Source organism: Papio anubis, chromosome 3, assembly GCF_008728515.1.
Source record: "Papio anubis isolate 15944 chromosome 3, Panubis1.0, whole genome shotgun sequence".
Taxonomy (NCBI): domain Eukaryota; kingdom Metazoa; phylum Chordata; class Mammalia; order Primates; family Cercopithecidae; genus Papio; species Papio anubis.
Window position 1 is genome coordinate 48,541,467 of NC_044978.1, and position 144,179 is coordinate 48,685,645.

A 144,179-nucleotide genomic window follows, 5' to 3' on the forward strand; every position below is an offset into this window, starting at 1 on the left:
TTTGCACACTGCCTAGGACACAGAAGATGCTCAATAAATGTTTGTTAATACTTCTAGTAAGAAGTGAATAAAAGTACATGAACCTTCCACTCTGAATTCTTATTAATATATTCATTAAAATAGGTAAATAAGTACCCCCTGAAACAACATTCCAAATTGAGAATAAGAATTAAACATATATCAGAAACTTGGAGTTTTACAAATTTTCACATCAATGGGTCAGGTTAATGATCTGTTTAGCTCACTTTCTGAGCTAAAACGCCAAGACTAGAAGCAAGAGTAGGACTTGGCTGATTTAATGATAGCCACAAACAAGGAAGGTCAGGAGCAGAAGCAAGCAGAAAGGAAAGCAGGGTCCCAATGTAAAAGGCAAAAATGTCCTCATGAAAGCTTCTTACGGAAAAGCTTTTCTTTGATGCTTTATTTTACCTTTGTGTGCCAATTACATTAGAATCTAGTGGTATAGGAAAAAGCCTGTACCAGATCTTCAATGAGAAGAACCATATGTGATGGCATTGGTGTACTTACCACTAGAGAGGAAGCCTAGTGAAAAGCTTCATCCTTCCTTCCTCCAGTTTCTTGTCAATGCCTTTCATTGGCTGACTCCATAGAAACCATTAATGTCATCCATAAAGGCCACCTGCATGGCTCACAGAGCAAAGTGAAAGAGGATAGAGACTACATATAGTGGAATATAGTGGGGCAAACGGAAAATATCTAGCATATTTCACTCCCTTTGTTAGCATATATTCTTGTTCATATATCTTGCCCTGGTGAAAAATGTATTCACACAAAATCCCCAGTAACATATCATTATGAGGTGATGCCAAGTCAGTTATACTCTTACCTGAAACCTAAAATCTTAGCTACCACCTGTGCTTCCACATAAGTAGCAATGGGAAAAAAAGGAAGCCAAAGGAAACAGATCACGAGACCCATTCTGAGGTTTGTGATGAGTCCTGGGTTGATTTTCAAACTTCCTTCTTTGATAACTCTTTTATGGTCCTCTTACCCTCTCCCGATTCTTGAATGGAAGGGATAGTATGAAAATTGGTGTGACTCAACTTTTCTTCCTGTAGAATTTGGGTCCTTGGTGGACGTATCTTCCATTGATCAATACAGTTGAGTAAGGACTTACTAAGAAGTGCTGGGTTTTAGATATAGTTCTCTATTGCCCCCATTTTGTAACGGAAACCTAATTTCTCCTTGGTAATCAAGATCAATCACACCGTACACTAACCTTCTTTCCTGCCTACTGGTTAAGCAGTACAGACTGTTAAGAAACAGCCTCAGATTCTAGTTTAACGGAACTATGACTGTTCCCTCCCCAAAGCGTTCCTCCCTGGAGCACTAGGACCTTCAAACCCACTGAGCTGAAAGTCATGAGGAAGAGAACAAAAATTGTGTTCAGGAGAGGATTTGTTGTAACGTAATTGGCACACTTTCCCCTCACCCTTGTTTCCTACATTGGTCACTAGATTAAGACATAGCAAATCCAGTAGACCAGCACCCCAATCTCCCAGATGTTATTTTCGTGAGGAGCCATACTGAGTCTTCCAAAAGCTATTCCATGATTCTAACAAGGCAACTTCTTTTAGGTGATGTGGTTCATAGTCAGACTAGTGAATCCATGGGGGTGAGACCATTATTGCAGTTCCTCCTTGTAATATGTATTTCTTGTTGGAAGCCATATTGTGTGGGCTACCATGGCAATGGATGAGACATTCTGTAAGTTCACAAATGGTAGCTCTGGCAGAAAGGGAATAGACAAATCCACAATCAGAATGTGTATTTCTCCTTGTGAGGAAAAATAGCTGCTTCTTCCATCATGAAAGAATTCCAGATACTCAAAATACTGCCAGACATCTGCCTGATCCCCATAAAAGATAATTCCAGCAAGAGTTCCGCATTGGTCTCTGCTGTTGACAGGTTAAGAATTCAGTTACACTGGTAGCTAGATCACCCTTGTGAATTAGAGCCCATTTTATTAAATCCATGCCTCCATGGTCACTTTTTATATGGGGCCTTTGAGCTTCCATTGATGACCAAAGAGGCTGATGTGGATATTCTTATCCATCTGGATTTTAAGAACTTCCTCAATGGATACCTGTAGGGGGGCTTTATGTGGAACATACATATCTTCACACTCTGTGCCCACTCCAAGAAACCCATCCACAAACCTCTTACAACCTGCCTCGCCATCAGTATATCATTCTTGTTCTTTCTACATCCCAGGTCAGCCAGTCTATCTGCTAGTCCCCATATTAGTGAAGATCTATATTAAGGCTGCCCACTGGAATGATTTCAGCTCACCCCTGTCTCTCCAGGACTTCCTTGAGTGGGGCTGTAATGTAGCAACTGTCCACTTCTCACTGCTACAAATATGGCCGGACAGATCCATCCACAAACCAGGTGGTACTTTTTCCTTCATTGTTGACTGGTCATAGAGGCCTCTTCATCAGGCCATAGCTGCAGAGTGAGAGAGAAACAATAAAGAGCCGTGTGAATCTGAGCCACCAGCATAAGCAGTTTTGTTATGCTTCTTAGACGTGATCACATCTCTCCAATTTTGTGACTTGGTGAATCAGATTACCTCAATTCAGGTCACTTTATGTCTTACGGGCAAGCATTCAGTATTTATCAAGATCCAGTAGTACACCAGGAGTTGCTTTTCAAATGGAGAATTGTTGTCAGCAGAAGAGAGCATCTCTTACTGCAAAATCCTAGTGGTATGTTCTGTGATCCTCCTATTAGAACTTACCAGAAATTCCTCACCATGTCTTTATCGGCCATTTACACTTCTAATGCCACTGAATCTCCTGAGTCATAAGGCCCAGGTAGTAGGGACACTCCTTCTGTAGTCTGAACCTGTGGCAACTTATAGGCCCCAGTCAAATCTGGCAGTTTTATAGATACCCAGGAAATGTGTCCTAGCAAGCTGTCCAAATGTGGTGTATGTCATATCCCAAATCTGAGGAGGCCTGCCAAGTGTTGTGTCTCTTTCTTTTGGGGGGGTGGCCCAGGGTACAGCAACTTGTTTCTCATGAGGTGATATCTTGTCATAGCCCTCACTCCATGGAGCAGGGAACAAACATGAGGGACTCTGTTAGTTACTGCATATATTTAGCCCTAATACATATTCTGGAACTAGATAAATACTACAGGTAGGGGGCTGTGACTTCACTGGACTCCTTTGGCATGGGGACTTAGGCCAAGACTCCATCTAGCATGTGACCGCCATAAATTTGCAAGCTGAACAGAAGTACATGACGGTGCCTGGAGTCTTTAGGAATTAGTGTCAGTTCAGAAACAGTATTTTTAAAACTCCAGAAGGTCTGGATATTTCCCTTCAGCTAGTGCATAGTCGCCTTGGTTGCTCTGGGGAAAATTTGGGGAAAGAATCATAATATACACGACTATTGATGTTGTAGGCTCCTTCCTCAAGAAAACAGGCTTCCCTTACTACAAACGTGCATCCAGCAACTTTGAATATCTCACTGAATGAATGGTTTTTTGGAAAAAAGTATTTAAAATTATATAGCAGAAAGTGGAAAATCTGAAGAAATAAGTAATAACTCAGGAAAATTCAATGAACCAATCCACCAAAAGCCCATAAATTTATACTAGTTAAACTTTGCAAAATTTCAAAAAACAATATAAAATTTCATACTATATAAATGATTCCAGAGCATGAGAGAATTCTTAAAACTTCCTAATTCATTATATAAAATAAACTTAATTCTGTTACCAGATTCAGGCAAGAAAAATTATAGACTATCTCAATTATGGATACATATGTTAAAAGGCTAAAGAAACTCTTCATAAATAGAACTGAGAAACAAAATAATGGAATAATCAGTTATGAAAAGGTTGGTGTCTTATTCCGTTTGGCTGCTATAACAAAATGCCGTAGACTAGGTGGCTTCTAAACCACAAAAATTTATTTCTCACAGTTCTAGAGGCTGGGATGTTCAAGATCAAAGTGCTGGTAGATTTGGTGTCTGGTGAGGGATTGGCTCCTCAAAAGACGGCACCTTCTCACGGTGTCTTCATATAATGGCAGGGGAAAGAGAGTCCACGGGGCCTTACTCTCATGACCTTACCAACTCCTAAAGTCCTGGCCTCCTGATACCAGACTGTGGGGGTTAGGATTTCAGCATACAAATTTTGAAGCGACATAAACATTCAGACCGTAGAAGTTGTCTTTATTCCCCAAATGCAAGATTGTTTCAAATTCAGGAAATTTATGTATTAATAATCTCAACATGGGTTGAAAAAGCATGTACTGGAATTCAACACTCATTTCTAACCATTAAAAACTACTGAAAAATAAAAATAGGAAATTCAAGTAAAGGACAATATTATACTATGATAATTTTAATATTATTTATTTAATTGTACAATTAATGCATAAATATATCCTTGTTATTACAAAAAAAAAAAAAAAAACCTATTACCAACCAGGCAAAAGTTCTACCTGACAACCAACCAAAATCCTAGTCCTTTTCCCAGAAATTATTTCTGATTTCAATTTGGCATGAATACTACCGTATCTTTTCCTATGCATTTACATACATATGTACTTATTAAAATATGTGGTATTGCTTTGGATTTTTAAAAGCCTTTGGTTAAAATGTCAGTTGATTTTTCACTCAATATTTGTTACTTAATTTTTTTCTGTGTCACCAACATGGATTTAATTCTTTCTTTTCAGCATCAACACAATATTCCAAAATATGAATAGGCATAATTTATTTAGCATTTCCTTCTCTAATGCAGAAATTGATCCATTACTATTTAAATTTTTTTTTAGTGTTACAGCAGTGTTTCAATGAACAATCTTCTGTGTGCCTACTTGAGCATAGAGTCTTTTTCCTACTTTAAATATAATCAGAACTGGTATTGCTGACTCAAAGGGTATGAACATTTTTAATGTTAACAGATACTGCCAAATTGCCACCAGAATTGCCATATCAACTTGTATCCTCAAGAGTAGTGTTTGAAAGCAGCAGTTTTCCCAAGCCTTGACCTTTGCTATTAGTGAGCTTTGAAATTGTTGCCAGTCTAGTGAAAGCAGTATTTTGTTATAGTCTTAGTTTGCCTTTCTCGAATTACAAGTAGGGTTTAAATTTTCTCACATATTTATATCTTTCATGATTTTTTAATGAACTATTTGTCTTCTTCTTCTTCATTTAAATGTGAGGTTCTTAAAACACACGCAGGAACCTAATTAAACTCCCAAACCAAATATTAATAGTTTGTCATATATGGCAAAATTACTTTTTTCAGAAAATCTTTTGTCTTAAACTTATTTTGTATTGTCTCTTGACATAAAAAAGTTTTCAACTTTGAGATAGTCAAATATATTAATAATTTCCTTTATGACTTTTGCACTTTTTATATTGTTTGAAACAACCTACCTACCCACATCAAGCATATAGTCCCATAAATTATATTATAAAACTTCTATAATTTTTAAAGTTTAGGTCTCTATTTCCATTAAAATAGTGTGTGTTTGTGTGTGTGTGTGTGTAAAATGGTAGAAAACCCAGCTCTAAATCTTTCCACCCCAAATGTAGACCCAGATGGCCCCACTGGTTTATATATTTATTAGTCCATTTTCATGCTGCTAATAAAGACATAACCAAGACTGGGCAATTTACAATAGAAAGAGGTTTAATGGACTTATAGTTCCACGTAGCTGGAGAGACCTCACAATCATGGCAGAAGGTTAAAGTCACACCTCACATGGTGGCAGACAAGAGAAGAGAGTTCGTGCAGGAAAATCCTGTTTTTTTTTTAAACGATCAGATCTCATGAGACTTATTCACTATCACAAGAACAGATGGCAAAAACCCACCCCTATGATTCAATTACCTCCTGCCAGATTCTTCCCATGAGGCTCGGGAATTGTGGGAGTTACAATTCAAGATGAGATTTAGGTGGGGACACAGCCAAACCATATCATTCTGCTCCAGCCCCTCCAAAATCTCATGTCCTCACATTTCAAAACCAATCATGCCTTCCCAATAGTCCCTCAAAGTCTTAACTCATTTCAACATTAACTCAGAATTCCACAGTCCAAAGTCCCATCTGAGACAAGGCAAGTCCCTTCCACCTATGAGCCTGTAAAATCAAAAACAAGTTAGTTGCTTCCTAGATACAATGGGAGTACAGGCATTGGGTAAATACAGCCATTCCAAATGGGAGAAATTGGCCAAAACAAAGGGGCTACAAGCCCCATGCAAGTCTGAAATCCAGCAGGGCAGTCAAATCTTAAAGCTCCAAAATGATCTCCTCTGACTCCACATCTCATATCCAGGTCACGCTGATGCAAGAGGTGGGTTCCCGTGGTCTTGGGCAGCTGCATCCCTGTGGCTTTGCAGAGTATAGCCTCCCTCCAGGTGCTTTCACAGGCTGGTGTTGAGGGTCTGCAGCTTTTCCTGGTGCACAGTGCAAGTTGTCAGTGGATCTACCATTCTGGGGTCTGGAGGATGGTGGCCCTCCTTCTCACAGTTCCACTAGGTGGTGCCCCACAAGGACTCTGTGTGGGGGGTTCTGGCCCCACATTTCCCTTCGTCACTGCCCTAGCAGAGGTTTTCCATGAGGCCCCTGACCCTGCAGCAAACTTCTGCCTGGGCATCCAGGCATTTCCATACATCCTGTGAAATCTAGGTAGAGGTTCCTAAACCTTAATTCTCAAATTCTGTGTACCCACAGTCTCAACACCACCTGGAAGCTGCCAAGGCTTGGGGCTTCCACCCTCTGAAGCAACAACCTGAGCTGCACCTTGACTCCTTTTAGCCATGGCTGGAGCAGCTGGAACACAGACCACCAAGTCCCTAGGCTGCACAGAGCAGGGGGGCCCTGGGCCCAGCCCACAAAACTGTCTTTTCCTCCTAAGTCTCTGGGCCCGTGATGGGAGGGACTTACATGAAGACCTCTGACATGCCATGGAGATATTTTCCCCATTGTCTTGTGGATTAACATTTGGCTTCTTGTTACTTATGCAAATTTCTGCAGTGGGGATTTTCATTTCTCTCACATTGTCAGGCTGCAAATTTTCAAAACTTTTATCTTCTGTTTCCCTTTTAAAACTGAATGCCTCTAATAACACCCATGTCACCTTTTGAGTGCTTTGCTGCTTAGAAATTTTTTACACCAGATACCCTAAATCATCTCCCTCAAGTTCAAAGTTCCACAAATATCTAAGGCAAGGGGAAATTGCTGCCAGTCTCTTTTGTTATATGTGCTGTGCAGTATGGATTGAAAAATTTACTTATTACATGTGAAAATTCAATTGTACCACCACAATTTGTTGAAAAGACTATTCTTTCTCTACCAACTGCATGTGTACCTATGTTGAAAACCAGTTGTCCACACTGTCTTAGTCTGTTTTGTGTTGCTATAACAGAATACCTGGGACTGGGTAATTTATAAAGAAAAGAGGTTTGTTTAGCTCACAGTTTGACTGGCTGGGAAGTTCAAGGACACGACTCTGGCTTGTGGTGAGGCTTTTGTTCTTGGCCAAAAGATGGCGGAGAAGGTCAAAGGGGAAGCAGAGCATGCAAAGAGGGAAAATCCTGAGGGGCACCTAGCTTTATAACAAGCCATTCTCATGGGAATGAATCCAGTCTCGTCAGAGCAAGAACTCACTCACTACTGCAATGGCATCAAGCCACCTACGAGGACAGGACCTTCATGACCCAAACACCTCCCATTAGGCCCCACTTTCCAGCACTGCCGCACTGGGGACCAAACTTCAACATGAGTTTTAGTTGGGACAAAGCAACCATATCCAGGCCATAATACATACACATGTAAGTCCATATAGAATCTATTCTGTCCCATTGATTTGTCTTGATACTAATACTCTTTGATAACTCTTTGATAACTATGACTGTATATCATTCTATAAATCCTGAAGTCGGGTGGCATTTCTGGGGGGCTTTATCTTGAGACACAAGATAAAAATTCAGCATGGGCTCATTCTGCCAACTATATAGTTTAACCAGACGAATTCTGGGAAAAACCAGGAACAAAACAACGATGACTATTGTCATTACTATTATTTACTATTGTTTGATATTTTTGTTAAAGCAATAAGGGAAAAAACCTCAGAAAATAAGTATAAATATAAGAAAGAAAAGATTATTTTCTGCCATAGACATAATTATACACCTTAAAAATAAAAATCAACCCACTGGAAATACTTGTGGAATACTTGTTTCCTTTTCTCTATTCTCTGCACCATTAAAAAGCACATTTCTAAATATATGAAACTATACAAACATTTTAAAGTATTATTTGAATTATCTAGGCTCTGAGTCCCCTCATTGTATTTGAGTTAAAACTTCATTCTACATAGTTCTTTAATCCTGAGAATCAGAGGCATTTCCTATATTCTGCATTTTTCAAGTGGCAAGGTGTTGTGGAAAGAGCACAAGCTTTGAATCCTCACTCTACATTTTAAGGCCTGTGTGAATAAGTTATGTAACTGATTGGGGTCTATTTCCTTATAAGTAAAATAAGGATGATACCTGTGGATCAACTGCATATAGCAACTTGCACATAGTAGACCATTAATAAAACACAGCTCTGATTTTGATTACAAAACAGGCTTCCAACAGGACATCACTCTGTTCCATCAAGTAGCATGAAACTTTCTGCCTTTTTCTGTTTGTTTGTTTTGTTTGAGACAAGGTCTCACTGTGTCATCTGGGCTGGAGTGCAGTGGCACTATCTGGGCTAACTGCAATCTCTGCCTCCTGGGCTCAAGCCATTCTCACCTCAGCTTCCCATGTAGCTAGGACTACAGGCATGCACCACCATGCCCAGCTAATTTTTGTTGTATTTTTCGTAGAGATGGGGTTTCATCATGTTGCTCAGGCTGGTCTCAGGCAGCTCAGCTCAAGCGATCTACCTGCCTCAGCCTCTCAAAGAGCTGGGATTACATGCATGGGTCACCATGCCACGTCACCTTTCCTGCTTTTTATGTTTTTCTAGATTTCTGATTACTCTGGTCCCTCCAATCTTGATTACATTGCCTTGGTCTCTTCCCAAATCTCTCTTCAACTTTGATGCATCAGAACACTTCACAACTCTACCATTCAGCATTATCTTCTGAGACTCCTCCCTTTGTATTATTAAACACTACCTCATGCTCAAAAAGTCATACCCCGGTCTCATTTTCAGATTATTCTTTGACATTATTATCACACTGTATTATTCTGATGAAAAGTTGCCTATTAAACAAAATTACAAATATTATATTCAATCATCCTTTCAATAAGTGGCAGATAATTTTGGAAATATGTTAAGACCTTAAATTTCAAGGTAACAGATTAGATTTCATTCTGTGGGTAATGAAGGGTCATTGGAAACTATTGAATGAGCTGAGGATTCAACTATGAAATGTAGGTGGGAGGCTCTGAAGGGGGGCAAGTAGTTAGACAACTCTGAGCAACAGTTTCTAAAGGAGTGAGAATCTAGAGAAATGGCACAGCAGCCGAAGGGGGTGAGGACCTCTTTTAGATGATTTTATGGAGATAGAGTTTAATTTATGGAGGCAGTGAATGTAGCAGCCAAAGAGTAAAAAAAAAAAAAAAAGTTCTCAAGGTTTTGCGTACTATGTGACCAAGAAGATACTACTAAATCTTACAAAAATTCACTATTCTTACATCTTTAGCTTTCAGCTTCTTCATTGCAAACTTTGAATGGATCCTTTAAAAAATCCTTCTCTAGCAGTTCAAGTGTATTTGTTATGGGCTACAGAAGTATGTTGAATAATAGAAGTCAGGATGGAAGAAAGAAATAAAGGGTATAATATTGTCACAAAGTATCTCAAATGTCTTTTTAACCAGTAAATTTTAACACTATCCAAACACTCTCCCAGAGGTGACAAAGTCAAAAGTTTAGAAATGCTGGTCTTAATTAGTGAAGCAATGTGAAAAAAAACTCAGTGATCTTGACCCCAGCCAATAATGATACGGTGTGCATGGAATGCCACCAGTCCCTCAAGATTGAAACTCTTCAACAAGGGTGTTAGTCTCACAAGTCAATCAAACGTTGTTAATTAATCTTCTGATAAAATTAAATTGGTATTATACCAAATTCAAAGTCAAGATTTACTGTAAAATATAAGTAGTAAAAGCTGAATGATCCAATATATAAAAGGCAAAGCAGCTTGTGATTGAACACTGCGTTTATGCTGTAGTTTTATTTCAATGTGATTGAAACTGCAGGCTCTGGGAGAGACAGACCTGATTTACATCCTGTTTCCACTGTTTACGGGTTGTGTAACTTCGAGCAAGTTATCATCAGTTTCATCACCTGGGTTGCTATGAAGGTTAAACAATGAATGTAAGCCCCTTAGAGCACAATGAACACAATAAATGTTAGCAGCTCTTATTAATAGTGTTGTTGGAGAGAAAAAGAACATATTGTTTTATATACAATGTATTTATTAACACTTAACATATCTGTATTTGTCATATACACACACCAGACAGGAAAGCTCCTTATTAATCACCACGACTGCAGATCTGTTAACATCTAGAACTCTAGAGAAAGCCTAGAGCCCTAATCTTGCTGCACTTATTACTGGACGTTGTTCATAAATATGATTTACATAAAATTCAGGACCCAAGCATTGAGCAACAGGAGGTAGAACCGCACGGTCTGCAGAGAGGGCGGGCGCTCAGAGAAGGAAAAATCTTCGGACTTGCAGGAGGAATTCCTCCTCGGCTAACCCGGGAGCGGGGCTCACTCCACAACCGGCCGGCGGCGGCACAGGCTCGCTGTGCGGCTCCCCCTGGAGGCGGTTGAGCCCCTCGGAGCAGGAGCGCGCAGCACGCGCCTGGGACAGCCACCGCCTCTCGCCCGCCGCCGCACGCGCATGCGCGGTTAGTAGTCGCTGCTGTGCGGCCGCTAGCGGGATTGGTCTGAAGAGACGCGGGGACCAAGTGGCAGCGACTCGGACATCTGGGCTGTCACTGCCGAAAACAGGCCACAAGAGAGGTGCGTGAGCAGCAGGCCGCTTTCCCGCTGTCCTTTGCGCGCGAATTGGGGTGAGGAAGCGGATGATTGCTGCTTCCCCAGGCACCCAGTTATTTTGCCGCCAGAGGGCTGAACCGGTCCGGGCCAGGTGGGGGTGGATGTTGAGTCTGGCGATGGGGCTGCAGCGAGCTAGGGTCTTGACTGGGCTCTGGCGGCCCCGTGGGTGGACGCAGGGGGTCGGTCGCACCTGGGTCCTTTTGTGTCTCCGGCACCGCGGCGTCCACCTGCTGCGCCCGGGCTGGGGCGGACGGGTGCCGGGACAGCTAGGTTCCCTGCCCAGACGGCCTCCCCTGCTGGCTTGAGGAGCCACCGGGAGCCGAGGCCGTTATCTCAGCGGTTGCCATTGCGGCCCCGTTCCACGCTCGAGCCCCGGGGCGCTCTCCCAAGGGTTGTGGAGGGGGCCCGGGGCGCGTCCGGGCGCTGCTCACTCCGCTGACTGCTCCTCACAGAAACCCAAACGAGACCAAAATAGGCTCGACTGTCGCAGTCTCCACCTCTGTGGAAGCGAAGGGACCCCACCTCAACGCGGTGGGGCCAAGGACTGTCGGCCCCTCCCTGGATACCCGCGCGGAGCCCAGTGTGCGCCGCCGGGGGGCGGGCGAAAGGGCTGGGTTGAATCCAGAGAGGCCCTAATTACTAGACTCATTATCGCCCCAGGCCTGTTTACCATCAATCAGACACTTTCGCTGATTTTATTTATAGCAGCTGCCCAAGCAACAAGGCGGAGGTGTTTGCTTGGGAGTTGAAAGCAAATGGCAACCAAAGCTCAGGACTGGGAGAGAAAAGGTAAATAATGTGGCCTCGGGAAGAAGTCTCAAATTAGAAGAGGGTTCATTAACATAGAAACTTTTTGTTGCTTAAAAGCAGGCAAAATCCGGATCTCATCTGATGATTTTGCTTGCTTTACAAGTGTCGACATCACTCGAGGTAGCCCTCCTTTGGGTCATTGAGAGTTTGACCTTTTTTCAGTTTGGAGTTTGGCCTTCACGTCGTATTGGTTTGATCTTCCAGTCACATTTACATCTCATCCCCAAATCCTCAGAACAAGATTTTCTGTACTCTCTGTCTTAGCTAGTTGATAAGGTTAATTACTGTGTGTAAATGATGTAAATATGTTGATACATCTGTCTAGAAATTGAACAGTGTTGTAAGTTAGCTGTAGTACTAAGTACCTAATAAATATTGGTGTTTTTAAATAGAAAACTAGAATTATGAACTTTAAAGAATCTTTGGATTGTCTAGTTCATGTCACAAATGAGAAAACAGGTGCAGAGCAGTTTTAATCACTTGCCTTTTTAATAATAAAACTAGAAACTTGGTGCGGTGGTGCCATGTTCAGTGTACTTTTTATTCTATCATTCTACGTTGCATTCCTGACGCCACATGAAAACTAAAACTTTAAATAATAGGTGATTGTCAAATACCACTTCTGGGATATGCCAGTGTTGGTCCCATCCTCAGTCAGCCTTTAAAACTGAGTAACAGCAGAAAGGCATCGCAGTTATAAGAAATAGCGTGTACAGAAGTGTGTTAAATAGGTGTGTTGAGAATGAAAGAAGGCTGGGCGCGGTGGCTTACGCCTGTAATCCCAGCACTTTGGGAGGCCAAGGCGGCCGGATCACCTGAGGTTAGGAGTTCGAGACCAGCCTGACCAATATGGTGAAACCCTGTCTCTACTAAAAATACAAAAATTAGCCAGGCATGGTGGTGCATGCCTGTAATCCCAGCTACTCAGGAGGCTGAGACAGGAGAATCACTTGAACCCAAGAGGCAGAGGTTGTAGTGAGCCGAGATTGTGTCACTGCACTCCAGCATGGGTGATAGAGCAAGACTTCATCTCAGAAAAAAAAAAAAAAAAAAGAATCACAAAAATGTGTCAGAAACATAAAGTGACCATAGTGTTGGAAAAATGGCAACTGTAGACTTGTTCAATGCAGCATTGCCAGAAACCTTCAATTTGTGAAAAATGCAATAAATCAAAGTGCAGTAAAATGAGATATGCCTGTATGTACACACACACACACACACACACACACCCAATTGATTCTGCTTCTCTGATAAACTCTAATAAAATGGCTCTCCTCCAAGTAATGATTCAGGGATTCTGCAACTTTCTACCTTGTAATTCTGCCATTTTCAACCATGATTTTCAAAATTACTTGCATCAAACCAGATGGGGAAACATCATAAAGAATTATAAATCATAATTATGGGAAGTTTTTACAGGCAAGGGCTGACAGTGACATACAGGTCTTCTATTTTACATTCTATTGGCTGGAATTCACTTACCTGGTCACATCTAGTGCCAAGGAAATTACCCTGTTGATCAGCCAGCAATTTCTCCCACATTTTACAACAGATATTACATATCCTGTGATTGTCTTTTCTTTGTGTGCCCTACTTACCTTTGATGTGACAGTGAGCTTTACTTCAATACCAGTACATGAGCTGCACTTTATAATTTGTAATTTGGGGGTGGTAGTGGAGATCCAGTAGGGTTTTTAGGTGACATTGGTGTAATTATTTAAAGTAGACCAGACTACTTGATCTAGATTTCAAAGATTGGGAAGAATGGTATCTCATTCATGGATAAAGTTACTTGTGCTTCAATTTGTTATTGAACTAGCACAGAAGCAGTGCAGAGAACACACATGAGATCAAAGATACGTGTTGGTGCAGAAGGATGCAGTTCTTTAGTGCCTCCCTTCTTATGAAGGCACAACTGATATTTAGTGATCTCAGCAAGCCTCATGGAGTGAGGAATACATAAGAAGCTTGGAACCCTGGGCATGCTACCTTTTAATTTATAAGGAGGGAAGAGGGTGACATTAGCACTAAATGTTCTACCCTATACCATATAAACAAATTCTTGCTGTACTAAAATTGCATAACTTAGAACAACCATACAGATCAATAAAGAAATAGGTAACACCACAAGCCAACTCAATGTAATAAACATATGGACAGCACTGTACCCAACAATAGCAGAACACACATTTTTCTTAACTGCACATGGAACATTCTCCAGGATAGACCATATTAGACCACAAAACAAGTCTTAATGAATTTTAAAAGATTGAAATCATACAAAGTAAGTTTTCTGAACACAAAGGAAAGAAACTAGAAACCAATAGTAGAAGGAAAACAAGAAAAATTCACAAATATGTGGAAATTAAACAGCACACTCTTGAACAATGAGCCAAAGAAGTCTTAAGGAAAGTTAGAAAAGTATCTTGAGACAAATGAAAATTGAGAACAAAAGATACCAAAACTTACGGGATACAGTGAAAGCAGTGTTAAAAGGGAAATTTATAGCTGTAAACACTTACATGAAAGACAAAAGATCCCAAGTTAACAACCTAACTTACACCTTGAGGAACTAGAAAAAGATCAAATGAAACCCAAAAGTTAGAAGAAAGAGAGAAATAATAAAGATTAGAGCAGAGAGAAACAAAATGGAAAATAGAAAAACAAGAGAGAAAACAAGTGAAATCAAGAGTTAATTCTTCGAAAAGGTCAACAACAACAAAAAATAACAAACCTTTAGTTGGATTAAGAAAAATGAGAGAAGACTCAAATAACTAAAATTGGTAATGAAAGGACACTACATCTGATTCTACAGAAATAAGAGGGATTATAAGAGAATACCCTGAAGGATTGTATGGCAACAAATTGGATAATCTAGATTAAATGGATACATTATTAGAAACACACACCCTATCAAGATTAATCATGAAGAAGTAGAAAATCTGAACAGACCTATAACTGGTAAGGAGATTGAATCAGTAAACAAAAACTTCCAGCAGATAAAAGCCCAGGACCAGGTGGCTTCACTGGTGAGTTCTACCAAACATTGAAAGAAGAATTAACACCAGTTCTCAAATTTTTCCAAAATATTGAAGAGGAGTAAACACTTCCAGATTCATTCTATGAAGCCAGCATAACCCTGTTATCAAAGCCAAAGACACTACAAGAAAACTACAGAGCAATATTCCAGATGGTTATTGATGCAGAAATTCTTAACAAAATACTTAACAAAAGTCAGCAGCATATTAAAAGAGTTGTATACTATGACCATGTTGGACTTATTTCTAAAATTCAAGGATGATTTAACATAAGTAAATCAGTGTAATATGCCACATTAACAATGTAGAGAGGGGAGAACACATGACCATCTTTATTCATGCAGAAAAAGTATTTCACATGATTCAACACTCTTTCATAGTAAAAAAAACGCTCAGTACACTAGGAATAGAAGGAAACCACCTCAACATAGTAAAGGCCATATATGAAAAGCCCACAGTTAACATCAGACTAAATGGTGAAAGACTGAAAGCTTTTCCTTTAAGATCTAGAATAAGACAAGGATGCCCGCTTTTTCCACTCTCCCATGCCAGAGAAATTAGGGAAGAAAAAGAAAGAAAAAAGACATTCGAATTGAAAAAGAAGAAGTAAAATTATCTCAGCAGATAACATGATCTTGTACGTAAGATATCACAAACACAATACAAAAATCTGTTAGAAATAATAAATGAAGGCCACGCATGGTGGATCATGCCTGTAGTCCCAGCACTTTTGGAGGCCAAGGTAGGCAGATCGTTTGAGTCTAGGAGTTTAAGACCAGCCTGCGCAACATGGCAAAAACCGTCTCTACATAAAAATACAGAACATTAGCTGGGCATGGTGATGCTTGCCTGTAGTCCCAGCTACTCTAGAGGCTGAAGTGAAGGATCACCTGAATCCAGGAGTGCAAGGCTGCAGTGAGCCATGATGGTGCCACTGCACTCCAGCCTGGGTAACAGAGTGAGACCCCATCTCAAAAAACAAACAAATGAATTCACTAAAGTTGCAGGATAAAAAAATTAGCACACAAAAATTAGCTGCACTTCTGTATCCTAACAATGAAAAGGAAATTAAGAAAACAATTCCACTTATAACAACATCAAAAAGAATAAAATACTTAGGAACAAATTTAATCAAGGAAGTAAAATACTTGTACATGAGAAACTATGAAATGCTGAAAGAAATTAAGAAACAAATATTAATCAGTGGAAAGACATTATGTTCATTGGGATTAGAAGACTTAATAAGATAGAAACACAACCCAAAGTAATCCACAGATTCAGTGCAATCCCTATCATAATCCTAATAGCCCTTTTTGCAGGAATCTCAAGGGACCCCAACTAGCCAGAACAATCTCGGGAAAGAAAAAGTTTGGAAATCTCATATCTCGATGTTTCAAAACTCATTACAAAGCTATAGCAATCAAATCAGTGTGAGATTGGCATAAAGACAGACATATATATCAATGGGATACAATAAAGAGCCTAGAAATAAATTCTCACATATATGTTCAAATATTTTCTTAAAGTGCCAAGACCATTTTGTGAGAAAGAACAGTTTTCTCATGAGATAATATTGGGGAAACTAGCTATCCGCATGCAAAAGAATGAGGTTGTAACCTTACCTTAAATCACAGACAAAAATTAACTCGAATAAATTGTAAAATAAATTAAAAAGTTCTGTGCATCAAAGAACACAACAGAATGAAAAACCTATGCAATGGGATAAAATATTTGCTAATCATGTATTTGATAAAGGGTCAGTATCCAGAATTTCTAAGAACTCCTACAACTCAAAACAAGAACAAAACTTGATTTTTTAAATAGGCAAAGGACTTGAATAGACATGTTTCCCTTGAAGATGTATAAATAGCCAACAAGCACATGAAAAGATGCTCAGTATCACTAATCATCAGGGAAATGCATATCAAACCACAATGTGATGCCCCATATTAGGACCTATTAGAATGGCTACTATCAAAAAAAAATAATAATAATAAAACCATAATTTTGAACAAATGTCGGCAAGGATGTGTAGAAATTGGAACCCTTGTGCCTTGTTGGTGGGAATGTAAAATGGTAAAGCCACTATGGAAAACAGTATGAGGATTCAAAAAAAAAAAAAATAGAATTATCATATGACCCAGCAATTCAACTTATGGGTATACACTCAAAATAATTGAAAACAAGGTCTCAGAGTTATTTGTATACCCATATTCATTGTAGGATTATTCACAACAGCTAACAGGTGGAAGCAACCCAAGTGTCCACTGACGGATGGATGTGTAAACAAAATGTGGTATATACACGCAATAGAATACTGTCCAGCTTTAAAAAGGAAGGAAATTTGATACATGCTGCAACATGGATGAAGCTTGAGGGCGTTATGCTAAGTAAAATAAGCCAGTCACAGAAAGACCAATACTGTATGATTCCACTTATATGCAGTACCTAGAGTAGTCAAAATCATAGAGATAGATATTAGAAAGGTGGTTTCCAGGGGCTGGAGGGACGGGGTAGTGGGGAGTTGTTAAATGTGTATAGAGTTTTAGTTTTAGAGCACGAAGAAAGTTTAAGAAATTAGTTGTACAACAATGAGAATATATTTTACCATGCGATTTAAAACAATTTTAAATGCATAAATTAACTACTTCATTTTCTTATAGTATTACCCCAGCATCTGGCCTCTCAGAGTTTCAGAACAGACTTGTCAGTAGCATACCTCTCTCTAGGAAATGACATGTGACAAACTTCATAGTTTTGTTTGGAACTGATAACATGTTGGCACCATTTTGAGATAGACTTCAATACTGTGAATTTCATGATCTAATTATCAATCGTCAGCTGGTGCAGCATTGAAAAATGATAGGATACTGCAGCATTACACAGAAAGTATGAAGTCTGTATTTCTGATTTTTTTTTTTTAAAAAGAACAAATAAAAACAATAGAACTGCACTGTCTACAGAATGCCTTGTAACTAATTGCAGTTCTTTAGAAGTCTCTGTTTTTGTTTTGTCGATTGGGAATAGTACCTACTCTATTCATGTCCTGGGCCGCAAAGATTAAATTAGCTAGTTCTTTTATGTAAATATAAGACCATAGAATTTTAAAGAAGAAACAAACTTTTAAGATAAAGTGTTTTCTGAACTTTTTTCTGAAGCATTGGCAACTATTTCTAAGGAAAAGTCAGGAAAAACCATAATATAGAATACAAATGAAATTGGGGTGCTCTGGTTGAATCAAGAGTAGAGTTCCAGATAGAGCACTGCCTGCTTGACTTCCTCTTAACTCTTCCTTGGCAGCCCAATACACCAGAGCTCAAACAAAGCACTTAGAATGTATTTTTTCAACAAATTAATTATTTGGAACCTAAAGTATATATTCATTTGAAAGAGAGGATATGGGTCTAAAGTTATATTAATGTTTGTTATTGCTGCTGTTTATGCATTTTTATTTTGCTCAAAACTGATTAATAGCAAGTCAAGTAAAGTACCTTTTACTACATAACATGGAAGGATCTTAGACTTTTAGAATAATGAAGCTTTCAGAGTTCACAATTAATAAGCAATTTGCAGATATATAAATTTCTGTGCCAATAACTAGGAAATTAAGGAAATAAGCCTATTTCATTGTGTCAAATTGATCCCTTTACATTTACTTCCTATCCCAGTTATACCTCTTTTGTGATTTAGAGAGATCAAAGTCTCCTAATTAATGACAGCATCCATCATTTTTGTGTTATCTTTGTCCATAAATATATAAGTAATTATGTAATCATGAAATTATAGGAATTATAAATGCAAAAGAACTTTCTCTATAGCAGTCTACCTGATTATAATAAACCTTATATTTGTTTGATCTTTTGACTGTGATTTGATTTTAGTAAAACACTACCACATTAAATTTGTGATAAAACATTTTTTGTATCTTTTTTCAGCATTTATATATAAATGTATTTTGGTTTTATAATTATAAAATTTCCATTTTATGTTTATATAAGCAACATTATAATAAAAACAATTTCAGCGAACATTTAGGAATCATGATACTTTTTCTTTTAAAGAGGTCTACATATTATTTGTGTTTGATAATTACTATCATCTTTGTCTTTAGATTTTGTGCTGTTGGCTCTTTGTTTTTGGACAAAGGCCTGCAGCTGTAGAATCTGTTTCCTAAAAGATTTCAAGTTTGTATTTTCACTTGCCCAAAGCGTAGTTTAAATAATTTTGTCAGTGATTTGTTTTAAAAGCCATCCTAGAATAAAGGAGCTATTATGGAGAAATTATTTATTTCTACATATACTTAATACTTATTTTCACAACTTTGTTTAATTTTACTAATTACTTTTAATTTTGCAGATAATCAATATGCGTTTCCAAGCCTTTTGGCTATGCTTGGGTCTTCTGTTCATCTCAATTAATGCAGAATTTATGGATGATGATGTTGAGATGGAACACTTAGAAGAAAATTCAGAAGAAACTGATGTTAATGAAGGTGAACTTTCCTCAGAGGTATGGTTATTGAGAAATGAGTCATAAATTGTTCCTTTACATAGTACAATGAAGTGATAGACCTCTGATGATTCATTTCAGTTCTAGTAGTCTTCATTTTAAAGACAGATAGAAAAACATTGATTTTTTTCTAAACGTCTTATTACTTTATTTTTTAGAGAGCCCACGTACTTCAGAAATTTGTTCATGGCATCTAGCACAATTTCTTAAACAAATAAACATGGGCAAGGTTTTTACTATCAAAACAGGAGTTTGTCACTGATTACAGAGAACTAAGCTAGTAGTAAGGTTTTTATTCATATTTCTGACACTGCTAGATCTTTTCAAATAAAAGGCCATATAATTTGCAATTCTTCAAGAAGTAAAGTATTTGTCTTTATTTCTCTGAGGAAAGAAAATGCCAAGAAGGAGGATGAATTAGAAAAGGAAGTGATGGTGAGGGGTGAGCATTTGGTAAACCTGACTCATGTTTCTGTCTCAGCATTGTTAAAACATGTATTTTGAAGTAGTGATTAACAGGAATCTGAGAAATTGCAGGAATTTTTGTATACCTTGATGATACATAAAAGCTTTTACATTGGGAAATATTCATATCTAACCTTGTGATAATCAGAAATATTTTTGATGGTGAGAAAGCATTAATTGTATTGTGCCAGCTAGTGTTTGAAGGGCCAAAGGGAATAATATGTAGTTGTTACAGACTTCTTTACTTCATTTCCTCTTATTAAGAATTTTTCATTTGCAAATGTGTTATTTCACTGTCTAAGGTGAATAGTATGTTTCCCCTGTTAAATTTAAGCTCTGTAAGGACAATTTTTTTAAGCCTAGTTCTATAATCTGTAGAAAGTAAGTACTCCAAGTACTAATAATTACTGACTTAGATACAGTTACCACAGGATCTTTGAAGGTTAATATTAATACTTCAAAGAAATTGACAGGTAACTACCACTCTTGACTTATTTGGTGATACTTTGAGAATATGATAAGAAGTGGGAAAGAATTATTTTTGATGCTGCTAATTTTATAGCATGAGTAATCTACATAGGGTGAAGTATAAATAAAGGGCAAAATAAACTGATTTTAGGGGTGGCCTATCAGAAGGAAGTCTCTTGTGACACCGTTGCCCATTTTGTCAATCTATAAAAATACAGAGAACAGTAAAGTTGTAATTCAGTAAACTTCATAGAAGATTGGCAGTTTAGGTAGCTGAATCTTGACCCTGTCAGTAATTATGTGGAATTTTGTGTAATTACCGATTTTACTACCTTAGACAGGAAGTGTTTTACTATCAGGGTGGGATAGGGACAGTGAAAATAGAAAAAGTATTTCTGCACCCTTTTCCCTAAAGCCTAATGGAAGAAATCTCACTAGTCATACAGATACAATCACAACAGGCTGATTCTGAGAGGATCCAGACTAACCTATTACTGTGGGCAAATTTTTATTTATTGGTCCTCAGTTTAAATTATCTTTTGATAGTTTATCAGTCTTTACTTTTTTAAATTATTTTGTTGGTAAATTCTGTATCATGTAGTAAAAATATATGAGCTTTGGAGTCAGACAGTTTTGGCTTTATATATAAGTCCTACAATTATCTAACTGGACAGCAGTAAGCAAGTTACTTTGTCTGTCCCAATTTCATCATATATAAAGAGGGCACAAATGGTACTTCCCCCATAGGAATATTATAAGAATTAAAGGAGCCACTATATCACCAGCAATACCACTGCCACCGTCATCATTATTGCCACCCTAACAGCTAACACTTCAAAGGCACTTGAAACAATGCTTTGTTGATCATTGTTTTGCAATGCTATCTCCATAGAATCTTTTCATTCTCTGGGTTCCTAATCTTGTAAAATTATATTATTATATTTTAGGGTACCTAACAGTAAAACTTAAGAGTTAATTTTAAAAGCCTATGTGCTTACTAAGCTCTACATCTTATATGCTTTTCTTTATGCTATTTCCTTTGCTCCCAAAGAGTTTTATCCACAAATATTGTCACTTGTCAGAGTCCCTTTGTTCCTTCTGTGTTAGAAGGGGTCAGTGTATCCACTGTTTGTATGTATAGTATTTTTGTCATCATGGTATTTCTTATATTTTCTTGTACCTTATCATTACTAGGATACAAAGTTTTGTACAGGTATGGGTTTGTCACCTCATATCTGTATTACCTGTATGTGCATTGCATACTATGTTCTTCACTAGGAAGATTATTTAATTGAAATATTTGTGAAAATGAATAACTTTAGACTTGGAAAATCTCTTTTCTAGATTAAATATAAGACACCTCAACCTATAGGAGAAGTATATTTTGCAGAAACTTTTGATAGTGGAAGGTTGGCTGGGTGAGTATTCATTCAAGAGAATGTTTTGATTTATTAGCTTTTTTGAAGTTATTAGGTTTTGACCTGTGAAAATTACCTCTATTACAGATCTAAAAAAAAAATTAAAGTAGTTTAATTGACAATGTAAATCAGTACTTAGTATATTTTTGTAATTGATAGAATGTTTAATTTGAATAGTTATTTATTCAAAGACAATATACTAATTCTGAATGTAAAGATGAAATTTATCATATTTATTCATTCTGTAGGACAGATATTAACACTCTTTAAGTTCAGATGACAAATATGAGTACTGTTCTACTACAATAATGGAAAAAACAAAAATTAATATTAAAATGATTATTATGTGTCAGATGTCCTAAAAAGAAATAGATAATTACCATATTTAATCCCCATTTTACGAGTGAAGAAACCGAGGCTCCTTGTACCTTACCTGTGATCATACAGTTAGTAAATTATAGATTCCAAATTCGGTTTAACTCTAGTCCTCCAGGATTATGTGGTGAAGGCATCCTTATTTAGCATCTAAGTATGAATTTATTGTTGAATGAAAAGTGACTGTATTGGGTGATCTTTTGTTGTGTTTCTGTATGCATTATATCTATAAGTTGCTGATTTTATTGTTAATGACATATATGTATGTTCAACTTTGTTTACAGATGGGTCTTATCAAAAGCAAAGAAAGATGACATGGATGAGGAGATTTCGATATACGATGGTAAAATATTTAAGTATTAGATATAACCGGTATGGCCTGGAGTTCACTAACCTTTGAGATTATATTTTTGTTAAATGGTGTTGGCTGGAGTCCCCCATGCTGCCTCGCAATAAAATGTTCAGTCTTTTATCTTGTCCCTCTTCAATATTTCTGAAAACCCCTTTGCTATTTCTGAAAATCTCACTCCTAAGCCAGTTAATCTAGTTTTCCAACTGAACAGTTGAATTTTCATTCTACTGCTGGTTAGTCTTTTGCATTTCCTGAAGCAGTATTTCCCAGGCTACTGTTGTCTCTATGGTTTCATCTCAAGCCTAGACACACCTAGATCAAATTATAATTTATGGTAAGATTCTCCTAGCAAGTAAAAAGCAGAGGATAACTAATGAGAGCTACAAGATATGTGGCTACTTCTGGAATCCTCATCTCCAGGCCTATATCCATTATCATAGGGTGTCTAATAGGATTATCTTCAGTCTTAGCTCTAGAAAGAAATGTCCTATAGGCAGAGGTCATATTGTCTTCCGTAACAGGACTACCCTAGAGTATGACCAAATATTTTCTTCTTTGTGATCTAAAAACCAGCCTCCTTGATTGTTATATGCTGAATCACAATCGGCCTCTTCTCACAGTGACTGATAGTGGTAATGTCTTCTTTCTCAGAGGATCTCATACTCATAAACATGTGACCTTGCGCCCAGACCCCAATAAGCAGTTACATCACAACAGCAAAACAGATAGTATGTTGGATGTCAGCTGTCTGATTCCTTTTCATAGTTTCTGTTTAGTGTAAGATAAAGGTCATACCTGCATGTCTTCCTTTGCATCGTGTTCGCCATCCCAGCAAATCCCCTGTGCATGCATACACACACACACACACACACACACACACATATGTGTGTGTGTATGTGTATATATGTCTATATGCTTATCTAGTCCAAAAAGGACACCACCTCATATGCACAGAAAAAGCAGTAGAAGCAGTAGTGGGATTGTTGGACAAATAGTAGATCTGCTTTCAGTTTTTTAATAAATCTCCATGCTGTTTTCCATAGAGGCTATATTAATTTACATTGCACCAGCAGTGTATAAATGTTCCCTTTTCACCACATCCATGCCAATTGTTTTTTGACTTTTTAATAATGGCCATTCTTACAGGGGTAATGTAGTATCTCATTGTGGTTTTAATATGCATTTCCTTGATGATTAGTTATGTTGAGCATTTTCTAAACATGTTCATTGGCCATTTCTATATCTTCTTTTGAGAAATGTCTAATTATGTCATTTGCCTACTTTTTGATGGGATTAATTTTTTTCTTACTGATTTGTTTGAGTCTCTTGATTCTGGATACTAGTCCTTTGTCAGATTCACAGGTTATTAATATTTTCTCCCACTCTGTGGGTTGTCTGCTTACTCTGATGATTATTTCTTTTGCTGTGCAGAAGTTTTTTAGTTTAATTAGGTCCCATTTATTTATTTTCATTTTTGTTGCATTTGCTTTTAGGTTATTTGTCCTGAATTTTTTGCCTAAGTCAATGTCTAGAAGAGTTTTTCTGGTGTTCTAGAATTTTTATGGTTTCAGATCTTAGGTTTAAGTCTTTAATCCATCTTGAGTTGATTTTTGTATAAGGTGACAGGTAAGGGTCCAGTTTCATTCTTCCACATGTGGCTTGCCAGTTTTCTCAGTACCATTTATTAAATAGGGTATCCTTTCCCTAATTTATGTTTTTGTATGCTTGGTCAAAGATCAGTTAGTTGTAAGTATTTTGCTTTATTTCTGGTTCTCTATTCTGTTCCAGTGGTCTGTGTGTCTACTCGAGACCATTACCATGCTGTTTTGATAATATGTCCTTGTATAATTTGAAGTCAGGTAATGTGATACCTCCAGATTTGTTCTTTTTGCTTAGGATTACTTTGGCTCTTCAGGCTCTTTTTTGGTTCCATATGAACTTTTGGATTTTTTCCCTAATTCTGTGAAAAATGTTGTTGGTATTTTGACAGGAATTGCATTGAATCTATAGATGGCTTTCTGCAGAATGATCATTTTCATGATATTGATTCTTCCAGTCCATGAGCATGGGATGTGTTTCCATTTGTTTGTGCCATCTATGATTTTTTTTCAGCAGTATTTTGTAGTTCTCCTTATATAGATCTTTCACCTCTGTTAGGAATATTCCTAGGGATTTTTTTTTTTTTTTTTTTTTTTTTTTGCAGCTATTGTAAAAGTTACTGAGTTCTTGATTTGATTTTCAGTTTGGTCGTTGTTGCTATGTAGCAGTACTACTGATTTGTGTACATTGATTTTGTAACCTGAGACTTTTATTGAATTCATTTATCAAGTCTAGTAGTCTATTGGATGAGTCTTTAGGGTTTTCTAGGTATGCGATCATATCATTAGCAAACAGTGATAGCTTGACTTCCTCATTTCCAATTTATATGTCCTTTATTTCTTTCTCTTGCCAGATTGCTCTGGCTAGGACTTCCAGATAAAGTTGTTACTTCTTAAAATAAGACCTTTATAGCAGGCAAGGGGCAAACTACAAGTTAGTGATAATACAATTCACCATCAATGTGAGAGAAAAAAAACCAGGTACCTTTATCTTTTTAAAAAAAAATAATATGACCAAATTCGGGGGGGTGGTGAAGAAAAGAAACTTGGAAACTTAATAAAAACACACACATTTTTAAAAGTCTAAAAATGTATGTACAATTATAGACCAAAAATTAGCCCTCTTTGATTTATAAGACTGTGTCTGGTTCTTGCATTATTTTTCTTAGAAAGAAAACAAAAGGATATAAGAGCATATGTAATTCAAAAATGCTTATTAATGAATATTTTGAGTTGACACAATACTGGAAAATAGCCAGTTTTTGCTGAATTGAATTTTCTTGGAATAGGCAATACCTATAATTTTCAAAACACAAGATTTTACACAATATGAGTTGATTTTCTATTCTAAAACCGGTAAAGGAGTAAAGTCTAACACATAACTTTTGGGCTACAGGTAGCCCACCTAGCTTTGCATTGTATGTGGCCCATAATCTAATTTCAGGAATGTCCTGATCTTAACATGGAAAATTGTAACCCAGAGAAGGCCTAACTCAATTTTGCCTTGTTATAGCTTAGTGCTTATGCGGTGCTTTGCTGCCTTCCTGGCCAAAAGTTCTGAGAACTGATTAGTGTAGCCTGAGAAGGGTTTGTGTGAATTAAGCATGCAGTTTTCAAAATGAACTTTAAATCTTTACAATAACTGTTGCAAGAAAGAAAAGTAGCTGATGAGTATTGTGCATTTCAAAATAAATAGACTACTCATTTTGTGTTAAGGATGCTCTTTGTGTCATATGCAGTTATAAATATGTCATTTTAAAAATACAATATTGACCCTATTGAGACAAACCACATTTCATTGATTAAAAACTCTTTCATAGAAAAACCAAACTAATTCAGCTTTAAGAGTGACTTAATTAGACACTATAGTGTTTGCTATTAGTTTTCACAATTTTAGTTAAGAAAATGAAATAATTCCTTGATAGAAAAAAAAAGATAAATGAGCAGGCATACATATATAGTTGAAGATATTTCCTGATTTAAAATTTTTATTTTTCCCAAGTCAGCCTTCCTGGAAAAAATTATTGCTCACAACTGCTGATAAATAATTCTTAGGTCAGTGTTTTCTGTTTTAGTTTAATTTGCTTTGCTTTATTTTTTTAGGAAGATGGGAAATTGAAGAATTGAAAGAAAACCAGGTACCTGGTGACAGAGGATTGGTATTAAAATCTAGAGCAAAGCATCATGCAATATCTGCTGTATTAGCAAAACCCTTCATTTTTGCTGATAAACCCTTGATAGTTCAGTAAGTGTTGCTATATTTTGGAATACTTTTTCTGAATTTTGTATTAGCTTTGGCTTCTGAATATAGCTTGTATTTTGAAAATGGATGTAAAAATCTAGATCTTCCTTTTCCGTTTCACTTAGTTAAATACACAAATGTGCATAGACACACAAACATACCCGTGTCTTTAATGCAAAGCAGGTAAATGATAAAATAATATAAAGATCAACCATTCTTATGGCCTAGAACTAATATTTATATTTATTTCAAGGAATTGTATGTGGGCTATTAAGCAGTGTATTTCCTTTGGTCTGAGTTTTGTATTGACTAAATGAGGAGTAAATAGTTTGGCTCTCTAAAAAAAATTTAAAAATTATGTGATATATACTGTAATATATACAATTCTGCTGCCATAAACTATATAATGCATAGTAAAAATCATTTTTGTTTTACTCTTAAAATTACTTCTTATCAAACTATTAAACTTAATATATTCAGAATAGAATCATAAATATTGCTATTAAACCAGTGATAAGATTCAAAGGCAGAAAGTTTATTTCGAAAATAAATGTTTATGAATACCAGTGTCTTTCAAGCATGGACCCCTTTTAAAGGTCACATTCTTATAGATAATCCTTTCCTTCAACCTCTCCACCGCCCCATTATGCCTGGCATGGTGCCTCATGTGTATAATCCCAGCACTTTGGGAGGCCTAGGTGGGCAGATAGCTTGAGCCCAGGAGTTTAAGACCAACCTGGGCAACATGGCGAAACCCCAGCTCTACAAAAAGTTTAAAAAATTAGCCAGGCATGGTGGTGCCCAACTGTAGTCCCACTAATCTGGAGGCTGAGGTGGGAGGATAACCTAAGCCCAGGAAGTGGAGGCTGCAGTGAGCCAAGGTCACACCAATACATTGCAGCCTGGGTGACAGATGAGATCTTGCGTCAAAAAAAAGAAAAAAAGAAAAAAAAAAAGGAAGACCAAGAATTGAATAGCAGTCTTTCATGTTTAAAAACAATTCAAAGGAGAGTGAATGTTTGTCTCCTCTTAATATTGATAAAATGAAATGGGGTAAATAAAATGAAGAGATTTATATTAAATGCTATAAATGCTGATTTACAACATAACTTTACTATAAAGCTGCTTTTCCCAAATTGTGTACATGTTAGTATATATGAATAAGATGAAGAATATCCTAACTTAAAAAAATACGAAGTAAAGGCCTGGCATGGTGGTTCACACCTGTAATCCCAGCACTTTGGGAGGCCAAGGTAGGTGGATCACGAGGTCAGGAGATCAAGACCATCCTGTCTAACATGGTGAAACCCCGTCTCTACTAAAAATATAAAAAATTAGCCGGGCATGGTGGTGGGTGCCTGTAGCCCCAGTTACTCGGGAGGCTAAAGCAGGAGAATGGCATGAACCCAGGAGGCAGAGCTTGCAGTGAGCCGAGATCACACCACTACACTGCAGCCTGAGTAAATGGGCAACAGAGCAAGACTGTCTCTAAATAAATAAATAAATAAATAAATAAATTTTAAATTTAAATGTATAAAAGGAAGTATGTTAGCTTATTAAAGACTGAGAAGTTCTGCACATGAAAACCTGTTTTCAGCATTACTACTGTGTTTCCCAAACATGTTTGATCACATAAGTTTATTCTCCCACCTAACAATAACTGCTATTTCATGGAACAATTTGAGAAATGATACTCTAAAGAAATTAAGGTTACCATATACTATGCATATGCCCTTGGTTTTCCTGTGACTGGAAGTTTAGCAGCAGTCAAGCTGTATGATAAACATTTTGTTGATCCTCTAATCCATTGTGAATCATTTATACTAGGTAAAAGTTAATTATTTGAAAACTCTGAAAGTTTACAGTATAAGAAATGGACAAAGTGATTGAATCTAGGCATAATGGAGCAATGAAACTATGTTCACACTTATGAAGCCACTGTACAAAACATTTTTTCCAGTTCTTACCTTTTTACAGAACGCTCTGTCCTCAGATAACCTATTATAAAGCAAAATCTTTTTAATTTTTTTCCTGAAAACATTGACCTTTAAGTCATATCATGCACCATGTCTTCTACTTATAGTCTTCAAATACTTAAATTCCATGAAAAACAAAATTTTGTCAGCTATTGCTTAAAATAAAGATAAGACTTTGAGGAAAACAAACTGTCTTCCATTTAAAAAATGAAAAAGAACAAAAGAATACCTTCCTTCTGATTATCATAGAAGCATTTTGAGCATGTATTTGCCCCTCATGGGGCATAATATCCTTTAATCATCATAACAGTCCTTTAAGGTATAAGTATGGGCCATGTCTGCATATTATAGATGAGCAAATAGAGACTTAGAGCTTAAATGACTTGCCCTTACCCAAGGAGTCACTAGAGTAAATGGCAGAATCAAGAATAACTCTCAGGTCATTTTGTCTTTAAAGTACATGCATGTAGCCACTGTTGTAGATAGCTTAAGAAATAAAGCATGGTACAAAGTATAGGGGGAAATCATACCTTTCAAATCAGAGGTACTTAAAATTTTGTTTCCTCTGTTTTTTAATACAAATTAGGTATACCAATTGAGTTCAAACTGTTAAAATTTTGTATGCTATCATGTTTTACCTTCATGTCACTAAATTTCTTCAGAAACATTTACAACTATAATCCTTTATTAAAATGATCATCATTTCTGGTTGTTTCTCTAGTTTTCATGTCTTTTTGTTTTCATTCATTTAATGAAATCATAACCTTTTTTGTTTTTACTGTTTGACAACCATTTCCTCATTGATTTCTGTCACATATAATTCATTAATTTAACCAAAAAAAAAAAAAATCTTCAGTAAGTCTATGCCTCATTGCCGTAGCAAGGCTATTTCCGTTTAAAAATTACCAATAAATTTAAAAAAACGAATTTACACTGTGTTGTAAATTCGTAAGAGACTCTCATGTTCATTCTTTTAGCTGTTATACTAAACAGTGAAAATTTCCCATATCTCCTGGCTATTTAGGTCTGAAAGCCAGCTTATTGATTGAGATTATTAATCTCTTTGCTGGACCTATTTAATTAAATGTACAACTTATTTAACATGGAAAGGTGTAGTGAACTCTAGGTATCTAAGATCATTAGCAATTTCTTATCTTGCTGTAGCTGTGGTTCTTATGGCCTTTGTTTTTTCAGTTTATAAAGTATAAGTATAGTGCCTACCTTGTCAGAATTTGAAATCTCCTGTTGTAGTTTTAGTCACAGTATCTTATTCTTAATTTATCAGTTTTGATGGAAAAAAATTTAAACAAATTGATTGGTTTGTCTGCAGTTGATTGTAATCATTCTATTTTTAATATTTTAATGGTGTGTCTTGTATTACAGTAGTAGAAAACTGTTTTTGCTTATTTCCTATAGGTTGTAGATATGCTTTATATGAGCTTTCTGATAATGTAAAAAAATTTATACTTACATGAATTGAAAATAATAACATTAGATTTTAAAGAGCAATTAGTAATTTTTATTTATCAGTAGCACGGTTCTTTTTCCCTTTATTCAGATATGAAGTAAATTTTCAAGATGGTATTGATTGTGGAGGTGCATACATTAAACTCCTAGCAGACACTGATGATTTGATTCTGGTATGATATTTTAATATTTAAGAAAACCTTATTAAAGTTAATAAGTATTTTTAAGGAACAATTGATAAAAGTGAACATTTTTATCTTCAACTGAAATTGAAAAGAACTGTAGATATCTTTTTTCAATGTGAATTTATATAGCTCTTACAATTTGCCTTCAAGTTTTATATAAAGCTGTGTTACTTGAAGGCATCAATTTTATAATCTTTAAAGACATGAAAAAGTTTACCATGTCTGTAGGACAAAAACTTCGTGGTACTTATAAATTCTTTTGAAATATAGCTTAGAGGTATTTTCTTTACAGAATAAGACTCTTGTTTGTTTAGAGAAGTATAACAAAGTAAAGCAGTGAAACAAAATGGCCAAAGAACCAAATTAAAAGGGGTTAGTAACCCATAGAAAGTAACTAATTTTTAAAACTTTTCATGATGAAGTAGCTTTATACTTCTAAGAGGTTGTATTAGGAACATTGGAAGGTTGGGGATATTTCTTACAGCATTCTCCTGTAAATGGCTGTTTCAGACTTTCTGCATATAACAGAAATACGATAGATGAGACATCAGGGGTATGTTTTTCAGAACACATGTCTGTACATAAGCTATGAAATGTGGATGGAAGACTTTTTCATATACTACTCATTATTATTAGGATTAAGTGAAGGAGAGACCATTGTAGTATATGTTGGAGCTCTTGTTTTAGATGAACACTTGAAGGTAGGATGACAAAAAAATCTAATGCCGAGTATTTCTATAAGCACTTTATCTGATTAATTCACTTAATTCTCAGAGAACTCTTGTAAGGTAGGTATTACTATCATCTCCATACTTCAGAGGTGATGAAATGGAGGTACAGAGAGCTTTAAAAAATTGACTCATGGTGACACACAGCTAGTTTAAGTGGCAGTGATAGGATTTGAACCCCAGTATCTGACTCCATACCCCATGCTGTTAACCACTGTGCCATGCCAAATAAAGAGAAATGCATGTCCCCCTGTCTGTTTTTATGTCTGAATAAATCTCTCTTCATCTTGTCCTCAGAGGGTCATTTTCTGATATCTTCCTAAATAATAGTAATGGGTAACAATTTTAGTCTTAAGGCCATAAATATGCTTTCCTCTAATGCCCAATTCTCTCAATAAAATATTAGTAATATAGATTTACATAGAGAATTGAAGCATATTATGATGTTGCTAGAGTATTTTCAGCTTCTTTCCTACATCTTCAGGAAGTAGTGTGTACTTTAAAAAATCTATATTGAAGTAAAATTTGTTGTTTTTCCATGTCCTTTATTGTCACTTGTATTAAATAGCTAGATCTTTGGTGAATTATCATTTAATATATTTTTATAAACTCTACCCATTGGATAGAATACAGAAATTCATTAAATACTCTTTGATTCTGGACTAATGCCAACACTCATCTCTCTTTGAAGGAAAACTTTTATGATAGAACATCCTATATCATTATGTTTGGACCAGATAAATGCGGAGAAGATTATAAACTTCATTTTATCTTCAGACATAAACATCCCAAAACTGGAGTTTTTGAAGAGAAACATGCCAAACCTCCAGATGTAGACCTTAAAAAGTTCTTTACAGACAGGAAGACTCATCTTTATACCCTTGGTATACCCTTTCAATTCATTCATGTATTCAAAAATATTTGCTGACTATTGATATATTCATGGCAAGTGCTTTACGAGAAAACAAACATGCACCCCATCCTGAAGGAGCTTATCTTTTTCAGAAAATAGGACACATATAATGACAGCACAGGTAGAAAATAAAGTGCCATATAAGAGAGATAAGGCACAGCTAAGAGTTCACAAGCAATATTACTTCCAGCTTAGAGACTTGGAACAAAGCTAGGAAAGATTATATTTGAGCTCATCTTGAAGTACAGATAGAATGTGGAAGACAGTAGGGTGAAAGGACATTTTAGACGTTGTGACAGTGGTGCTGTAAGAACAGAAAACTAGAAAATAAAAAGGAAGACGCCCTTAATGCCAGACTAAAAAGTTTAGACTTTATCCTGTAGGTAGTTGTGATTATTGTTATGTTCTACCTCATGTTGGTTGTGGCATGTACTTCGAAAGGAAAAGCATTGAGCAGCCATATATTAATATACTTAGGTAAATAGGAATTTGCATAGCTATGGGGGTGAGGGACATTATAAGGAGTTGTTTCTCCCATTCTCAAGTATAATGTCTGTAGAGCTCTGGTGGGCCACTATCAAAATCAGAGCATATTGGAACCTAATAGGACATTTTGAAATGGCCCTATCGGCTTCCTTTCTCACGTCTCAACTCCACCCAAGATTAAAGTATTTCAATCTGTTTCCCTAAATGCTGCAGTTGTAGAAACATTCATTTTGTCTGCTAGGGCAATGCCCATTTCATCTTCAATATCAGATGTGATATAATAAACATCTTTATGAAATAATTGAAAAATAAAACTGCATTTTGGGGAACACCAAGTAAACTGTAGAAATAATGAGAAAATATAACTAGAACAGAATAAATGAATTGTTTGTGTTATACTTATAACACTTTAAGATTGTATCAAAAAAATTAAATGCTGAAAAAGATTAGCTTGTATCTTGTAACTATAAAAGAGTGAAGCTGACTCGTTATGAGTCCCAGAACAGAGCTATTTGGTATTATTTTTTATTTGAGAAGTAATGGAGCATTCTATTGTAAAAAATGCAGTTTAAAAAAAATTTTATCTTTATTTAGGAAATATATCTGGTGATTTTAGAATATTTTGGTTTACTACATTGGTTATTCCTCTGTTTCTGGTTGGGAAAAAAGCTTTACCCATGGAGTTAAGGGTAGTTACATTATTTAGAAGATTATCTTTAAAGTATACATCAAAATGATAACTATAATATATTTAAATTTGTCCTTAGTGATGAATCCAGATGACACATTTGAGGTGTTAGTTGATCAAACAGTTGTAAACAAAGGAAGCCTCCTCGAGGATGTGGTTCCTCCTATCAACCCTCCCAAAGAAATTGAAGATCCCAGTGACAAAAAACCTGAAGAATGGGATGAAAGAGCAAAAATTCCTGATCCTTCTGCCGTCAAACCAGAAGACTGGTAAGCAAATAATTCGGTAGCAAAGCATTATTTGGCATAACTAGGTAATGAAACAACATGTAAGTGAAGTTTACAACCAATGAAGTTTATTGTTTTAAACATCAGAACTACTTATGTTTAGTATTTTGGGTGAAATATATTCTAAAATAGATTTTACACTTCCCTCCCTGTTAATATTTTTTTATTTCTATTGATAATGATGTTGCATTTTTCAATATATGTTTATTTTTTATGTTTTCATTGCTGTGGATAAAAAATTGCATAAATCCAAAATACCAGTGCTTTAATTTTCAGTCCTAGTTGGATCTTTATTGTGCGTATGTGAGAGACCGAGGTGGGCAGATCACCCGAGGTCAGGAGTTCGAAACCAGCTTGGCCAACATGGCAAAACCCCGTCTCTACTAAAAACACAAAAATTAGCTGGGCATGGTGGTGGGTGCCTGTAATCCCAGCTACTTGGGAGGCTGAGGCAGGAGAATTGCTTGAACCTGGAAGGCAGAGGCTGCAATGAGCCAAGGTCGTGCCACTGCACTCCAGCCTGGCGACAGAGCGAGACTGTGTCTCAAAAAAAAAAAAAAAAAAAGTACGTTTGCCCTTAAATGAGAGAAACCACATATAACTGCCTCATTCTGATTGTTGAAATGTGTTAGAATTTGTTTTACAAAGTACTAAAAGAAATGCTCCATTAAGTTTTAACTTTTGGTTGCTCTGAGCACTCAGAGACTCAAGATGACATTGATATCAGGCAAACACAAATCTGTACATTTGTAGAGTTCATCTTTTCTGTTTATTTTGTAATTCATTTGGAAAATCATGAAGTGGCCTCTTGTTTAAAATGTCTATCTTTCTGTAATGATGAAAATTATATTAGTAGTTCAGTACTTTATGTTTACATACTTTAGAATTTACTAAGTGTTTTGTTTTTGTTTTTGTTTTTGTTTTTGTTTGAGACGGAGTCTCGCTCCGTCACCCAGGCTGGAGTGCAATGATGCGATCTCGGTTCACTACAGCCTATGCCTCTGGGTTCAAGCAATTCTCCTGCCTCAGCCTCTTGAGTAGCTGGGATTACAGGCGTGCACCACCACGCCCGGCTAATTTTTGTATTTTTAGTAGAGATGGGGTTTCACCATGTTAGTCAGGCTGGTCTCAAACTCCTGATCTCATGATCTGCCCACCTCAGCCTCCCAAAGTGCTGGGACTACAGGTGTGAGCCACCACACCAGCCTAAGTGTTGTTTTTAAAATGAAAATACTAGAATTAAATAAGCGGGGTTTAAAAAATTATATTGGAATAGGGAAGAACTTTCCAAATATAAAATCCAAGAATCCTTTAAAAATAAGTTCAACTACATGAAAATAAGTGATTTGTATATTGCAAAAAAAAAAAAAAAAAAAAAAAAACCCTCTGTAAACTATTTCAAAAAACACACAAGAACCAGGAAAAATTATTTTCAATCATATAGCTGACAGAGAGCTAATTTCTTAATATAAAGGTGATGAGCTAAGAAAAAATAGTTTTTATCTATCACTTATGCTACTAAATGTACATTCAAAGTTCAGTGAGATACCAATTTTCACCTATCACATGGGCAAAAATCAAGAAGTTTGGCAACACTCTTCACAAAGACAGGAGAAAATAAGTACTTTTGCATGCTGCTGGTAGAACTGGAAATGGAGTGTAACCATTATAGAAAGTAATTTGGATGCTACTATCAAAATTTAAAATGTCCATAATCTTAACAATTATATTTTCACAGGTAAGAAATGGCATATATTCTAGGACATTCACTATAGCATTGTTTGTATTAATAATAGTAAAATTTTGGAAACACTAAATGTCCTCCAAGAGGAGATAAGCTAAATAAATTATGGTATATCCTCAAGTAGAAAACTATGCAGCTGTTAAGAATGAAGCCATATATATATATATATGCTCCAGCCAGGCATGAGCATGGTGGCTGTCTCTACTAAAAATACAAAAACTTAGCTGGGCGTGGTGGCAAGTGCCTGTAATCCCAGCTACTCTGGAGGCTAAGGCAGGAAAATTGCTTGAACCCAGAAGGCAGAGGTTGCAGTGAGCCAAGGTCGCACTATTGCAATCCAGCCTGGGCAACAAGAGTGAGACTCCATCTCAAGCGAAAAAACAATAATAATAATGGAGCTCCTAGAACAGTCTTGACACATAGTAAGCATGCAATATGTATTTGATGAATGAGTTTTTAAGTAACAAAAGCAAGGTCTAATATATTATGTATAGAATGCTATCATTTGTATTAAAAAAGAATGTATACATGTGTGCATGTATGCATAGAGCACAACGGGGAATATGTACCAAAAATTGGCAAGTTAGCAGAAGATTTAGGTGGGTGGTAGATGAGGACAAATCACAGGCACAAACAAAAGAGAGGGAAATAATTTTATGTGGTACCTTCTGAGTGTTGTAACATATGCATTTTTAAACTTTTTGAATAATTAGTAATTAATATAAAACATTGTATTTACAGGGATGAAAGTGAACCTGCCCAAATAGAAGATTCAAGTGCTGTTAAACCTGCTGGCTGGCTTGATGATGAACCAAAATTTATCCCTGATCCTAATGCTGAAAAACCTGATGACTGGTAAGCACTTTTCATCTTTAAATGTCTATTTTAAATGTTTCTTACGTGCATTTTTGTTACTAGTTTATATGACTGATCTGAGACTTGAGGTTACTGTATTTGCTTTAATATCCTAAGGAATGAAGACATGGATGGAGAATGGGAGGCACCTCACATTCTTAATCCAGCATGTCGGATTGGGTGTGGTGAGTGGAAACCTCCCATGATAGATAACCCAAAATACAAAGGAGTATGGAGACCTCCACTGGTCGATAATCCTAACTACCAGGTAACAACTGCTTGTTACAATTCTTTAGTGAAGTTAAAAAGGTTGTGATCTCTTCTGTTTAAATATCTAATTATCTATGTTAACTTTTGGAAGTTTCATTTTTAAGATGTCAGAGAAAATAGACCCCAACTAATTTATATTTTAAAAGTAGAGCATCAATTATTTAATTTTCTGGGGAAATAAATCACTTCATACTATATTCTTCCTGAATTATCAGTTGATGTTCACTTTGAAATAAACTTCTATTTTAGAAGTAAATATAAGAAGTAAATTCTGATCAAATAGACACACATTGTACATTTTAGTAATTAATGCCTGTGCTTAATTAATGTACTTATTCTTTAGTATTATTAAAATTCTGATTTTTGGCCGGGCACGGTGGCTCACGCCTGTAATCCCAGCACTTTGGGAGTCTGAGGCGGGTGGATCATGAGGTCAGGAGATGGAGACCACCCTGGCCAACATGAGGAAACCCCGTCTCCACTAAAAATACAAAAAATTAGTCGGGCGTGGTGGTGCACACCTGTAGTCCCAGCTACTCGGGAGGCTGAGGCAGGGGAATCTCTTGAACCCTGGAGGTGGAGATTGCAGTGAGCTGAGATCGCGCCACTGCACTCCAGCCTGGCAACAGAGCAAGACTCAGAAAAAAAAAAAAAAGAAAAAGAAAAAGAAGAAAAAAAAAAACCCTGGTGCGATCTTGGCTCACTGCAACCTCTGCCTCCCGGGCTCAAGCGATTCTCCTGCTTCAGCCTCCCAAGTAGCTGAGATTACAGGTGCGCCCCAGCACACCTGGCTAATTTTTGTATTTTTAGTGGAGACGGGATTTCACCATGTTGGCCAGGCTGGTCTCGAACTCCTGACCTCGTGATCTGCCCACCTCGGCCTCCCAAAGTGCTCAGGTTAGAGAAGTAAGCCACCGAGCCCGGCCCTGATTTTTTTCTGATATCAATCAGACATCTTTTGAGTGTACCTAGCTTTTTATATTAAAAGTTTCTATGTTATCCACTTAACCCTCTAGTTTTATCTTTGTAATTATTTATGGACACGTTCTAACATTATATATATACAGTTTCATATTCTAATTACTCACTGTAGTTTTTATTAAAAGCATTTAACATAAAATATTTCTTTTGGTAAATATTGTTTAATGTCTGTCTCTTTTATTCTACTTTAAACTCCCTAATACAAGAACCATGTATGTCTCCATCATCTGGCATAGTGCCTGGTCCAGAATACATACATGTGATGGCGGAGTGACTCAATGAGCAATAATATTGTTGAATGTATTTGATTTAATTGACAGTTTAATCATTTAAGATCTAATGGAAGTTTTATGTTGAGTAGTTGTGCTGAGATTCAACCATACCTGATTAATGATATCTGTCATGGGTATATGTTAAATGGAGTAACTCCATTTTTGCTATACAATAATCTTTCTGATTTGGACAACTTGAGTAACATTTTGCAATGAATTTTACTAAATCTAAAAATTTGTCTAAAATAGACAAATTGTGAAATTTATTCACGTTTCTGTTTATGTTGGATTTTCCCTTTTCCTTTTTTTGCAGAATTTAAAATCATTATCTCTCATAGGAAACATCGGGTACACAGCAAAAAGAAACAAGATTTTATTTCCAGTATGTTACTAATGAATTAATATCAGTTAAAGTTTTCTTTTTTCCAGTTAGCATTGTGAATTTCATTCAACAGCAGCTATTTATTAAGCAGCATTTATAATGAAGTTATTTTATTTGAAAATGTCTTCAATTACTTTTTCTTCCAGGGAATCTGGAGTCCTCGAAAAATTCCTAATCCAGATTATTTCGAAGATGATCACCCATTTCTTCTGACTTCTTTTAGTGCTCTTGGTTTAGAGCTTTGGTCTATGACCTCTGATATCTACTTTGATAATTTTATTATCTGTTCGGAAAAGGAAGTAGCAGATCACTGGGCTGCAGATGGTTGGAGATGGAAAATAATGATAGCAAATGCTAATGAGGTATGGTGTTGACTAATAGCAGTAGTGATATAACTATGAATAATGATAATAAGATTTGGTCTTGGTTGTAGGTTATTCAAATGGTTCTTTTAAAGGCAAATAAATGTGCAATAATTACTAAATGCCAAGGAAATGTGTTTGAATAAGTTTATGCAGACAAAATATTTTGCTTTTTATGTTACTTCATTATGAACTACATATGCATATGTAAGTCCTCATTTTATTCATTGAATTATAATATCTCTAATGGGATTTAATGCCTATTTACTGTTTATAGAAGAAGATTACTTAATATCTTTGTCATCTTGCCAATTCAAGACCTAAGTGATAATGATAATCTAAATATTACTGTTTATTTATTTTAACTATTTTTTACTTAGAGGAATGTACAAATAATTTATATTTTAACATTATTAAATTCTGTTCCAGTTTTTTCCCGAAATCTTTAACACTGTTTAGAAAAGATTAAGCTAAATATTTCAACACAATGCATCTTAGAAAATATATCTTTAAATTCAGTTGCTATAAAGAAAACTTCTTACCTTACATTTGGTTCCTTGGGTCACTAGCGAAAAACCATCAAAAGAGTAGGTAAAGAGGGATTCTCGTTTTGAACCTCTTGTACCTAAAACATTTGATTTTTTAAATTTTATTTTAATAAGAGAAATAATATCCTTATTGAGGGTCTTGTATGTGACATGTGTTTATATAAAAAAGAAAACAATTCTGAGGTATGATTTTAATAAGTTCTTTAAAAGTACAGAATGAATGATCACTTCAAATAAACCAGGTAATACATCCATAAAAGGTAGTTCTATTCTGAAATTTACCAAAAAGGAAAATTACCATTTTTCTTGCTAGTATGTTAGAAGTTTCCACTTTTGTCATAACATATCTTCTGCTATCAAGTCTCACTCAGTGATGCATGCTAATAATTAAATTAGACTTTACAAAGTATAAGGTGGGAAAATGAAACTTCTTTTACTTACAAGTTCATCACTCCTTAATGTAAAATGCCTGAGTAAATAAGTTTTTTGTATCTTGTGTTACCCAGTAAAGGTTTGTAAAATTTGAATTGCATTTTTGTGCTTATCTCATCTATAGCCTGGTGTATTAAAACAGTTAATGGCAGCTGCTGAAGGGCACCCATGGCTTTGGTTGATTTATCTCATAACAGCAGGAGTGCCAATAGCATTAATTACTTCATTTTGTTGGCCAAGAAAAGTAAAGGTAAAGAAAATTGATTTCCTTCAACTTTTCCCCCCAAATTTCTTATTGTTTAGGAGTTCTATAAATTGAGCAAGTGATTCTTAAAAGTAATAAACTAAATGTCTCATAAGTTTTACTTTCATTATGTATGTTATCAATTATTGCAAAAAAAAAAAAAAACTTCTTCAAAATAGCACTCTGCCTTTAGTAAAAATATGTTAACTACCACAGAAGAAATATAAAGATACAGAGTATAAAAAAACCGACATATGTATACCACAAACAAAAGGAATACTAGAGCAAGAAGGAAAGGAAGAGAAAGCAGCCCTGGAAAAACCGATGGACCTGGAAGAGGAAAAAAAGCAAAGTGATGGTGAAATGCTTGAAAAAGGTAAGACAATGAGAGTGATTTATAATGGAGACCCTGGGTAAAGCTCATAAAACAGTATATTGCCTTGAAATAACTAGGTGTTACACTTGTTTATTATCAAGTTTATACATCTGAATCTCCCAAGAATATGTGACTGTGGCAAGAAGGAGTAATAGTCATCTGAGCAGTCACCCTGTTTATAGTTTTTGTGTTCTAGGAAGAAGGAGATTTAAATAGTTCAGTTGCTTCAGAGCCTAGCAGTTATGAATCCCATAGGCCATAGCTTTTTGCAAGGATGTTTCTTGGCTCTGGGAGTGTAGAAGATGAGATGGAGGGTGATAGAGGTTATATATAATGACTTCTATAGAAAAGAAATAGATATAAAGCAGGTGATTGCAGCAACAAAATCAACACCAAGTCTTCCAATGGCTATTGTTAATCAGATGCTTACCATATAGAATAAATAATTTAATTAATTTTCTGAAAGGATTGCTGAACCTATATCCCCTTCCCATCCTATATTAAACTCTTGAAGATGTTAGAACTGAAGTCACCATTTGGTGGCTCTCCACTGAGACCTCCTTACATGAGGTAAAAATAAAACTATTGATTTGCCCAGTGTCCCAAGTCAAATGTCTTGAAGCACAATGTTTAACTCACTTGATGAAACAGTTGACTTAAAAACACATGTGTGTCTATTTTTTTAAGAGAGAGTGTATATATACACACATATACATGTATAAATGCATGTACATGTATTTATTAGGATGGGTATCTAAAATAACAAATACTTCAGGTTGTAAGTTTTCAGCCTTATTTTTGTAACTTCTTAGTGCTTAGTATATTGATGTCTGGATCAACCTTATTTAGAGGACATTTAAGTATCAGAAGGGCCTGCTTGTATAAAGGTACTTTCACCTATACATGTAGTCCCACACTGGAACTACATGGAAGAAGTCAGAGTTGATTTTTCAACTTCCCTTTCCCCAAAGCCCATTCTTGGTGGGGTAGGAGTTTTTACTTTATATAGCTCCTAGGACATGCTTAATATCTTTTGGTTAACAACGATGACAAAAGTTGGAGGTTCTGCTAAATGGAATCCTAAGGAGGGTCAGTAACTGAAAAAATGCTTGATAATGTCCACAGAGAACAAACATAAGTAAATAACATATTGAAGATTAAAAGATCACCAAAAATTAAAGGAAGTATTTCCCGAGACAAGAACACAGGAAAGATGATTATTTTTTGGTTTTCATATTACATACAGATTGAATGCTTAAGAAGTTTTTAAAACTTGTCCCCCAACTCAAATATGATGATTCATTTATAAAATATGACAATATAATGAGTATTTATAATTTTTAAAATTTTGAATGGAAGAAGTTTCTTCTAAATCTTGGAATAAATCTTGGAATTTAAATAAATCCCCTTTATTGTACTTAATACTTTTCAGGAGCAAAATTCTAATTTATTGAGTCTTTGCTTTTAATAAAATCTGTATTCTAGAAGAGGAAAGTGAACCTGAGGAAAAGAGTGAAGAAGAAATCGAAATCATAGAAGGGCAAGAAGAACGTAATAAATCAAATAAGTCTGGATCAGAGGATGAGGTAACAGAAAATAAACTGGTTTATATGTATAGTTGTTATCCATAGAAAGTTCTTTCAATAAAAGCACCAATCTGGTTTATGAAAGAATTTTTGCCATATTTCTCTCAGCTTTTATAAGAGCTTCCATATTGTTTTTAAAACATATCCATAAGGAAGGAAAGACAAATACTATAATTTATATTGTCTCAATGCCTAGTAAAACAGTATAGAGCAAGCCTGTGACATACAAAATATGAAGATAGAATACGTGTATCCAAAATTATGACTTTCTCATTGAAATTCTATTGAAAAGCATAATAAACACATTGTTTGAATATTTAAAAGATAATTGTCATTATTATAATTTTTATAGCTGTTGTAAAACATCCTTAATGTCTCAACATTTTACTCTCATGTTTTGAAATATTCATTCACTGGGTAGTTGAGTACTATCTGCCTGATATTTCCCCCACCCCCATCAGTCTACCCTGTTTTGTGTCCTGATGTAAAATGGAACTTTGCACAATGCTTTTTTTTTTTTTTTGTAAGTTATTATGGAATGAGAAATCCAGAGTATAATTAGAGCCAGAGCTTTCTTTTTTCTTTTTCTTTTTCTTTTTTTTAACCCAGCATAAACCAAAAACCAGTTTTCTCTGGCCCTTAAAGAGCTGCATAGCCTTACCACACAGAGTCACCATGCTAACATATTACATTCCAACTACGTAGGTAGGATAAAAGTACAGTTCTGCCTGCTGTTGCATGTGATTAAATTTTGCTCCATTTTATCTATTTGAAGAAATCCTCCAAATAAATTTGCAGTTATTGTTAAGTCTTTCCTAATGTTCAATCAGTACACATACTGGCTGCTGGTCTTCCTGCCCTCTGAGTTTTTATAGGGACTTTGGGGACCATTATCTAGTATGAATATCCATATTTAGGGAGACCTAGGTGAAGACAATTTCTTCCAGAGCCAAGGTTTAAATAATCATTGTTTCTGCTGTGACTTTCTTAAAATAATACCTGCAGTCATTTACTTGAATATGTATTCTATTTACATTTATGTTACAAAATACTTTGTGTACCTTCAAAAATATCTTAATTACATCTTTCAGTCTTTCTGTCTTTTTATGTGTATGTCTCAGTGAGCTAGAATACATTGATTTTTGTATAGCCTTGAGAAATAACTATAACTTTATTTCATATAATACCTTCATCATAGCACTTGATTGATAGCACATATATTTTAGAGAATAATAAATATATTGTTTACTACTATCTACTAGTTACTTGTTATACTAAAAGAAACCTTTTTGTAATTATTTTTTCTAGATGAAAGAAGCAGATGAGAGCACAGGATCTGGAGATGGGCCAATGAAGTCAGTACGCAAAAGAAGAGTACGAAAGGACTAAACTAGATTCAAGTATTTTTAATTCCTGAGAGGGATGTTTGGCATTCTAAAATCAGCATGCCAGACTTGCACTTTAATCAATCTATGCACATCCTGTTTCTAATATCTAGCAACATTTTTCTTTCAGACATTTATTTTAGTCCTTCATTTCAGAGGGGAAAAAAAGCATCTTTGAAGTTACCTGGTCTTTGAATTTAGAATAAAAGTGGCACATTACATATCGGATCTAAGAGATTAATACCATTAGAAGTTACACAGTTTTAGTTGTTTGGAGATAGTTTTGGTTTATACAGAACAAAATAATATGTAGCAGCTTCATTGCTATTGGAAAAAATCAGTTATTGGAATTTCCACTTAAATGGCTATACAATATAACTGGTAGTTCTATAATAAAAATGAGCATGTGTTCTGTTGTACAGAGCTAAATGCAATAAAGTTTCTATATGGTTGTTTGATTCTATCAACAATTGAAAGTGTTGTATATGACCCACATTTACCTAGTTTGTGTCAAATTATAGTTACGGTCAGTTGTTCGCTTAAATTATAGATTCCTTTAAAGAGGTGCTTTGTTCATAAAATCACTGGATTATATTGTAGCATATTTTACATTTGAATACAAAGATAATGGGTTTTATCAAAACAAAATGATGTACAGATTTTTTTTCAAGTTTTTATAGTTGCTTTATGCCAGAGTAGTTTAGCCCATTCACAAAATTTCTTATGCATACATTGCTATTGAAAATAAAATTTAAATATTTTTTCATCCTTAATACCCTATTTAACAGGTTATTGTTGGGGAGGCTTTATATTATTTTCCTTATTACTAAGAGATTCTAATGGCTGATTTCAATTCATCATGTTTTTATTTTTATTTTTTCTTGTTTCCAGTGGGGTTGAAATGCTTTTGTATTTTTATCTTTTTTCTTTTTTCCTGACAAGTTTCAGTCTATTTTAAGTCTGTCATCTCATCTATGAATAGCTTCAAAGCTGCCACTGAGGTGGACAGGAGCAACTATTATTACTGCTCTTCTTTTTAAATCAGTTACCATGTCACTGGACTATATTAAAATGGAGCTGTGTTGTTCCATTTAAAATATTTTATTTATGAAATTCTTATGTCTGGGTAACAGGGTTAGACTCTTTGGAAGAGGATCTAAATCTTTGAGACCACAGAACTACTTGAATACTAACTACCTAGAGAACTTTCCACGTTAGGTACGATTTTGGATTCCTTCATAGACGTACACATACCCCATCTTTGGGCAAGCCCTAAACTATTATAGGTTCCCATACAACTCCTTCCCCAGTAGGTAAATTTAGAACTTATGAATAAGGAAAATAAGTCTCTAGCTTCTGCTTTTACTGAAGGAAGCCAAACATAGCCACTAACACTATTCACTCCTTACTTCAAAGAGTGAATTGAGAAAGAAAATAAGTTATTTACTCCATTGTTATACTCTGAACTTCTATAAATTGGTGGTAGAAAATCTTAATACATAGTATTTAGCCATACTTTGTATTTATTTAATATGAACTGAACACATCTTGCAAGCATTCTCCCTCTCTAGCTCACCTTGCATTTGGAGTGTAATAACCCTAGATGAGAGTATTTCTGAAGGTAAACCACTACTTCAGGAGATAACTTCTTTTTTAATTTAATGAAAACCTTCTTGCCTGGGAAGATTCTTGCATGTGAACATTTTTCTCTAAAGACTCTTTAAAGCTTGGTTTTGTTTTGTTTTGTTTACTTTCTTGGTTGCAGATTCATTTGTTTGGTTAAACTCCATAAGCTTGCAGTGGTAAAATTTGAGCAACTGAATTTGCCAAATCACTGCTAATTCCTGTGCACATACTCCTTTGTGGATGTACCGTAACTGACAGGTTTAACAAAACTAAAACTCTAATGTGTAACCTGTACTATATCCATGCAATAGACAGTCTTTCTTAATAATCAAATGGCTTTTTCCTTTTACTCCCTAATCTGACTTCATTGTTCAAAATTACTTACATCTTATCCATAAAGGAGAGAAATAGTGTATTTTGCTTTTCTTTATTTTAGTTTGCCTTTTCAGAGGCTTTTTAAGTTGATCAGTGTAAAGTAACGTCCCTTTTCTTGAATATTTTTTACTGATGGTCTTGCTTCCATTAATCATTTCTCCACGAAAACATCATGTTTCTAGAATTAGTCTTTTTGAGCTATCAGACCACATTTAGAGGAGAAACATGATGGAACTGCTTACATGTTAAAATGAACCACTAGAAATGAATTTAATGTATTTTAAAATTTCAGAATTCTAGTCCCTAAATGGTTTTGTATTTGTATTCAGTAGAAACTATTCAGAATAGTTAAAACATAAATACATTACACTCTAGGCATCTGTGAACAATGTTTTGTTCTCTTTTCAATTGTGGCTATATGTTCTAACTTTAGCAGGATTTAAAGATTATAAGATGGCTAAAGTAAGATAATTAAATCTTTTATAGGTGATTTATTAAAACAAAGAATTTCTGCATACATTTCAACAATTTCTTCCCCCTCAAAAGTATATAACTCCCATGTATTTCCATAGTATGAGAGCTGAGTTTTGGAAATAAAATTATCCCTTATTCTGAAAGGTCAGATATGAGGCAAATTGATGGGAAAGAGAATGCATGGAAAAGTAGGGTAGTTTTAGAGAAGATGGGCAACATGACAACTGGAAAAATGGGCTTTTACCACCCAACATAGTTATCACATATTTTGTGTTTGTTAAATGAATACTTTTTGGTAAAATTTGGGGGTATTTCCAAGTTTTAATAGCACTTGATAAGCCATCTATAATGTATACATTTTAAAACAAGATACATTATAAAATTGATTACAATGAATGTACAACTTCAGCTTCTGTTGTCTCTCAACCCACCCTTTCATAGGTCCAAAGGTCAACGGCCAACATAAAGTCCTTGTTACAGTAAATGTGCCTTTTTTGTTTTGTTTTTGTTTTTTGAGGAGACAGAGTCTCACTCTGTCACTCAGGCTAGAGTGCAGTGGTACCGTAACGCACTGCAGCTTTGAACTCCTGGGCTCAAACAATCTTCCCACTTCAGTCTCCTGAGTAGCTGGGACTACAGGCAAGTACCACCATGCCTGGCTAATTAAAAAAAAATTTTTTTTTTGGAGAGACACGGTCTCACTATATTGTTCAGGCTGGTCTCAAGATCCTAGGCTCAAGGAATCCCCTTGCTTTGGTGTCCCAAAGAGCTGGGAATACAGGTGTGAGCCACCACACTTAGCCTTGTAAATTTGTCTTTTAAATACCATTAATCTCTGATTTCAGTGAAATAAACTGCGGCTAGTTTTCTGATAAGAGTAAGAAGGAATTAAGTCTCTTCCAATTCTTAACCTTTCATATCTTCACATTATCTGTTCTTTCATGATTTACAAATGCTCTTAACAACTAATCCCTGGTATCCACTGGTAATAATTTTGGTTACATGCACATTGAAGAATCTGATGACAGCCACCACAGAGTGTTCAGGGAAAAACAAAATTTTTATTGGGCAAAGTAAAGAATGGCTTTACATTCTAAAGTTAAGATCAATTTCGCTTTTCTTTGGACCATAAAATTAATTTTAGATTTTATAATTCAACTATCATTTTTCATTTACAAAAGGGACTAGATCACAGGGAATAGGGACAGGAATAGAGATACGATATTAACTGGTTGGAACTAAATGCATACATGATTTTGGTTACTTTTCTACAAAAGGTTTTGTTGCTACAATTCCATAACCAGAAATCTCTGAAAAGTGAAAGGTTTTTCCCAGCATTTTGGTAACAAAACTCACCTGGTAGCTGAGCCTGACTTTCTCAGCAAGATTTTATATATATATAGTCTTTCTTTATCCTACTTTAATATTCATTTTGCTGCAGAAATGTTAATATACTTAATTATACGTGTTGTGCCAAACCATATTGGTGTCTGAGTCACAATATTTTATAAAATCTGAAAAACTCCAAATTCTAAAACATCTGGCCCTGCAAGTTTCAGACGAGGAACTGTGATTTGTAGTAACCTACTGTGAGTCCAAAGGGAATATAAAGAGGACACATTTTGCATAGAATGGCAGTGTCAATATTGGGGAAATTCCTCCTGGGAAACAGTGGGGAAAATGGATGTCTTGAACTATTTGGGATGCTATAATAAAATATAGACTGGGTGGCTTGTAAACAACAAATGTATTTCTCAGTTTTGGAGGCTGGAAGTCTGAGATCAGCGTTGAGGGCCCTCTCCCAGGATGCAGACTGCTGTCTTCTATGTGGCAGAAAGAGAAATCTCTGAGGTCTCTTTGCATAAGGACACAATCCCATTCACGAGGGCTTCACCCTCATTACCTAATTATCTCCCAAAGGCCCCACTTCCTAATCACTTTGGGGTTAGGATTTCAACCTAAGAATTTTGGGAGGACACATTCAGTCCGTAACAAGGAGTATGCTGATTTTTCCCTACCAAATATTATTCTACCAGCATGTAAGCTAGGAAGTACTAAAGAAAAAACCATTCTGACACTTGTTAAAGCAGTAAAGAAGACTACTCAGGACTGTATGTGTTAAGACCATCATCCAATAAGGGAAAGAAACCTGGCTCAACTAACACAGCAAATACAGCTGAGGATTTATAGTCAATGAGCAGTGATGAGGTCAGTGTATGGAAAATTACTAAGTGGAGACATCAAGAGTAGGATGATTCTTGCCAGAGACAGTCCAGGTTGATGATCATGTTACTGAGGATGGGATTCTCTCTAAACTGATTTAGCAGGATTTCTGCTAAAACTGGACTAGTGAAAAAGAAGGCTCAAAGGAGCCTGTCTAAAATTTGGTCTAGTCTTTTCCAGAAGCTGGACACAGTCCCTGTGCACACTGTGTACCACTTATATTTCTAATGAAGAAATTATCCTGAAGTTATTGCATAGCAAAAACTAAGTATATAGCATTAGCTTACCATTAACATGACAAGCAGTGGGGATATATTTTGACACCTACTAAGCTGATAGCTCTAGTTGGAAAAAGACAGAATGTTAAATGAATTGGCTATTCCTTGCATTCAGCAAGGTATCAAAAAATTTTGACATTTTCATGCAGAGATGGAAGGGAATAGACCAAGTTCAGATACAAGGAACCTCACAAAAGTAAGCCAATTGTTTCTGAAGTCTGAATAGTAGCAAAGGTTCAAAATTATTTTTGAGGTGTGGGAGATTGGGGGAAAGCCCATGAAGACTTCTCTACCAATTGTTAAGCCAGAGGAACCCAGCCTTGCAGTGATGATCTGCATGTAACATTCCCAGTGCAATCTTATTTTCAGTTGATCTCAAGATAGCCTCCATTAAAGAAAGGCAAAAATAATACATACTTTGAGAATTTGGTCAAAAGCTTGGTTGTGGTTCCGTGGCATATGAGTTTTTTAAGAGACTCATATTCCCAAGAAACATGAGCTTGGCCTTAAAATGGGCACCAAGTTCACACCAGCAGGAAGTGGACTGTCTTCACAATTCCCAGGGAGTGAACACCCAACCTCTACTTCCCAGGTAGCCATAGAAAATGGATAGGGAGTAAATTTCCAGAGGGGAAACCATGGAGTTCAACGAACAAGGGAGTCCCCTGCCAGAGATCAGAATCATAGTCGAATCAAAGTACTTCACTACTAGGGACAAAATCTTCATACATCTCCCAGGAGCATTCCACAATTTTTGCATGTTTCCCTTTATTCCATTTTCCAAATTGAGACTTTTTATTTGGCCATCCTGTCCCCACTACATTATAAATGGGCAGCAGTAAGGGTGAGAGCAAATAATTTGTCTATCAGTTTAGAGATTGTCAGACTGTTAGAAGCTACATCTAAAGGGATGGACTTTTAATAGAGATTGTGAGCTGAATCACTAGCTGGATGAAGAGGGATTACTCTCTATGTAAGGGAAGATACTTAGCAGCACAAGAAGAGCTGTGGCTGAGGCTGCTAGTGGCCACCAAAATCTTGTATTTATAGCTGGAATATGGCTTCCCAGCCATGGACTACATTTCTCAGCTCCTCTTGTATCTAGATGTAACTAAGTCTCCACACCACTGGAATATAAGAAGATATATGAACCATTTCCAGGCACAGCCCATAAAACCTTGCATATGTACAGTTCCATGTTCTTTTCCTGCAAATTAGATGAGTAATCACTAGAGTGACTTGAAAGCCATGATTTAAAATGGCAGCACCATCCTCAGCCAAAGTCCCTGAGTAACTGTGTGAACAAGGGCTGCTAGCCTGCAATGCTGACCTTGGAACCACTGGTTGGGAGAGAAACTTCTGTATTTATATTCTTTATCACTGGGTCTCTTGCTAAAGTAGCTTAGCCTACCCTAAAAAATACAACTTCCTTTTTCCCTGGAGATCTTGGATCCTTTGAGTGCTTTGCTTTTGTTCTCTAAATTAATGTTTAATATCTATGATATTTATATTGATAACCAGTTACAGTTTTATTAATAAAAATGTTATTCCCCTAAATAATCAGTAACTGTGTACTTAAATAAGATACACTATTCTGTGGCATTGAACAACCCTGGATACACCACTAAACCTAAATACCCCATTTACTTAGGTAACTATATCAAAACACACACAATCTCTGAAATAGCTTTTTATTAAACAGCAAAGCAGAACTGCAACACAATTTAAATGTCTGTAAATTAGGTCACAAAAGGGATGCAAAATGTTTGCAGTTTCACTATTATATATTCATACAGCTAAAGTCATTCATCAACTCTTACACCAATACATAAGATTATTCCATGATTAAAAGTAGCCCAAATCTAATAACCATAAGCTATATTAGTGGATCTCTTTTCATATTATAAGATTTTAGCATTACTTCCATTATTGATTTCCTTACCAAATGGAATCTACAAGCTAAATTTTTAAAAATTGTTAAAGGATGACTAAAACTCTTCAAACCCAGTAGCAGGATCTACAGAAAATTCTAGAACAAGTGAGATAAAATACTGAGCAAGATAATAAGTATACATGTAAAACTCCCATTTTATTCACTATTCTAATACTAACACACTGTTACGGAATTTTGCAAAAGTTGACCTGCTGGGTACGAATCAACTTAGAGACCAAACTCTTTGTAACTGTTCTCATCCAGATGTGGCTTACACAAGGGTAGTCAAACTTAATTATATATATTTCCCAAAAGATCTACTCTGTGCCAGAGAAAACACAAATCTGGAGTGAAAATATTTGAAGTTGGTTACTACTGTTTACCAAGTACTTTTCCACCCTATTTCCATTTTTCCTCAAAATTTTCTATTTTAAACATACACATGACCAGAAATTATATATTTTCAGATAATACAAAATGAGTTATTTTGTGCAAAAAGAAGTTTTTAACAACAAATATTCTCAAGTGAATTCAGTTTCAAAGAAAAACTTTCATTTTTAGCCTCCATCTATTTCCAATTAATTAAAGAGACACTAGCATTCCTATCTTAATACTAAATACACAAATGACAAACCCTAGCTGAGACAGTATCTTATTTTGGTTAAGTTTCAACAATGAAAATACAGGTTACTCTCAGAGATGATTAACTATTAAAATTACTTTTACAAATGTGACACCAATTTTTTTCCTTAAGGGAAGGGAAATAGGAAGGAAGAGGCAAATGGAAAAGAGGCACAAGATGGTGGACAGGGTACATAAAGCTGTGCATTCAGTACATGATTTTGGTCACTTTTTCACAACATGGTGGTTATTTTCTTCTATATCTTACTAATCCTATAATAAAAGACAGTGCTAAACCTACAAATTCGATAAAACATTCATCTTTTAAGTTTCATAAATATATGCAATTCTAATTATAAAGTCTCTACAATACATTTGCACGTTTTCATAGACTAACATAATACACAAACTTATGGAAGCCTCCTGTTATTGTGTTATTTTTGTCTACATCTGACATTTTCTTCATAAATACTCAATGAAGCCACAAAGGTACTGTAACTTTTGGAATCTATCCAAGTTTTAAAGAAAAAATGATCAGCAGCAATTCCATAAAACAGAAGGGTGTCAATCCCTTACTTTCTTTTGCTTTTTGTGTCAGTTGTTTGAAAAACACTAGAAGCTGACATGAGGTTTTCTATATATTGTCCAAGAACTTGGTTTTCTGATTTTAGCTTCAGATTTTCTTCCTTAACTGCATCTACTCTTGCGGAGAGATCTTTATAAAAAATAAAAATGCCCATTATCAATATAACAAAGACAATGATTCCATATTACAAAATTCTTAGGATTCATTCTTAAAAGAGGTAACACAATCCTTAAATTTTAAGAATTCGGATTTTAGAGACAGCAAGGTAAACAAACTGAGTGCAAATTAGTAGACAAATTCCTAAAAATACTTCACATTAGGCTAAATGTTATTCTTTGTAAATAGCATTAATGTTGGGTAGTTAATTTTCAAAAAAGACTTTGTTTTTAAAATGTGAATTCTGGTTCACATTTTATGTCTTATCAACATAAAACCATAACATCTTTACTAGAAATGTTTAAGATATATATCAGGTTAACACAATTGAATTCATATACTGAATACAGGCAGTCAGTTTCCAAGCAACTGATCATCTTGTAACATTATCAAGACATTCAACACATGCAGTTCCTGATGATCATATAAGAAGTTAATTCTGGCTGGGCATGGTGGCTCACGCCTGTTATGCCAGCACTTTGGGAAGCCAAGGCGGGTGGATCATGAGGTCAGGAGTTTGAGACCAGCCTGGCCAACACAGTGAAACCCTGTCTCTACTAAAAATACAAAAAATTAGCCAGGCGTGGTGGCAGACACCTGTAATCTCAGCTACTCAGGAGGCTGAGACAGGAGAATCGCTTGAACCCAGGAGGCAGAGGTTGCAGGGAGCCGAGATTGGCCATTGCACTCCAACCTGAGCGACAGGAGTGAAACTCCATCTCAAAAAAAAAGAAAAAGAAAGAAAGAAAGAAAGAAAGAAAGCTAATAGGGAAGTCACAGATGACTTTTATTAACTCTGTAAAATGTAAGTCAGTGGGAGGTTCTGAGTGACATGATCTGCTCACTGTGGCACCAAAAACACAACCTCTTAATTTCATTAAAACTCAAAAGATGTTTCAGTGTTAGTATTAATTTTATGCAAGACTTAGAAAATGAAAAAATTCAGGTAAATTCCTTTTTAATCTCCAAGGCTAATACATCGTTTCTACTTTAAAACAAGCTTTATTAAAGCGGACTTAGTAACACATTGTGGGGACTTAAAAGGGAGTCTCACACTAGCCAGCATTATGTTAGGCTTTAAAGAGGGAAGCATAATAACACCATTTGACTTGACTGAAGTGTATCTGTTCTTTAAACTACCAAAGCAGGAAGATCATATATATATAAACTTTGAAGTTCATTCTTTTAAAAAATTACACATTCTAACAAAATTTAGCAATATAAATGCTTACAAGTTCAATTAATTGGCTGTCATTCAAATAAACTACAAAATGCAAGCTAACCTTCAAGTGTGTGTTGGAGTTCCAACACTTGATTAATAAGTCTTGTTTTTTCCTCCAGTTCCACCTGATTTTCAGCATCAACTGCTGTAATATAAAGGTTCAAATTTACTATTAATTAACATTAGGTACTATTTGTGTAGAGTAGCACTTAAAAATCTGCAAAATGTTTTATATTCATTCTTACTTGACTTATACAAGAGCCCTGTGGAATAAAATGTTGTATCCCCAAACTGCAGATAAGGACACCAAGGTAAAGAAGATAAAAATAACTTGCCAACCTCTCATAGCTAAGGAATGAAAGCTGCTTTGGTTGGTCCTTTCTGACACTAGATGAGATATAAATAAGGAATTAGCCAAGATCCAACTCTTCTAAACATTGTTTCTCTGCCCTTTCCATTGCTTAATAAAGCAAAACATCCACAAAACCAGGAGTATACAAAAAAGAAAATGAAGAACATACCATCCATGTCAGCATTCATCATCTTGGGCAACAAACTTTTGTGCCTTGGATACAAAATCCTTGATGAATGGTCTACAATAAGAAAAATTTAGAAATATAGATACACACAGCAATAAAATATAAGCCTATTTTTCAAAGGAGGATGATTTTGTTAAATATGACATAGCAGGACTTTTCATATGCTTTACTATTTTTAAGAATAAAATAAATGCCTAATAGGTAAATAAGCAAAGGATATAAATAGTTTGAGTGAGAGAAAATGTTAAGCTTCTTGATAATCAAAAAATACATAAATACCACCGTATAATTATTATTTTTTAAAGGAGGTAATGATCAGTACTGGCAAAGAGTTACAGAAAAACAAATACGCAAACATTGGACACAACTTTTAAATATGTACTCTTTTTGGAAAGCAATATGATAATAAGATTCATAAAAACATTTAAATATTTTTTAACTAAGTATTTTATTCTTGGAAATTTAGGCTAAGGACAATAATGCAAAGAAAGTTATATACATAAAAATCACTTCAATCTTATTTACAACCAAGTCTCAGAAACAACATAACTGCCCACTCAAAGTCTGGTAAATTACAGTTGTGATTTTCTTTTTAAGAAGATATATTTTTATTTATTTATTTATTTAGAAATGGGGGTCTCACTATGTTGCCCAGTCTGTATTAAACTCCCGGACTCAAGCAATCCTCCCTCCTCAGCCTCCTGAGTACAGTTATAATTTCTAATAGAGTGGCTACTGAAAATAATTATGACTATAGTACATGAAACAATGTGTATAAAATTGTATATTCACTGATGTAAATTATATGAAATATACATAAATATGCATAAAAAACATGAAAATGAAAAAATGCTCTGATATTAAGGATGATAGTATGGATGAGGACAAAATTTTCAAATATTCTTCATTAAAGTATTGCTTTACATACACTTTAATATTTTACAAATAAAATTCAAAAGAAAAATTACTATTTAGACCATCTAAAATACTAATATGGAATAAATGAAAAAATGTCCATTCATCAGCTCCTAGTCAGGGTAAAATCAAAACAGACTAATCAGGATGTAAATAAGTAAATAAATACTAACATTTTATTATTCCAATAAAGACTTCTAAATATTAGAACAAAAATTTCTATAAAACATGTTCTGCTCCATTGCTAACAATCATTTCATTCGATGTGTTCAAAATATAGTAAATAATGTTACCAGATTATCACTGAAAACAGATTTGTTACCCAATCTAATCTACTACATTGAAGCGACCTAGACTTGTCAGTGTTATTCTTTCAACAAGTATTCACTGAATATCTTCTATGCCCAAGGCATTGTTATGCCTCCATATCTTAAACAGTAGAAAGTAGACCTATTAAATAAGGATATCTACATACTAGAACTAGAATCACAATAAAGAGGTATCAGTGTAGTACACATTCTCTCACAGCTTCTGTTAATATAAATCTTGTTATACTACAGATACTAACATGAAATTTGAAAATGCCCAGTGAACATCTACATAAATCTTGTTACATTTCAGATACTAACATGAACTTCAAATTAAAGTGCCCAGTGTACATATACACAAACTTCAAGTTTATAGTTCAAGTAAGATAGCACTCACTAGTCTAGAAAAAAATATGTAGGGCTGGGCGCAGTGGCTCACGCCTGTAATCCCAGCATTTTGGGAGGCCAAGGCGGGCAGATCATGAGGTCAGAAGATCGAGACCATCCTGGCTAACATGGTGAAACCCCATCTCTACTAAAAATACAAAATAAAATTAGCTGGACGTGGTGGTAGGCGCCTGTAGTCCCAGCTACTCAGGAGGCTGAGGCAGGAGAATGGCGTGAACCTGGGAGGCAGAGCTTGCAGATCACACCACTGCACTCCAGCCTGGGCGACAGAGCGAGACTCGTCTCAAAAAAAAAAAAAAAGAAAAAAATATGTAATATCCCTTGCATAACATTTATTAAATAATTAACTACAAATGGTATACAATTAATGATGCTGAATAAAGCGACTCCAAGTCTTCCAGCATCTTTCCCCTTATCTAAAACCGCACTTAAAGTTGCTCTGCCCGACCTCTTTCTCACATGGTTTCTCAGGTTCTCTGCATTTCAGATTATTAAATGTTTCCAATAATTCTTTTTTTAAAAGTTATTCAACCTACTGTAGTATTTAAAGACCACACTCCAAAAACTATTCCCCTCCATTGAATCAACATGTCTCTTATAATTGAAGAGGAAGAGTGTTAGTGAAAACTTGATTTGACATTTCCCTGACAGAGAAGCACACTTGTAACCAGGTGCTCCAGTCACTCTCTTTTCATACCATTTCAACCACTGATCTGGCTGAAAGAGGTCTGAGTGAGATGAGAGAGGCAACAACCAAAAGCAAAAGTGATCGTGGGAGTGCTCAGCAGGAGTAAGCTGCAATTTGGCAACTGTATTTGCTAAATAATAAATTAAAGGTGCTTCAAATTTCTCATATCCAATGCTTTTAAGACTACAGCTGGAACATATTTTCATGATAGCTAAGAAGAGTTATAAGATATACAAGCCAAAGCTACAGATAATCAGAGAATGACACAGCTGATTTTGAAGTCAGATATAACAGAGTGATTGGGAAGTCTTCCTTTGCTTATGTTTCAGACTAATATTTAAATTAAACCAAAAAGTTTGCAAAAGCACAAGTGTTCCAAACTCACCAATATAAGACGTAAAGAAAAAGAAGCCAGTTTCTGAAATTCTGACCACATATAATCCAAACAATAGAAAACCTATGCGTGGTTTAGCAACAGTGACTTCATCTTAAAAAGTGAAAGAAAATAAAAAGCAGAAAAACAGGGTGGAGAGGGCTTATTAAAGGAAAAATTACTCTCACACTCAAGATTGGGGCAAAGGCAGGAGCACAAAAGTAGTGCCACAAGAACAGTGCTATAGGATATACAACGCGAGAGAGTACAATTCACACCACAGTCTATGTAAGATTGCACCCCAAGTGTTGTACAGTGCAAAACCTGCCCACTGTATCTGGCAGCCCTGGGCATAAGGGCATTACTCTTTAGTACGGTGAACCACAGTATTACCTGCTGCCTCTCCACAACAAAAGAACAAGAAGCAATTGTATTTTATTGTGATGAGATCAAACAGACCCACCTCAAAATGCTACTATTGTATTAATATATATTCAAAGTCTTTCAGTAGATTTAGGGCAATAAACTGATTTGTTTTACATATGAGATCAAAAGACTTGCTGAGTTCTTTATGTCAAAGTATTTTAGCCACGGATTTTTTCTTTTAAAATAGTATTGATCCTCAAACTGCCCAAAGTCTACATTTAACACAGTACTACATCATAATAGGTACTTAATACTGAGTTTTTCAACTTTTTCAACTATAAAATCCTTTTTTACCTATAGTTGCTATAACATCAATCTAATTCCATGTCAAATATGCTCTTAAAAGTTCACTTTCAACTCCTTCTACTCCTACATATAAACACAAATCTGATGAAAAACGAGAAAATTCAGACCAAGTCTGCTGAAGCATGGGAACACTGAAATGAATTTGGGGTGCTGAGGCTGCTGTGCCTATCCTAAATCACCTTAACCCAGAAATGGATATGGTTCGCTGATATTCTTCAGCTCTGATGTATGCCTAGGTCAGACCTTTTAAAGGTTTCTCAAAAATCACAGTAAATTTGGGTATCTAGCCTTGGTTAGTGGAACGGAATCTAGAATTATTTTTTGATTATTTAAGTCCAGGAGGCAGAACGCAGAGAGAATACAAACCAGGAAATGTGGCAAACATTAGGACAAGATGCATTTAATTAAATAATTTTTGCCATGCACACACACCTGTGACCAAAGACGAGCATCTTACCAAATATTCCCCTATCTTCTTTTATAGTATCTCTAATAGTATACAATATCCACAATATCACTCTCCTCGAGAGGCAGTTTGGCACGATGATTAACAACATGAACTCAGATTACCTGGATTCAAATCCCAGCTCTGCAACTTATAAGCTCTGGAACCTTGGGCAAGGTTAACACCTCAGCCTTAAGTTTCCTCATTTGTAAAATGCAGATAATAACCATATGTATCTCATGGGTTTGTTGTGAGAATGAGTGGATACGAGGTGTTTGCAACAGTACCTAGTACATAGTAGGTATTCAATAAATGTCTGCTATTATCTTCTCTACCTTTTAGCTCTCATTTGGGCAACAAAAAGAATTTAAAGAAAACCATCTGGTCCAGCTGCTTCATTTTACAGATAAATCAAGGCCAAAGACAACAATGGCTTACTGAAGACCAGAGAAGTAGTCAGCAACAGGGCCAAGACTACAACAAACGCCCAAGTGTTTTTTCCACCATTCCACCACAGCTGTTGTCACATCTGAGACTGTAGATTTTGAGACCTTTTTCTAATATCCGTCCATCTTCAGTCACTCAACTTTTCTGCATCTAAAATTGATTTCACCATCTGTCATACTAGAGAACTAGCAAGACTGCTAAAATAGTATCTTCGTGCATTAATGTGCTAAATGCTTTGCATATGTTATTTCATCAAATCAACAGAAGGAAATTGCAATTTACAGATATGGACACTAAATTTCAGAGAGGCTATATATCTTTTACAAAGGCTGTTTCAGAGGTTTCACAGCCAATGTCTCTACCAAGAATTTGAACCCAGGTCTAACTTCACTGTCCACGCTTTTTCCATTATGCAATGGAAGAAACTTTAATATGGCCCTAATCTTAAGTTTGCCAAACATTTTGCTACCCCTGATGTCAAACTCCTCTGAAATCTTTACTAACCAAATCAAGATAAACCCCATTCCCTTTAGGCTACGTCAACTTCAATATAATTTGTCTGTTCAGCTCTGTTCAAGTTCTGCTTTGACTTGTCCTGGTTAAATAATCCAGTTTTTCCACAAGATCAAGGAATTGTTTGGCCAAATGAGGATGTAAACGGAAGCTATACTCTTCAGAGGATGGCTAGCTACACTGATTTTAATCAGGGATACAGGTACCAGAATACATGGGCATAGCTTTGGGTCCTGGGGCATAGACAGCGTGTTGGGAACACCTGGAATGGCATCTGTCCTTATTGTTGCGTAATAGTCTGAGGTTGACACATTGTATAACAGAAGCCTTGCCTTTCAGGAATGTATCCTCTTTCTCCTTTCCAAACCTTACTTCCCAAAACTTGTTCAGCAGGACTCTGGGGAGAAGACGATTCACCAACAAACCCAGGTGCCGCTTTCGCCGCCTGGAAAGACGTTCCAATCCTTATTTTACGGCTCACTAGGCTCCTTCCCCACCTTGGCCTCCCCTCCCAACTCTCAGGCTCTTGCAGAGCAGCCACGAGCAGGTCCAGGCGAGCCAGGTCCCATTCCACCCAAACGCCCCTCCCGCAGTCCAATTCCAGAGCTGGGGGCTGCAAAGCGGCTCCCGACCCAGGAGCTGCGGGGAGAAACCTGCACGATGTCTGCGTCAGGGACCGCGAGAGGCCCTTCTCCCAAAGAACGCCTGGGCCTGACAACGAAAACAGGAGAAAAAGAGGTTGCGCAGGGGTTCTGCAGGGAGCCAGGCCTCCGCCGCCCACCAGACGCCCAGGCCCAAGACCGCTCCTCCCGGGCCCCCGGTGCGCATGGCCGCGTCCAGCCCGCCCCGCCCTCCAGGCCCTCGGAGGTACCGAGGGTGTAGGTCTAGTCGCCTGGGGCCAAGCCCTCTGCTGCCCAGGACGGCCCTCACCTTCTGCTCGAGGCGCCGGGAGAGGGAGGGATCAAGCAGACACCTCAGGCCGGGACACTTGAACCAACTGACGCCGGCAGCTCCGCCCACTCCGCCCACAGAATGTGCGTGAGAAGAATCCCGCCCCGTCCTGGCACCCCGCCCGCCAATCACGACTCGAGGAAACACGCCTGCGCATTAGCTGCCCGCCGCCCCCAAGTCGTCCAATCTCAAAGCACCGGGATCCAGCTTTGCCATCACAAAAGGACACTGACATCCAATCAGGATTGAGGTCTCTGTGGGCGGGACCTGGAAGAGCGACAGCCAATGACAGTAAAGAAGGAAGCTACACCGCCCTAGTGAAGTGGCTCACCGTGTCTCTTAGGAAACCTTGAGAATTGGAGTGAGAATCCCAGTGTGGAAAATCAGGAGAGAGGTTGGTATGAGCGACAGAGAAGTCATTCAAGTTCAAGAAAAGAGCGTTTGCGAACCGAGCAAAGAAAGTCAATGCGACACCATGGTTCCTCAATTCTAAAAGCAGACTTTTTCATATTTTTCTTATTTCCGAAATCGGAAAGCTTATAGTTGCGCTAGTGGAATGTTCCTCTCCTCACGCCCCTCCTCCCAAACTATTATTAAATCTGTAGTGCGTGGCAACTTAATATTTTAGAATTGAGAAAATACCCTAGTGGTACTGAGGCATAGCATTTTTGCTCACCTTACCCCGTTGGAACCTCACAGCAACCCACAGAAAGGAACTGAAGCCTGAGCGTGAATAGGTTTCTTGCTCAAGGTCACACATACGGTATCAAGTGTAGAGTGTTCTTCGTGACACTGCTCATCGTAATCTAGCACTTGACACAAAGAGGCATCCTGCTTTAATATTCGTTGAGTACAAAGCAGACATCCACAGCAATGCATTATTTTGGCTTTGGCACAGTCTCCTGAACTGTAGAGACAAGCCTTATGTCTCCCTGTTTCTTGACTTTTTACTTCTGGCACAGTTTGCTGACACATCGCCTTAATCATTTTAAGAGCTATATAAAGAGATCTTCCATTCACTGTTTTGAGAACTGTACATTTGGCTGAGATTACAATACTCAATTTGAGGACATTTACTAGAATGCAGTGTAGGAGCTAAATAAATGAAAAAACTCCAACATAAATCTAATAGGAGTGCCAAAAAAGAGACACTAGAGAGAATGGATGCAGGCAGTATTCAAAGAGTAATAACTAAGAACTTTCCAAGATTGTGGATTATTTGAATTTTCAGTTTCAAGAAATACTTATTCTTGAGCAGGATTGATATAAAGAATTCTGTGCAATGGTGAAATTGCAGGACACCAAAGATCAAGAGAAACTATTAAAGCAACTTTTTGCTAGAATAATATTTTTAAATGTTTTTAATTGTAGTGAAATATACATAGAATAAAATTTACCATCTTAACCATTTGTAACTTAGTAGTATCAGATACATTCCACATCGATGTTCAACCAATCTCCAGAACCAATCTCTCTTTTCATCTTGCCAAACTAAAACTCTATACCTATTAAACAGCAACTCTCCATTTCCTACTCCCCTCATCCTCTGGCAGTAATCATCTTACTTTCTGTTTATCAGTTTGACTACTCTAGGTACCTCACGTGAGTGGAATGATACGAATTTGCCCTTTTGTGACTGGCTTATTTCATTTAGCATAATGCCTCAGGGTTCATCCATGTTATAGTATATTGCAGAACTTCCTTGTTAAGGCTGAATAGTTCTATATATCATTTATTATGTGTATTATACCACATTTTGTTTATTCATCTATCAGTGGACACTTAGGTTGCTTCCTCCTTTTGGCTATTGTGAATAATACTGCTGTGGACATGGGTGTGCAAATGTCTCTTTGAGACCCTCTTTTCAGTTCTTTTGGATATACACCTAGAAGTGTGCATTAATTTGTGCTGAATCATATGGTAATTCTATTTTAAAGCAACTTTTTAAAAACTGGTATTGACATAAGAATAGACAAAAAGAAAATTAGAAAAAACAAAAAGGATACCTGGAATTTGGTATATAATAAAGATGTCTGGTGAGGAATAACTGTTTCTAAGGTTGTGGGAAAAAACTATTATTCATTACTTGGGAATGTAAATTAGTACAGTAACTGTTCATAGGATATAGAAGACACAAATTTTATTGGTTCTAGTTAAATTGGCTATTTATATAAAAATAAGAAATTCGATCCTGATACAACAGAAATAAAACTAAATTCCAAATGAAATAATGACCCAAAATGTGAGAAACAAAACTCTAAACTTTTAGAAGAAAAGCATATGTCTTTATGACATCACCATAGGGAAGAAACAGCATGATTCATTAAGGAAAGATGTAAAATATTATTTTAAAATTTAGAAGTTTTACAAACAGAAGAGAAGCCATCTCTAATCAAGTTAAAAACAAGCCACAGGTTGGCAGAATATAGTAAAACTCTGAAAATATAAAGAATTCAGACACATCAATAAGGAAAAGACAACTCAAGATAAATATATTCAAATAACATAAGTAGGCCACTTACAGAAGAGGAAAACTCAATGGCCAGAAAGATTTTTTTAAAAATGTTTACCTTCACTAATAATTAGGTAAAATAACATTAAAACAATTAGATAAAGGGGCATATTCATCAAGAAGACGCAAAATCCTAACCACAGTGCTAAAAAATAGCAATGAATCAAAAATTAATTGAATTCAAACAGTCCATTACTTCCTGCTCTGCAATTTGTAAAACAAGTATACAGAAAATCTAAGTATACAGAACTCAGGTCCCAAACTTTTCAGTATATTAGAATCACCTGGGAATCTTTTAATTATTCTAGTGAACAGACCACACCTCAAAATAAATTACAATCTTAAGGAGTGAGATACAGGCATTAGTGTTTTTGAAAGCTAAGAAGCTGATTTTGAAAAAAGGCTGGCAAATTTCTGAACTATTGATATAGAAGACCTGAACAATCCTATCAGCCAACTTGACCTAATGGACGTTTGTAGAACATTCCACCCAATAACTGAAGAACACACTTTCTTTAATAGACTCCACTGTGTATCATCAAACAAATCTCAGCAAATTTAAAATAATTGAAATAATAAAAATTATTCTCTCTACCCAGAAAGGAATTAAGCTAGAAATCAGTAACAGAAAGATATTTGTAAATCCCCAAATAGTTAGAAATCTAACTATGTACTTCTAAACAAACCATGGGTCACAGGGGAAGTCACACACAAAAAAATTAGAAAGTAATTTTAAACTAAAATGTAAACATATCAAAAGTTGTGGGATGAAGCTAAAGTAGTGCTTAGAGGGAATTTTTTTTTTTTTTTTTTACCATTAAATGCTTATATGAGAAAAAAAGGTTCCAAATCCAGAATCTAAGCATTCATTTTAAGATATTAGGAAAAGAAAAATGAATTAAACTCAAAGCAAGCACATGAGAGAAAATAATATAGAGCAAAAAATCAATCCTATTGAAAATCATAAAACAATAGAGAAAATAGTAAAACAAAAAGGCGGTTCTTTTAAAGGAATAATAAATGTTAAAACTGTAGGCAGACTTATCCAGGAAAAAAAAAGGAGAGGGGCACCACAAATAACCAATATCAAGAATAAAAGCAGGGACATATTATAGATACTGAAGCCATTAAAAGGAATATTATGAAAAATCTTATGGCAATAAATTTGATAATTTAGCTTTTCACAGTGGTACCAAGGTAATTCCATGGGAATAGATAGATTATTATTTTCAACAAGTGTTGCTGGAACAAGTTGATATCAATATGCAGGAAAAATGAATATCAAGCTCTACCTCACAGCATACACAGAAATGTTAATTCAAAATGGACCAGAGTCGAAAACATAAAAGCCAAAATTATAAATCTTCTGGAAGAAGACAGAGAAGAAAACCTTCATCCCCTTGGTGTTGGCCAAATTTTTTGAGATGGGTCACAAAAAACAATATAAAAAAAATTTAAATAATTGAACTTCATAAAAGTTGAGGTTTTCTGCTCTCTATAAGACATCATAATGAAAATGAAAAGATAATTCACAGGCTTGAGAAAAACAATAGTCACAATACGTTAACAAATGACTTGAATTCAGAATATCTAAGAGCTATTTCAATCAATAATAGGAAAACATTCCAAAAATACAGAAATACTAGCCAGCAATTAGAAAGGAATAAATTTCTGAGATATACATAAGAACAAACTTGTTGGTAATAAGTGAATCTAAAATATTTATGTTGAATGAAAATAACCAGATACAAAAAGTACAGACTTTATTGTTTTCTTAATGTAAAGTTCTGGAGCAGATAAACCTTATCAGTTGTGACAGAAATCAGATCAGTGATTGCCTGGGGTGGAAGCTGAGAGGAGGGCTGCCTCAAAAAAGCATGATGGAACTGTTTGGGGCAATGGAAATGTCCTATAATATCTTGACTGATTGGTGTGGTGATTACACAGTGTATGTGAATGTCAAAAGTCATCTTCCATAACTTAAAATGTATGCATTTGATAGTAATTTTTCCTCAATAAAATTGATCATTTTTTAAAAATGAGAAGACTAGTGTATTAGGGTTCTCTAGAGAGACAGAACTAATAGGATATATATTTGTAGAATATATATATCCTATTAGTCATATATATATATTTTATATATATATGTGTGTAAAGGGGAATTTATTAAGTAGTATTAACTCACACAGTCACAAGTCCCACAATAGGCTGTCTGCAAGCTGAGATGAAAGGAAGCCAGTCCAAGTCCCAAAAACTGAAGAACTTGGAGTCCAATGTTCGAGGACAGGAAGCATCCAACATGGGAGAAAGATGTAGGCTGGGAGGCTAAGCTTATCTAGCCTTTTCACGTTTTTCTGCCTGCTTTATATCCTGGCCACACTGGCAGCTGATTAGATGGTGCCCACCAAGATTAAGAGTGGATCTGCCTTTCCCAGCCCACTGACTCAAATGTTAATCTCCTTTGGCAACACCCTCACAGACACACCCAGGATCAGTGCTTTGCATTCTTCAATCCAATCAAGTTAACACTCAGTATAACCGTCAAGAACTAGCCATGATTTTTTCAGAGTCTACAATGCCCTAGGTATGCTACATGTGTTGTTTTATACTTAGTCCTCAAACCATCCAGTCAGCTATGTATTATCAATTCCATTTTACAGGTAGGAAATAAAGGATCAAAGACAGTCTTGTCCAATATCATAAAGCTAGTGAATATAGTCTGAATTCAAACCTATCCTTTTATTTGTAAAATGAGTATCATAATACCTGCTTTACTGAACTGTTACTAGGATTGCTAGAATTAAATAAAAATAAATAACTGCAAAGACTCCAAATTGAAATTACTTTAGAACCACCACCCAAAGAAGGTGGGTTGGAACTTGGAGCCTCAACCTAACCAACTCATGTTTCTACTAAATTAAAAATATCAACATTCTCCATAGGATTTAAACAGGACCCAGGGACTTATAACATAATAGTCAGAATATTCAGGATCTAATTCACAATTATTCTGCTTATGAAAAACCATGCAAATCTCAATTCCCGTGAGAGTAACAACAAATACCAACAGTGAGATAACACAAATGTTAAAATTATCTGCAAATGATTTTAAGCAGCTATTACAAAAATACCTGTGTAAGCAATCATGAAAAATCCCAAGATAGAAATGATAATTGAAAGTATGACTAACATAAATAGAAGATATAAATAAAAACCAAATGGAAATTTTTAAACTGAAAAATAATATAATTATTTAATTACATTTTTAAATTTTAATGAAATTTAAAACTGTCTGCAAAGAATCAGTGGCAGGATGGAGATGAAAGAGGATTTAGTGAATTTGATAATTTCAGTAGAAATTATCCAATCTGAACAACAGAGAGAAAAATTATTGAAATAAAACATGAACAAAACCTCAGGAATCTGAGGGCCAAAAAAGATCTAACACTTGAGTCATCAGAGTCCCAGAAAGAAAGGAAAAATAGTATTGTACTGGAAAACGTTTGAAGAAATAAACATTTTCCAAGTATGGCAAAAGACAATCTCATAGGGAAAAAGTTTCATTAAGAAAATGTATTAAAAGGCCCTAGGGGGAGGGGTATAGTTAAAAAGATTACTAGAAACAGTTATCTAGACTCTGAGCATCAATGTTACTAACATCACAAAGAGAGACAGATATCATTTACTTTCTAATGGAAAATGAATATACCATCACCTGTGAAAGTCTGATTTAAAAAAATTGAAGCCTGACTTGATCAAGCCCATAAATTATCAATTTAACAGGAAATACAGAGAACTGATAAATATGTCAAATCTACCACCTGCATAAAATTATCAAAATCCAGCTATGAGGCTGGGTGCAGTGGCTCACGCCTCTAATCTCACCACTTTGAGAGGCCGAGGTGGGGGGATCACCTCAGGTCAGGTGACCAGCCTGGCCAACATGGCAAAAACCCATCTCTACTAAAAATACAAAAATTAGCTGGGTGTGATGGTGGGCATCTGTAATCCCAGCTACTTGGGAGGTTGAGGCAAGAGAATCACTTGAATCCAGGAGATGGAGGGTGCAGTGAGCCAAGATCATGCCACTGTACTCCAGCCTGGTGACAGAGTGAGACTCCATCTCAAAAAAAAAAAAAAAAAAATTCCAGCTATGCAAAACACTACAGGACACAGATTTTAAAACCAAAACAAACAAAACCCTTTTCTTTACCAAATAAATTGCGCTTCCCTATAAATATATACACCTAGTATGTACCACAAAAGTTTTTTTTTAAATGAAAAAATAAATTGCACTGGAGGAAAAGAAGTGGAAAGGAAACTTGTAGATTAAAGACATTTAAAATATGTAAACCAAAAATAAAATTATAAGCACCCCCCCAAATATCTGAATGGATCCCTCAACCAAGGGCATTCCAAAGTTAACCTGAAAAGCTAGTTCAGGCCATGATATGAAGGGGTTCAGACATGCCTCATTATACCCTTCTCCCTTTTAGAATTCAGGAAAAGTCGACCAGCATTAACATCAACAGAGACCTGAAGTCTGATAAGAAACATTTACAATTGGCCGGGCATGGTGGCTCAAGCCTGTAATCCCAGCACTTTGGGAGGCTGAGGCGAGCGGATCACAAGGTCAGGAGATCGAGACCATCCTGGCTAACACGGTGAAACTCCGTCTCTACTAAAAATACAAAAAAATAGCTGAGCGTGGTGGCTGGCGCCTTTAATCCCAGCTACTCAGGAGGCTGAGGCAGGAGAATGGCGTGAACCTGGGAGGCGGAGCTTGCAGTGAACCAAGACCAGCCTGGGCAACAGAGCAAGACTCCGTCTCAAAAAAAAAAAAAAAAAAAAGGAAACATTTACAATCTATTCTCTCTGCACCTGCTACCTAGAGGCTTATCTGCATGATAAAACTTTGGTCTTCATAATCGTTTATCATTTTAGCCCATACATTCCTTTCTATTGATTCCAGGTCTTTAGTTAATAACTTAACTCTTTCAACCAATAGCCAATCAGAAAATTTTTAAATCTACCTATAAGCTGGCAGTCCCCACTTTGCATTGTCCTGCCTTTCCAGATGGAACCAATGTACATCTAATGTGTATTGACTGATGTATTATGTCTCCCTCAAAAGTAAAAAAGCAAGCTGTACCCCGATCACCTTGGGAACATATTATCAGGACCTCCTAAGGCTGTGTTATGGGCACATCCTTAACCTTGGTGGAATAAACTTTCTAAATTGATTGAGACCTGTCTCAGATACTTTTGGTTCACAACTATATATTTTAAAAATAGACAGAAAAACCTATGGTTTATTTTGGATGCACCTTTGGATGATAAAACTATTTTTAAAATGCAAAAAAATGATTGCCATAAGATAGGATATAGTTACTTTAGAGTGTTTACCTTTTTCAAATTCCAGAACCAAATTATGTTTGCTAATTTAAACTTTAAAATAAGTCTTTAGAAACTCTATCTAAAAAAGATAACATACAAAAAGATAACTATTAGAGAGTAATATATCTTTCACAAGATGTTCAAATTTGATAAAACAGTGTTGCTGATCATTAAGATGTACCTTAAATGATTAGGGGGAAAAAAACCCACCTTGAAATGACCAAAAGATGCCTAAAAGAATAGTACATGTAAGTGGGTATAAAAAAAAAGTTGAAATTTTGACAAACTGATCATGAAATAAACATTCATTAAACTACATATTTATTTTATTAAACTACATGTTTATTTTATACAGGTTCTACATTTGTATTATATTTTTCAATAAAAATGGTTTTAAAAATTACTTGGCCATAAAAAAATTCCCTCTTCTGGGTGGGGCGTGGTTGCTCACGCCTTTAATCCCAGCACTTTGGTGGGCGGATCACCTGAGGTCAGGAGTTCAAGACCAGCCTGACCAACATGGTGGAGCCCCATCTCTACTAAAAAATACAAAATTAGCCGGAAGTGGTGGTGCATGCCTGTAATACCTTGGAAGGGATTACAGAAAAGGCTCAGGTAGGGGAACCGTGAATTATGTATTCATCTTGCGCTCAGCAAATCGGCACTTTACATAAGATAGGGTGAACATGGAGTAGTTACCTATGGAGATATTTAACCTTTTGTCTGTAGCTATCTGCTTAGGAACAGAAGGAAAGGCAGCTCTTGCATGACTCAGCTTTCAGCTTATTTTCAGCTTTCAGACTTGGGACGCTGAGGCAGGAGAATTGCTTGAATCCAGGAGGCGGAGGTTGCAGCGAGCCGAGATGGCGACATTGCACTCCAGCCCGGGCAACAAAAGCGAAACTCCGTTTCAAAAAAAAAAAAAATCCCTCTTCTGAATACGGAAAGGCTATAAGTAGAAATAGAAACCACTGAAATTGCATAGAAATATTTAATTATAAGGTGAACATTCATGTGACCTGAACTATGTGAATATTGATAATATAGTTCATCTAAACAAAGGCACAAAATTAAAATTTTTTCATAGAGAATGGGGGAAGTCCTAATTGAAAACTGTACAAGGCAATGTATTATGTGGGGGAAGAAATGATAAATAATGAAACAGAGAACTTCCAAGATCTTTTTGATGTTCCAGTCTGGCACACTCTCATTGTGCACATACAAGCTGCTATTTTGTCTTAAGTAATTAGAGGGTTCTAAACATACTGTGGATATTTTCAGGTGAAATATGCTAAATGGAAGCATTTTTTATAACTTTCAAGTATAACCAGGTGTGTTCTCTGATGCTTTAAGCTCATTAATTTGCAAAACATGTTTCATTTCATTCCTAAATAAGAACTCACATTTTCTTTTTTACTCATTTTTTTCACTTGAAAGGTTATTGAATTCATTGGAGAATGCTGTTCTGAATTTGGTGAGTAAAGAATATAACCTATTTGTTAAAACTTGATTTCAAAACTAGATGTAACTGTATACTACAGACTAGTATACTATACTCAACAGTATACCATATAGCTATTTGGTAAATTAAGGTGTTCATGTATACTTTTCTCAAGATTACAATTTCTGATAATAACCAAGAGTAAACAAATTTGATCAGTCATTTTCATTTATTTGTTCAATAGGTAGAGGAAATGTAAGAAATTACCCATGTACTTTTAGAGTTTCTCAAGCAAGAATTGCAAAGGATTTCAAGGTCCTTATGGAATCAACCTTTGGACTTTAACATAAAAACAGAAATAGTTAGGAATGATTCTGTGCAGTTTCGGTGCTGTGAAAGGAGAATAAAAACTCAAGACTCCAATTCACTCTGCCAGAAGGAAAAAAAATAAGCTGAAAGCTGAGTCATGCAAGAAGCTGCCTTTCCTTCTGTTCTTAAGCAGATAGCTACGTATAAAAGGTTAAATATCTCTATAGGTAGCTACTCTATGTTCACCCTATCTCATGTAAAGTGCCCATTTGCTGCGCACAAGATGAATACGTCATTCACCATTCCCCTACCTGCGCCTTTTCTCCAGTGACATGTAGATTACTATACCCTCGCTCTTCCCTCTCCAGCCCACTTTTCCCCTTTAAATACTGAAGCTCTCAAAGTCATCCTTGGATAAAGGAACAGACCACAGCCTGTTTCTCTGATTCTGTGTTCTTTTCTTCCACGTGTGTCCTTAACCTTGGCAAAATCAACTTCTAAATTAATTGAGACCTATCTCAGATACTTTTTGGTTTACAGTCCTTATTTGTCTCTAGATAATATTTTCAATTAGCATTTCCCCCAGAATTGGTATTTATACCTCTGGTTGTACAAGATGAATTTTTAAAAATAGTTACATATTTATTTTATTATAATATGAATAATACAACTAATTCTCAATTCACAGTTGTTAACATGTTGCTTAGAATAAAGCTAGGTTCAAAACTGATTTTAATTAAATGGTTAATTTAATGTGGCAAAAATCATGATGTTGGTATGCAAATGACTGGTTCAGAAATGTTTGCCAACAATGTGACAAACATTGGTTTGAAGAAGAAGAAACCTGGGTTCTTGCTCTGGCTCAGCCTAGATTCAATTCATTCCATTCTTTACTCATTTAAAAGTTTAGTTTTGTGTCTGTCGTGAGCTAGATATTATGCAGCATTCAAATATTTGAAATTAACCATCAGACTGCAGGGAGTTAGTCACTTTCCTGTCCACCCCTGTTTCCTCAAGTGAGGGCTTGGAAGAGAGTTCATTTAGCTTCTTAACATGGTATAAAATAACATTAAGAACTTTATCAAACAACACTACCAGTGAGTTAGAGTGAATGGTTCCCCAGATTTAAGAGTCAATCTTTGCTGGTAAGATTGTGTCTGACCATCCAGCTTTTGGCACTCTGCCTGTCACAGGTTCTCAAAGCATATTTCCTGAGTGAGTTGTCATTGAGCCACCTCATTCCAGCATTTGTGATTTTGTGATTCTCTAAACATGAATCTATATTTTCAGTCATGTCAGCTGGGTACATGTTCACTAAAATTTTATAAAAATAATCTGGCTTTAGGCTGGGCATGGTGGCTTATGCCTGTAATCTTTGGGAGGCCGAGGTGGGTGGATCATGAGGTCAGGAGATCAAGACCATACTGGCCAACATGGTGAAACCCCGTCTCTACTAAAAATACAAAAATTTGCAAGGCATGGCAGTGCGCACCTGTAGTCCCAGTTACTTGGGAGGCTGAGGCAGGAAAACTGCTTGAACCCAGTAGGTGGAGGCTGCAATTAGCCGAGATCATGCCACTGCACTCCAGCCTGGGTGACACAGCAAGACTCCATCATATGTGTCTAGAATGATAAAGGAGATTCTGTTTTTAACAAGCATAAAGTAATTCTCTGAAGAGCATAGAAATCAGGGTTACAGGGATAACTAATACTTTTATTTATTTATTTATTTATGAGAAAGGGTCTTACTCTGTCACCCAGGCTCATGTACAGGGTCTTGCTCTGTCACCCAGGCTGGAGTGCAGTGGTGCGATCTTGGCTCACTACAACCTGCACCTCCCGGGTTCAAGTGATTCTCCTCCTCAGCCTCCCGAGCAGCTGGGATTACAGGTGCCTGCCACAACAACCAGGTAATTTTTGTATTTTTAGTAGAGATGAGGTTTCACTATGTTGGTCAGACTGGTCTCGAACTCCTGACCTCAAGTGATCCACCCACCTGGGCCTCCCAAAGTGCTGAGATTACATGCGTGAGCCACCATGCCTGGTCGATAACTAATATTTTATAAAAGAATGCACCTGGCCTTCTTCCTTCTTGCCAAACGCCACCAACATGGTGTTCAGGCACTTCGTGGAGGTTGGTCATGTGCACTACATCTCCTCTGGACCTCGTGCGGGAAAATTGGTCGCAACTGTAGATGTTATTGATCAGAACAGGGCTTTGATTGATGCACCTTGCACTCAAGTGAGGAGACAGACCATGCCTTTCTTTTTTTTTTTTTGAGACAGAGTCTGGCTCTGTCTCCCAGGCTGGAGGGCAGTGGCGCAATCTCGGCTCACTGCAAGCTCTGCCTCCTGGGTTCACGCCATTCTCCAGCCTCAGCCTCCCAAGTAGCTGGGACTACAGGCACCCACCACCATGCCCAGCTAATTATTATTATTTTTTCTTTTTTTGGTATTTTTCGTAGAGTCAGGGTTTCACGGTGTTAGCCAGGATGGTCTCAATCTCCTGACCTCATGATCTGCCCTCCTCAGCCTCCCAAAGTGCTGGGATTACAGGCGTGAGCCACCGCGCCCAGCCAGACCATGCCTCTCAAATGCATGCAGCTCACTGATTTCAACCTCAGGTTTCCACACAGTGCCCACCAGAAGTATGTCCGACAAGCCTGGCAGAAAGGAAACATCAATACAAAATGGACAGTCACACGATGGGGCCAAGAAGATTGAAGCCAGAGAAAGGAAAGCCAAGATGACAGATTTTGATCATTTTAAAGTTGTAAAGGCAATGAGGAACAGAATAATCAAGAATGAAGTTAAGAAGCTTCAAAAGGCAACTCTCCGAAATCTTCTCCCAAAAAAGCACCTGCTGTGAAGGGTGCTACTGCTGCTGCAGCTGCTGCTAAAGTTCTAGCAAAAAGATAACTGCCACGGGCAAGAAGGCTCCAGCTCAGAAGTTTCCTGCCAAGAAAGCCACAGGCCAGAAGGCAGCGCTGCCTCCAAAAGCTCAGAAGGGTCAGAAAGCTCCAGCCCAGAAAGCACCTGCTCCAAAAGCGTTTGGCAAGAAAGAGGCGATTAGAAAAGTAATAAAAGTTCTATTTGGAAAAAAAAAAAAGAAAGAAAGAAAGAAAAGGAGGCACCCGAGTTATAAGCAAGGCTCTAAAATGCTAGACTGCTTATGGATTTTAAAAATTGCATTATACAAACATGATCCTTATAGTTTTGTTTCCCTGGTAACCATTTATGATAAAAATAATCAACTTGATAGAGTTCCTCTGTCAGCTTTTGTCAAGGTCTGGGATGTTATCCTACAGCTGACCCTTGAATGATGTGGGGCTTAGGAGGTGCCAATACCCTGTGCAATGGAAAATTCATGTATAACTTTTGACTTCCCCAAAGTGTAATTGCTAATAACCTATGTTGACTGGAAGCATTACCAATAACATAAACAGTCAGTTAACACATATTTTGTATGTGTATTGTATTCTTACAATAAAGTAAGCTAGAGAAAAGAAAATGTTGTTAAGAAAGTAATAAGGAAGAGAAAATATATTTACTTTTCATTACGTGGAACTGGGTCATCATAAAAATCTTCATCTTCTTCATCTTCACATTGAACAGGTTGAGGAAAAGCAGGAAGAGAAGGGGTTGGTCTTCCTGACACAAGGGCAACAGAGACAGAAGAGATGGAGGAGGGAAAGGGAGGAAGGAGAGTCAGGACACTCGTGAAACTTTATGGAAATACATTGTAATTTCTGTCTGACTTTTTGCTTCTTTTCATTTCTCTTAGAATGTTTCTATATGGTAACACCTTTCTTTCACTGGTTTAGTTTCAGTGCCTGTGTCAAAGAAGTTTCAGTGCCTGCATCATAGAAGGGTCCATGTCATTCTTTTTGTCCAAGAAGTCAAAAGCAGTCTTGAATAATTGGAACCCCTCTGCCAGATTGTCTAACGTCAATTTGTTTTCTGGCACTGCCTTTTCTATGTCTTCTTTCTCATCAAGTGGCACTGGTTTGGAAGCACCAATCTCCACCACATCTTCTTCTGTTAATTCCTCTGGTGTGGTGTATATTAACTGTTACATTTCTGCAAGATCCAGATCTTGAAACCCTTCACTTTTCACTTTTTTTTTTTTTTTTGCCATAGCCATAATATCGTTCATGATTTCTTTGATTGGCTCTGTGGTAAATCCTGTGAAGTCATGCACAATATCTGGATAGTTTTCTCCAGCATGAATTTAGTATTTCAATCTTGATGACCTCCACACCTTTCTTTTTATAACAACGATGACATCTTCAATGGTGTTATCATTCCAGACTGTCATGATACTCTATCAGAGTTCTCTTCCATGGCATTGACAATCATTTCCATTGAGTACCTTGTGTAATAAGGCTTAAAGATTCTTAGGAGCCAAGGATCTAGAAACTGAATTAAAGACATTGTTTTGGGGGGCAAGTAGACCACATTGACAGCTTCAGTGTTGAATTCATGGGGTTCTGGGTGGCCAGAGGCACTGTCCAATATCAGAAAAAAATTTAAAGGTAGTCCCTATGGGCAAGGTAATTCCTGACTTCAGGGACAAAGCACTGATGTATCCAATCCAGAAAAAGGGTTCTCATTGTCTGGGCCTTCTTGTTGTACAACTATAAGACTGGCAGCTGATGTTCTTCTTTTCCCTTCAAGGCTCAGGGATGAGCAGCTTTATAGATAAGGGCAGTCCTGATCATAACCCCCCCTGCATTTGCACAAAACAGTAGAGGTAGCCTGTCCCCTCCTGCCTTAAATCCTGGTGCTATCTTGTCTTCCTTACTAAGAAACGTCCTTCGTGGATTCTTTTTTCCAGAACAGGGCACTTTGATCTGCATTAGAAACCTGTTCAGGCAGATATTCTGTCTCCTCAATGATTTTCTTAATGGCATCTTGGAACTTGTCTGCTCTCTCTTGGTTGGCAGAAGGTTCTTCTTTCATTATCCTGACATTTTTAAAGCCAAACCTCTTCCTAAAATTATTAAACCATCCTTTGCCGGCATTAAATTCTTCAGGTTTATATCCTTTGCCTTCCTTTTGCTCTAAGTTGTCATATAATGACTTTGCTTTTCCTCAAACCACATCAAGTTTATAGGTATGCATTTCTTATAGGAATCCTGCATTCCCACAGAAAAACTGCATTTGCAATACTAGACAAAAAGGTATTTTGCAAAAAGTGTAAGTTTTTCATGCTTGCCGGTGTAGCTGCAGCGATAGCTTCATGAATTTCCTTTTCTTTTTTTACAATCATTCTTAAGCTGAATTCATTTATCTTGAAATGATGGGCAACCACAGCTGCAGACTTCAATCTACAATACATATCAAGCAATTCAACTTTTCCTTGTAATATCATGAATTTTCTCTGCTTCTTGGGAGCACTTCCAGCATTCATAGTGGCACTTTGTATGGGTGCCATGGTGTTATTCAAGGTTTACAGTATTGCACTAAACACAATGAAAAACACTAGAGAACCAAAGAAGATTACTTTTTACTGCAATAGGCAATTTACCAGAGAGATGAACTGCTCACACAGAGATGATTAGCGTCCCATGGCATTTTAAGTGGATACTCACAGCACTTAAGCTCACAGCGATAGCAACAGGAAGTGACTGTGAAATTATTACAATAGTACAGTAGGTACTATAGTTAATTTTATGCACTTATGATTTAATACAGCATCTGTACATTTGTTTACATTTCTCTCAATGGTAAATGGTGCCATGTGTGGTCTGTAAGCATGTGCATAAGTTTTGATAAATTTTAACTTTTTATAATTTGTGCTATTTTATGGTAATAGATAATAACACAGACTAGTATCTACATATGTTTATGCATTTGTGACATGCCTAATCTTTTAATATATTTCTAAGCTACGAAGTTTGTGAATTTTTCCAAATTGTCACAATCTCCAAAAATTTTTCCTTTATATTTACTGAAAAAAATGCATGCAAGTGGACTCATGCAGTTCAAACCCATGTTGTTCAAAGGTCAACTGCACTTGCAAGCTAACGATTGCCTGTTTCATGAATGCTGGTGGAAGACATGAGGTGTCTGGGTCAGAGTTCAAGGACTCTTTTCCTCCCAGCTCATCATGAGCTTCGTGCTGATTTTTGCTGCTACCTATGTCTCCCAAGTCCCACAGGGATGAGGCAGAAGGCCCCTGTAGATGCCTGCACATGCAGTGGGTTATGATATAGGAAAGGAACATTGAGTTTGGGGAATCTTTGGCTTTTATGGCAAGTGTAAGCAAGCTTGTTCTTTAACCAGAGAGGCATTACCTCATCACTTAAAGTTGCTCTCTGCAAACATACCTGAGTAAAGCCTGGTTGGGGCCTATATTCTTGGTATACCAGCAAGAATATGCAATGACACTTCCATCCCAGTGTGCTTCTCCCAGAAACCTCTAAGTTGAATGATCTTTAGTTCTGTGTCAAACTCCTGTTTTTCTTCCTCCTTCCTTATACAGTATCTTAAGGGAAATACTACAAAATGTCTCAGAAAGTGTTGGTTGGATATCTAAAGTTTAAAAAGGAAGCATCCACACAAGCTGGAGATTAAAGAAGCATCAGTAGAAGTCGGTGACCATTAACAGAAATATTTTTAAAATAAGTCGGGTAGTATTTTTGTAGCTCTCTCCCTAACCTTTCTTTTCCACTATTTGACCAAACTCTACAACGATAAGAAGTAACAGCCAGGCACAATGGCTCACGCCTGTAATCCCAGCACTTTGGGTGGCTGAGGTGAGCAGATCACTTGAGGTCAGGAGTTCCAGACCAACTTGGCCAATATAGTGAAACCCTGTCTCTACTAAAAATACAAAAATTAGGCCAGGCGTGGTGGCTCGGCCTGTAGTCCCAGCTACTTGGGAGGCTGAGGCAAGAGAATCGCTTGAACCCAGGAGGTGGAGGTTGCAGTGAGCCAAGATCACACTACTGCACTCCAGCCTGGACAACAGAGCGAGCCTCTGTCACAAAAAGAAGAAGAAGAAGGAGAAGGAGAAGGAGAAGAAGAAACAAGCCTGTCTTCAGCCTGCCTTTAGTTTGTTTTAAAACAATTGCTTAAAATTAATAATTGCCAGTATAGTTAGTAACACTCATCGCAGTGAAGCAAATCATGCCCAGTGTAAAGCAAAGATACGGCCAGGCTCTCTTTTTCCTTCTCCAGTGAAGGCAGAAAGCTAAAGAAAGCCTTGCTACTAAGGGATACGGGCTGTGGCTGTGTCCTGCTCAGAATCAATCTCAGTGTCTGCTCTAAAGGCTGATGACAACTAGTTTAAATCAAGTTCAAGTCCCCTTCAGCCTTAGAAGAAATAGCTCCTCAAGTTATGGAAAGATCCCAAAATTCCTTGCAACTCATTCTTTATTATAGAATTGTGAGCTCTGGAGTTTGCAGATTTTCTTTTTGTACTACATGAAGCACATTATAAGAAAGTATCCTGTAGCTTTCATTTTGGGGGAAAATAGATATAGTCCTCAGAGATATTCTGAATCCATTCTTGTCACTCACAGAAGTTTCTTCACAGGAGATCTCCATGACTCTTTATGTTTCAAGGTATTAATTTCACTTGGAGCATTGTTTCTCCCACCCAAAGAATTTTATGTTAAAATACACTATTTTATTTATTTATTTAGAGACAGGATCTCGCTTTGTCACCCAGGCTGGAGTGCAGCGGCACAATCATGGCTCACTGCAGCCTCAACCTCCTGGGCTCAAGTGATTCTCTTGCCTCAGCCTCTCAAGTAGTTGGGACTACAGGCACAGAACCATGCCCGGCTAATCTTATTTCTTGTAGAGATGAGGTCTCACTATATTGCCCAGGCTGGTCTCAAACTCCTGGGCTCAAGCGATCCTCCCACTTTGGCCTTACAAAATGTTGAGATCACAAGTGTGAGCCACTATGCTGGCCTAAAATACATTTTAATAGAGTTTTTCCTAACAAGCACCATTGGCCGCAACTGAACTCAGCATTTTAACATTTTCATGTGACGGTCAGTTCTAGATTTGATGTAAAAGGCCCAACGTGTAACTCTTAGCATCACTTTGCAAAACAACAACAACAACAACAACAACAACAACAAAACCCACTGCCATGCTGCAAGAGATCATTGGCAGAAATGGTGATTACAGTGCTTATCCTACAGGTCTGTCAACAAGATAAAACAAGAAAATCTGAGAGAAGTTGCCTGGCAGGGTGTCAGTACTCTTGGCATACCAGCAAAACTATGTAGTGAAACTCAGGGGCCATCCCAACCTGCTTCTCCCAAAAACCTCTAAATGGAATAATCTTTAGTTCTGTGTCAAATTCTGATTTATCTTCCTCCTTCTTTATACAGTATCTTAAGGGAAATATTACAGAATGTCACAGAAGATGTTGGTTGGATATCTAAAGTTCAAAAAGGAAGAGAACCACTTGAGCTGGAGATTCAAGAAGCATCAGTAGAAGTCAATGGCCATTAATAAAAACATTTTTTATTAAAATATTGAATCTGAATAGAAACCTCCTGTATTTCATTTCTTAAATTCCTTGAGGGTAGCAACTGCATCTTCTGCATCAATGTAGCCCCTGCCAAGCATAGCGCCTGAAGGCAGGTCCACAGACATTGGCTGAATAAACGAGTGCTCTGCTCCCAGTCCGTACTTTCTCTGTGTCATAAAAAAGCTGACGTGTCTGTGCCGCATTTGAGGATGACACTGGATTTCCACAGTGCCTTTTCACCTCAGAGCTCATATTACTTCCTATCAAGTTATTTCCCTGCCCCTCATCACATCCCAGTGAGAAAGCAGAAAATCCTAGTTCCTTACTGTTCCGGTAGTGGCTCTTCACGCTTACAGAACATTACGCACACCTGGAACATCACCTAGAGGGACACTGACGTCACCTCATCATAACATACGTCTCTGGCAACTGTCAGGAGATATTCCAAGTAAACAAAAAGACACCGTGAATGCCACTTAGGGGTTCTACACAGGGAACTGTTAGTGATAAAAGCCTATTTATTCTCTTTGAGATGGTATACTGGTGACCTCTAGTGGCAAAATTGGTTCAAAATCTGCTTCTATTTCCCACAAAATTTACTTCTTTATTAATTCATACTTTAATTTTATCCTTTATTTAGTAACATTCTCTACTTGTGGAATGTTCTTAATTATGCACAATGATTTGTGTCTGTTCATATCCAAGTAGTACAATTTTAGCATTTCACAGAATCACAGAACTTTTGAGCTGAAAGAGTTCTCAAGGGATCTATCGGTCTTATTTCATTACACGTGGAAAATGAGATCCAGAGGAGTCAAGTGGCTTGCCTGAAGCCTCACCACAGTGGGGCGACAAAAAGTCTTCTGACTCTAGCACACTGCCTGCCAGGTAGTAGGAGCCAAGCAACTAAAGAGAAAATGGGATCTTGTTTAGAGTTCCATGCGGAGGAAAAGTATGGACGCTGTCCTATCCCTCACTATTGTATCCTGGGTGTGTGAGGAGCCTTTAATTCACAGGTCTTCAGAGAGAGTACAAAGCTTCTGAAGAACCATCCCTGAGGAGCCTCACCCATATCTGCATGGGCATCTAGATCCCATGTATCCAGCCTGAGTCTGACGTCATATTGGATGAGACTTCTGGGGCGTCTTGAGAGAGTAAATGTATTTTGCGTTTGGAAGAATGTAAATAATCTGTGTCCAGAGGACCAGCTGTGGTGATTTTTTAAGTGGTCACAAATCCTTGACATGCCCTCATAGACATCCTCTCCTACGTTCCTTCCCCTTGAAGCTGAACAGGCTTGGGACTGCTTCTACCCAGAGAGTGTAATGGAAGTGACGCTGTGTGACTTCTAAGGATCAGTCATAAAAAGGACACACAACCTTCCTTGTCGGTCTTAGAACACTTGCTCTAGGGAAAACTAGCCACCAAGAAGAACTACAATTCCCCCCAAACCACTGTACTGGAGAGACCATATGTAGGTGCTTGAAATGACAGCTCCAGCTCAGCTCCCAGCCAGCAGCCAGCTTCCACCGTGGCTGTGTGAGTGAGCCACCTTGGTTACACAGCCTGTCTAACTTCAGATGACCGCAGCCCCCACCTACATCTGACTGCAGCTGCAGGAGAGACCCCTAAGGGAGAACTGCTCAGTTAAGTCCTTCCCGAATCACTGAGTCACAAAATAGTGAGGAAAATAAAATGGTGTCACTCTACAACACTAACTTGTGGGGTAAATTGTTACACAGCAATAACGTACAGAACAAATAGTTTCTTAAAGACATTTCTCTCATTCGGTAACAAACACTGGATGAAAATGCAAAATAACATACACCTATTAAATACTGGCGGAATTGCAGTTAATCTGTTCAACTTTCATAAATCAGAGTTCTTGGTCCAAATGAATAGGTATTCTAGGTGACAGAAATGTAAGTTCTTCCTCTTTCTTGAAATGGTGATTCCATTTAATAGAATGGTGATTAAAATGGAATGGTGATTCTATTTTAAGAAGGCTAAGTAAATTTTATGAAGTTTTCCAAAGGGAATTTTCTATTTCCGAATCCTAGCGTTTTTCGACCAGGTTTCCCCAAATGAACCACAGAACACAGAAAAGGATGTGAGTGACCACTTTCTGAATTCTCCCAAGGGTGTTTTATAACTAGTACCTTTCTAGATGCAAGGAAATAATTTAATTCATTGCATACAATGAACACCTTTGGAAGGCTTAGTTCCCTCTCAGAACCCAGGCTGAGAAGGCTGGGAGGCACTATAGGCTAACTCAGCCGTGCAGTAGCGTTGTCAACTGGAAACTGAAGTTTAGAGAATGTTTGCACAATGTTACCACACCAAACCTGAACCAGGGTTTGATTGCAGGGACTTCAACTCTAGAGCTTGGAAACTTAGTCATTACTCAGTGCTCCTAAGAAAAATACTCCATAAATGGGTAATAAACAAGGGAAATATTTGCCTTAGCAGCAATGTTTATATGTGAACAGGTAATGGATTTAGCAGCAATGATTGTAACTATCTGGTAATGCAAATTACAAGTGCGTAAACTCAAAGTTATCTGAGCCAAAGACTTCTTTTTCCTTTTGCTTAAAATAATAAAGCTAAAACTTTTGTAAAAAGCATTCAACTCAGATTAGTGAGGTGTTGCTTTATCTCCAAACCTGTAGGCCATCAATACAATAGGGAGTGTGAATCAGGGGAAGGACAGAGGAGCAGAGTTCAAAGGTCAGGCCCCTCTGAGACCAGAGAGAGAAACCAAAGGGAGTAGGAGTGCATAGGTGAGAGAGAGAGAAAGGAGGGGAGGGAAGACAGAACACAGCAATGGAAAGAAGACACACGCCATAGAGAGCACTCAAGAGAGGATCAGAGGCAAGATTACAACAAAGGACACAGTGGATAAAACGTTTGTTGAGGGAATGAGGAAAAGGGGAGAAAAAGAGAAGTTGTGGGGTATAACAAATTAAAGATGCTACTATTCGTCATTCTTTATTAGGATGATGAAAATAATACCAACTACGATGGATTAGGAAAAGTAGTAGAGTGAGATGGCAAAGGCAGCTCTGATCTGTGTCACCATTTTGTCAAAGTGGCATATCTGATATGTAGAATTTAAGGTCATAATCCTAATTTGAGTCCCGGCTTTGAGATCCACGTGAAAATATCAATGTTTGGTTTATAAACACCTTGTCTCCTTAGGGAAATTAACGTTAACAACTTCAGGAGCCCAGCCACATGGCAATAGGAACATGCATTGTCTACACCCACTTTCATCCAGTGACATTCACTGCAGGAGGTGCCAGCCTGAGAGTCAAATCAGATGCACTGAACTGACAGCTGGGTATGTAATGGGTGAATGGATAAAGGAATATTCCACTTTTCCTCATTGATTGCCCTTCCCTATCTCTACTGGCGAAAAATTTGAAGACAAATTTACTGGAGAAGAAATGAAGTGAATATAAGTGTAAATTTGAATAATTCAAGGCAGTAGGAATAGAATTTCTGTACACCTGATTTCCATATATAAAAGATTTTAAGGCTGGGTGCGCTGGCTCACACCCATAATCCCAGAACTTTTGGAGGCTGAAGCAGGCGGACCACTTGAGGTCAGGAGTTTGACACCAGCCTGGCCAACATGGTGAAATCCTGTCTCTACTAAAACAAACAAACAAACAAACAAACAAAAATTAGCCAGGTGTGGAGGCGGGCTTTTGTAGTCCCAGCTACTCCAGAGGCTGAGGCAGGAAAATTGCTTGTACCTGGGAGGGGAAAGTTGCAGTGAGCTGAGATTGCACCACTGTACTCCAGCTTGGGCAACAGAGCGAGACCCTGTCTCTAAATAAATAAATAAATAAAAGATATTAAGGTACTATGTATCTCTTCCTTTTTTCCTTTTCTAAGGATATACTGAGGATTATAACTCACTTAATAAATTGAGAAAACGTAAATCTATTCTGATATAAATAAATAGTTTGATGTGAAATGAAATATTTATATAGTCTCAAAATATCTCCCTCTAAAATACTTGCTAATTACTGAAGGAAAAATGAATCAGACACCACCGGTAATCAAGAGCTCAAAGTAAACCTCACTGGTAAAGGGAAAATAGAAATTATATACCACCTGACAGTATGCAATGAGAAGAACACAGTATCATTCTGTTATATTCTTGCCAAACTTATTGATCATGAGGAAATATCAGAAAACACAAACTGAGAACCATTTTACACAATGACTGCTCTATAATCTTTCAAAGTTATGAAAGTCAAGTAAAGATGGAGGAAGTGTTCCAGATTGAAGGAGATGAAAGTGACGTGACAGCTACATGCAACATATGATTTTAAACTGATACTTTTTGTAAAGGATATTATCAAGACAACTGGTGAAGCTTCAGTGGGCTTTGAAGATTGGGTGAGAGTGATGTAGGGATGCCATTTTCCTGATGGTATTGGTTGTATTGTGGTTACAAAGGAGAAAGTCTTTGTTTGTAAGAAATACACACTAATGTATCTAGGAGTGGTAGAGCATTGGCAACTTTCAAATAACTTAGGAACAAAACAGAATCTTCTTTAGGTTACTTGAAAATTTTCTATAGTTTGAGATTATTTCAAAATAAGGGATAAAATGCAAAAGACATGACTGTGCTGAAGGGTGGCATTTACAATTTGTGCCATGTCTCTTTTACTCTCCACCCTCCATGCATGCCTTGAATATCCTGTAGCTAAATTTGCCACTTTCTGCATTTTATTTTTCCTAAACAACTTTTCACATGCATCACCATAGTGGTGTTGTGATAGATGTCCATAATCCAACCACTTATATTTTCACATGCTTCTGAAAATTATCACCCATGTTAGGATTAATACCTTAGTTCTATATATTAGAAAAACTCTAGTATTAATCTCATTTTTAATGAAAAACATTGCATAAATGTAACATGAAAATCCAATAACCTATAATCCCTTCACACTAATATATACATTTTTCCAAGTTCCCTTCCCATTCTAGTCCATATATATAAATTACTTTTGCATGGTTGTAATCACAACATAGATACAATTTTATATTCTATCTTTCATGTCGGAGCATATTCCAATATTGGTAGAGAGTCTCTGGGCTCTTCTTGCCCTCTGATTCTATGATTACATTTTTGAAACAATGACCTCATAACATAACTAGAGGACCATATTTCATTATTCAATACCTGCAATGAAGGCACCTTATTGCTTCTACCTAGTCAGTACAATGCAGAAATGCTATCTATCTAGTAATTTCAATTCTGATGCATTGTCATTTGACAGAGGCTTTGAAGTCACCTAGACCTGGGCTTGAATCCCAGCTCTGCATTGTTCAAGGTACTAAACCTTTCCGAGCCCAGTTTTCAATCTGAAAAACAGGGAAAATATCAATAGCATGATATTTGTGTGGATTGAGATAATGCATATAAATTTTTTAGCACAGTGCCTGGCATATAATAAGTTTTTAATGAATGCTTATTATCATTATTCACCTAAGAGACTGTATTAGTCAGGGTATCATTGTTCTAAATCACTGTTTTTTGTACATACATATGATGTATAAGCTGGGAGGCTGGGCCAGTCTCACCTTCTTACATTTTTCTGCCTGCTTTATATTCCCTGGCAGCTGATTAGATTGGGACCACCAGATTAAGGGTGGGTCTGCTTTCCCAGTCCACTGACTCAAATGTTAATCTTTCCAACACCCTCACAGACACACCCAGGATCACCACTTAGCCTCCTTCAATCCAATCAAGTTGACACTCAGTATTAACCATCACAGAGACACATGACTAGTTAGTAAAGTGTGGGGTCACTCCAAACATTTGAGACTCTTGGTTTTATTTGTGATAAGTGATGACGGGTTGCTTTTTAGATAGAAATAAGTATCCAAATAGTTAACTAGGATTTCCAAAGAAACCACCTGATTTTCTAATTGTCACCAGAATTGAGAATCTACAGGAAAACTAGAATGACATTTGATTAATCATTCTTTCCGACTCCTGCATCAATCTGCCTCCCTCAAAAAGGTTTAAAAAAAAAAAAAAACCCTTAAGGGTGTAATCATTGGAATATGCAGTTTGGTTTTTAAAAACAATCAGTTATGACTTTGTCTAATTTCTTTCACAGTCAAATGATTACACGTTACAGAAAAAGCATAAATGTCCCAACCTACAAAATGGACAAATAGAAGAGTTACTGTTTGTGTTGGTAAAAAATATCCTGAAAAAAAACAAACAAACAAAAACAAACAAAAACCGGTTCTTTGAGAAATTCCTTGAAATATAGGCTCTCCCAGGGCAACTGTATGCTTGACAATCACTAAATATTTCACAGAGAGACACTAGCTGAGAAATGTAGCATTTAGGGGTCAACAGTCACTGCAAACTAAAGAGTCTCTCAAATTATAACATTTTATTACAGAAATTCCATTTTTACAGTATGGTAAAGGGCTCAAAGCAGAAAGGACAGGAATCCACTGTGTCAGTTGAGAAGCACTGTACCAGCACAAAGCTCAAGTCATTTAAAATTCCAAAGTAAAAAAGAATCATAAGAAACATTGTTAAAAAAAATCTTCTAAACATTTTTATAAAGGAAGCTAACCTGGTAACCACAAATGAAGATGAAAGTAAAATACACATGGAGGAACAAATAATAGTAGAGCCTTTTGTCTGGTAAGAAAAGGTAGTCAAGATTTTCAAGAGGGATAAGAAAAGAAGAATGTGTTTTAAAATACAACCTTTTCAAACAACTTTTACTAACGTCACACTACTAGCAATGAAAACCACGCATGTGCACAGTCAAGCGCTCTGAGCCAAAGTCATTAAGCTGACAATGAAACATGTGTATGGAGAAAGAAGGGAACAATGATTAAATGGGGAAGAAAGTGAGTAAGGGCTGAAAAGAGCCTGCTGTTGACTGTGCATCCCAAGAAAGCTGGTGGAGGGAAGACCCAGGTCACTGTAACAGAAAGGCAGCAAGAGAGGCTCACTGTTCTTCCAGACCATTCATGTGAGCTACCACTGAGTCTTTTATGTTCCCACTGTTGAGGACTGAAAATGAATACTAGGCTGGGCACGGTGGCTTACACCTGTAATCCCAGCACTTTTGGGAGGCCAAGGCGGGCAGATCACGAGGTCAAGAGATCGAGACCATCCTGGCCAACATGGTGAAACCCCGTCTCTACTAAAAATACAAAAAAAATTAGCCGGGCATGGTGGCATACACCCATAATCCCAGCTACTCAGGAGGCTGAGGCAGGAGAATCGCTTGAACCCAGGAGGCAGAGGTTGCAGTGAGCCGAGATCATGCCACTGCACTCCAGCCTGGCAACAGAGCGAGACTCCGTCTCAAAAAAAATAAAAATAAAAATAAGAAAGAAAAAGAAAGAAAATGAATACTAAAGCCTATCTAGGAAAGCAAAACACCTTTTTCTGGAACAACTTTTACAATAACTTTGATTCTGTGATTGGTGGATATATTCTTTCAGCAGTGTCACTTATAAAGCTTTTGGATCATTTCAAATGTTTATTTCTAGGTTTGTGGAGCCCAATAGAAGCTGATTCATCTGGTTTGTCCTGTTCTTTTGGGGCCTATGTCCTCCTTCTCTCTGCACCCAGACTATCTTTGAAGGCCAAAGGAACCTTAGAGTTCTCTAAGGAAACCAGGCTTTGACCCTGAAATTCTGAACAAGTCAAGCAGGCAGGAAGCCTGTAAGGGAAAGTGTGTCCAAAGCTGATCCCATCCAACTGGGGCCTTTGTCAAATGAAGGGCCCTGTGTCAGCCACCTTGCCCCCTCTTCAGGAATGCAGACCTGGGATGGGTCAGCATCTTATTAGCTCATGAGCTCAGGTTAATAAAATGCACCCTGATTTTCAGGATCTCCTCTGGATTTCTCCCTGGAAAAATTTCACCATAACTGTGAAGGATGTTGTACAAATTTAACATGAGAAAATTCTAACGCCCCCTCCCTTTTTTTGTGATTATTCTAATGACGAAGAAAAAAAACATATAGGCAACCAATGGATGGTTTTTGTCTTTGAAAGGAAGAGTCAAAATATTAATACTTATCCTTTGCTGGGAAAATTAGAGAACACTCTCGATTACTGAAAACATTAGATACTACGCTAACATGACATTTCTTACGCTTGTTTACTAAAACTAGTTTTTGCTTTATGCTAGATCATTTGTCTCAGTTAAGTGGATTTCTTCTGATTGAAGATTTTTCTGCAGAAAGAGCACTTACAATTTCTAGCAATACATTAGTGACCCTAGAGCCATACCACTCCCAGAAGCTGCTGAGAAGCAGAGTTAATCTCCTTTTTCTTATTGAATCTCTTATGCTCAGTCTCTAAGGCATTTTGCTGGTCCCGGGGAGGTTTTCCTAATGCCACTGTCCATATTATCTTTAGCTTACAGGAACAGATATTTTACTCTGCCAATGGCATTATCCATACTTATATAGATCCCAAATGCCAATTAAGATTTGCTGAAACTTTTTGCCATTGCTGGTGCAATTAATGTACTTGTTTGATTTCACTAAAAACAACATTTCCAACATACTAGAGATGATCTTTTTTGATACCCTTAAGGATATGGGAATAATCTTTTAAATTAGTATTCATAGCCAAATTCATTGGAGGGCGTAAAGAGAAATGACACTGGTGGTAGGGGTTTCTCTGGTCCTGACCAGAACACCCTCAGCCAGCACTTGCCACATCCTTGTGTACTTATTTAACCATGCCCCCACTCTGGGACTCTCATCTGCACCGTTGTCTCCCAAGATGTCCAGTGTAACCCAGCAAAGCTGGCAATAGTCGCTTGGCAGACACTTGGGAGCGTGGCGCTGGCTGCAAACACTGGCTCCATTCACATCAGAAAAGAAAGGCCTGCTTCCTTTTCACCGACAAGACTCCTGCTATGGCTCAGTGTTCTCTCAGCTGGGGAGCCACAAGTCTATTTCCTTCTTTAGCCCATATTATAATGGAGGATAAGATGAAAAGGAATACAGACCCTTGATACCTTTTACTTAGAGTGCTAACTAATGCAGGGCCTCGTGTCTGATCTTCTGCTTGGCTGAGGGGACGGCAGATGGCCTTCTGAAAGCTTTTCAAACCCGGGCTGCTTTCAGCAGGGCGTGAGGGGGTATTGTTACATTTTCCATATAGTGGTAGGAAGCATCACTGAATAAAAGCACACAACAATTGTGCCACTTCTCTGGGAAGCATATTACAACCTTACAATGAGGGCTAATTGGCCGACACCAAAAGCAGACGCAGACACAGCTTTGAATATTATTCAGGAGAGGTTTTAGAGAGCAGAGTCAGGACGGAGGCTGAGGCATAAAGGAGAGGAGCGACGGGAAGGACATCGACGGGGAGGCGGCGAGGGCTGGCATGAAGAGGGAAAAGAGTGGCTTCATTATATTCATCAGAAAAGAATCGTGCTCTTGTATAAAGAGTTCGTTCATATCCACCTCCCCTTCCTTATCAGGGGGACGTCAACAGGCAGTCCCAGCTTACAGTGCCATGTCCACAGGACACTGCCGTTACCATGAGAACTGATGTGGCCACATCTCAGAGCCTTCTTTTTTTTTTTTAGACAAAGTCTCACTCTTGTCGCCCAGGCTGGAGTGCAATGGCGCAATCTTGGCTCACTGCAACCTCCTCCTCCCGGGTTCAAGCAATTCTCCTGCCTCTGCCTCCCAAGTTTCTGGGATTATAGGCAACTGGCAGCATGCTTAGCTAATTTTTTTTTTGTATTTTTAGTAGAGACAGGGTTTCACCATGTTGGCCAGCTGGTCTCGAACTCCTGACCTCAGGCGATCTGCCAGCCTCAGCCTCCCAAAGTGCTGGGATTACAGGCATGAGCCACTATGCCTGGCCCAGATCTCAGAGCCTTTTAAGAAACTTTTGTGTGAGCTCCTTGAAATGGGCAGCGGAGGAAGGAAAATGTACTGAGTACTCACTTTATGCCAGGCTAGTTCAAGACACCACCTTTATTATTTCATTTAATCTTCAAAACAATTCTGAGACTTATTCTTATGATCATTTTGCAGCTGAGGGAATGGAGGCTCAGGGATAGTAGATAGCTTGTACAAAGTCTAACAGATTCAAATCCAGGCATTCCTGACTTCAAAGTTCAAGCCCTTCCTGCCACACTCCCCTGTGCCAATTCTTCAAATAACCAGGTCCTGCCTACTACCTGGCATATGACAGTAGGTGCTCAATAAATGCATTCTGAAAACAGAACTAAACTTACCCAGAAGTGTGGATAGAAAAGAAGCTCTAAAAAGTAGAGACTATTTAGGAAAGCCAACCCTAGAAGTCAACTCTCAGCCAGGGGCTGACCTGCCTAAACCGGCACTTATCCCAACACACACAACTTCCATCAGAATTATTTAATCAAAAGATGTTAAGCCATTCAATTTGTGCTAGGTGCTGGGAATACAGGTATTTGAAAACCCAGGCTGTGTTTTAGAAGCTCGCAGTCTGTTGAATTGTCTGTTCATATGCTATGAAAAAAAATGCAGATGGAGATAAGTTAGGGGTTCTCAGAAAGGAGAAAGGAAATCTAACTGGGAAGACCAGGGAAAGCTTCCTGGAGAGGCATTGCCTGAATGGGGTCTGAAAGGGGGAGTAGGAATTGGCCAGACAAAGAGTAAGGTGGGTAGTGTTATTCCAGACCAAGTGAGAAGCAGCACAGCGTCCAGAGGCATGAACTAGGCACTGTGTAGAGGGAACATTAAGTGTCTCCTACTGAGCTCAAATGGTGTGGCAGGAAATGGCACTGAAAAGATAGGGAGAGCCAGGTGCTTCAATGCTATGCTCAGTGAATCGGACTTCATCCTTCAGGGGCTGCGAGGCATTGGCTGTTCCCTAGAGGCAAAGGTGGTGATGTGGCCAATGTGGAGGGTAGATTTGAAGGGATAAAATTTGAAATAAGATAAACCATTGGGAGGTGGGTGCTGTGGTTTATGTTGGGGGTAATAAGGACCTGGTGAGGGAGGTGGTGGCAGGGATGGAGAAGGCCAGATTTATTTCAGAAATATTTCCAAGGTCAAATCAACAAGAATCGTCAATTGATCAGATTGTGGGAAAGAAGGAAGGACATACGATTTCTAGCTTTTGTTACTAGGTGGATGGTGGGGCCATTAATTAAAATTATGAATATAGGAGTGGGAATAGACTGGGGGGAGAGGATAAGTTTATTTGACCCCTGGGAGATACCTAGGCAAGCAATTGGATTATGAATCAGAAACTCAGAAGAGAGGTGAAGACAAGTGATAAGATACGAGAACAGAAGTCTGAAAATAGTTTCCTCTGCAGTCACATCTGTCCTGCAGATGTGCTTTGTTTGGATCTCTGTGATATTGTTTTTAAAATTAGGATTAGGTGAAAAACATGGAAAAACCAGGAAATTGTACAAAAAAATTGAAATATTCAGTGTCTCTTAAAGTTTCCACTTATTTGCATTTCTGTCCCTCCATGACAATAGTGAACCAGAAACAGAAAGCGGCTCTGCCTTTTGAGTGAGGCACGTGCTCTCCAGGGAGCCTCAACCCTCAACCCTCCTGGCTGGACCCAAGGCTCAGTGTTGGTTGTCATTCTATCATCACAATTGCTCTGTTGTTTTCTTACTGCAGAGTTAAGAGTTAAGAGGAAAGAAAACTATGTTGTTCCCTTACTTCAGTCAAAAGTGGAAAATGCAAGAAAACAAAAATCCCAATTTAAAAATGGGTAATGAGCCTAAATAGATGTTTCTCAAAAGAAGACATACAAATGACCAATGGGTATATGAAAATGAGCTCAATACGACTAATCATCAGAGAATTGCAAATTAAAACCACAATAGATAACATCTCCCAACTGTTAGGATGTCTATTATCAAAGTGATGAAAGATAACAAGAGTTGGCCAGGATGTGGAGAAAAGGAAATCTTTGCACACTGTTGGTGGGAATGTACATTAGTACAGCTACTATAGAAAAGTGTGGAGGTTCCTCAAAACATTAAAACTAGAACTGCCATATGATCCAGCAGTCCCACTACTGGGTATATATCCAAAGGACTTGAAATAAGAATATTGAAAATATATATGCATGCTCATATTCATTGCAGCATAATTCACAATAGCCAAGATACAGAAACAACCTAAATGCCTGTCGACAGATGAATAAAGAAAATGTGATACATACAGTGGAAGAATTCAGCCTTAAAAAAGAAGGAAATCTTGCCATTTGTAACAACATAGATGAACCTAGAAGCCATTATGTTAGCCAGGCACAGGAAGACATATACTATGTGATCTCACTTCTACGTGGAATCTAAAAAAGTCGAACTCATGGAAGCAGAGAGTACAATGATGATTATCAGAGGTTGGATGGTGAGGATATTGAGGAGATGTTGGCCAAAGGATACAAAATTTCAATTTGACAAGATGAATAAATTTAAGAGATCTTTCGTACATCATGGCAACTATAGTTAAAAACAATATATTGTATACTTAAATATTTCAAAGAGAGTAGATTTTAAGTGTTCTCACCACTAAAAAAATAGCTATGTGAAGTAAATTATACGTTCATTAGCTTGATTTAGCCATTCCACTACATATATGTGTGTATATATATATAATATGTGTATGTAGCCATTCCACTACATTATATATATATAATGTACACCATAAACCATAAACATATACAAATTTTTTTTGTATTTAGTAAATAAGAAAAAAGTAGAAAATGAAATCTAGTCTAAGAGGACTGTGTCTTCTAAGGAAAATGGTGAGAAATGAAGAATGTTCCCATAAATTTAACATGCAAACAAAGCATGTCCTTGAAAGAATTAACCTTGAGATGCCATTGTGAAATAAACCATAGTAAGAGCAGTGTCTGGTATATGTAAAAGATGTATGATGAAAAATTTGATAAACTAAAAACAGAATTGAAATGTCAATAGCTTGTTTTAGAAAAGTAGTGAAAAAAATGATGATATACCATTGCCTCTTTTCCACATACACATTGCCTGGCTCTGAAGGTCTTTGAATTTGCAATTTCTGTTTTAGAGTCACTGGGATATAGCAACGGGTGGTGAGACTGGAACTAGGAGTAGATAGGATCATCCAGAGAGTGTGTCCAGAGAGAAAATAGTAGCCAAGGACAGTCTTGGGGAAATGCTGGAGGACACAGGTTCCCAAAAGAGCCTGAGATGAAAGATGAAAGAGGCTGAAGAGGAACCTAAGCCGTGCGTGCGGTGGCATCAAAGCCAGGGGAGCGGAAGCATAGGAAGGAAGGAGAGATCAATGCCGTCCAATGTCTTTTGTCCTGCACTGTATGGCTCCCACCTCTAAGGTCCCAGCAGTGGGGCCAGTTCAGCTACAGTACAGTTGAGACCAGAGATTCCTAAACTATCTTGGTTTATGGTGCCCTTAGTGTCTCAGTAATTTTTTCATAGTGCTCCAAAGCCAAGAGAAACACCAAACAGTTCCATATATTAAGTGTTTAGATCCAAACATCTTATTAACATTGTTATGTCTTAAAAATCTAGTAGCCATCAAAAAAAATTACTATACCTAAATTGAAAGAAGATATATTTTTATTTCATTCTTAAAGGAACACACTTACTTATGGGATGTGTGCACCCGTTGGGCACTGCATAACTTCTCCAGCCTTCTCAAACTGCCACCCTTACTCCCTGTTCTACAACTGACTTTCATACAGAACTTGCTTTTTATCACGGCAGTTGCAGCAAACCAGCATTGAAAGAGATGATGTCATTGAAAGATACGTAGCTCAGTCTAGTGTGAAACAATGAATGACCACCAGCCAGTAGTCCTCTCAGTGTCTGACAGAGGTTGAGATGCCCTCATGGAACCCTTGTGAGTTTGCTGCGGTGCCCTAGAGCATCTTGGCACACAGTTTGGGAGCCATGCGGTTAGACAGCATGGACTGGTCTGGATTCCTGTCATTCGTAATGTGTCTTTGGGGATATTTGTTCTGAAATCCGTATAACTCACATACAAGTAAATTTATGAAGCACAACTGGTTTGTGACTTGAGTAACTACTGGCATTGCCTGTTCTCACTGCTCCATACTATCAGGAAGTAGAATTACTTAAATAAATAAAATTCAAAGTAAATGAAAGTTTGACTAATGCCTTCAATCCTTTCCCCAAACAAACCTTTTCAAGAGTTAGTAAAAACTTCCTTCTCCTTTCTCTCGCCTTCTTCTCGCCTTCCTCTGAATAAGAAAAGAAGCAGTATAAGGGGGAGGCGATGGGGGTAAGAGGAGACAGTGACGGGTCTGACCAGTCACACGGGGATCAGTGCCGGGGACTCGAGGTCTTTCTATTCAGAATTAGAAATGATCGGTCCTTGTGTGAGAGCCTCCGTATCCAGCAGCTTCCAATACCACGCTCGGCTGGCATCCAGTAGCGGATGTCTTTCTGGATAATCACCAAGGCCAACCCATTAGGGCCTGAAATCCTTACAGCTTTTAGAGTTCACGAAAAGGTGCCAGGTTTTCTCTGGTATACAGCTCCAACGAACTACCAAAAAGCCCAGCATGAACAAACACTGCCACCTCCACTCAATATCCATGCAGAAACTGTAAGATGAGAAGGGTGCTCAGATGGAATGTCCACAACCATAGGAGACTTGGATTGGGATTTTGGCTCTATCGTTTCCTGGAGAGGCCTTAAACAAGTTGCTAAAAAAATATGAGCTACAGTTTTATCATCTGTAAAATAGAACCATAATATCACGATGATGCTGTAAGGATTAAATAAGATGTTAAAAGGACGTAGCATTGTATCTGGAATCCAGCAAATGTATTGAAACCATTGCATTTAATATTGACTTCTGAATTTATTGAACATAGGAGTTTAAGAAATCCTTCCTTTCTAGGTAGTCTGGCTCTGCCTCTTATTGGCTCTGTGCTCTTGGGCAAGGCACTTAGACTCTCTGGGCCTCCCTTACATATATATATATATATATATATATATATATATGTATATGTTCACATGTATGTGTACACATATGTATGCATATGTGTATATTATAAAAAGAAAAGTAAGAAACTGGGTTAAACTTTCTTTTAATATAAGCAATACCTTTTTAATGCTCTACTTTTGCAAGGATTCCACAATTTGAATGAATGATGTCTGCTAAACAAGCTCCATTTTTTAATAATAATTTGTTTTCCTATTTTTAGTTATCAAAGCCCAAGAACGTTTTATTAACAAGGGCGAACCAGTGTTACCATGTCAAATGAATAAAATTATCTCCAAAAGCCAAAGAAACATGGTGTTTTGATTAACTGGCACATTTTCGTCACAAATATATGAACAATTTCCATTTACCATTTTGAAATATGGAAACAGCAGAAATTAGCACTAATTCCTGAGTCCACCACTGGTTATTATGCTGGACCAGCTCCAAAGGCCTTTTGTGCACTGAGATTTTTTGACTCGGTCTAACAAAGGAGGAGTGGCAATTGGGAGCAAGGAGACATTGGTCCTCTCGTGTGGTTGCCGGCACTCTCACTACCAACCAGACAGCATTGCTCACTCTTTCCTAGTTCTTCAGTGCCCATGCCCACACACCCATGCTCCATTAGCAATAAGCTCCCATGGAGTCCCTCTCAAAACCAGTGCCAACAGTGTAGTAGACACCCGAACTTAAATTCCCTGTCCTCTTGCTCTTTCCTCCACTGGAAGTGTGAAAGTGGCAGAAGATGAGACATGGAGGGGAGAGTTGAAGGGATGTGATGGGGTGTGTCAGAGAGTCGCTGTAAAAAGGCCCAGCACCACCAACAGTCCCCACTTTCAGGCTCAGCACACCCAGAAAAAATTCTGGGCTGAGTCACATTCCAAGCAAGCAAGCTTTCTACATGAACCGCATCTTCCCACAGCATATAGGGCTCCCCATGCGCATGCTCATCTCACCTCCCAAAGCTAAGAAACATGGGTTTTCCCCTGTCTTTGTTTCCTTCACTGCCTTCTGCAGCTCTGTCTGTTTTCTAAAACACCCTGGTGGGAGCATGTTAAGGACAGCGGTATCCCATTTCTTCAACAGCCCAGTACCTTGTACCTTTCCTTCCCTTATAAAGACTGAAAATACTCCTCTTTGATTTCCAAAGACCCCAGCATGTTTATGCAGTGCCAGGAGGGAAGCTTAGCTCCGGCTGGTGGTTTGTGTTAATTGTCTGGCTGCACTTTAGAAAGACGCTTTTTGAATCGAAGCATTTAGGGAGAAAGTGGAGAAGCATGGCTGTATGAAAGAGCAATTGATGTTAAATATTCATGCTCTTGCTCTCTGTTAATCAAAATTAGTAACCCCCATTGCTTAGCCGCAGTCTTGCTGGCTTCATACTATGATTGTGCTAAAGGAACTTGGATAGAAAACAACCACCATCACACACACACACACACACACACCCCGCACACCCCCAAGGACTTGGGTGCTTATAGGTTTGAAGTGTTTCCATCCAGTTAACATTGTGCAATTCAGCACTGTCTATTTTTTCCAAGATGTTGAATGAACCATGGTTATCCTTTCCATCAGCACTGTAGAACTGCTCTCCCACGTGGTTCCTTCTCTCTTGTTGAATTCAGCAAACTTTAGCCTTAAAAATCAAACATTTTCTGCAATAATCCCAAATGCTAATTGTAGTATAGTCTAGTTCATTTTTCAGAAATTATGCAATTATTTTACAAGATAGAAAAGAAACTGACTATAATTGAACAAAACATGGCGATATTATAGGTTGTTTTCATAGCAACTTTGAGGTCATGTTTCCTGAACTTTTAGGAAATATTTTATGTTTTTATTTATTTTAAAAAGTACATGTTATATGATGACAGGAACTTTAAAATTATCACTTAATTTAAAAGGAAAAGGAAAACAGCTCTTAATTAAAACCTGTTTTCGTAACTATATTTTTCAAGTTTTCTAAAATGAGTATGCTTTATCATTATACTGAAAATAATAAAAGTTATATTTTTAAAAAACTGAGTAGTTGCAGAATTGTGTGTTTGAGAATTTATCCATTTCTTCCTTACCTATATCATCTGCAAGAGAAATGTTGGTGAACGTGCTGTCTTCCTCCTCCTCTTTCCTGGACCCGTCCATCTTGTTCAATTTTCAGACCTGTTAGTAAGAAAAATGAGGGCCGAGAAAAGCAGCAGTTGTCCCATGTGACCGCCCTTGTTAAATCATTAATCAGTGAACGTCCAAGCAGGTGCTATCTGAACCTTGCACTATCCACCTTCTTCCTGCTTTCCACCTGAGAAGTTCTTATCTGAGTGTTGCATTCTTAACCGGAAGTGGTAGGAGACCCAAGTTAAAGACTTACAACCCTTGACCGGAGGCTGCTGTGCTGGCACGGCTGCTGTACTCTGGCTAGATGCCAAACCCTGCCTTCAAGTTTCCTTAGGCTGAATTGCGCAAGGAAATTGCCCAAAAAGCGTAAGGAGAAGGTTGAGGGAAGAAATTGACTTTATATGATTAGCATATCTTTTGGATACCCATGATAAATTTCTTAAGGATGTATCAATGACCACAGCATGACCTGGGGGTAAGTCACAACCCCTCAGAGCCTCAATGTTCTACCTGTAATATGAGGATAAGTCTGTTGTGAGGATTAAATGGAAACTGTCTGGTACATACATAAAGAAATAAGATTCTCTATATGGCGTATATGAAGAAATAAGATTATATATTGAGCTCATCAGTACTCTCTCATATTACTGTTCAGACACCTAATCCTCTAAAAGTTCATTGAAACAACAAGGTCTCCCTTTTGTGTTTCTGGAGTTGAGCCCAAGAGGAGAGATGTTGGCTTCTCTAGCCCTTAGGCAGGGACCCTTTGTTTGAGGAGGAAGTATTTCTTTACAACTATTTATCCAGGTGACCTAGTTCACATTCGTATACAGACACAAAGCAACACTATTTTAGAATTTCAAATAATCAATCCTTTGGGTAAAAAAATAGCCAAATTTGATGAAGCACTTTAAGCAGATAGTAAAATTGTTACTACATGCTACATTCTTCACTAAGTGCTTTGATACATAGAATTTTTTTTTTTTTAATTCAGGCAAGTTCATTGTTACTATGTCAAGCAGAACAGATGTGAGCTGTTGGAAATCCTGAATGTTAAAAATTAAATTCACTAGAATAGACTTCCCCTTAATTTTTCAATTATATTCTGCATATACTGAGTGCCTATTCTATATAAGCTGAGCACTTTGGAGGTTCAAAGTCAGAGGTTTATTTATTTGCTATTAATAAGCATATAAAAGAGTTCAAAAACAAGAATGCTGGAGGTTTACAGAAGGGAAAAAATATACGCAGCTGACAGGACCTTGAAAGGCTTAGAGAAGGGGACATTTGAGATGCATGATGGATGAAAAGTGGGATTCAACAGGCAAAAATGGCCAGGTAGTGAGTGCTTTCTCAGTGAAGGAGTATGGGCAAAAGCTCAGAGACAGGAAGGCATTGGGCACATCCAGAAACCAAGAGTATAAGATACAGGTAAATAAGAGGTGGGAGATACAGTGGAAAATAGGATGTCATATCTAAGAGAGGTTTGAATGCTAGATTGTATTAGTTCAAGTCCTCTAAGAATCAGACACCAAGATGGGATTAAAAGGATGAGATAAAATAGGGAGGGAGGCAGAAAGGTTGGAGGGACATTAGACCATGATGCACGTCTGACCTGGAGTGAAAACAAAGTGGAATGGAAGGTCCAGCTTGATCTTCAGAATAAAGAAATTTTGACAAGGATGTCAAAGAATACTTGAGCCAAAGTTGACCATAAGAGGAGTCCCATGTCTCTCAGAAATGGCCTCCCTTAGTTTTCATGCAGCACTTAGTTACTGGCTGGGAGCAGCTGACAGAAAGTGAGACCTCTGTGCAAAGTAGTTACAGATTTCAGCGCACAGTAGCTGAGGTCCTTGATCAGTTACACTCCCTGTAGTTGGAGGTCTACAAGGCACAGACTCAAGGCAACCAAATGAGCTATTTTTTCTAGCAACTCTGTGTATAATCATGGACCAGTATTTTAGGAAGCATAAAAATTCTTCTCGTGGCTGATCCATTTTCTGTCAGTCCTACAAATAATGGCACACACTTTTAAAATGCCTACTATGTGCTAGGCGACAGTCCTATGGGTAGGCACTAATATTATTCCCATTTTAAAGATGAGGGAACTGAGGCATGTAGAGAGTTTTAAAAGCGACAAAATGTCATGCAGCTAAGCAAGCAGTGGAGCTAAGATTGGACTTCATGCCCTACAGCTGTAGGGTCTGCTCTTAACCATTGCATTATCTACTCATAATAAAATTATCACATGAGGGAGAGGATGCAAGAGAAGAGTTAATCGACTTAGTAAAAGAATTTATAAACCAAAGGGTATATTTGGTTTAAGGCATATATTTTGCTTTATTTTTATTACTTATGGCCAACTTTATGTTTTGTTAGGATTGACTAAGCACTTGATTCTTTACCTTCTTTCTGATATTCTTCAAGGATATTTCTTATGAAGTGTCTATCCTAATGGATGAGGGAATGAAAAGAAAGAAAACTCGGCTCAGCGTGGTGGCTCACGCCTGTAATCCCAGCACTTTGGGAAGCTGAGATGGGTGGATCACAAGGTCAGGAGTTCGAGACCAGCCTGGCCAGTATGGTGCAACCCTGTCTCTACTAAAAAAAATACAAAAAATTAGCCAGGCATAGTGGCGCACACCTGTAATCCCAGCTACTCGGGAGGCTGAGGCAGGAGAATTGCTTTAACCCAGGAGGCGGAGGTTGCAGTGAGCTGAGATCTCACCACTGCACTCCAGCCTAGGCGACAGAGCGAGACTATCCATCTGAAAAAAAAAAGAAAAGAAAAGTTAGTCAGCATTGCTGCCATCCCCATATTCACTGAGCAAAAGTTATAATGGAAAAGAGGCTCACTTTTAACTGAGGTAGAGAATTATCTGTGGATTTAAATTATCCATGGTGAATATTTTCCCTTTTGTTGTCTTCTACTAGTTGTATAGTTTTAGCTCCTATACTTAGGCTATTGATTTCTTTTGCATTAATTTTTATATAGGAGTGAGAGGTAGGGATGCAGCTTCATTCTTTTACATTTGGACATCCAGTTGCCCCAAATCTATTTGTTGAAGAAAATTTGTATTTTTATCACATTTAATTGTCTTAGTATTCTTGTTGTAAGTCAATTGGCCATAGATGTTTACTTCTGGAATCTCATTTCTAGTCCATTGGGCTATACATCTACCTTTATGCCAGTGCCACACTGTTTTGATTACTGTAGCTTTGTGGTAAAAAAGTTATAGTTATGCAAGATGAATAACTCCTAGAGAACAGCTGCATAAAATTGTGCCTGTAGTTAACAATATGGTACTGTACACTTACAAATTTGTTCAGACGGTAGACTTCATGTTAAGCGCTGCTACCACAATAAAATAAAAATTAGGGAAAAAAAACAGTTTTGCTATTAGTGTGTTTTTTTAATTAAAATTTTCCCTTAATTATATTCTGTTTTAAATGAATTTACCTTTTTATTTTCACAAGTGTATTTAAATTATGGATTCAATTTTAGTAAATATACTTTAATATGCTAACAGCTCACATCAAGATAACAATCTTTACATACGCAATTAGCTTTGGCAATAAAGTGATAAATAGAAACACAATTCTTGACTTTACTGATGGATATTCTCTTACAAGACATCAGTCTGGATTCTTCAGCATCAGCAATAATGAAGCATGACATTCATAATATGCTTATTTAGATAGGCAGATAATGCATAAACATTCTGTTTAATAATATAATTTGGCTGGGCATGGTAGCACACACCAAGGCAGGAGGATTGCTTAAGCCTAGGAGTTGGAGACCAGTCTGGGAAACACAGTGAGACACTATCTCTACACAAAAGATTTTTTTAATTAACGGGGCGTGGTGGCATGCCTGTAGTCCCAGCTACTCACAGGGGGATCACTTGAACCCAGGAGTTCAAGGCTGCAGTGAGCTATGACCACTGCACTCCAGTATTGGTGACAGAGCAAAACGCTTTCTCTTAAAAATACTAACAATAATAGTAAGTGAATTTGGCAGCAATTGGTAAAAATAAAATGCAGTATATATAATGTTTTGTAATTCAACATAACAACAAGGGGTTAAATGATGTGGATTTGTAGCTTCCTGTTTTATCCAATTATCTTTAGGCCATCTACTCCAGCAACAAGATGTCAGATTTCATTCCACCATTCATCAAATATTCATGTGGCATCCACTGTGCTTTCAGGGTAAACACTGTATTTCTTTAAATGCTTTCCAAGATGCCCAGTTCTGCTTGGGCAACACAGAAAATTTTAAGGCAAAGCTTAACACATTTTATTTTACACATTGTATGTAACTTTTAGTCAGTATGTAAGTTACCTAGATTCATTCAACATTTGTTCAACAATTATTTATGTGCTAGGCATTGTTCCAGGCACTGAGGTTATAACATAAATGAAAGAAACTACTTTAATCACAGAGTTCACATTTTTGGCAGAGAAGACAGACAATGATTAAACAGATAGACATACATACACAAATATATATACTACATTTGTATTCAAATATATACACTATATCTGTATACAAATATATATACCACATGTATGTATACCTAAACACACACACATCCAATGGAGAGGAGAGAAGTGCTATGAAGAAAAACATTGCAGGGTAAGGCACACAGAGAGTAACAGGAGTGTGGGTGTTATTTTATATACCGTGTCAGGAAGGCCTAGCTGATGAAATGACATTGGAGCAGAGACTAAAGGAGTTGAAGGAGCCAGCCCGAGGACGTCTGAAGGAAGAACACTGGCAGAGAGATTAGCAAGTGCAAAGACCTTGAGGTGGCGTGAGCAGGCTTGGCATGCCCAAATAAGGTGTTATAATAGGGAGGATTGAGTGCTGTTTGGAAATATATCAGGGACTGACCATGTAGAGCCTCACAGGACCTTTTAAGTTCCTTGGGTTTCAATCTGTGAGATGGGATACGTTATGCAGAGGAGAGGCATGATCTGACTTCTGGTTATAGCAGGATCACTCTGATCTGTAGTGAAGAAAATAGACACCGGTTAAAGGGTGAGGGGTGGGGGAAGGCAGAGTCAGGGAAGTGAGGTTAGAAGACTATTGCAGTAATCCAGGCAAGAGATGGTGCTGTGATCTGGACCTGAGTGGCCACTGTTGAGGTGGTATGAAGTAGTCAAATTCTGGACATATTTTGAATCTGGATCCAAAGGCGTTTGCCAATGTGGAGAGTAAGAGAAAGATCAGTCAAAGATGACTCCAGGCCAGACACGGTGGCTTATGCCTGTAATCCCAGCACTTTGGGAGCCCGAGGCAGGCAGATCAACAGGTCAAGAGATCAAGACCATCTTGGCCAACATGGTGAAAACCTGTCTCTACTAAAAATACAAAAATTAGCTAGGTGTGGTGGCACGCGCCTATAGTCCCAGCTACTAGGGAGGCTGAGGCAGGAGAATAGCTTGAACCCAGGAGGCAGAGGTTGCAGCGAGCTGAGATCATACCATTGCACTCCAGCCTGGGTGATAGAGCAAGACTCCCTCTCCAAAAAAAAAGATGACTCCAGAGTTTTTGGCATGAGCAACTAAAAAGGGAGGTATCATTAGCTCAGGTGAGAAAGACTATGAGAAAAACACATGGAAGGAGAAACTTAAGAGTTTGATTTTGGGCATGTCTAGTATGAGATGCCTTTAAACACCTGATATGGTTTGGATCTCTGTCCCCACCCAAATCTCATGTTGAAATGTAATCCCCAGTGCTGGAGGTGGAGCCTGGTAGGAGGTGGTTGGATCGTGGGGGTGGTTTCTAATGGTTTAGCACCATCCCTCTAGTGCTGTTCTCATGATAAGAGTTCTCATGAGATCTAGTCATTTTAAAGTGTGTGGCGCCTCTCCTATCTCTCTCTTCCTCCTGCTCCTGCCATGTAAGATGCTTGCTCCAGCTTTGCCTTCCACCATGAGTAAAAGCTCCCTGAGGCCGTCCCAAGAGTACATGCTACCATGCTTCCTGTACAGCCTGTGAAACTGTGAGCCAATTAAACCTCTGTTCTTTAGAAATTACCCAGTCTCAGATGTTTCTTTAAGCAGTGTGAGAAGAGATAATACAACATCCAAATGGAAATGTTCAGTGAGCAGGTGAAGATAAGTCTGGAGTTTAGGACAGAAGCTAGGGGAGATATAAACTTGAGAGCTGTGAAGGTGTGTAAAGTCACAGGACAGATGAGATCATCTAGGCAAAGGTGTAGACACCTTTTCCTTGTAGCTGTCCACACTTAGAAATCAGAAAGACGAGGAGGAATGAAACCAGGAGACTGAGAAGCAGCAGCCAATATGGAAGAGGGAGAAGCACAAGACCCATGTTCTGAAAGCCAAATGAGGAAATTATCTCCAAACGACAGAGTGATCAACAGTGTTAAGTGGTCAGATCAAACAAGGTAAGGACGAGGGATGATCCCATGTAAGATGTTTAAACCAGCCAGAAAATCTGATGAAGATAATGGCTACAAAAATAAGGAAGTGGGGAGTGATCAGGAAATGGAAACTCTAAAGCAAAAGGCCACTTGGGAACTATGAGCAAATCTTTTCCAGCAGGGTGGATTGGAAGCAGAGGAGAACAGGATGGAGAATGCTTATTTTCATAGTTCAGTGGTGAATCCAGAATTTTTCTGCAGGAAGAACCTGGGTCAACATTCTGATTGGAAGAGGACAGGTGGGCAACTAGTCTTGGAGATGCATTTTATATTAATTAAGAAAATGCTATTGTCCTTATCAAAGAATTGGAGAGAGGAAGGATTAAAAACTCTCCCAAGCATCCCCTTGGAGCCACCACTGCCCAGACTTGAGGGCTGCCACATATGGATATTAGCCTTGCACAGAGCTGCCCGATAAGGGAAAGTGGGGTCTGAAATCCATCCCATGCTCTGCTCACCAAACCATGCCCTAAACCTCCCAGGTGTGCCTTTTCCTAATTTGCATATATACCAGCCATACACTGCATTGATGCGATAAAAGCTGTTTTTTTTCATCCCAACGGGCACGAACTGTATTTATCAATTAAATCCTTGTGTTAACGAGGAGAACTGCCAGCACTCAACTCTCCAACTGAAAATTATTCAGAATCTGTAAAGTGTTTTTTAAAGGTGAGCTATTCTTACTTTCATGTCTATATCCTTACAAGGCATTTATTAGTGTTAAAACTTTCAAAGTCATTTGACTCTTACTATTGAAACATGTCTACTATTGAGAAAACAAAGCTATGAATTAAATCTGACTTCAATAAAATTTCACATGCCTTCCTTGAACCAAGCAATTGATACTTGCTTATGTCTAAACTCTGCAGCCCTTGTCTGAAAATCTTGATTTGTAGCTCACTAAGGTCAGTATGTTCCTATTATTGTGGCTTTGTTGGCTCCCTCTGGTGGATAAATTATGGGAACATTAATTTTAAGTGCTCTTTAACAAAAAGCTTCAGCATTTTGTTTTTGCTTTTTAATTTTTAATTTTTTTTTTTATTTCAGTAGGTCTTTGGGGAAACAAGTGGTGTTTGATTATATGAATAAGTTCTTTGGTGGTGATTTCTGAGATTTTAGTGCACCCAGCACCCCAGCAGTGTACACTGTACACAAAGTATAGTCTTTTTCCCAAGTCCGCAAAGCCCAACGTATCATTCTTATGTCTTTGTATCTTCATAGCTTAGCTCCTACATATGAGTGAGAACATAGGATGTTTGGTTTTCCATTCCTGAGTTACTTCACTTAGAATAGTATTCTCCAATTCCATACAGGTTGCTGCAAATGCCATTATTTCTTTTTATGGCTGAGTAAAAAGAAAGTATCACACTTTCTTTATCCACTCATTGACTGATGGGCATTTGGGCTGGTTCCATATTTTTGCAATTGCAAATTGTGCTGCTATAAACATGCATGTGCAAGTATCGTTTTTGCATAATGACTTCTTTTCCTCTGGGTAGATACGTAGCAGTAGCGGGATTGCTGGATCAAATGGTAGGTTTACTTTTAGCTCTTTAAGGAAACTCCACACTGTTTTCCACAGTGGCTGTACTAGTTTACATTCCCACCAGCAGTGTAAAAGTTTTCCTTCTTACCACATCCATGCCAACATCTATTATTTTTTCATTTTTTGATTACAGCCATTCTTTTTTTTTTTTTTTTTGAGACGGAGTCTTGCTCTGTCGCCCAGGCTGGAGTGCAGTGGCGCAATCTCGGCTCACTGCAAGCTCCGCCTCCCGGGTTCACGCCATTCTCCTGCCTCAGCCTCCCGAGTAGCTGGGACTACAGGCGCCCGCCGCTGCGCCCGGCTAATTTTTTCTATTTTTAGTAGAGACGGAGTTTCACCATGGTCTCGATCTCCTGACCTTGTGATCCGCCCGCCTCGGCCTCCCAAAGTGCTGGGATTACAGGCGTGAGCCACCGTGCCCGGTGATTACAGCCATTCTTGCAGGAGTGAGGTGGTATCACATTGTAGTTTTGATTTGCATTTCCCTGATAATTAGTGATATTGAGCATTTTTCCACATGCTTGTTGGCCATTTATATATCTTCTTTTGAGAATAGTCTATTCATGTCCTTGGCCCACTTTTTAATAGGATTGTTTGTTTTTTTCTTGCTGATTGGTTTGAGTTCTTTGTCAATTTTGGATTAGTCCTTTGTCAGATGTATAGTTTGCAAATATTTTCTCCCACTCTATGGGTTGTCTGTTAACTCTTCTGCTTATTTCTTTGGCTGTGCAGAAGTTTTTTAGTTTAATTAAGTCCCATCTATTTATTTTTGTGTTTTTTGCATTTGCTTTTGGGTTCTTGGTCATCAAGTCTTTCTCTAAGCCAATGTCTAAAAGGGTTTCTACAATGTTATCTTCTAGAATCTTTATGGTTTCAGGTCTTAGATTTAAGTCTTTGAGCCATCTTGAGTTGATTTTTGTATGAGGTGAGAGACGAGGATCCAGTTTCATTCTCCAACATGTGCCAATTATCCCAGCACGATTTGTTGAATAGGGTGTCCTTTTCCCAATTTATGTTTTTGTTTGCTTTGTCAAAGATCAGTTGGCTGTAAGTATTTGGGTTTATTTCTGGGTTCTCTATTCTGTTCCACTCATCTATGTGCCTATTTTTATACCAATACCATGCTGTTCTGGTGACTGTGGCCTTATAGTATAGTTTGAAGTCAGGTAATGCGATGCCTTAAGATTAGTTCTTTTTGATTAGTCTTACTTTGGCTCTCTGGGCTTTTTTTGGTTCCATATGAATTTTAGGATTTTTTTCTAGTTCTGTAAAAGCTTCAACTTTTTGAAGCCTTGAGGGCTTTGCTATTCAAAGTGCATACAGGAGATTTCCTGTGATTACAAGCTAAGTAGATACAGGACATTTTTGGGAGCAGTAGGTTGGGAGATGCCAAAGGAAGGGATAGCCAGGGTGGCAGTGACAATCTTGTAGACATGTGTCAGATGGAATCACTCTTGATAGGCAAAGGGCTTTTAAAAATGTTTAATTGAGGTATAACATACAAACAATAAAGTGTGCAAATTATAAGAGTACAGATACATAATATGTATCCAACACCCAGATCAAAACCATTTCCAGAACTTCAGGGTAAGAATTGTTTTAGTTGGTGTTGCTTATTAGCATTCAGGTCAATTTTGCAGCAGAAAAACAACTTGTAATTACAGAATTGCTAGTAGTGTACCCAAAGAAACTGTGAGGCATAATTTGTTAAACGCATTGAGATGAAAAAATGTTGGGCACAGAGGTTGACTCGAAGGTGGCACATAAATATTACTATCCTACACTCTGTAGTGAAAATTACTCATTTTTGTCCCTTGCTTGGTTGTGTTCACCAATTTGCTCTTTTTTGAACAATTTTCCAATTCTATTCCCTTTCTTCAGTTCAAAACACATCAATTGAATGTTGTGTGCTCAGGACTGTGGATTCAGAGAGGAATAAGTTGTGGTCCCTGCTCCTCAAGAACTAATAGACCAGCTAGGTTTAAAGCAAAAATAGGAGATGGGTGACTGTAATCCAACGTGTTAAGTGTGTCAGTAAGAAGAGCTAACATGATAGAGCATGTCCTGTGTGCTAAGCTTTCTTCTCAGCATGTTCCCTGCATCTTCTCATTTAAAACTCATCACCACTGTTTTTCCATTACTGGTGAGGAAGCAGAGGCACGAGGAGTCTGGTGATGTCCCCAAGGACTATGTGGCTGGTGAGTGTGGCTGCCAGGACTTGGCTCATGCATGTCCACTTCTCAAGTGTGGCGTTGGAGGCACCTGCCGGCAGGGAGATCTTTGAATATCTTGTCCTTTGAGCTGCCCAACAAGCAGCAATGCTCAGCACCACAGAAAAAAACATGCCAAGCAGTCTCCTTCCCTGACATGGTCCTAGTCCAGCCCCAAACTTGCCATCTCACAGATTCAAACAAAAGCTGGCTGCACCCTTGTAAAAAATCAAAGGCATGTTTTATTTTCGTATGGAATACAGCAAAGCATTGGATTACTCCAGAGCGAACACTTGACTGTTCATTGTTACAGCATGAATTTCACTAAATCATAGGTAATCAACATAATTAGTTGTCAAGCATTTCAAACAAAACAAATGTTTTGTCTTGCTATGTTATCCAAGCTGCCCTTTACCTCCTGGGATCAAGCCCCTACCTCCGAAGTAGCTAGGACTACAGGCATGTGCCACTATGTCTGGCTATGTGTCAAGCATGTTTTTCAAAATATTTCTATTTAAATTGCTGGTTGAATTGTCCACTAATAAGTGATTTATTTTTCAGTACCGAAAGCATAGTAGAAAGAATTATTGTAACCTTAGAGAGCTCCAAATAGTCCAAAACAGATCAGTGTGGCGGTACAGGATTTTGAAATCCCACCTGAGAGTGGTGTTTGCATCTTCCTCCTATCAGAATTTGCTAAAGCAGGCAAAGACTGAGGACAAAGACAGCAGAGCCTTCCCACATAAGCACAGAGTCTTTGCTCTTTGAACAGAGGTAAATTCTGTTCATCAGCAACACTGTGATGACTTCACACTTAACCCTCCTTAGACGGCCAAATTTAACATAAACTAAATTTTGTTTATCACAGGTTAGATGCAGGTGGGAACAAGAAAATCATAACAAGGTCTAGTAGTAGTTATGATGGTGCTGATGTGGGAAGTGATTTTCAACTTCTTCAAGCCATCCTATACAATATCAGGGTATGCTGTGAAAATGATGCTTGTGTAATCATTAGAAGAGAGAATAAAGGCGGAAACATTTGAGTCCCAACAGTCATCACGGCTGCCCACTTCCAAGAATGGACACAGGCCTCAGGAGCAGAGTCACACTGTGAGCAGTGATTGAGTTTCACCCATGTAATGTTATCAGATTGAGCTTTATTGGGGCTACAGTTCTTTGTGTCCAATTCATAATTTTGTTATGGTCTCCTAGGTGTATAAGAATTGTAAACACAAGCATTTATATATTTGTATGTTTAAACATATGCTTAAAACAAGATGATAAAAGACTTTAGCATTAGAAGGCCATGGGAGGTTTTTTTCTCCTTAACAGTGTAAGGGGGTCTGCATATAACTCATTTGAGAAATGCTGTACTGTAAAGCGTGGGCCTACAGAGGGAGACAAACACAGGCCTTGCTTTTCAGGAGCTCACACTGACAGAATTCACCGCAGTGGACACAAGTGAAGAACTTCTTTGAAATCAAGACACTATATTTATTGCTGTTTTGTTTTTTTGTTTTGTTTTGTTTAACTCTTTGGCGCTCTTTAAAAGTTACTGCTCAACAAATAACTTTTTTCTGTGTTTCCTGTTGGGATCTCCCCCAAACATCCTCATTGATTTTTTTTTTTTTTCAATTTGCATACAGTAAAGTTCACTCTTTGTAGACTACTGTTCTATGGGGTTTGAAAATGCATAGAGCCATGTATGCACCTGCCCAAGTAATGTATAGAACAGTTTCATCACGCTAAAAATTACTCCTCATCCAGTCCCTTTGTAGAAAACCTCTCCCCTTTCCCTCAACCCTGCTAACCACTGAACCACTGACCTGTTTTCTATCCCTATAGTTGTGCCTTTTACATGATGTCATAAAAAGGTAATCATACAATATGTAGCCTTTTGGGTCTGGCTTGTTTCACTTACAGAATACATTTAAGGTCCGTGTTGTTGTGTAAATCGATAATGCATTCATTTTTATTGTTGAGTAATAGCCCACTGTATGGATATATCACAGTTCATTATTCCATTACCTACTGAAGGACATCGCAGCTGTTTCTGGTTTAGAATGACTGTGAATAAAGTCGTTATACACATTTTTTATATGAGTTTTTGTATGAACATAAGTTTTCAACTCATTTGGATAAATGCCTTGGACTGGGATTTCTGGATCACGTGGGAAGTATATGTTTAACTTTATAAGAAATTTCCAAATTGTCTTCCAACCTGGTTGTGCTATTTATTTAGTATGCTCAACAGCAGTGAATGAGAGTTCCTGTTGCTTTGCATCTCACCATACTGCCAGGTTTTTCTCTATTCTAGCAATTCAGATAAGTACGTAGTGCTATCACATTATGGTTTTCATTTACATTTTCTGATAACAAATGATGCTGAACACCTCTTTTATATTTATTTGCCACTGATATCTTCTTAAAGAAATATCTGTTCAGATATTTTGCCCATTTGTAAGATTGGGTTGTTTCTTTATTATTGCTGAGTTTTAAGATGTCATTGTGTGTGTATATATATATATGTGTGTGTGTATATATATATAGACATATTATATATACACTCTGGAAACAAGTCTTTGTCAAATATGTGATTTGCAACTTTTTTCCCAGTCTGTGCCTTGTCTCTGTGCCAGTCTTTTTATTTTCTCAACTGCATCTTTGGCACAGCAAAGATTTAAATTTTGATAAAGTCAAATGTATCAGTTTTTTTCTTTTATGGATTGTGCTTTTATTGTTGTATCTAACAACCCACTGCCAAACCCAAGATCACACAAATTTTCTATGTTTTCTTTTAGACGTTTTATAGTTTTATGTTTTGCATTTAGGTTTATTATCTATTTTTAGTTAATTTTTGTTTAAGGTACAGGGAGATTCATTATTGCAAATGGACTATTCTGGCATCATTTTTTTTTTAAACTATCCTATGTCCATTGCATTGTCTTGGTAGCTTTGTTAAAAATCAGCTGACAGTATTTCTGTGGATCTATTTATGAATTCTCTTTTTCGTTCCCCTGCTCCATGTGTCTGTCCTTTAGCTAATTCAATACTGTCTTGATTAGTATAGCTTTTGAATAAGTCTTGAAATCCTAGAGTGTGAATCCTCCAACTTTTTTTTTATTTTTCAGCATGCTTTGGCTATTCTAGGTCCTTTGCCTTTCTATATAAGTTTAAAAATTAGCTTGTCGTCATCTATAAAAAGCTTACTGGATTCTGATTGAGATTTCATGGAATCTACAGATCAGACTGGGAGAACCGGCCTCTTAACAATATTAATGCTTCCAAATCATGAACACAGTATGTCTGTCAATGTGTTTAGATTTTTCTTTAATATCTTTCATCAGGGTCGTTTTCAACATACAGACCATGCACATGTTTTAATAGACTTATACCTAAGTACCTAACTTTTTCAGTGCAATTGTAAATGATCTTGTTTCTTAATATCAAATGACAATCATTCACATCTGGAATATAGGAATGTCAGGCCTCTGAGCCCAACCCATCATATCCCCTGTGACCTGCATGTATACATCCAGATGGCCTGAAGCAACTGAAGATCCACAAAAGAAGTGAAAATAGCCTTAACTGATGACATTCCACCATTGTGATTTGTTTCTGCCCCACCCTAACTGATCAATGTACTTTGTAATCTCCCCCACCCTTAAGAAGGCTCTTTGTAATCTCCCCCACCCTTAAGAAGTTTCTTTGTAATTCTCCCCACCCTTGAGAATGTACTTTGTGAGATCCACCCCCTGCCGGCAAAACATTGCTCCTAACTCCACCACCTATCCCAAAACCTATAAGAACTAATGATAATCCCACCACCCTTTGCTGACTCTCTTTTCGGACTCAGCCCGCTTGCACTCAGGTGAAATAAACAGCTTTGTCGCTCACACAAAGCCTGTTGGTGGTCTCTCTACACGGACGCGCGTGATAAGGAATATGATTGGTTTTTGTATATTGACCCTTTTAAATGTACTTATGAGTTCTCGGAGTGTTTTGTATATTTTTGGAATTGTCTACATTGATAACCATGTTGTCTTCAATTAAAGACAGTCTTATCTTTTTCCTTTCAAAGCTGTATGCTGTTTATTTGTTTTTCTTGGCTTACTTCACTGGCTATGACTTCCAGTCTGGTGTTGATTAGGGATAGTCAGAGAGAACATCCTTGCTTTATTCCCAGTTTTGGAGGGTAAAACATTCAGTATTTTACTCTTAAGTACGATGTTAGTTGTAGGTTTTTCATAGCTTTCCTATATAAAGTTAAGAAAGTTCTCTTCTATTCCTAGTTTTCTGAGACTTTTATCATGAATGGATGTTGAATTTCATTGATTTTTTGTTTCTATTGAGATGAATGTATATAATATAATGAATTACATTGATTTTTTAAAATTTAAGCAAGAGTTTCTTTCCTGGGATCTGAGACAAACCCCAATTGGTTATATACTATCCTTTTAATATATTGCAAGATTTGATTTGCTAATATTTTGTTGAGCATTTTTTACATTTATTTTCATGAGCTATCTTGGGCTATAGTTTTCTTTTCTTGGCCATGTGCAAGCTGGTTTGAGTCCTGGAATAATGCTGACCTCACCAGATGAATTCATAAATGTTCTATATTCTGGAAGATATTATGTAAAATCGGGATTATTTCTTGCTTAAGTGTTTTGTAGATTTTACCAGTGAAACCATCTACACTAGGAGTTTCCTTTTTAGAAGTTTTAAAACTATAGTTTCAATTTCTTTAATAAATATTGGAATATTCAGGTTAGGTATCTTTTTTTTTTTTTTTTTTTTTTTTTTAGAGACAGATTCTTGCTCTGTTGCCCAGGCTGGAGTGTAGTGGCGCAATCTTGGCTCACTGCAAGCTCCACCTCCTGGGTTCACGCCATTCTCCTGCCTCAGTCTCCCAAGTAGCTGGGACTACAGGCACCCGCCACCATGCCCAGCTAATTTTTTGTATTTTTAGTAGAGACAGGGTTTCACCGTGTTAGCCAAGATGGTCTCGATCTCCTGACCTCATGATCCACCCGCCTCAGCCTCCCAAAGTGCTAGGGTTACAGGCGTGAACCACGGTGCTCAGCCCCAACTTAGGTATCTTTCTTAAGTGAATTGTGGTGGATTGGCTCTTTGAAATAATTGGTTCATTTTACCTAAATTGTTGAACTTATGGACATAGTGTTGTCTGTACTATTCTCTTATTATCTTTTTAACATCCGTGAGATCAGTAGTGATGTCCCTTGTTGCATTCCTGATATTGAGAAATTGTGTCTTCACTCTTTTTTTCTTGGCCAGCTTGACCAGTGACTTATCAATTTTATGACTTTATCAAAGAATCAATGTATTAGTCCATCTGAATTGCTCTAAAGGAATACATGAGGCTGGGTAATTTGTAAAGAGAGCAGATTATTTGGCTCACAATCCTGCAGGCTGTGCAAGCATGGCAGCAGCATCTGCTTGGCTTCTGGTGAGAAAGCTTTTACTCATGGTGGAAGGCGAAGGCGGAGCACACATGTCACATAGTGAGAGCAGGAGCAAAGACAGAGGAGGAAGTGCCAGGCTCCTTTCTAAGCAACCAGATCTTGTGCGAACTCATTACTGTGGGGAGGGCACCAAGCTATTCATGAGGGATCTGTCCTATGACCCAAACACCTCCCACCAAGCCCCACCTCCAACCCTGGGAATCACGCTGGGAATCACATTTTAATATGAGATTTGGAGGGGACAAACAGCCAAACTACATCAATCAGCTTTGCTTTCATTGATTTTATGTACCGTTTTTCTATTTTCAATTGCATTTCTTTATGTACTATATTATTTCCTTTCATCTGATCACTCTGATGATATTTCTAGGCCTAGCACTCTGGGCCTGTGGTGGGCATGGCGGCCTCCGAAGATCTCCAAAATGCCTTCAGGGCCATTCTCCTGTTGCTGTGATGAGTAGCACCTGGATTCCTTCTATCCCTACTAATTTCCTTATCAAATGGTCACTTGGCCACACCCGTAATTTTCTTTCCTGAACATGTTTTCCTATTCTGTACATGGCAGACTGAGATTTTCCAAATGTTTATGTTCTGCTTTTCCTTTAATTGTAAATTCCATCTTTAAATTGTTTCTCTCTTCTCACATTTTACTATAAGCAATTAAGAGAAGTCACTTAGCATCCTAAAACACTTCTCAGCTTCGAGATTTCTTCTGCCAAATATCCTAGTTCATCACATTTAAGTTCTGCCTTTTCCGTACAATTCTAGGACATGAACATAATTCAGCTAAGTTCTTTGCCACTTTGTAACATAGGTGGCCTTTCCTCCAGTTTCCAATATTTGTTCCTCATTTTCATGTACAATCTCATCAGAATGGCCTTTACTGTCTGTACTTCTACCAGCATTCTGTTCATGACCACTTGAGTAATCCCCAAGAAGACTGGAGCTTTTCCTACACCTCTCTTCTTCTGAGCCCTCACCAGAATCGCCCTCAATGCTTTTAATGTATTGTCATGGCAATACAGGCTTTTTCCAGCATTCACTCCAAAACTGTTTCAGCCTCTACCCATTACCCAGTTACAAAGTTACTTCCACATTTTTAGATATTTATTGTAGCAACACCTCACTTCTCTCATACCAATTTCTGTCATAGTCTCTTTTAGGCTACTGTAACAAAATACCACAGACTAGACAATTTATTTTAAAGAAACAGACATTTATTTCTCACAGTTCTGGAGGCTGGCAAATCCAAGATCAAGGTGCTAGTATCTGGTGAGGGCCTCCTTGCTGCATCCTCACATGGCAGGAGGTGGAAGGGAGCAAACCTACTCCTGTAAGCTTTTTTTATAGCAGCATTAATCCTTTCACAAGGGCAGAGCCCTCGTAATCTAAACACCTCCCTTTAGGAACCATCTCCCAATATTGTTGCGTTAGGGATTGAGTTTTTAACACATGAATCTGAGGGAGATACATTCAGAACATAAGAATGTCTGTCAGTAATTAGAAAATTGTCAGCAATTATTTCTTAAACATTTCTTCTACCTATTCTTTCTTCTGATTCTGGGATTTCAAATTATGTATATGTTAGACTGTCTAATATTGTCCCATAGCTCTTGGAGACTTTGTTCTATTTTTTTCTACTCCATTCTCCTTGTGTTTCAGTTTGAGTAAATTTTATTGACCTATATTCCACTTCATTAATTATTTCCTTGACTATATCAAGTCTACTGGTAAGCCCATCAAAGATAGTCTTCATATCTGCTACTGTGTTTCTGATGTCCAGCATTTTCAGTTGATTCTTTCTTGTTGTTTCTATCTCTCTGCTGAAATTTCTATCTGATCTTGCATGTTGTCCACCTTTTCCATTAGTCTTTAACATATTTGTCATAGTTATTTAAAATTCCCTGATAAATCCAACATGTTTATGAGGCTGGTTCTGATGATTACTTTGCCTTTCCAAACTGTGTTTTTTCTTGCCTTTTGTGTACCATGTAATTTTTTGATGAAAGGTAAATGTGTTATATAGGAGAGTAGATACTATGTAAATATTTTTATGCTTGGAACTGAGCATGCCTTTCCTTCTGCTAGACTTTTAATGTGGGAATTCGTGTTAATTTAGTCCAGAGTTGGACTGGAAGTTTATTATTGCTATGGTTACCCTCAGGGCTCCAGAAGCTTTAAACTCCACTAGTGATATATTGTTTCTGTCTCTTCTCTTGGTTTTGAGTCTCCCCTTTGCGCTATCCTCCGGAGAGAGTCTGTATGTAGTTCTCCAAGCTATATTTCCCTGCAACTCTTGTTAGCTTGGTGGCCAAGAGAGGGAGAGGGGCAATCTCTTATGTTCTTATGAAGCGTCAGTCTTAGCAGAAACTGAAAACCTGGGTCTCAGGGGCTCCTCCAACTTCTCCAGCTGTAGTGCTGGCCTAGCAAATATTCCTGCCCCTCCCCCAAAGTGAAGCTTCTTTTCCCTCATGTTCTCCTCTGCTAGCTGCAGTCAGTTTCCAGGGGTACAGTTTTGACTGACTTCCCTTTGCAGATTAAAGCTTTGTTGGGTAGGGAAGATGAAGGCAATGTATCAGGGTGGTGTTTGGGCAGTGGTTGCTGTTCCCCTTCTCCAGCCAACATCTTGGAGGACATTTTCTGAGGCTTCTCCTTGATCTACCCTGTGAGCTCCTGTTGTTCTTGGAGGGAAAAACTGTAAGAGAGTGTGAACCCTCCTATGTCTGCAGCCTCTGGGACTTCACACTGCCATGCTAGTGTTACCAGAAACCGGTCCTGATCCACACTCTAAGAGAGGGTTCTTGGATCTTGCGCAAGAAAGAATTTAGGGCAAGTCCATACAGTAAAGTGAAAGCAAGTTTATTAAGAAATTAGAGGGATAAAAGAATGACTACTCCATAGACAGAGCAGCCCCGAGGGAGGGCTGCCGGTTGCCCATTTTTATGGTTATTTCCTGATGATGTGCTAAACAAGAGGTGGGTTATTCATGCCTCCCTTTTTAGACCATATAGGGTAACTTCCTGAGGTTGCCATGGCATTTGTAAACTGTCATGGCGCTGGTGAAAGTGTGTCAGTGAGGACAACCAGAGGTCGCTCTTGTGGCCATCTTGGTTTTGGTGGGTTTTAGCCGGCTTCTTTACTGCAATCTGTTTCATCAGCAAAGTCTTTATGACCCGTATCTTGTGCAGATCTCCTATCTCATCCTGTGACATAGAATGCCTAACCATCTGGGAACACAGCCCAGTAGGTCTCAGCCTTATTTTACCCAGCCCCTTGGAGTTGCTCTGGTTCAAATGCCTCTGACACTAGCTCACACTTGGCCTTTAGCAATTCTTTAAACATCTCTAGCATAATCTCCTTACCAGGTTTTTATGGCATTTGGCAGCATCTGTTCTAGGTAAGTGTATGCTTGAACACTGTTTCTCCCGGCAGGCCCTTGTGTTTCTCTTGGTTTTAAGACAGTTGTTTGCCTATAACATCAGTTCTGCCATAGGTTCAAAAACGTTGTTAATTTTGTAGTTTATCTAGTTTTTTTTCTCATTGTTAGAATGGGAGAAGTACTTTTCTAACCTCTTAAATCTCTGAGCTTTTACAAGAACCATTATTTATTTTGGAATTTTAAATTTCTCCAGCATTAACTTGATTTCGAAAGTTTTAGAGAATTTTTGCAACAGCCCCAAACCATCTTTCTATGCATATTTGGAAACTAGAACTGAGAATCACTAGTAAAGATGATATAAAAATGAGAAAAAAATGAAATTTGGGGTCACTAAATTGTAATTTTTTTTTTCTTTTCTGTATCTTTCCCTCAGTCAAACTTGGAACTGGCTCTGTGTTTCATATGGGCTCAAGGAAATTATGTGGTGGGACAGAAAGCAGAAAGAACTCCATGGAGTTCTGGGTTTTAGGCCAGGCACAGTGGCTCACACCTGTAATCCCAGCACTTTGAGGCCAAGGTTGGCAGATCGCCTGATGTCGGGAGTTTGAGACCAGCCTGACCAACATGGGGAAACCCTGTCTCTACTAAAAATATAAAATTAGCCGGGTGTGGTAGTACATGCTTGTAATCCCAGCTACTCAGGAGGCTGAGGCAGGATAATCAATTGAACCTGGGAGGTGGAGGTTGCAGTGAGCCAAGGTTGTACTATTGCACTCCAGCCTGGGCAACAAGAGTGAAACTCTGTCTCAAAATAGAAGTTCTGGGTTTTGTTTTCAGAAGCCTGAGCTCACAGTAGAACTTAGAGGGTTTACAATAAAGAAGAAAAAATGGGAGACTTGTTAAAGGAAATAAAAAGGATAACTAGAGGAATAGAAGGCTTCCTAGAGTAGAAAAAAGGTTCCTGCACCAGAACTGGAGATGAAGGGAGGCCTTGGAATAGACAGGAAAAGATGCTGCAAGTGTGGCAGGATGAGCCGCAGACAAAACCCCTCAGATACAGAGTTAAAGAAGGAAAGGCTTTATTCAGCTGGGAGCATCAGCAAGACTTACGTCTCAAAAACCGAGCGAGTGAGCAATTCCTGTCTCTTTTAAGGGTTTACAACTCTAAGGGGGTCCGCATGACAGGGTCGTAATCGATTGAGCAAGTAGTGGGTATGTGACTGGGGGCTGTATGCACCAGTAATCAGAATGGAACAGAACAGGACAGGGGTTTTCATGATGCTTTTCCATACAGTGTCTGAAATCTATAGATAACACAAGCAGTTAGGTCAGGGGCTGATTTTTAACTACCAGACCCCAGGTGCGGTACCAGGCTGTCTGCCTGTGGATTCCATTTCTGCCATTTAGTTTTCACTTCTTCTTTCTTTGGAAGCAGAAATTGGGCATAAGACAGTATGAGGGGTGGTCTCCTCTCTTGCAAGAACCCATAGAGAAAGAACTGCATGCAATATCTAGGCAAACAACACCCCTAAGCCACCTTACAAGAGAGTCCCCTGTCTTAGGCATGGCTTGGAAGCATCAAAATGTCAGCAGTCCTGAAAAGCCCTTAAGATCATGGACAACGGAAGTCTTAGTGGAAACCTGTGGAACAGACGAAAACACCGAATCTCCATAGACACCTTCACATTGCAGAATATGCTGGGCACTGACATGACCTTGAGAAGGGAGGGGAGGCCTGGAGAATGACTCAGATTATATTTTCTCATGAGCCTGGAGAGATTATTTAATTGATTTCTAGAAAATAAAGAGATTTAGTATTGCTTGCATAACTTAATTTGTAGACTGAGAATCATACCTGCTACAAAAGTAATCCATTCCCAGGCACCTAGTTATCATAGTTTCATTGAAAATATTTTATATTGTAGTAAGTGAAGAATTTTTCCACTCCAGTGCGTCTGAGGGATTCAGCATGCCCTCAACTGTAATGATTCCTCCTGGGGTGCAGTGGGGTGGTCAGGGCAGCAAGGGAAAGGCACTTTGAATAAATCCCCAGGTGATTCTGAAGAAGACTCCCTCCACATACTCACTCCCTTTTTCCACCCCTTCCCTGAGAATCTGTGTTCACCTCTTTTGGTCTATGTGCATGTTTTTCAATTAGGACACTAAAACAAAGACACAGTTTGACTATTGTAAGCAAGAGGTGTGTTCTCACAAACGTGCATATAAAGCAAATATATCTATGTTCAAACATGTAATGCTATACACATAGATTGAAATAATTGCTGTTAATGGCATTACAGACAACTAAAGAATAGGTATGTTTGTGAATCTGTGGCTAAGAGAGAAAAATCCCTAGATTTCCTTCTAGGAAGTCGTTATCGGCTTGAGAAACTGTCCCCGTTCTGACCCAGCCTCCCACTGAGGTTGTTAGAAGGATCAAGTGAAACACACATAAGCATCTGAATGAAAATGTCCCCAGAGTGAACAATTGAGAGAATTACCACTATCCTTCCATTCACGTCTGTTGACTGAGGCCCTGGAGCTGGCATACTGATGAGAGATGCTTGACATTATCATAACAGAGTTGTGTGTTTTTTGTTGGTGTTTCTGCCAATGAGGCCTCATTGGGGGATGACACATTATATGTTCCATTTTCCAGAGCTTCTGTCTGGTGCCAGTGTGAAGAAACACAGCTAGAGACCTGGTGATGGGACTTATTTTCTTATTTCTGGAAATGTTTCACCACCGAAAAAGCCACTGCAACCTGCTATCTTAAAGCTACAGCACATGTTGGGCGTATTTCTCTTATCTAATAAAATCATATGATAGCACATCATCTCTCCTCGGGTGGAAAAAAGGCCTGAAGGCAGGGATCCCTTGGAAATTGCAGCGAAAAGCAAGAACCAGGTAAAAGTAGAGACTTCGAAAAATCTGGGTTAAAGCGTTCAAAGAGCAAGCTGAGAGAGGCAGGTTATCCCTTGTGATTTTTGAGTGGAACACAAAACACACACCCTGGTTCCACCAGACAGTGCAGGGGTCACAGGAGGCCACTGCAGAAAGGCCTGGGAGTTGCCCAAAGGCTCAGCTACTTGGACCTGCTAATAGAATAAATTACTGGGAACAGAAATATCCTGTCAAGAAATTGGATGAGATGTGTTTTTCAGAGTTTGCTTCTAGTATAGCGCACTGGTTAAGAATTCAGGCTCTACAGTTAAAACCAAATTTGAACCCCAATTCTACCACTTAACTAATTGGGTGATCTCCAGTCACTTACTAAAATATAAACAGGGAACAGGATAATACCCATCTGAAAGGGTTGTGGTGAGAATTAGATTAGGTAATGTATATTCAGTGCAGAGCCTAAAGAACCACACAGTAAATGTTAGATACTGTTAGGCATACCCGTTCCTTTGAAAATGCCTAAGCTACTGTCTACTACTTTGTACTGTTACTCAGAGGTCACTTCAGAATGAACCTCCTTGAAAAGGAATGTCTTTGACACACAGGGGACGAGTAGAGATTTGCATTTTTATTATTTCACTCACTGAAGAGAGAGAATATAGAGTTCTTTGCAGGGAACTTGTTGGGATCAAAAAACCAAGTTCTTTAAGTGGGAGTCCTAACATATAGGGACACTAAATTGCCCCTAGTCCTCAGATCCTTGATAGAAACTGTGACCCAATGTTAGACTCTTTTGGGTTCAAGGGACACAGACCCATTTGGTGGTTGGGGGTTATTGTAAGAATACACCAGAAAGTGAGGAAATGGAAAGCAACATTCAGCAGCTACACAACCACGCCTTGTGGAGAACTGGGGAGTTGGGGGAGGCGTCCATAGTTGTTCAGGCTCTCAGATCCCAGTGGCACCCCTGGCCCTGGACATCTCATTGCCTTCTGAGGCCAACTTCTCATTGCTCCCCAAGCTAGTGTCTCCACTGAGCACCTCGCTAGCTGCTCTGCCAACTTCCACATCTACCACTCTTGCTTCACTCTCCCCTTAAGATTTATATGCAAAAGAGAGAATCTGCCTGGGATATTTTGCTATTTTCCAATATATAAGATTCTGTTATCGGGGAGAATGCTTACTCATGAAAGCACTGGAATCCCAAAAAGAACACAAAGAATAGGATCTGGGCTGGGTCACCAAGATGTAGCTCCCAAAGTATACTCCATCGCGCCTGGCCACTCTGCCCTCAACCCTTGACCCAGCTGAATATGACATATCTCTGGAGACCCAGTAGGCACAAGCTGAGTGATTGGCCATAAGGGCCTGGCCTACACAGGAATACTGCTTCAGTACAACAACCCTAACCACCAAGGGCTCATCCAAGATACTGCCTTGATTTGTTGGACCTATGCAAGATCAGTAAGTGTCTATCTCGATTTCAGACCCGCTCCCAAAAACCCTCTCTTGGGAGCTCTCTGTGGAATTGGGCCCCTCTTCTTCTAGTATTATGTTTTCAAAACTGACAGGGATAGAAAAGAAAAACTTATCCAGGAAGGAAAATTGGTTGAACATTTTACATCTCATGTCAAGTCTGGCAACGGCAATGATGACTATACGCATTCTTTCTTTTTTTTTTTTTTTTTTTTTTTAGACAGGGTCTTAGTCTGTCACCCAGGCTGGGGTACAGTGGCGTGATCTCTGCCCACTGCAGCCTTAGCCTCCTGGTTCAAGAAATTCTCACATCTCCGCCTCCCAGGTAGCCGGGACTACAGGCGAGTGCCACCACACCTGGCTAGTTTTTTGTATTTTTAGTAAAGACAGGGTTTTGCCATGTTGGCCAGGCTGGTCTGGAACTCCTGACCTCAAGTGATCCACCCACCTCGGCCTCCCAAAGTGCTGGGATTATAGGTGTGAGCCACCACAGCTGGCCAACTGTGTGTATTCTTACTTAAATAAATATTCTCTTAATCATTAAAAAAAAAAAAAAGGACTGGATTCTTTCATGAAATGATGACTTTATTGCTTTTACTCTTGGTTTACTTTGTCTATTAGCAAGAGGATCTTGAATTTAGTAGCTGTCTAACCCAGGACACTAGCTTAGGCTCTTAGGTCTGAGACCTCTATCTCTTAGGTGCAGATGGAAGATTTGCAATAAAAGATATCAATTTTCTGCCATTATTACTCTCCACATTCGTTCATATGCTAAGTTTAAAATCTATATTTCCACCAGGCGCAGTGGCTCATACCTGTAATCCCAGCACTTTGGGAGGCTAAGGCGGGCAGATCACCTGAGGTCAGGAGTTCAAGACCAGCCTAACCAATATGATGAAACACCATCTCTATTAAAAATACAAAAATTAGCTGTGTGTGGTGGCACAGGCCTGTAATCCCAGCTACTCGGGAGGCTGAGACAGGAGAATCAAGAATCGCTAGAACCCGGGAGGCAGAGGTTGCAGTGAGCGGAGATTGCGCCATTGCACTCCAGCCTGGGCAACAAGAGCAAAACTCCGTTTCAAAAAAAAAAAAAGAAAGAAAAATCCATATTCCCAGCCTGATAACTTTTTGCTTCAGGTTAGTGACTTTTAGTTTATTTGTTCTGTAGAAGTACAATGTATGACAAATGCATTGAGTAACATCAGGATTCCCTGGCATGAAAAGGTGGAGGACTGATCAGTGAGAGTTTCCCTCAAGTACCTCTCACATGGGCCTTCCAGCTGGAAAAGAGAAACAGAACCTAAATGACCATCATTTATTATGTCACCTTTACTTAGTTAACATGTAAAATGTCATCTCGATTTTACAGAAAATTCATGTGAAGGCTGATGTGACCTTCAAATTAATTTCTGTCTTGGTAGTTCTATAGATTGTAAAATTCCTAGATGGTATAATGGCCAGAATGTTGAGTTTTTTTTAAAAAAATTCAGCAAAAAGGCATTCTATTCTTGTTGTAGCAACAATTTACAAGTTTATGACACATGACAACAAAAATACCTAGATTTCAGGATAATTTTACTTCAAACTACCAATTAAATATATAATTATGTGGACAAGGCACTATGGCTCACACCTGTAATCCCAGGACTTTAGCAGCCAAGTGAGGCAGGAGGATCACTTGCGGTCAGGAGTTTGAGACCAGCTTGTGCAACATGCCAAGACCCCAGCTCTCCAAAAATATATTTTTTTAATTAGCCGGGCATGGTGGTGCACACCTATGGTCCTATCTACTCAAGACTGAGGTAGGAGAATTGCTTGAGCCCAGGAGATCGAGGTCACAATGAGCTATGATGGCACCACTGCACTCCAGTCTTAGCAGCAGAGCTAGACCTGTCTCAAAAATAAATAAATAAAATAAATACATAATTATGTAAATCTTGGCCTCCTTGTACTTTCAGCGCCCCCAGTTCAAACGCAAAGGGTATTTTTAGTTCCTGTTTTTCCTTTTTACCAAGCTTGATCAGTGAACAAGAAAGTCTTATCAATCATCTACTTGTTGGAAAGCATAGAGCTTTTGAACCACACAGCTCATTTCAAAATTAGAAATGCCTCCACTGAGGGGCCCAGGTGGAGACCTTCCAGAGGCAGGTGTCACTAGATCTTGGGTCTGATGTGTGTCTTTTTTTTTTTTTTTTTTTTTTTTTTTTGAGACGGAGTCTCGCTCTGTCGCCCAGGCACCGGAGTGCGTGGCAGATCAGCTCACTGCAGCTCCGCTCCCGGGTTCACGCCATTCTCCTGCCTCAGCCTCCCAAGCTTGCTTCTGGGACTGAAGCCCGCCAGCTCGCCCGGCTAGTTTTTGTATTTTTAGTAGAGGCGGGGTTTCACCCGGAGACCCAGCCAGGATGGTGCGATCTCCTGACCTCGTGATCCGCCGTCTAGAAGCCTCCCAAAGTGCTGGGATTGGGCTTTAACCACATGACCTCTGATGTGTGTCTTTGGGTTAAAGTAGCTAAGAAATGTTTCTGGAGATGGCATGAGTGGAGAAAGTAATAGAAGTCGTATTTCTATTTTTTAACAAGTAAATCCTAATTCATATTTGCCAGAAAGCAATATAGCTGTTTCTCACTAAAAGTGTTTATTCTAAAATGTTTGCAAAACAAAATTATTTTTAAAGGACAGCATACTTTCCCACTGACACATTCTAAAGATGTGTCCTCAAGGAAAATTTTTAGGTGGCAGAAAAATATTTTCTTACTATTCATAATAATCACTGACATTTACTGAGCACTGACTACTTGTCAGGCATTGTTCAAAGATCTTCATACAATTCTTTCATTTGATTCCTCACAATGATCCTACTAGGTATTATCTCAATTTCCCAGGTAAGAAATGGAAGACCAAAAGAGTTTAAGTAAGCATCCCAAAGTCCTATGGTTGGGGTAGAGAAAAGATGAACTCAAGCAGTCTGACCCCAAGGCACCCCCTTCTCCACACCACTGTGCTGGTATCAACACACATCCAGGCTCACCAGGAGGAAGAGGGCATTTTCCCAGTCTGCCAAGCACTGAGATAAAAATACACTGTAAGTTGTATCATGGGGTGTGGGGTCCTCATCTCCACCCTTGATAGCATCCTAAGAATTCATCTAGGATGATCCTGCTGTTTTTCTTGGCTTTAAACTCATTCATGGTAGGTGACTGGATAATGCTAATTGCATGACATAGGTTCGCTCGTCATAAGGGGTTATGAGTTAATGTATTCCCTCCCTAGGGGTATTTACAGCATTGGTAGTTGAATATTACTTTATGTTAATTGAATGAAGATACTACGGTTTCACAAGTGCTACTGAGAAACAATTGGAGAAATCAGACAAGTGAAGGTTAAAAAAATATGATTTTTTTTTTTTTTAAGAGATAAGGGTCTCACTCTGTTGCCCAGGCTAAAGTGCAGTAGCACAATCATAGCTCACTGCAGCCTTGAGCTCCTGGGTTCAAGTGATCCTCCCACTTCAACCTCCCAAGTAGTTAGTAGTTAGGACTACAGGTGTGCACTACCATGCCTGGCTAAAAACCTGTTTTATTAAGGATAAGTTGGATTGAAGAGTAGGAGTTAACTGTGGCACAGGCAGACTCTCTAATGTTTTTCCCTAGGTCTAAAACTCGGTACATCTCACCAAAGGAAGGGTTGGCTCTACAGAGCACACACACAGAGCAAAACAGCTGCATCATCTGCATCTGCTATGTCCCTACATTGGAACAAACTGAGAGCTAGGATTTGAGACCTGGCCCTGGAAGCAGAGCTGGGTCCTAACCCCATCATGACTGCCACCCACAAGACAGGAGGCGAGCAAAACACACCCACCCTCGGCAGGAGATCCGAAGAAGAAGGGACAGGAAGAGCAGAGTTTCCCATGAGCCTGGAGAAACTCCCCACTTCACCAGACAACTAAATCATGACTAGTCCCTCAGGGAAAAGTGAACAGGGCTGAGAGGGGCTGAAGCTACTTTTCCCAATGCTTTCAAAAGAATGAAAACTCCTATCATATGGTCCAAAGCAGGAACACATGAGGGAGAAAGAAGGTTCCCTACAATGCAAGAAATTATGTCAAATGCTCTATGCCTACTGGTTCCTGCTTTACAGACACACTGCACATAGAGTGAAAGTTCCTGAAGGGTTTATTGTTCTTCAGAATTTGTTTAAGATTTGACCAGAACCTTGTGAAAAAGGAGACACCAATCCCACTGGCAACAGGCAGCTGGTAATGCACCCATAACATCCTAAGAAGAGTGCTCTCCAGGGGAGAAGCTGGTACTTCCCCTGGCTGAGAGGCAGCGGAAGCCTATTTGAAATAAGGAAGCATCATCTTTAAAGAGTCCTTAATTAATATTGTATCACTTCCAGCACTGTAGGAATTCAATAATGGAGCAACCCAACCAAGTACAACTGGTTGAAGATCAATCAGATTTGGATTTTCATGTGACGAAGATTTGTTTTAAATACAAAACATAAGAATTTACAATCATCCCCTTCACCATATTTTAGGGAAGATTATTGTTTCAGTGGCCCAATTTCTATGCCTTTGGATGCCTTTGGTGTGCTGGTCAGAGAAATGGTAGGAAAGATAAAGTATGGGGAGAAAGTAAAGAGAGGTTTACTTGATCTACATGGGAAAGGGTATGGAGCCTCCTAAGGAGGCAATGAAAACATCTAGAACTCGGCAAGGATAGCAAGAGAGTGGGAAGGAGGGAGTGTCAAGAGAGGCACCTTAGGCTGGAGATTTTGAAAAAGAGAAGAGAAATTTCAGTAGCTGCCATGAGCTGTGGGGAGACAGAAATGGAAAAGTGGATTTGTTGCAAGTTTGGATAGGCACTTCTCAGTAACTCTCTTTTACTCCTGTTCAAGGAAAGCTTCAAAATATTAATCATTCTTCAAGAATTTGGAATGGTATTTGTTTTTCTCTTGCATATGTTATCATGAGGTAATAGGCTTTAAGGAATGGCAAAGAAGCCCAGATTTATTTGGATATATCTATTTGAATCTTTCTAGAGTGAGTCATTCTGTGGGTACTGTGCTTGTCCACAAAGTGGTGATTGTAAAAGGATGTGCCTGGGAGGTGGCCAGAGTGCAGGATGTGACAATGCCTCTGCAACAGAGTGGTGGCAAGGCTATGCTGGAAGGGGACCCAGCAGAAGCCAGAGACCTGAGTGCAGTCACTTCTCCAGCACACTTCCTGTCACCTGTCAGTGGCTCCCCTGACAGAGACTGATGGTTGGTCTTCAGCACGTTGTCTTTGGGTCTTCCATTCCGCACGATGTTTGCTGGACAATGGCCAGTTGTGAGGTGAGGCTCCACCTGCTGGGCACAGGGTCATGGAAAGTCACTGCTCTGGAATTAAAAGTGCATCACTTCAGGATCAGCACTGGTGCTGTGTGACTGTTCACCTACTTGGCCTCAGTTTCTTCACCTGTAAAGCAGCTGTCTTGGGAAGATGGTATCAATGATCCCTTTCAGCTCTTATGCTCAATGATACCTTTCCAGATACTCATTCCTTACTGCAGCTATTGCTCCCACTTTCTCTTACCCCAGGGCCCTGGCCAACTCCACACCCAGATGTTTATTCTACTCACATCATGGCCCTCCCGATTAGACCTAACTGGGCGTAAGCAAAAACACTGGGGCTGTGGCTAGAGTGCCAAAGCTGCCTGCTCCTGAACTGTAAGTTCTAGACTGGCTGGGGGAGAAAAGAGGGCATCTCATCAGTTACCCAGGCACTCTGGGAACCATGCTCTGCATGCCCCTTCTCCACACACACAGAACGAGACAGTAGAGCCTGTCTCTGGAGCTCAGACAGCTTGCATAGCAGGAGGAGGCAGCTTTGCTTTTCTCCAGACACTTCTCAGAGCCACTGAAACAGCAACTGGATAAATATAGGAGGATGACGCATCAACTCTGAGTGGATGTGAGTGCGTGAGTGTGCATGCACAGACAAGCCGGCAAGCTGCAGGCTGCCACGTGGCTCTCAACCTCCAAGAATCGACACACGGGCTCCCAGAGCCAGAAAATCTTAGCAAAACTTGGTGTCATCAAAGAATCTTGGCAGGAGGGTGATCTGAGGCCATGAGCACAGTCATGCCCTTGGCTCCTTGGAGCATTCACGGAGGTCACCCTCTGCTCGGCCCTGGCTATATATAGTCCTGCCTTCTCCAGTGTACATACAGTCTTTCTGAATGAAACACCAGAAATCTTTCCAGGCTCTGTGAAAGCATCAACTGAGTGGCATTTGAAGGTCCTAGAAAATGAGTGGAGGAAACAGAGCAGGTGTTTTGCTCATTGTGAAAGGCAAACGCTGACTTGGAAGGTTTTGAGGTAGGGAATATGGGCCAATCTCAGCACTGCCAATTTTTAATTACTAGCACAATTAGCAGCCTGGCCTAACAACAAGCCTATTTTGTAAAGCTCTGTTTAAGAACCAGCAAATTGCGGCAATAGCACTAAACAGATGAATAGCACAGTCATCATATCCCACTCTCTGAAAGCAATGATCTGCCTGCACAGTCCTGAACTTATTACAGCCTCTACCACCAGCAAATACCTGACATCCTCTTCTTAGCCCTGACTAAATTGGCATAAGAGTAAGAACCATGTCTTCATAAAGGCCATCTTCCTTGTGGTTGATCAATCATATTAAGTGAACTATATTAAATCAATGCAATATACATCAACATTAGCTTCTTGGGATAAAATAAAATAGAATCTCCCTGCCCTCTTATTATCATCTCTTGTCATGACCACCATTTGAAATAATTTTGAAATATTTAATGTAAAGGCATACAACCCCTAAAGGTTATGAAATAGCATCTCCTTGGAGACAGGATTTCTGTGAGAGACCCAGTATCCATGAGTGTCCATCCGGCCTTGATAGAACTCATATGTGGTTGAATCTGTTACTTAGATCAAACCTAAGAGACTCAGACAGGCCAAGATTGTTCCTCTGGGATGTGCAAGATCCCTGAGGAACAAGAGGGGCTCATAAACAACAGTAGAGGATCTTTGTAAGGAAAGGGAGGCTGTAGACTTTTCTAGAACATAAGCCTTCATCTCTAGGACTGAGTTAGAGAAGCAGAAACCATAGACTTTGATCAGCACCTCCTGAACTTTAACTGAGCCTCTAGCTCTTGTATTCTTGGGTCAAGACAAGTGATTGCTGATTCTTCACTGAGCTAAACTTTAGGCAATCATGGTGGAAGGAACCTCAGACTGCTCAGAGAAGATCTGGGCAACTCCCTACCTACAGAACCACACTGATTTTAGCAGAGTATGCTCTACCAGAAGACCAGCAGAGGACTGAGTAGTGTTAATTGCAGAGTTACTGTACTAGGCTGCTGTAATAAAATACCTTAGACTTGGTAATTATAGGCAACGGAAATGTATAAGCAACCGTTCTGGAAGCTGGGAAGTCCAAGATCAAGGCACCAGCAGATTTGGTGTCTGTGAGGGCTTGCTCTTTGCTTCATAGATGGCCCCTTCTTGCTGCATCCTCGTTTGGTGGAAAAGATGAGCAACATCTCCTGGGCCTCTTGTATAAGAGCACAGACCCCATTAATCACCTCCCAAGGCCCCATCTCTTAATTGCACCATGTTGGAGACTAGGTTTCAACATATGTGTTTGGGAGGACACAAACATTCAGACCACAGCAGTCACTAAGAACTTGCTCCCAAATATTGCCTCAATTCATGCCTAATTCCACCATTATAAATCTATTTACTGGAGACAAACATTGCTTCTCTTTGAGAATCATCAACAAATACTATGCAAGGGAATGTCAATCATTCCCCACCTTCTCCTGCTCATACCTACAAACACACTTCCTAGGGGTCCTGACCAGCTGGCTTCCAGTTGAGTTAGGCCAAAGGGAAGTCCTAGCAGGAATTAGAGGACAGGGGAAAGAAAGAAGTGGTAGTATTCCCACCCCTCTCTCTTTCGGTCTGGGGGTCTCTGGCAGTGTCCACATTTCCCCTGTGGTCACACAAGGCCTTCAGTGTTGTCCGACTGGTCAAGGTGCATCTCCTTGATGCCTCTAGTTCTTGCCATTGCTAATCTTTGCCTCTACATCTCCTGTTTGCTTTTCAGCTCTCACAACCCATTTGTAGCTAGTTTTCCTATTCATTTTCTTTATTGAACTACCTGACTTGGGCTGTTTTCTTGTCTCCATCCTAACTTACTCAGAGGGGTACTGATATGGTTTGACTGTGTCCCCACCCAAATCTCATCTTGAATTGTAGCTCCCCTAATTCCCACTTGTTGTGGGAGGGACCCGATGAGAGGTAATTGAATCAAGGGGTGGGTCTTTCCTGTGCTGTTCTCATGACAGTGAACACGTCTCACGAGATCTGATGGTTTTATAAAGGGGAGTTCCCCTGCACAAGCTCTCTTGCCTGCCACCATGAAAGTCGTGACTATGCTCCTCAATCACCTTCCACCATCATTGTGAGGCCTCCTCAGCCATGTGGAACTGTGAGTCAATTAAACCTTTTTCCTTTGTAAACTACCCACTCTTAGGTATGTCTTTATTAGCAGCATGAGTACAGACTAATACTGTTAGCATATAAATGTATTATAAGTGAGCTTAATGTTTGTTTTTTCTCTGCAAGAACCTACAGTAGAAGGGAAGTCCCAGGAAGCTCATGAAAGAAGGATTTAAAAAGGGAGAAAAGGTGAATTTTTCCCCAGGTCTTCTCTACCTATGAAAGATTCCCCTGACTCTAGTGTTGTGTGGGAAGGCCATTAAAAACAGCCCCCTTCCACAATGCTGACTTGTTACTCTCTGGCTTTACATCATGGAATCTCTGCCCCAGCTGAAATCTGTTTGCTGGCATCCATGATTCTTGAGCTTCCAAATGCATCCTTTTGCATACCCATCCTCCTCCCCTATGACCACCTCTTCCCTACCTTCCTCTCTGTCTATATAGCTATATGGCTCTTCCTCCTTGACAAACCAACTTAAGGCCTAAAATCTGAGCACTGTTATTGTTATACAGTCTGTCAGCAAGTTATAGGCGCAATCTGAACTTAAATCCTCTTGCCTTCTTTTGTTCATGTGTTTGTTCTTGCTAGAGATCTTGCAGTTTTGATTATATGTGCTTTCCTGTTTGGCCAATAGAATTTTAAGGTCCATACAGATATAAGACAATGTCTGCTATTTCTTTTGCTGCCTGTTCCTGCCCTTCCTCTGTCCCTCCAGCTCCCATCAATTGTAACATCTAGAACTGCTCTAGTATGTCCAACAAATATTGACATGCTGCCTAAACAAACTTCCTCAGCTAGAAAGACTAGACATATACCTATTTGTCAAGACAGCATGCTTTCTGTAGGAGGAATGCTGGTCTGAAAACCCTCAGACCTGTTCTGCCTCTGACAGAACATCCCCAGTAGAATGCAGTCTGCAGGCACAGGGTTTGCTCAGTCATTATTTTCATTTCTTCCTGGGCCTTGTGTGCTCAAACTATATCTGCAATGCGGTTGTTTTTCCTTCAGAACAAACCTCCTGAAGGGGATTCTTGCTGATGGCATCTGTGGCAGAGACGAGCTCATGCCTGAAGAGATAAATTATTTACGGTGTATGGTGCCCTAATGGATGGTGTGATCAATAATGCTTATAATAGCACAGCAGTGGACAAATCACAGAAGGGCTAGAACACGTGTCTACATCATTCTGAGAAGATGGGGTCCACCAGATAGCAAAAGGAGAAAAGGGGTACTTATGTCAACCTCAAAACGGTTCTGGATCAGGAAGAAAGGGCAGGTTAGGTTTGTTGGTTCGATGGTTTGCTTGTTTAAAGGGACAAATCAGTTTCTAGTCATGAGGAGCACTGCACCAAAATGCCCCAAATATTATCCCCTTCCCAAAGACCAGCCTTCCTGCTCTAATCTAGCTAAGAGTCTCCCCAAAGTTCTGAGCTTTCCCAGCAGCTCTGCAGAGAACAGGCTGAGTTTCTCCCTGTGTACTGGAATATGGGCTGCCTGCAAGTAATGAAGACATTAGTATCTGTTGCTTAGAGTGTTAATTGCTTCACTGTAGTGCTTAGCCCCAGTTCCTAGGCAACATTCAATATCACAACAGGCCTCTTTGTACAGATGTATGATCCCAAGTTTAAAATTTCTCAGGACTCTGCTGTCTTCTATTTTTGTGGTTTTGTTTTGTTTTTTTGGCCTGCAGGAAAGTCCTACCAGGATACCTAACTACAATTTCAAAATCAACGTGTCCAGAATCAGTGGCATTATCTCCATATCTCTCCCCCACCTTCTACCTGCTACCTCACCCTCCCACTACCTGCAAAACAAAACAAAACAACAACAACAAAACCCTGCTTTTGCTCTCGATCTACTGTCATCTTGTCACCAGTGTCTTGTAGCTATCCGTGCCCAGCGTCATCTGCTTCCCTTTCCAGGCTTAGCTCAACTATCACTCTCTTTCTGAAGCCTCCCCTCAAATCTGAAACCCATGGTGCTTAGGTTTCTCCCTAAGCACCACTCTTCACTTCTAGCTGATGTGATGGATAGTTGTATGTGTGTCATCTCTCAAATGACACAATGACTCCCTTTAGGGTATGGCGCATGTCTTAACCATCTTTGAATGTCCCAAAGAGGCTAGCACAGCACAATAATAGACTTTCCATTAGAATTTGTTGAATAAATGATTAAATGAGTAAATCGTATGTAGGTAACAGAGGTGGCACTGGCAATGCTTGTTTTCTTTATCACCTATATCCCTACAGTGCGCAACAGAAAATAGTGGGAAGGGACTAAGCCACATCAGGGCAATTCTAACTGAACAGCCCTCAAACTCTGTTCCACTATACGGAGTTCCATTTTCCTACACCTGGATTTGCACAGGCATTTCCCAAAGGAAGTAAGAGTTCCCAGTATTGTTCCCATAGCTCCAGCTGAACTGAGGAACTCAGAACTTTCTATAGAAAGGACAGAGGAACCTGGGTTTTTCTAGGCTGATTTGGATGTGGAAAATCTATGCCAGGCATTCCCAAGGCTCTAGATAGCTATAAAGGAAAGAGATAGATCAGGATCCTAGCCATGGGCATTGAAAAGTATTGAGTGTCACCATGGTCAGGGGCTTCTCTAGTCACCCCTGGGCTCCAATAACCAAGCAAGGTTGGCAGCAGGGCCACAGGGTCTGAGGTCCCACTTTCCCACTCTTGCATAGGCATCGTCTCATCTTTTTGAATTGATGGAGTTGTCATGGTAGGCCAGAGGTAGGAGATAAAGAAAGATAGAATTATTCATAGGTAACATTCATACATGAGTCTAGCCAGTACCAGGACACTCAACAAATAGTACCTTTTTTTTCTGTAAACCTTTCAGTTGGTGCCATCCAAGACATACTGCTGGGTATAACTCTCAAGATAAAGGCTGTTTGCATAACTCCTAGAGAAAGCTTTTTGGTTTTTAAACTCTAGGTGAAGGGCAATAATAAATTTGCAGCCAATTCTCTGGTCTAGGTTTCAGGACCCACATCCCATGTAGTCCCAGCATGTGTGGTACAGCCTCTCCTTGTTAGTAGGTTCCATTGTTGTTGCAGTGAGAACTTTAATTTTGTATTTTCTCACTTGGGTGCAAGTAAATTTTCAAACATAAAATTGAGCTAATGTCATCATTGAGCATTTCATTTACTTTTTTTTTCTTATAAAAGAAACCGCCCTTGAATATATTTGGCTGTGTGATTGCACAGTCAAATAAGGATACATTTAAATATTCAACTTGGTAACTACATATACAGTCTACTTTTGTTACTGGTTTACAACACTATACGTAGATAGGAACACCTGCCTTGATAATGTTCTTGATATTCACTTTAGTGTCTTGTGAATGATATAAGCCTTGCTTAGCTGATTTATTTCCTCTTCTAATCTTAGCAAATCACCTGATTATCATTGAGAATGACATCCATTCTGAAGACACCATTCAGGATGACTTCAGGACTAGAAATAGTATCTGGCTTATTTCTAGTACATTTTACCTAAAGTTCCATGTATGAATGGGAGAACGAAAGCCTCAGATTGTCAACTAACTCTACCACGTCTTACAATAGTTCAGTGTTCATCCAAAAATCAAATCCATAATTCCAGATCATTTCTTCAGTTCCTTCAACTCTTCTTTGAAGGTAAGAATCTCAAATCACTATATCTTTAATACTTTTTGGCAACAAGGCTCTCCTTCTCTGTATAATTTATCCCAGGGTCCACAGTAGGTCTTCGACAATAAATCATTGTTGAGGGTAGGAAGAATGAAAAGACAAAGACCCCTTTGACTTTCTGTGGGCAGGAGATGCAACAACCTTATCTCACAGTTTTATCATCTGAAAAAAAAGAAAGCTGACTCAAATCATTACGTGAGAAATCAAATGCATGTTTCTTGTGCTTTTGGCAATTAGGCTTCTTTTTAGAAATATAAATCCTGGCTGGGTACTAGGGCTCACGCCTGTAATCCCAGCACTTTGGGAGGCCCAGGCAGGCCAATCACTCGAGCCCAGGAGTTTGAGACCAGCCTGGGTAACATGGCGAAACCCTGTCTCTGCAAAAAATATAAAAATTAGTCGGATGTGGTGGCATGCACCTGTGGTCCCAGCTACTTTTGGGAGGCTAAGATGGGAGGATCGCCTGAGCCTGGGAGGGCAAGGCTGCAATGAGCCGAGATTGCACCACTGTACTCCAGTCAGGGTGACAGAGCAAGAACTTGTCTCCAAAAAACAAACAAACAAACAATAATAAGAATCATAGTTTTAAAAAAGAAACATAAATACTCAGAAAAAGTGATTGTATAATTCCACGGCAGGGAAACAGTGTGTGGAAAATGTAAACTTTGAGTATGTGCATGTTCAACTGTAACTGTTTGTAACTTCATAGCTGAGACCCAGACTCTTGTCTGATTTTCTAAGCCAGGCAAGACTGATCAAGAATCCTACCAGAAGAAAGTTTTCAGGACTCTGACCTGACTCCAGCAGAAATGTTGGTTATAGTGTTCTGGAAGACACCTCAGCATGAATCTCTGGAGCCAGCATCTGGTACCACTGCCATCTCTGGGGTGAATACTGCAATTAAGAGCCTGACCCTCTATGGTGAATAAAAGGGTTGTGAAATTGTACATAGCAGTGAAGAGTGTGTTGGAATTAATATTTGTACAGCTTACGAATATAAGTGTCAGAGGGAAGAGACTTTCAAATTTCATATACCCCATTCCCCCTAACTCCACAGAGATCAACTGAAGACAGATCATGTTTTTTTGCTGAAAGACCCTGGAATGGAAAATCTGACACCTTACTGGTTTAGAACTTACTAGAAGTAAAACTGAAAGCACAACAGAGTTCCTTCACTTGTACATTCCGCCTCAGATTCTCATCCTTCCCTCCTAGGACTTCAACCATGCCTCCATCTGAAATCCTAGGTTAGCTTTCCGTCACTCTCCATCCACCACTCCCATTCTTGGGTGAGCACTGCCTTTCTCCCGGGACCATGAGCTGATGACCTTCGCTCCTTTTTTATAAGTTTGGCTCGTTGAGGCAAAGGTCCCTTCCTTGGGCTCCCATTTTCTGAGGCATGTTATGTAAGAAGATGGCTGCCTAAACCAACCAGCTCCTCACACTTGATCCATGGATATCAATGTCACTGCCGCTGAGGAGGTTCCGGCCCTCTGTCCTGAGACTCATTCCAGAAGAAGACTGCCTTGCATATACACATGTTGTACTTGAAGGCAGGAAATAATATTTCATCTGAAACCACCAGGTTAATCCATTTCCTTAAAACCACTTAGACATGAAAGAACAGATGCAGAATTCCCACCAGCACTGTTGACATTTTCTGTCTCAGAAGGATTCCCTTTCAATCAACAAAGTGAGTGCTTTCCTGGGCCTGGGCTTGGCTTGAACAATACAAGAGAGACCAAAACACTTTGCTGGCACAGACAGCCCTCCGTCCACATGCTCGGAAGGTTTCAGTTCCTTCTTCACCCCACATGCCCAGCAGAGCCACCCGGCTTTCTCTCCAGTGCTGTTCTGAGAATTTGCCGATTTCCAGTGATGCAGCTGGCATTCTTTAGTGCTGATGACTCACGTGCTGTCATCAGCACAGGTCGGGCACTGGAGAGTACCTGGGGGAGAAGCCCGGCTGTGACTGCTATTGCCTCAGCTTTCCTAAGAACCCTGTAAGGCTGCCATGCCTGTGCAGATGCAGGCTCTAGGCTTGCTGATCCATCCTCCTGAGGAGGGCAGACTGAGATCAGGAAGGGGAGCGAGGAAGTGAGGGAGGAAGTGAGGGAGGAAGTGAGGGAGATCAGAGGGAAGCACCATGTCTCCCTGACACTCCAGCAGTCTTTATGATATGAAACAATTCTGGTTCTTTGCTAGCAAAGCTTTAATCACTGGAAGCCTTATGCAGTTAGAGAATTTTGCTCACAAATAAAGCGGAGATGATGCCATGTGCTCATCAAACCTGCGGCCTTTGTCTCCAGGACCCACAGCCAATGAGATTTCCCAGCTCCCTTCAATTAGAAGAGCCATATGACTGAGTTCTGGCCACTGAAAATGAGAAGGAACAATGTGTATTACCTCAAAGCTGGGCCTATAAGACTGTGATGCAATTTTGCACACTCTCTTACCCTCATTAGTGGACTTAGTGTTCATATCCAGGGTGAACCTGGCAGCCATGCTTTAAAGGCAGAGTGTGGACCCCAGGTGACTATGGGGAAAAAAAAGACTGAAGTGGGTGGAAAATAAGCATCGTCGTGCTAAGGCACTGAGATGCTGGACTATGATAGCAGCCGCCAGCCCTGCCCACCCTCACTACTACAAACATTGCCTTCCACATCAGTTCCCAAATTGTGTGACTACTGCTCTAAATTTTTAATATTAGAAATAAAGGCTCATAAATAATAAAAAGGCAAATGACGTTACCATTCTAAGAGGGGAGGGGTGTACAAATGCTTTAGTTGTCTTAGAATTCATTTGAATCCAGTACTGCTCAAAGTAAGTAAATTCCATGGGAAAGCTTTGATATTCCAGTTAAATCACAGATTTGAGCTATAGTAACATTTGTTGGTACAGACTCTGACCAGTGTTCTATTTAGCTTCTCACTTTAAGAAATTCCCAGGGGGCAGCTGAACAGTCCCAATTCTTTAAAAGAAAAAATCTGAAAAAAGAAAAGAATAGTAAAGTATGATGGTAATTCTGAACTGATTTTTCTTTCCTTATGAACTCATATGACTTCTGAGTTGGCATTTAGCACTACATTTCTGTGCATGTTTCTCATAGACAGGGCCTATGCTTTACCACACTTTATATCCCTCACAATGACTAGCACAGTGTTCTTAAGTTTGCTGGATTTTTTAAATAAAATCAATTGCTTGATTATTATGCATTGCATGCCTACATTAAAATTTCTCATGTAACCCATAAATATACACACCTACTATGTACCCACAAAAAATAAAAATTAAAAAAAAAAAAAAAGCTGGACATGGTGGCCTATACCTGCAATCCCAGAGCTTTGGGAGGCTGAGGTGAGAGGACTGTCCAAGGCTAGGAGTTTGAGACCAGCCTGGGCAACATAGTGAGATCCTGTCTCTACAAAAAAAACAGAAAAAATTAGCCAGGCATTTCAGTGTGCACTTGTGGTCTCAGCTACTCAGGAGGCTGAAGTGGGAAGCTCGCTTGGGCCCAGGAGGACAAGGCTGCAGTGAACCATGATTGTGCCACTGCATTCCAGCCTGGGTGACAGAGTAAAGCCCTGTCTCAGAAAATAATAATAATAATGAATTAATTTATTAATTAAAATTTTTAAAAATCAGTTCTTGTCCACCTTTTATCTTCCATCCCTTGGGTCATCCCTCTATTCAGTCACTTCACATTTTTGGCTTAAAGAAAGATAACAGAGCAAAAAATTAGAGAAAAGAGGAGTTACTGGTTGGCCACAGGAAGGAAGGGAGCTAGAAGAAAGAACTCAGAGGCTGATGGGTCCCCAAGAACTCAGAGGCTGGTGGGTCCCCAAGAAATATTCCAGAGACTCCTTTCAGGAGCTTAGCCTGGCACAGGCATGGGGAGAAGTGACAGATGCCCTCCTTACCCACCTTGGTTGGTTCTGTCTTCAGAAGGAAGGAACTTTCCTGGGTTCCCAGCTGGAGCCCAGGAATGCAACACGATCCCACAAAATAATGGTATGCTTGTGTGCCGACTTAGTGTGGGGTACTGGTATGATTCATACAAATGGCAAAGAAATGAGGAAGACTTTTGGACAGTCTCTTGGAGATTTGTGAGGCCCAGAATTGTGTGGCAGAAACAGATAACACCTTTGTGCCCAGGAGAGTCCTGGAAGTAGCTGAGAGAGAGAGCTGGATGCGAAGAGTCTGTGGTCAGGAACCAGGGATGACTCAGCAGCCACCTGGTGAATCAATAACTGAAGACCAGATGGCAAGGTTGACACCTCCGGGGAGGCCAGCATGGATGGCGAACGATTCCGGGAACCAGATGTCCCCTTCCCAATACCTGGCACTGCCTAAGCCTCCAAATGTAAATGCAACCCCAAGGAAAGGGGCTGGGAGAGGGTGGGGAGAGAAGCCAAATTAATTTAAATTGAATTTCTACAACCCCAGAGGAATGCAGGCTTAAAAAGAAAGAAAGGGAAACAAAGAATTATATTTCAGACACATCTGAATATGTGGAATGAAACTGATACCTGTGACATGTGATCCAAGAAACAAGGGTTTCTATTAACCTTAAAGAAAAGGCAAGAATGAAGTTAACGAGTCTTGCAATTTCAGGAACAATGGAGAGCCTCCTTCCCCCCACTGTCTCCTGCACCTCTGTGCTGGTGTTTGAATTTCCAGCATCACATTGTTTTTTTTCCTTTGATTTAAAATTTTCCAGCGAGGCGTAGTGGCTCATGCCTGTAATCCCAGCACTTTGGGAGGCCGAGGCGGGCGGATCACGAAGTCAGGAGATCAAGACCATCCTGGCTAACACGGTGAAACCCTGTTTCTACTAAAAATACAAAAAATTAGCCGGGCATGGTGGCGGGTGCCTGTAGTCCCTGCTACTCGGCAGGCTGAGGCAGGAGAATGGTGTGAACCCGGGAGGCGGAGCTTGCAGTGAGCCGAGATCAGGCCACTGCACTCCAGCCTGGGCAACAGAGCAGACTCCGTCTCAAAAAATAAAATAAAATAAAATAAAATAAAATTTTCCTTTGATCATACACATACTGTTGAGGAACGTTCGCCTTCTTAGTCACTTACTCCTTTATGTATTAATACATCAGTTTATCCAATGCTTTTTGACAGCAGGGTGCAAGCAAGAAATGTTTTTCCTACACAAGGGAAGGAGGGAGAAAGAGGATGGAGAAGGAGGGGTGTGGGAGGGCAGGAGAGAATGAATGAATCAGAGGACCAAATACTATGCAAAAAATGAAGAGAGTGGTAGCTCTGAACACAAACTTTGTCTACCTTATAATTTTGAGTAGCCAGAGATAACGATAGAGCCGACTCTATGTTATGAAAAAACTACCTGCTTCTCCTTGAGGTGGCCGCCCTTCCCGGGGAGGTGCAGTGCTTTGTGTGACTCATCTCTAAGTGCTGCGTGGGCTCCGGCAGCAGATACTGACAACAGTGCCCGCCCCCCCACAGTCACCAGAATGCTCTCCTCTCCGGCACATTCCCTCCAGGTCTCTCCAAGAACCTTGCAAACAGCAACGAATTCATGAAGCCCAACAGTACACCTGCGAGGCAGGTGCCGATTCAATCAATTAAGCACCAATAAACATTATTTCATGGGAGAAATGGTGCTCCTAACTTAGGGCAGAAAATATGATTCAGAGAAGTCCCAGGGCTTGTGAAATTAGGGCTTTCTGTTGAGGAGTTAAATCAGCCTTTTGTGCGGTGAGACTGCAGCAGGGACAGAGCATATAAAGCAGGTGTTCGCTGTGACATGAATCTGAAAAGTTAAGCCAGGAGAGAAATAGGTAAATAAAAGCGAATGGGGGACCTAAATCCCACAGCAAGGGCAGTGACAGGAGGAAAGCCACTCAGCAGCCACAGAAAGATACTGTTAAGATGGAAGAAAACAATGCCCAGTCTTTTGTGTTCAGGGATAGTGAATTATTAGGTTTTTTTTCTTGTCGTGACCTTGTGATATTGAGTAACCTCTCTTCAGACAATCAGTGTTGACATCAGCTACATGCTCAGATCAATAGACATTTCAGGGGATGTCGAGAAACTGTGTTCTCAGAGGCAAGGCAGGCAGCCTGCGTACCTCGTTCACCCACTATGTCACCCGGTTTACCAGGAGATTAGGATGTGGAAACAGGTCAGCGTCCTTCAATGGCATCAGCGAGAGAGGCTTTTCCACTGCACTTTTCAGGGATGAGTCAGTCTGTGGGTTATTTTCCACTAACCCAGGCACGTGGCCATTCATTAAATCTGGAAATAAATCATGCACAGCGCCCCTGGGGAACTGTATTTGTTTTGCATGGTTCTTATTCAGCACATCCAGCTAGAAAAGACAGCCGCTCCACCCTTACCAGTTCTGAAAACATAACTGTGGCTTATTTTCAGGCTTTCTGCCTTCAGAGATGTTGCCCGTTGTTGGTTTGGAGTTTCCGAACAGCATCTCTCACTAAGAACATGTTCATTAAATCCATTTTGGATTTGATCTTTGTGAATATTAATGCCAGTGGGGGCTGTGAAGACCCCTCTGTGACGCGCCTGTCACAACCAGATAATGATTCACAGCTAGGCTTGTAGATTGACCCTGCAACAATGTGCCTGGAGCAGTGAGTCTCAAATCTTCATTCTCATAAGAATCACCCAGGGAACTTTTAAAAATGCAGATTCCTGGGCCTGGCTCCCACAGATTTTGAGTAAATAGGTCTGTGGCAGGGACCCAGGCACCTGCAGTTTTATAAGCGCCCGGTGATTTTTACGCAGGTGGTCTTGTGACCCTACTGAAGAAACTCCTGAGCCGAGCCCAGCCAGCAGGCGGGCAACGCGGTCTCACCTCTCTCCTTGCTGTTCTTTCTGACTCTCAGCCCTTGCCCCCAGGAGCTTTCCTGCCTGGATTTATTCTGTTACTCCATTGTCAGATCTCACTTGACCAGCCCAACCCTAACAACTGGCTTCTAGAAAGCACGCCCCTGTGTGGCTCCAACCTCCGCATGACCAAGTACGGCAGAGGTCACGTTCACGTGGAGTGCTGGGGTGTGCTGATGGGCCTTCTGAGACTTTTTTTAACCCGTGGTCCAGGCAACCATGGTTCCTTTTCTGGTATTTCACCCCTTACCTATAGACTAAAGATATCAGATGTAAGCTCCTACAAACTCCCACCAGGTGTAAACCTGAAGGGGAGGGATCCCCATCATTATATTATAAGCATTTTCTTCAAGAAGGAAGGAAATATACTACTAAAGTCTCCCAATTATCTGCACTAATGAAGAAAGCCACGACACAGATAATCCAATTTTTTTTTTTTTTACTTTGAAATTAATTGCATGGTTACTTGACAGAAGATATGCTTCCTGGCTGTGCTTTATTTAACTGGTGTGTGGCTACTTCCTAAGCTGTATACCAGCCGATTGCTGGTATGGGGTTTGATTTCAAATTTATTATGATAACTACACTTACGCACAATGTGTAAAACCTCAAATCACAGGCTTTTGGACACAGAAAACCTTGGACAAGAAATAGTTATGAGAGCCAGGGCGTGAACCAGTAGCTACTTTTAGCTGTTTTCAGGTCAGCAGAAAGGGAAGCAAATGTGATGTCACCACCAGGTCTGTACCTCTCCATGACAGTGTCATCAACATTTCAGCTCATGCTGGATTGGGTGGCATGGTTTACCTGGTCCTTTCTAACCTTGAAATCCCATGAACCTAGAACTTGAAACATAGTGGCCAGATGTGGGCCTAGAGAGGAGAATAATCCTTAACGGTCTCCACTAGCCCAAGAAACAGAGCACAGGCCACTAAAATTTTCTGCTGTCAATATTTGTACTCATTTCCTCCCAGTCTTTGAATAGGAGAATTTAGTTGGTTGGTCAGTTGGGTACAAGTGTTTGTACCCACGAAAATTCTCTAGGGCCCATTTTTTCCTGACAGTGAGTTGGGTATTTAGATAGAGAATTGCATTCATGCATGCAGGGGACTTTCATGCTTAGGCACACCCTGAAGCAATAATGTCTTAGCTCAGGAATCACTTAATTTCCACAGTGGCATCTGGTACTTCCATGAGAAGTAAGCTGAGAATTATTATGCAGGTTACTGCCCCCTCCTCAATATCTTTCCTTGATAGTGACACCACCTTATTCTGCCTCCACACATTCCTGTCCATCACTGGAGAGATTCACTGGAAGTTGGAGGGAAATGGCATTCCAAGTAAGTGGCCTGGGCTGACATGCCTGGGACATCCCCGAGGCTGCCACTCTCAGCATGATTGGTGCTTCGGATGCCATGGTGGTTGCCACACCTGCCAGTGTTGAGTTTAGGCCCTGGTTACAAGTGTCTCTGTGTTTTGTTTTTTAATGTGTTTTGGACCCAAAGGGCCTTCTTTAACTTGTTTCCAACTTAGCAAAGCAGTAAAAAGTTATGGCTGAATGGGGAAAGCTAAGTTAAAAGTTGGTTTCTGGGAACCCTCACCCTAAGCTTTTGCTGCCTGGATATCTTCCCCTTCCTTTCTGAAGAGCCCCCAGTCGCTGGCTCTGCTTTACTCTCCCCTTGATGGCTGCCTCCATGAATCCTATACATGGGGTTGTTCCATCGCCACAGTGGCCATGGAAGTAGATCACTCAGATCTCCTTTTAAGGGGGTCTGCTGTGAGGAACATGGCTGATTGACAGCCCTCAGCTGCTGCACCTTTGGATACACTGTGGGGTTCTCTGGAGAGCTTCCAGCCAATGACAGGGAACGGTAGGGGTACTGGACCATCCATTCCTGACTGATGTGGAATTTTCTACTCAGCAACTATGGCTTTGGGTCTTCCCATTGGCCTGGCCAAGACTTACCTAAAACTGCACTGTGGTCCATTGCAATCCTTCCTTTCTTCCTATCCAATACTTCTTTCCGTCTCTTCTTCAGTAGGTGTCAGACTGGCATTTCCATCTCAAGACTCTCTGACAACTCCTGCTCCTCTCTTATTCTTTTAGTCTACCTCAACAAATAGCTTACACCTCCAATCCTGTCTTGGCATGCCCTGCTCAAAAGACACAGGACACACCAGGAGTGATGTGAGGAAACAGGTCGTAAAGATAAGGCTTTGCGACTGGGTTACTCAGGTCCTCCCCAACAAGGAGGAGCCCATCTTGAGGGGTATGCGGGGTATGGTAATTCCCTGGCACCTAGTGGCAGCCCAGTTGTTTAAGATTTCATGGGAGAAAACATTCTGCTGGGGGAGAATGGCTTTGCATGTGCAATGATTCAGACATCTGAAAGAGGAACACGTAAGCTACACGTACAGTGGAGTTTGCTGGCTGCTACTAAGTAGTACAAGTATCCTATACGGGAATAGTGAGAAACCGAGAGCAGTTGACATACAGATAAAAGCTAAGAGTGGGAGTCAGAGGACCTTCCTGGTAGTTTATAGGAAGCCTCTTCTCTCCTGCACTGGAAGAGCAGACACAGCTGAGCTGCCAACTCGGAATCTGATAGTTACAGTTTCAAAGCCCCAATGATGCTTAAACTAATTCAGATCTCCTATGAAATCAGGGTCCCAGTTGGGGAAACATGAGACCCTAAAAACTGGGATGGGTACATCGGGGTGGATGGTCCCAAGGGCTTTGTTGCTCTCGATTCCTCTGAAGCCTCAGAGCTTTCAGAGGTGGCTCCCCCAGAATAAGAACTAGGATTTTTCCAATTCAGAAAGATACAGCAACATCCCCTCCTCAGCAAGGTAACAGGTGCTCCCCTCAGAAATTGTCCCATCTCTTATTCTGGCTTCCAGGTCAATAACTAAGATGAAATTTCAGCATACTCCAGTCAGGAATATGTTGGGTTTCATAAGGAAAAAGGAGATTATATCCCAACAGAGCTGTGAGAATTAGCTAGCATAAGCCATCAAGAACCAGAAGAGTACCAGTCAGGCACAGTGGCTCATGCCTGTAATCCCAACACTCTGGGAGTCCGAGGTGGATGGATCACTTGATGTCAGGAGTTGGAGACCAGCCTGGCTAACATGGCAAAACCCTGTCTCTACTAAATGTACAAAAATTAGCTGGGCATGGTGGCACGCGCCTGTAGCCCCAGCCACTTGGGAGGCTGAGGCACAAGAATCACTTGAATCCAGGAGGCAAAGTTTGCGGTGAGTCAAGATTGCACCACTGTACTCCAGCCTAGGTGACAGAGCAAGACCCTGTCTCAAAAAAAAAAAAAAAAAGAACCAGAAGAGTACCCCTGGAAGATCAAGGTGGTTGAACATAAGATAGGGGGTGACAGAGATGGTCAGTCAATGAGAATGCTGCCACAATCAGAAGAAGGTAAGAACAGAGGAGCAGGAGGCGGAGGGTGGTCCTTCTAATAAACAGTCATCATCATTCACCTATTTCCCAGGTCTGAGAAGATTTTCAGACCTGGGCCTCATTTACCTAAGAGGTGGCAGGATCCATAAGTAGAATGACACTATAACACCGTGGCAAGCATAAACTATAATGAGTTCTCTAGTCCTTTCCTAAATAAACTACACACACTGGGGAAAGGAAATTCATCAGATATTTTGAGGATGATCAGACACAAGGTCTGAGCTGGCATTGATACCTGGAGACCTGCAGTATTATCACAGCCCCCTCAATACAGTTGAGAAATCAGATGGATCCTGAAGAATGACCATTGCCTACTGCAGGCTTAGTCAAGCAGTAATCCTGATCAAAGCTGCAGTGCCTGATGTGATTTTATTCCCAGAACATATTAAGAAGCCTCAGGTACATGGTACATGGTCATTGATTTGGCGACCAAGAAATGATATTGATTATAATTTGTTTTTGTTCTGGTGCTTTTCAAATTCACTCACCCTCTGTCATAATATAGTCCCAGGAGACCTGGACCTTGTGGACATCCTGCAGAATGGCATATGGAGCCATTACAAAGATGACATCATGCTGACTGGGCAAGATGATAAGAGGTTGCTATAGACACATGCCCTGCAGAAGGTAAAGTATATGAAGAATCAGGAGGCTGCCACCACGTGAAGTCTTTAGGATTCCAGAATATAATCTCTAAAGTAAAAGACAAATGTCTTGCATCCCCTATCACAATAAAAGGAAGCACAGTAGCTGATAGGCCTCGTTGGCTTCTTTTGGAGATAGCACATTTCATACCTACCAATACCACACTCAAGAATATTGGGTGACACAGAAGACTGCCAGCTTTCAGAAAGCCCAGGAGCAAGAATGGGCTCTGCAGCAGATCCAGGCTGTGGGGCAAGCTGCCCTGCCACTCAGGCCATAAGGTCCAGCAAGCCCTATTGTGTTGGGACAGCCAATATTAGAAAAAAGATATACCGTGGAGTTTATGGCAAGTCCCAGTGAGAAAACAATAATGCAGGCCTCTGGGGTTCTGGAACAAGGTTATGCCACCTATAGCAAAATTATTATATGCTTTTTGAGAAAGCCCCCACATGTTTCTGAGCATGGAATGCTCAGAATGGAATGCTGGACCATGGAACATCAAGTGACCATGCATACAGACTGTTCATTATGATCTGGGGTTGTTTGTTTGTTTATTTGTTTTTGAGACAGAGTCTCACTCACTCTGTTTCCCAGGCTGGAATATAGCAGCACGATCTCAGCTCACTGCAACCTTCACCTCCCGGGTTCAAGTGATTCTCCCACCTCAGCCTCCCAAGTAGCTAAGACTACAGGCACGCACCGCCATGCCTGGTTAATTTTTGTATTTTTAGTAGAGATGGGGTTTCACCATGTTGGCCAGGTTGGTGTCGAACTCCTGACCTCAGGTGATCTGCCCACCTCGGCTTCCCTAAGTGCTGGGAATACAGGCATGAGCCACTGCACTCTACTCAATCCAGGTTCTGTTGAAACTGCCAATTCATGAGGTCACATAGGCTCAGCAGCAGTCTATTGTAAGATGGAGATGAGTGGAACCAAAGACATGGGGGAAGTTGCATGAACAGGGAGCCCAGACCTCCTGTCACCCTCCACAATTCCATCCACTATCCCCAGCTCTTACCTCTTGTTGAAGGAGTGTCCCACGTGACCAGCTGAAGAAAGAAAGAGGAGAAAGCCCAAGGTTGGTTTATGATCTGTGAGGGGTCTGAGATTTTACCCTGCCTGTAAGCTAACAAGTTATCCTGACACTGTTGTATGGCTGCTGGCAGAAGATTTAAGGTCAGAGACAAAGAACTGTGTTACTCAGCACAATCACAGGAGCCAGAGTATCAGCATTTTCTTACACCAGTTCCCTGAGCTCTCATTCCTATACAGCAATGCAAAAAAATGCTAGGTGACACCTGCACATGCAGTGGGCTACGTTACAGAAAAGACTCTGAGCTTGGGGAACCCAAATCTTCTATAGTGGGCAGTAAGCATGCCTGCTCTTTGCTCCGGAGGGAGACACTAACTCTCACTTTCAAGGCCGTTTACGATACAAACCTCCTGAAGAAGAGGGGCTGGAACGAACGCAGTCCATATTACAGCCATATTCAGGGGGTTGCCTTGAAAGACAGTAGAGAATGGAAACTTCTCAATGGGTAGAGCAGTGAGCAGTGAGCAGTGCACCTGACCACCCACTTTGTGACCTGAGCTGAGAATACGGTAGTCCCCTTTATCCTTGGGGGATGTGTTCCAAAACCTCCGAAGATGCCTGAAACGGCAGATAGTACCAAACTTTACATATATATATGATAAAGTTGAATTTATAAATTAGGCATAGTAAGAGATTAACAACTATAGTCAATAATAAAATAGAGCAATTATCACAATATACTGTAATAAAAGTTATATGAACATGGTCTCTCAAAATATCTTATTGCACAGTACTGCAGGTCACTGAAACCATGGAAAGCAAAACCACAGATAAGGGGGTCAACTGTATATAGACTCCTGGGCTGGCCAGAAGCCTGGGAGAAAGACTGGTGGGGAGTCCTGGGGGAGAAGCATGTCAATGGACACATAGCATTGAGCATTAAGTGTCAAGATTGCTGCACTACACTTTAATACCCACGGAAAGTAATGGGTGTTACTTTTAATCCTCACAGAGGAGGTACTGAACAACCAAGTAGGCAAAATGATGCAGCCAGGTGCTGTTAGCCAGTCTTTGCTATCAGCTTTCTCTGAGCTGGCAGGAGAAGCACATGAATGGAACCGCCACAGGGACAGAGATGGAGGCTGTGTATGGACCCAAAGCTGCTGGCTTCCACTTGACAAGGCTGATCAGGATACTGCTGCCTTTGAATGCACAACCTGTTGGCACTAGTTGGAACTAGTGCCCATGAAATGGCAGTAGTTCTTAAGGAGCCCAATGGACCATGTGATGACAAGTCACTTACACTGGGTCCCTGCCATCCTGGAACAGTCAGCAGTCCACAGGTATGGGTACCAATCTCAAAACGAATTTGCCCTGTCTGCCCACAGAGTCTCAGCCGACACCACTCTCCAAGGGTTTACAGTATCCCTAATCCACAGTCTCAACATCTCAAGTAATACAGCATCCAACAGGGGACCCACTTCACAGTGAAGGAAATGAGGGGGTGGAGCCATGGGACACACTCCCTCTATCACCTGTCACACCATCCAAAAACAGCCAGCCTTGGAATCCTGAAAACTCACTCGAAAAGGGCAGCTGATATGCTGACTCAGAGGGGATGGGACATCATTCTCTAGGACGCAGTGTGTGCATTAAGTCAGAGGCCCCTTTGTGGTGTTGTGTCCCAGTGGGAAAAGTACATGGGTCCAGGAATCAATGAATGGAAGCGGCAGGGACCCTCCTTAAATCTATGACTACTGGTTCAATTGGTACTGCCTGCCCCACAACTCCAGGCTCTGCAATGTTAGAGTCCTGGTCCCCAAAGAAGTACACTTTTGCAAGGGGACACAGCAAGACACATTTGTGTCTGCTAGCATCTGTGTTTATGGGCTGTGTGTGAGGTCATGTATGTTGTGTAGTAGTGAGTGTATGTGTCATGTGTGTGGACGTGGAAGAGATTTCTGCATGTGTGTGCATCGTGTGTGTTGTGTGATCAGGTGTGTGGTGTGTGGCATGTGTATGTATGTGATGTATGTGTGGTATGTGTATGTGGTGGAGCTGTGTATGTATGTGGTATGGGGGTGTGATTTGTATGGGGGTATATAGACATGTGTGATACATGTGTGTAGTATGTGTGTGTTTACATGTACTGTGTGAACATGTGTGGTATGTGTAGGGGTATGTGCATGAGGGTGATGTGTGTGGTGTGTGTACATGTGTGTAACTTGTATATGTGTGTGTAGGGTGTAGGGGCACATGTATGTATATGTGGTATACATACATGTGTGCTGTGTGGTGTTTTGTGCGTATATACTTAGTGTTATGTATGCACGTGTATGATGTGTGTGTATGTGATGTGTGATACGCCGGGGTATGGGTGGTACATGTGTATATATGTTTGTGGTATGAATATGTGTGTGTGCATAGGAGGATTTATGTATGCGTGTAGTGTGTGTGGTGTGTACTTATGCGTGTAGTGTATAGGAGTATGTTTTTATGTGTGTGATGTGTAAGTGCGTGTTTTGTGTGGGGTATTTGCATGGTGTTTGCATGTGTGTACAAGTGTGCACTATACATGTAATATTTATGTATTCATATATATGTGATCTGTAGGAGGTATGTATTTATATGATGGGTTTATCTATATGTACATAGTATGTATAGAATTGTGGGTGTGACACATGCATGTACATGGGGTGTGCAGGTGTGATGTGTGATGTGGAGCGTAGGTCATTTGTATGCATGTGTAGTATATGTGGTATCTATATGTAAAAGTATGTGATGTGTGTGGTGCATGAGTACAGCATGGGATTGATATGTGCGTGTGTGTGAGATAAATATAGATCTGTATATATGTGTTGTATGTGACATATGTGTGTGGTATGTGTGTAAAGCGTGGGGTGTATGTAC

At 39.0% G+C, this 144,179-nt stretch overlaps 2 protein-coding genes and 1 pseudogene across 8 annotated transcripts; 2 read left to right on the top strand and 1 right to left on the bottom strand.

The window, feature by feature from the left end:
• Positions 1-10,894: 10,894 nt before the first annotated feature.
• CLGN (calmegin) lies at positions 10,895-42,966 on the top strand. 2 transcript variants are annotated; one of them, XM_021938806.2, is made up of 16 exons: positions 10,895-11,019; positions 11,761-11,844; positions 19,260-19,412; positions 21,690-21,763; positions 22,423-22,481; positions 26,192-26,333; positions 29,865-29,946; positions 31,378-31,570; positions 32,853-33,042; positions 35,546-35,659; positions 35,777-35,927; positions 37,711-37,926; positions 39,031-39,156; positions 39,367-39,526; positions 41,012-41,112; positions 42,421-42,966. In XM_021938806.2, the coding sequence occupies exons 3-16, from the start codon at positions 19,269-19,271 to the stop codon at positions 42,499-42,501; spliced, it is 1,833 nt and encodes a 610-aa protein (XP_021794498.1). In that variant the 5' UTR covers positions 10,895-11,019; positions 11,761-11,844; positions 19,260-19,268; the 3' UTR covers positions 42,502-42,966. The 2 variants fall into 2 exon arrangements, with proteins under 2 accessions (XP_021794498.1, XP_021794497.1); XM_021938805.2 differs by lacking the exon at positions 11,761-11,844.
• A 6,182-nt stretch (positions 42,967-49,148) lies between these two features.
• SCOC (short coiled-coil protein) lies at positions 49,149-93,781 on the bottom strand. Of its 6 annotated transcripts, XM_017959056.3 has the most exons (6): positions 58,290-58,395; positions 57,882-58,070; positions 57,692-57,804; positions 52,513-52,584; positions 52,053-52,136; positions 49,149-50,742 (listed from the first exon to the last, which is right to left on the bottom strand). In XM_017959056.3, the coding sequence occupies exons 2-6, from the start codon at positions 57,926-57,928 to the stop codon at positions 50,600-50,602; spliced, it is 459 nt and encodes a 152-aa protein (XP_017814545.1). In that variant the 5' UTR covers positions 57,929-58,070; positions 58,290-58,395; the 3' UTR covers positions 49,149-50,599. The 6 variants fall into 6 exon arrangements, with proteins under 6 accessions (XP_017814545.1, XP_017814546.1, XP_021794499.1 ...); XM_017959057.3 differs by lacking the exon at positions 52,053-52,136; XM_021938807.2 differs by lacking the exons at positions 57,692-57,804; positions 57,882-58,070; positions 58,290-58,395 and adding an exon at positions 93,539-93,781.
• On the top strand, positions 69,980-71,292 carry LOC103884655 (annotated as a pseudogene).
• Positions 93,782-144,179: the final 50,398 nt, after the last annotated feature.

Bases quoted from the DNA above. Each gene is read 5' to 3' on its own strand.
- CLGN (XM_021938806.2), top strand. From the start codon at position 19,269: ATGCGTTTCCAAGCCTTTTGGCTATGCTTGGGTCTTCTGTTCATCTCA. The intron at 35,928-37,710 runs GTAACAACTGCT...TTTTTCTTCCAG, and splicing joins TCGATAATCCTAACTACCAG to GGAATCTGGAGTCCTCGAAA. The intron at 41,113-42,420 runs GTAACAGAAAAT...TATTTTTTCTAG, and splicing joins AGTCTGGATCAGAGGATGAG to ATGAAAGAAGCAGATGAGAG.
- SCOC (XM_017959056.3), bottom strand. From the start codon at position 57,928: ATGGGACCTGGCTCGCCTGGACCTGCTCGTGGCTGCTCTGCAAGAGC. The intron at 57,805-57,881 runs CTGAGAGTTGGG...ACGTCTTTCCAG, and splicing joins CGTGGCTGCTCTGCAAGAGC to GCGGCGAAAGCGGCACCTGG. The intron at 52,585-57,691 runs GCAAGGCTTCTG...TTCTTATTGTAG, and splicing joins AGAGGATACATTCCTGAAAG to ACCATTCATCAAGGATTTTG.